The 113,056-nt window shown below is 38.7% G+C and overlaps 1 protein-coding gene across 1 annotated transcript; it reads right to left on the reverse strand.

The window, feature by feature from the left end:
* Positions 1 to 23,425: 23,425 nt before the first annotated feature.
* CEP135 (centrosomal protein 135) lies at positions 23,426 to 81,736 on the reverse strand (the record flags this gene model as incomplete). Its single annotated transcript, XM_080698031.1, has 24 exons — positions 81,609 to 81,736; positions 74,086 to 74,276; positions 73,664 to 73,831; positions 72,819 to 72,960; positions 69,519 to 69,603; positions 66,051 to 66,179; positions 62,222 to 62,437; positions 59,732 to 59,797; positions 57,878 to 58,016; positions 55,463 to 55,686; positions 51,532 to 51,684; positions 50,435 to 50,587; positions 46,224 to 46,301; positions 42,267 to 42,418; positions 35,204 to 35,319; positions 34,976 to 35,130; positions 34,220 to 34,275; positions 33,317 to 33,485; positions 30,959 to 31,069; positions 30,516 to 30,701; positions 26,614 to 26,823; positions 24,864 to 25,066; positions 23,837 to 23,941; positions 23,426 to 23,528 (listed from the first exon to the last, which is right to left on the reverse strand). The coding sequence occupies exons 1-24, from the start codon at positions 81,719 to 81,721 to the stop codon at positions 23,426 to 23,428; spliced, it is 3,423 nt and encodes a 1,140-aa protein (XP_080554157.1). The 5' UTR covers positions 81,722 to 81,736.
* Between the last annotated feature and the right edge of the window lie 31,320 nt (positions 81,737 to 113,056).

Here is a 113,056-nt window from a genome sequence, read left to right on the forward strand (position 1 = left end):
CCTGCACTGCAGGTGGGCAGCACATTTGTGCTCTGCCGGAGGCATGAAACTGCTGTAGCCTGCAGCCCGACGGCCACCTCTCTGCCACCCCTGTCTCTGCACTGTGACAAGCTTACATGGGCCTGGCTCACCTAATGCTGCCAGTGGAAGCTCCCAGATAGGGATCCATGTGAGCCTGTGCACAGAGACTGGCACAGCCTTTTTTCAGTTGGACTGATAGGATTCATCCTCTTCAATTGAGAGCAGCCATACCTAGCTATGGAGGCTGCAACCATGGGTGACACCCCCCAGGTGAGATGGTCCAAAATGAGCTTAACAACAAAACCCAAACTGGAGGGATTTTGTGGCCCTGTGTGTACATGTTTGTATGAGTGGGGGGAGAGGGAGCAATGGGCTCTAATCCATTGTGGATCAGAGCTGCTCTCTGGCTCATCTATCGCCCACCATTGGCGATGGTACCGGAGATTAGCAGTTCAGTCTAAATCCTGAGTCATAACTGATAACACATCAGCTCACACTGCATCCTGGATGTCTAAATAACACCCACGGCTGCTCCCCGTGATAGTTGGCTGTGTCTGGGATCTTGGCAGGCATGGTCATGTCTTACTACTGATGAGCCTCTTCCTGCTACTTGCAACCCAAAGTTTGGTTTTATTGCCAATAGAGATTAGCTTTAACTAATGTTGCACGAGACAAACTGAACGGGCTTGGTCCTAGCCTGCGTTGGCCAGATTAAACAGGGTGACCGATGGAATGGTATATGCATATGAAACATGCCAAGTTTGTCTAAGGAGGTATAAGGTCTAAGGGTAGACTGTCTTTGGGAGAGGCAATCCATGGTTGGAACTTGAACATCTCTACCTAATCCTGTGGAAAATTCAAGAATGCAAGGACACGACTACTGCTTGCCCGGGCCATTTCTCAGCCTTGTGTTTGCAGCGAGAAACCTTGGAGGTTGAGGTACTGCCTACCTGAGGGACAAAGAGCAGGCTTACTTACTGCCTGCCATAAAAGAGACGGATGCACTGAACTGGGTATTTGTAGGCTGTGTTGCAAACCTCTGCATGCTTAGTATTCATGTGGGTCTCTCTCTACATTGCCCCTCGAGCTTGGTGGTCAGAGGGAACCAGTGCATAATTTCCACTGTCTGGCTTGCTGTGCTATGAGTATGGATGGCCTCTGTCTGCCCAGGAGCCTCCTGCTGGCAGAGCTATGCCTTCTGCCAGAATCTAACTCACTAGTGTCGGCAAAATAAAATTAAACCCTATACCCACTGACTGTCTTTCAATTTCCTTACCACAAGTAGTTCTAGTTGAGGTCTATAGTATTTTTTTTGTTATTATTGTTGTTGTTGTTCCAAATTTCAGCATTTAAAATTTTCTTGAGCTAGGCATGGTGGCGCATGCTTGTAATCCCAGTGCTTGGAAGGCTGAGACAGGAGGATCACACAGGTTCAAAGCCAGCCTCAGCTACTTAGTGAGACTCTGTTTCCAAATAAAGTATAAAATAAGTCTGGGAGTATAGCCCAGAGGTAGAAAAGCCCCTGGGTTCTACCCCCAGTACCACACACACAAATTTTTTTCTTGGAACTTATCCATTTCATCCATTATATTAATAATATTCATTCTCTTGTTTTCTTGATATCTGATCCATATGTACTTATTTCCTCCTCTTTTTTGTTTTAAATTTTATTTTTTTCTTGATGAATCTTATTTTTTTTAATACTGGGGATGGAACCTAGGGGCCTGAGTATTGCACCCAATACTCTTTTGCACCCAATTCTTTATTTTGAAACAGGGTCTCACTGAGTTGCAAAGGGCCTTTCTAACCGAGACGGGCTGCGAACCCGGATCCTCCTGTCTCTGCCTCCCAAATGCTGGGATTACAGCGTGCGCCACCACGCCCGGCTCTTGATGAGTCTTATTTCAAACAGTTTATCAGTCTTTTTAATGCCCAGCTTTCAGTGTGTTTCACCTTGGCTTTTTGTTTCCTGTTAAAGGCTTTGTATTTCTTTTGTGCTTTACCGTTTTCACTGTTGGTTGGTGGGCAGCAGGGAGTGCTGTGATCTTTTTAACCTCTACACTAAATCTTTGCTTCACAATTCTAGCTCCTGATTAATAAGTTTAAAGTCATCTTTTGTTTTTGTTTTTGCACTGGAGCATTCTATCTCTGAGGTACACCCTCAGCCTGATTTTTATCTTGTTTTTGAAACAAGGACTTGCTAGAGTCTCCCTACATTGCTGAGTCTGTTCTCAAACCCGTGATGGTTCCTTCTGTGTCATGCTACTAAGTTTTGGGACCAAAGCGTGCGGCATCACACCCAGCTCCCAAAGGTAATTTAAAAAGAAGCTCTTAAGCCCGGCGTGGTGGCACACGCTTGTAATCCCCGCCCTTGGGAGGCGGAGACAGGAGGATCATGCAGGTTCGAAGCCAGCCTCAGCTACTCAGTGAGGCTCTCAGTAATTTAGTGAGACCCTGTTTCCAAATAAAATATAAAATAGGTCTGGGAGTGTGGCCCAGAGGTAGAAGGGTTTCCAGGAACCCCAATACCACCAAATAAATAAATAAATACATAAAATAAAGAAGCTCTTAATTTTTAAGCAGTTTGGGTACATTAAGGTTTTCCTGTCCTTTTACTTTTATACATTGTACAGAAAAAGGTTGGGATTTAATCCTTTTGAAGTCGAGGCATCCTTTGTGGCCTAATACATGATTTATTATTACTTTGTGGAATACTGAAAATCAAACCCAAACCGTCTCGCAGGGCAGGCAAGTACTCTGCCGCTGAGCTATACCTTCAACACTACAGTGTTTTTGCTTTTTTTTTTTTTTTTTTGTGGTACTGGGGATCAAACCAAGGGGCATTCTACCTCTGAGCTACACCCAAGCCCTATTTTTTATTTTTTACTTTGAAACAAAATCTTACTAAGTTGCCGAGGGCCTTACTAAGTAGCTAAGGCTGGCCGCCAACCTGTAATCCTTCCTATCTCAGCCTCCCAAGGCACTGGGATTACAAACCTGTGCCACCACATCCAGTTGTTTTTTTTTTGTTTGTGTGTTTTGAGACAGGTTATGCTATGTTTGAGGTGTCCTCCACCTTGTGATCCTCCTGTCTCAGCCTCCAAAGTACTGGAATTACAGGCATGCACCATCATGCCTGATTTACCTAATACTATTTTTATTACATAGATTTGAGTGAGGTGTGTGTGTGTGTGTGTGTGTGTGTGTGTGTGTGTGTGTGTACTGGGGATTGTACCCTGGGGCATTCTTCCTCTGAGCTATATCCCAGCCCTATTTTTTTTTTTTTTTTTTTTTTTTTTTTTGGTACTGGGGATGGAACCCTTCTACCTCCGGGCTACACTCCCAGACCTATTTTTATATTTTTATTTGGAAACAGGGTTTCTTAAGCCAGCAAGGCTGGCTTCAAACCTGCGCGATCCTGTGTCTGCCTCCCAAGTGCAGGGTTTACAAGCATACACCAGCACGCCCGGCTCCCCAGCCCTATTTTTATTTTTTATTTTTGAATCAAGGTCTCACTAAGTTGTGGAGGACCTCAATAAGTTGCTGAGGCTGGTCACAAACCTGCGATTCTCCTGTCCCAGCCTCCAAAGTACTGGGATGACAAGTGTGCACCACTATGCCTGGCCTGGCTTTTCTTTCAGTGTCCTGAAAATATTATTTGAAAGCATAGCTACTGAGAAGTTTGATGTTAATCTTGTTCCATTTTAGAATCATCTACTTTTTCTCTGGAAGTGTTTATAATTCACTTCATCTTTGATCTTTAAATCAATCTTTCTTCTTTCCTCCCCTCCCTCCCTCCCTTCCTTCTTTCCTTTCTTCTCTTTCTTGTTTCGTGGAACTGGGGACTAAACATAGATCCTCCTGCATGCTAGGGAAATCCTCCATCACTGAGCATCTTTCCTCATCTTTTTCCTGCCTTCCCTGAGCCCTTTTATTTTTATTTATTTTGGTGCTGAGGATCAGACCCATAGCGGAGTGTGTGCTAAGCACACATTCTGCTACACACCTGGCCTTTTTTTTTTTTTTTTTTTTTTTTTTTTTTGCGGGTTTGGGGATGGAACCCAGGGGCGTTTGACCTCTGAGCTACACCCCTTGCCCCATTTTTTATTCTTTTTTTTTTTTTTTGGTGGTACTGGGGTTCCTGGAAGCCCTTCTACCTCCGGGCTACACTCCCAGACCTATTTTTACATTTTTATATTTGGAAATAGGGTCTCCTAAGCCAACGCGAGCGGCTGGCTTCGAACCTGCGCGATCCTCCTGTCTCTGCCTCCCAAGTGCGGGGATTACAAGCGTGCGCCACCACGCCCGGCGCCCCATTTTTTATTCTTTATTTTGAAACCGAGTCTCACTGAGTTGCAGAGGGCTCACTAAATACCTGAGGCTGTCTGCAGCGTGTGCCACCATGCCTGGCCACACCTGGCCTTTTAATAAAGGCCTCAGACTTCTTCTTCTTCAATGGAGGATGCTTATCTATTCTTTCCTAAAGTATTTCTGCTGTCTTTTGTAGTACTTCTCTCCTCTCTGAGTCATTATTACCTGGGTGGCGGCCTTCCAACTCATCCTCACAATGCTTAGCTTTTCTTTTACTTTTTCAATCTCATTTTGTGATGCCTTCTGGAAGAGTTCTTCCATCTTGTCTTCAAATGTATTCTTTTAAAGCTACACAGACACTGTTTATTCCCTCTACCTTTTTTTTATACTAGTCTTTTTTTCATACTTGATATTTTCACTCTTTTTGTTCTTAGTTGATATTCTTTCCGTCTTCCTTTGAGAAAGGACTGGGCTCCAGAAATACCAAAACTGTTCCGGTTTGGATTTGGAATGTCCCCTCAAGGCTCATGTCTGGAGGTGTGGAAGGCTAAAGGAGGCGAGTCAGTGGAGGCATGGCCTCGAGAATGCTATCTGTCCCTGGCCCTTTCCTCTCTGTTTCTGCTGCCAAGGATTGGGCAGCTGTCCTCAGCCACACCCTGCCACCATGATGTCTCTACCTTGGAGCCAGCCAACCATGGACTAAACCCCTGAAGCCATGAGTCAAATAAGCCTTTCCTTTGCTGGTTTTTGTCAAGTATTTGAATCAGAGCAATAAAAAACCTGACTACCACAGAGGCCAAAGAACCTTAATTATTTTAAAAGAAAGAATGATAGGAAACAAAGTTTCCTAGCCAGGGGCCAGGGTACAGAGAGCCTTGTGGGTAATAATGAGTCTGTAAGTTTTATTCTATTAGGAATCCATTGGAGAATTTGGAGCAGAATGGAAACTTGATCTAGCTTGCACTTAGAATCAGTAGGGGCTCTTAACAGACATGGATGAGGGGAGAGAGAAGCATGGAAGCCATTTAGGAGGCTTTCGGTACTCTATGAGGGAGATGTGGTTTGGACTTAGGCAGCAGCAGAGGAGGGAAAGTGTGGTCAGAGGATAGAGATATGTTAATGGTGCAGCGATAGGATTTGCTGGTGTATTAGGGATATGAAAGACAGAAAGGAGACGAGGAAAGCCCAAGGTTTTTGGTCTGAGGAAGAACAAGAATGGTACAATTTACTTAAGATGTTTAGTATGACTTTGACATACTTAAGCAGTGATATTAACTTTGTAGGTAAGTGTCTAGATGTGTGTGTGTGTGTGTGTGTGTGTGTGTGTGTGTGTGTGTGTGTGTGGTACTGGGGATTGAACCCAGGTGTGTTCTACCTCTGAGCTAGACCCCATCTCTATTTTATTTTGAAACAGGGTCTTGCTAAGTTGCCAAGCAAGCATGGCTTTGATCCTCCTGTTTCAGCCTCTCAAGTACTGGGGTTTCCACGCCCAATTTAGAATTTATGAATCATGCAGGAGGCATCAGAATTCCTGATTTCAAATTATGTTATAAAAAAAAAAGCATGGTATTGGCACAGAAATGGACACAAAGACCAATAGAACAGAAGATATAGAACCAAATCCACACACACACACACACACACACACACACACACACACACACACACACACTTATATCAAATTAATTTTTTACAAAGGTGTTAAATACATACATTGGAAAAAAGACAGCCTTTTCAATGAATGGTGTTCAAGAAACTGGTTATCTATTTATTGAAAAAATGTAATTAAATCCCTCTCACTCTGCACAAGTGTCAACTTGAAATGGATCAAAGACCTGGAAATTAGATCAGAGACTTTAAAGGTACAAGAGGAAGGAATAGGTTCAACACTCCAACATATAGGTACAGGTAGACACTTCCTCAATAGGACTTCCAAAGCTCAGGAAATTAAAATAAGAATTAATGGGATAGCATTAAACTAAAAAGCTTCTGCTCATCAAAAAGCACCATCAAGAGTCCAAAGAATAATAATAATAATAATAATAATAATAATAATAATAATCATGATAATAAACCAATCAGGAAATGGGCAACTGAACTAAACAGACAAGAGATACAAATGGCCAATAAATACATGAAAACTTGTTCAACATCATAGCAATTAGATGTGAACTGAAACTACACTGAGATTCCATTTAACTCCAATTAGAATGGTAATCATCATGAAGTCAAGCAACAATAAATGCTGGCAAGGATGTGGGAAAATAGGAACTCTTCTACACTGTTGATGGGATTGCAAATTAGTTCAGTAGTTATGGAGATGAGTGTGAAGATTCCTCAGAAAAGTGATCTGGCTATACTACTCTTGGGCTTCTTTCAAAGGAAATTAAATCAGAAAAATCATAGTAACATATGTCTATCCATGTTTATAGCAGCATAATTCACAAAAAACAAATTATGAAACCAACCTAGTTATTCATCCACAGATGAATGGATTACCAAATGATGGGATATACATACAATGGAATTCTACTCAGCAACTAAAAAGAACAAAATTATGTCATCCGCAGGAAAACGGATGGACCTGAAGAACATTATGTTAAGTGAGATTAGCCAGTCACAGAAAGTGAAGGATCATACGTTTTCTCTAATATGCGCAAGCCAGGGAGTAATTGGCATACCAGAGGGTGGGGAGGAGAATTAATGAAGGTAACACTTCCATAGACATTATGTACATATCTGAGAATGTCAATATCAATCTTAATAACCCGTGTGGGGAAGCGGGAGGGGGAGGCAGCCTGGAGAAAACCCACCAGGTGCTGTGTGCATGTATACCACTATCACTGAGAACTCATTATGACGTAAGGCTATAATGCACCAATAAAAGTATATTTTTTTTTTTAAAAAAAGGCAGGAGCTGAAGAGAAAACACTTGGAGTTGAGTAAATAGAGATGAACTAAGTTTCTAGTATGTCCCTACATTTAAAGGTTAGGAAGAGCCGGGCGTGGTGGCGCGCTTATAATCCCCGTGCTTGGGAGGTGGAGACAGGAGGATCACGCTGGTTCAAAGCCAGCCTCGCTGGCTTAAGAGACCGTTTCCAAATAAAAATATAAAAAATAAGTCTGGGAGTGTAGCCCAGAGATAGAAGGGTTTCTAGAACCCAGTACCACACAAAAAAATTAAATTTAATTAAAAAAATAAAAGTTAGGAAGATCATTTTGTAATAGTGTAGATATTAACACCAGTGAACTGTCCCACTTAAAAATGGTCAAGATGGCTGGGAATGGTAGTGCATGACTCATCCCAGCAATTTAGGAGGCCAAGGCAGGAGGACTGCAAGTTCAAGGACTAGCCTGAGCATTTCAGTGAGACCTTGTCTCTCAGTTTAAAACAAAAGAGCTGGGGATGTAGCTCTGTGGTAGGGTGCCCCTGTGTTTAATCCTTAGTACTGCAAAAAAGAAAATTAAATAAGATGATAAATTTTGATTTTTACAATGAAAAAAAAACTCATCAAGTGAAAAAAATAGAATAGAAATGTTGGGGAATACAGTAAAATAAACTGAAAAATAGCCAGGATAAGAAAAAGAGAGTCATTTTAATTTTAAAAAGATTAAAAGGATTGGAGGAACGTACCCAAATGGGAGGTGTAGCTATAAGTTGGAACAAACAGCAGAATGGATTAGGAAACATGAGGTAAATGTAGAAGTCTTTTGAGGTGAAGAAGGAATGGATACTGGTCATACCTAGATGCAATGGCCAGTGGTTCGATAGTTCATAGAATAGGAAGAAAGGAAACTACGGATATAGATATGTGCTAATGTATTCTCATCTGTTGTTTCAATTCTTTCAGGAAAAAAAAAAAGCCAACAGGAAGATAAAGGTATAAATAAAGAGCAGAAGGTATGAAATGCTTGTCAGGAGAGGTCAAGTGTGGATTAACCAAGAAAATGTGTAGGGATTGCCACACAGTGCTCTGGGCCCTTGATTTCTGGCCATGAGTTTAAAGTAAAATGACTTAGCAGGGTGGTATCTTCTTCAGCCACCTTGGTAGACAGTGGCTAGAGTAGCTGGGTATCATTAATATTCAAGTTTTCATTTCTGAAAGGAAAATTACGGCATGCACAAAGACCATGATGTCTATCAACAAAGGAACAAGTGAGGGTGATAGAATTGCCTACAGATCCAGTAGAGTTGAAAATTGTTCATAAATGTGTACCAGCATAAACCAGAAAGGGGAGTGAGTAGGATGTATAAATTGAGGGTTTGGTTTTTGAGACCAGATCTCCTTTATGTTATCCAGGCTGGCTTTTAGCTCCTGGGCCCCAGCAATCGTCCTGCCTCAGTTGGACTACAGGTGCATACCACTACACTGGCTTTTGAAGTAGTGACAAGATTGAGAGCAGTGTTCTTTAAAACTGTATGTTGAGCTAGACTTAGTGGCGCACACCTGTAATCCTACTACTTGGAAGGCTGAGACAGAAGGATTACAGGTTCAAGGCCAGCCTTGGTGCATTAGCGAGACCGGTTTAAAATAAAAATAAGAGGCTAGTAGTGTGGTGCAGAGGTAGAGTGCCCCCTGGTTTAATCCCCAATAATATATTAAAAACCCTATAGGTTGAGTCCCATTAGTGTGGGTCATGAAATCAATCTGGCGGGTCAATTTCTCAAATCTGCATTGTTAACCATAGGTGTACATTAGAATCATCTAGAGAATATAAAATTGAAAACAAGACTATGATTAATTCAGAGATTCTGATTTATTTGGTCTGTTGTAGGGGTTCAGATAAAATTTTTCTTTAGAAATTTCCAGGTAATATGACGATATGGTCCATAACCATTGGCCTAAGACGATACTGACATAAAAACACTGATGACAGAACTAATGGTAGAAAAAGACAGGCAGTAGGCCACATGCTACAATCTTCTAAGGGATGGGAATCTCACATATGAGAAAAGATGTATGCTAAATAAGTTAGGGCAGGTTAGGTCTAATGGTAATCCATGTTCTCAGCAAAAAGCATTTGAAACTGAGAAAAATATATCTACTTGGATATACATACATACATACATACATACATGTTTATGCATTTTGTTGATAGGTTATCAATAGAAACTTGACTTCATTTCTTCTATTTTGAATTAACAGGAAATAAATAAGTTAGTTGAAAAAAGGTGATTGGCACCTACTTCAGGGATATCCCCAGTTTCACCATGATATAGTTTGATTTGACTGTTTTAATGTTAGAATTAAGAATATTGCTAATGTAAAATTATAAAAATATTTGTAAGAATGAAAAATTAAATGGAATGTTTAATGGTAAATCTATGTCAAGCTCCATAATTTAAAATTTGTTTATAACAAAATTAAAAACATTGCCAGGCATGGTGACATACACTTGCAATCTCAGTACTTGGGAGGCTGAGACAGGAGGATCATAGGTTCGTGGCTAGCCTCGGCTACTTGGTGAGGCCCTCCACAATTTAATGAGGCCCTTTGTTTTAAAAAATAAAGAATAAAAAATAGGGTTGGAGTTGTAGCTCAAAGGTAGAATGCCCCTGGGTTCAATCCCTAGTACCACACACACACACACATTAAAAAAAAAAAAAACTATAAAAATCAGAACATTCCATATGTCAAAACTAAATTTTAAAAATTGTAGTATCATGATTATGAAAATAACAATTATGAGCCTGGTGTGGTGGTGCACCCTTGTAATCCCAGCACTTGGGAGGCCGAGACAGGAGGATCGTGCAGGTTCAAAGCCAGCGTTCAAAGCCAGCCTCAACTACTTAATGAGGCTCTCAGCAACTTAGTGAGAAGCCCCTGTTTCCAAATAAAGTAAAAAATAGGTATGGGAAGATAGCCTAGAGGTAAAAAAAGCCCCTGGGTTCTACCCCCTCCCCCCAGTATCACACACACACACACACACACACACACACACACACACACACACACAATTATTGCAACCTAAACATTATAAATTATAGAAAACATTAAAAATAAAGTATCTAACAAAATATGTCTTGCTGTTGCTTTGGGAGAAAGGTGGGACAAATATTTTTTATTTTTGTTACATATACTTAGTAAAAGATTCTCCATATGACATTGCAAACAGTCCCACTTCTCCTGTGTTTTACTATAATACATGGATTCACTCAGTGGAGATGGAATACATAAAATGACAAAGACGTGGGAAAACAGGCCACACCACACCCAAACACACCCTGAACTACTGCAAAGGGCACTCCCCGAACACATCCAGCACACAAATTATAGAAAAAAGCACTGCCGACCTCCAAGCACACACACACTGACTCTATTTCATTAAATCACAAAAGGAAAAAAAAGACATATCCCATAAGTAAATGTTCTTTCACTTTCCTTATGTTAGTCTTTAATTCCTTTTTGATCATAATGAAATCTGTAAGAACAGAATTTTCTTCAAATGTGTGGTTTAAACACAATTTTCATATCTGACATACTATTTTGTACTTCTTTTATTAATTTTATGTGTCTACCTAAATTCCTTAAGATTTTAACTTTGAAAATGAAATGTAAAAAGTTGTTTTCAATTTCTATGCCACGGGGTCAGTGTTTACATACTATTACACGTATACATATACGTGTAATAGTATTACATACTATTTAATAGTATTACATACTATTGTAGATTCTAGAAGATTGTCAAATTACAACATGAAGATTGGAATTTGCAAAAATGGGTATTATTGAATTGTAACAAAATATTTTACTATAGTTACCTGATATACTTTTGTGTTTTTAAATTATAGACTTAACTGAGGCATTTTATTTACTAAAAAAGTTCCAAATTTCTGTTGTATTATTTTATAAAACTATATAGTGATTTTTCAGCTTGATTTTGACAAAATTCGTATTATGTGAAGTGCCCATGTCACAGTCAAATAGTAAAATATCATACATAATAAATGTATCTTTATCATTATAGTTCTTCCAGTTGGCAATAATTAATAAACCATGGTAATTATTTTATCAAGATATCTAATATTAAGACTAGAGTTGAATATAAATTTCCCTTGGCGACAGACAGCAAATTGCGAATAATTAATTTTACATTTAGAAAAGAAGCATGACAGCATGATATCAAAGTTGATAATTCTTTGTAAATAAGATTAAGATATTGGTTATAAATACAGGTATAAAAACACTTTAAAAACAAGTACTATAAAAATATTACATATATATCATGGCTTATTAAGAAATATTAAAGTATAATGTGACCAATACATTATGTTTCACAGTATAAGCACATTTTAAGGAGTAATTTAAATCAGAAATACTAAAAAACAGATATTACATTAATTAAGCACCATTAATACATATTTTGTTCTGACATATGAAAATATACACATATAGACTTTTAAACAAAACTTTCTTACATAAATATTCATTGATTTAAATAAAAATTGACAGAGGTAGAATTTGTGTCAATATTCATGATTTTCAGGAACAAGTGCTTCAAATATTTCATTACTGTTGTTTTCTTTTAAAAAGTCACATAGGAACTCATGGGAATTCGTTATTCTGAAAAGGAGGAGGGAGAGGTAGGTTAAGAGAAAAGTGATAAACAACGTTACTCAATATATTCATAAAAAACTGATAAATCATTTTAAGTAAAATTATAGTCTCTAATAAAACTTTGTGCCCTAAACACAGTTATATTTAAAAAGTAGTGTCCTATACTTAAAAAAATAATAATTTTGGCTGGGCATGGTGGCGCACACTTGTAATCCCAGTACTTGGGAAGCTGAGACGGAAGGATCGCGTAGGTTCGAAGCCAGCCTTAGCTACTTATGCTCTCAGCAACTTAGTGAGACCCTATTTCAAAATAAAGAATAAAAAATAGGGCTGGCGGTGCAGCTTGGAGGTAGAACGCCCCTGGGTTCCATCCCCAGTACCGCACATATACACGCACAAAAAAAATAGTAATAATTTTGGTTTCCTTATTCATACTTTTCTGTCCTTTACATTTTCTCATTGAGCATGTATAATACAAGATATGTTAAGAAATACAGATTTGGTCTTTGCTTATGCATCTTGGCAGAGAGCTCCTGGGAACCTAGCATGAGAAGAGTATCTTTAGTACTGGGATGACTGGTGGATGGGTGGTGGGACTGGTCACCAGGGAGACCCAGTCCTAACCTGAGAAGTGCCAAAGACAGAGCTGATCACCAATGGCTTAATGATTTGATCAACTACATCTAGGTAACAAAGCCTCTATAGAAACTCAAATGGGCTAGGCTAAGAAGCTTCCAGAAGCTGAACACTTAGGTGCCTGGAGTTGCTTCTGGAGAGGGCATGGAAGCTTGGTATACCTTCCCCCACACCTTGTCCTTCTATCAGGATGCTTTTCTGCAGCCTCTATAATAAATGTTTAAAGTGTTTTCCCAAGTTGTATGAATTACTCTAACTAACTGAACTTGGGGATGGGATTTATAGCGGGGGAAACGTGGATTATAGCAGGTAGGTAGGTCAGAAGCACAGGGCACTGCCTGGAGTTTGCAAATGGTATGTGAAGAGTGAGGAAGGGGTCTTGTGGGACTGATCTCCTTCCCAATGGGATCTGACATCGTCTCCAGGAAAAGAGAATAAGAATGAAACCATAGGGATACTCAGCTGGCATGTTATGAGAAATGTGGTGTCTGAAAGTGTTATGCCGAGGGTGTATGAGATTAGAAAAAACACTTTAGATTTTTTCTAACTCAAATATCATGTAGCAGATATAATAGTCAAAAAAGTAAGAACAAAAATTTGCTTATAAATTTTACCTATTAGAGAGACCCTAAAAACTTTCATGGCTGAGCAATTCAGCCACGTGGAAAACAGTTTGGCACTTCCTTAAAAAGTTAAAGAGAATTACAATATGGCCCAGGAATCCTACTCCTAGAAACATGCCAAACCATCTGGAAAGAGGGACAATAACAGTATTCCAGTGTTCACAGCAGCACCATTTACAGTAGCCAGGAGGTGGAAGAACCCAGGTGTCTTCAACTGATGAAAAGGAGAGAGAGAGAGAGAGAGAGAGAGAGAGAGAGAGAGAGAGAGAGAGAGACAGAGACAGAGACAGAGAAAGGAAGGAAAAGGAAGTTAGAAGTTACCAGGGGCTGAGGAGGTCAGAATGAAGAGTGAAGAACAAAGATAGACTTTCTGTTTGAGGTGATGAAAAGGTTTTAGAAATCTTGATGATAGCCGCAAAACAATGAGACATGTCATTAAAAACATTAATGAGCCGGGTGTGGTGGCTCACACTTGTAATCCCAGTATTTGGGAGGCTGAGACAGGAGGATTGCAGTTTGTGGGCAGCCTCAGCTCCTACTTAAGGCCCTTTGCAACTCAGTGAGACCCTGTTTCAAAATAAAGAATAAAAAATAGGACTAGGGGTGTAGCTCGGAGGTGGAATGCCCCCGGGTTCCATCCCCAGTACTGCAAAAAAAAAAAACAAAAAACAAAAAAAAACCAACCCCAAAACAAAAAACATTGACACAGAAGTGGGAGGAAGGGGTCTCATGGGACTTGTTCAAAAAGCTAAATGTACCGAGTTCATTATGTATCTTATTGCAATTAAAATTCTTTTTTTTTTTTGTTTTGCGTTTCTGGGGATAGAACCCAGGGGCTTTTTCTACCTCAGGGCTACACTCCCAGACCTACTTTATATTTTATTTGGAAACAGTATCTCACTAAATTGCTAAGAGCCTAAGTAGCTGAGGCTGGCTTCGAACCTACGCAATCCTCCTTTCTCAGCCTCCCAAGTACTGGGATTACAAGCGTGCACCACCATGCCCAATTTAAAAGTTTTTGTTTTGTTTTACATCATCACAGCTTTAGGGATTATAGGAATCCACCATTTTTCTCATCAGTGATTCTTTTTTGACCGTACTGACGATTGAACCCAGGGGCATTCTACCTCTAAGCTACACCCCTACCTTTCACCTACCAGTCCTTTTTACTCTGAAACCAGGTCTTGCTAATTTACCATGCACTGGCCTTTAACTTGCAATCCTCCCGTCTCAGCCTCCCAAGTACTGGGATTACAGGTGTGCTAGCATGCCTGGCTCAGTGACTCAGCCTATTAGGGATCCCCACGAGCCTGTTAGGGAGTCTACAAGGTGAAGCCCACCTTCAGGAGACCAAGGGATTATTTGCCTTTTCACTCTTACGTTCTCACAGGTTACTGCATGATGTAAATGTGTCAGATTTGCAGGGTACAGGGGCTATTTCGACTACTTGACTCTGCTACTTGAAAAAAAGGAGTCTTAGTATGTATGTAAACTATGGCTATGTGCTAATAAAGCTTCATTTACAAAAGTAGGCGGTGGGTGGATTGGGCCTGCAGACCCTAGGGTGCCAAACCCTGATCTAAATACATCTGTGACTCAAGCATGGGAAAATGTTTGTCACAGTTATAAGGTTTTATAATGAAAAGGTGAACCCCTACCTAATCACATTCAAAATAACAGCAATTTGACTTCCGGTAAGATGGCGACCGAGGAAAGCGGCACTTACAAGTCCCGCTAACAATCGAACTCTATTACCACAAAACCAGCGCCTTTCAGAGCCAGAAAACACCACCAGCAAAGAAATAAAAACGGTAAATACAAGGGACAGAGAAAAAGGGCTGGAAAAACAAGACACCAGAAAAAAACCAGCCCGAAGGGCCGCGCCCGCCGCGGCGCGAAGCTGCCGGAGGAGCCGGAGCGGCCAGAGCCGCAGCGCAGAGAAGTCAGAGACGCGGCGCGAAGCGGGGCGGCTGGAGCAGCCGAGCGGAGCGGCCAGACCAGCCAGAGAGGAGCAGCCAGAGCAGCCGGAGAGGAGCGGCCAGAACAGCCGGAGCAGCCAGAGCCGCTTCGCGGAACCGCCGGAGCAGCCGGAGTGGCCAGACCCGCAGTGCGGAGCAGCCGGATCCGTGGTGCAGAGCAGCCAGAGAGGCCAGAGCGGCCAGACCTGTGGTGCGGAGCAGCCTGAGCCACAGCGCAGAGCGGCCGGAGCGGCGCGGCTTACATCTCCCCTAGCAGCACCAGGCTCCAGAGAGGAGGGGTGGACAGCGAGCCAAGGTAAGCCTCAAAACAGAGCTCAAATCCAGAGAGGAGGTACTCTGGCCTCACGGCCTAGGATGCAGAAGCAGTGTCTTACTGCTGGCGGCAGCGGCGAATTCACCAGACGGCCCTAGACCAACCCACACAACCAGCCACCAGACGCCTGAGAGGAGGGGTGGACAGCGAGCCAAGGTAAGCCGCTGCTGAACAGCCGGGCGGCAGTTAGCAGTTTCTTTGGTGCAAGGAGCGTCTAAAGCTCCCAAGGGCCGGGCACAGCACACCTGGCAGGGACTCAGCGGAGCTCAAAACCAGAGAAGAAATAGGCCACATCACGGCCGAGGGCGCGGCAGTGGTGCCATATTGCCAGTGGCGGCAGCAGTGAATCCACCGAGTTCACTACAGCTCCATCAGCGCACTCAACAAACGTGAGTCAAATTGCGGCCCCAAGGGGAGAAATCCCAGTACTGCACTCCCAGGGACTTGCGCAGATAGTCTCCCTGGGTCGGAGATTTTAGCAGTGCAGCCCAGTGGGGGAGTGGCAGTGGCAGAGATATGATACCATAGTCACAACTCCCCGCTAGAGAACACCCAACTTGGCACCCCCCACGGTCTAAGCAGCCTCAATTGACTCCCTGGGTCTGAGACTTTGTGATACAACTCAGTAAAGGAGTAGTGGTGACTGAGATACCACAGACCTGAGATTCAGATCATCTTAAGTGAACTCGTAGTGTCTCAGGGAAGAACCCAGAGAAGGCACAAACTTCCAAAATCATGGGAAAGAGAAATAACAATGGAGCAGTGAATGCCAACAACCCCACAACATCAGAATCTGATAACACAGAAATCCAAAGATCTCTAGAAGATCAAATTAGGAAAATAACTCTAGAAATAATAGAGGACTTTCGAAAAGAATTTAGAGAGAGTCAAAAAGAGATAAAGGATGCAATTAATGAAGTGAAGGCTTCAATTCAAAGTATAAACAACAGATTAGACCACATGGAGAATAGAATCTCGCTTCTTGAAGATGACCGTTCCAAAAATGAACGCATAGTTTCTAATTTAGAAAAAAAAACCCAACAGCAGGAATCTGACATTGAAGAAATATGGGCCCATTTCAAGAGAGCTAACCTAAGAATAATTGGAATAGAGGAGGGAAAAGAAGGTGAAACCAAAGGGATCAACAATCTCTTCAAGGAAGTAATAGCAGAAAATTTTCCAAACATAGAGCAAGAGGTTGATACACAGGTCCAGGAAACTTATAGAACTCCCTTTAGACAGGATCAAAGAAGAGGATCCCCACGCCACATAATTGTCAAAATGACTAATGTGGAAGCCAAGGAGAGAATCTTAAAGGCAACAAAAACAAAAGGCCACGTGACATACAGAGGCAAACCAATTAGAATCACTCCAGACTTCCCAAACCAAGTTATGAAAGCCAGAAGGGCATGGAGTAACATATTCCAAACTCTGAAAGAAAACAACTTCCAGCCAAAAATTTCCTACCCAGCAAAACTATCCATCAAATTAGATGGGGAAATAAGAAGCTTCCATGACAAACAGCAACTGAAGGAATTTATGTCTTCAAAACCAGCGCTAGAGAAAGTACTCAAGGAGATTAACTGCAAAGAGGAAATGGGTAATACACGCCAGAACCAAAGAAACAAGAATTCCCATCCAGCAGACAACTAAGCAAAGAAGAATAAACAGTATCTCAAACAGAAATAAGATCTTAACATATTGGGAATTAAAAACTATCTCTCTATAATCACACTGAATGTAAACGGCCTCAACTCCCCAATAAAAAGACATAAAGTGGCAAAATGGATTAAAAGCCAGAATCCATCCATCTGCTGCTTACAAGAAACACACCTTACAAGTAAAGATAGGAACAAACTCAAGGTAAAGGGCTGGAGCAAGGTTATCCATGCTAATGGTACTCGAAGACAAGCAGGAGTAGCAACTATGATATCAGACAAGTTAGACTTCAAACCCAAACTTATTAGAAGAGACAAAGAAGGTCACATTTTACTGGTAAAAGGAATAGTCCAGCAAGAGGAAATAACAATAATCAACATCTATGCCCCAAACATAGGGGCAGCTACTTTCATAAATCAAACTCTTTGTGACATGAAGTCACACATAAATCCCAACACAATAATACTGGGAGACTTCAACACACCTCTCACAATACTAGACCGATCTTCCAGACAAAGGGTCAGTAAAGATGTCTCAGAACTAAAGAACACCATTAACCAAATGGACCTGTTGGACACATATAGAATATTTCACCCAACTACAGCAGAGTTCACATTTTTCTCAGCTGCTCACGGAACCTTCTCCAAAATAGATCACATCCTGGGACACAAAATGAGCACTAGCAAATTTAAAAAATGTTATATACTTACCTGTGTCATTTCAGACCATAATGGAATGAAACTAGAAATCAACTATAAGAAGACCCAGAGAAACAACATAAACATGTGGAGACTGAACACCACACTTCTGAATGAAGAATGGGTCATAGAAGATGTAAGAGGTGAAATCAAGAAATTTCTAGAAACAAATGAAAATAAAGAAACAACCTATCAAAACCTCTGGGACACCTTGAAGGCAGTATTAAGAGGAAAATTTATAGCACTGAATGCTCACATAAGGAAAACAGAAAATCTTCAAATAAATAGCCTTACGACACACCTCAAAGCCCTTGAAAAGCAGGAACAATTGAACCCCAAAGCCAGCAGAAGATGGGAAATTATTAAAATTAGAGCAGAAATTAATGAAATAGAGAATAAAAAAACAATACAGAAAATCAACAAAACCAAAAGCTGGTTTCTTGAAAAGATTAACAAGATTGATAAACCACTGGCCAACCTAACTAAAAAAAAGAGAGAATCAACCCAAATTATGAGGATAAGGGATGAAAAAGGAGACATTACTACTGACAGTGTAGAAATCCAGAGGATTATCAGAAACTACTTTGAAAAACTATACTCCAACAAAATGGAAAATCTGGAGGAAATCGACAACTTCCTAGATAAATACAACCTTCCTAAACTGAGTCAAGAAGATATAGAACACTTAAACCAACCAATAACAATCAAAGAGATTGAAACAGCAATAAAGAGCTTACCATCAAAGAAAAGCCCAGGACCAGATGGTTTTTCAAGTGAATTCTATAAAACCTTTACAGAAGAGCTAATCCCAATACTACTCAAACTATTTCGGGAAATAGAAAAAACTGGGACTCTCCCAAATACATTCTATGAAGCCAACATCACACTAATACCCAAACCGAATAAAGACAGTTCAAGGAAGGAAAACTACAGGCCTATATCTCTGATGAACTTGGATGCAAAACTATTAAACAAAATACTAGCAACACGTATCCAAAACCACATCAAGAAAATCATTCATCACGACCAGGTAGGGTTCATCCCAGGGATGCAAGGCTGGTTCGATATACGAAAATCAATCCATGTAATTCATCATATAAACAGAATCAAAGACAAAAACCACATGATCATCTCAATAGATGCAGAAAAAGCATTTGATAAAATTCAACATCCATTTATGATAAAAACACTGCAGAGAATTGGAATAGAAGGAACATATCTCAATATTATTAAGGCAATCTACAACAAGCCCACTGCCAGCATCATATTAAATGGGGAAAAACTTCAAGAATTCCCCCTAAAAACTGGAACGAGACAAGGATGTCCACTATCACCACTTCTCTTCAATATAGTACTAGAGACTAGCCAGAGCAATAAGGCAAGAAAAGGAAATCAAAGGAGTACAAATAGGAAAAGAAGAACTTAAGCTTTCACTATTTGCTGATGACATGATACTATATTTAGAAAACCCAACAAACTCAACCAAAAGGCTTATAGAACTCATCAACAAATTCAGCAAAGTATCTGGATACAAAATCAATCTTAAAAAATCAGAAGCTTTCCTGTACACCAACCATAAATCCACTGAAAAAGAAATTCAGAAAACACTTCCACTCAGGATCTCCCACAAGAAAATAAAATACCTAGGAATAAACTTGACCAAGGAGGTAAAAGATCTCTACTAAGAAAATTATAAAACACTGAAAAAAGAAATCGAAGAAGATCTTAGAAGATGGAAAGATCTTCCATGTTCATGGATTGGCAGAATAAATATCATTAAAATGGCCATCCTCCCAAAAGTGATCTACAGATTTAATGCAATGCCCATTAAACTACCAAGATCATTCCTCACAGACATAGAAAAATCAGTCCTTAAATTTATCTGGAATAACAAAAATCCCAGAATAGTCAAGGTAGTTCTCAGCAACAAAAACCACGCAGGAGGAATCACAATACCTGACTTTAAACTATACTACAAAGCCATTGTAATAAAAACAGCATGGTACTGGCAAAAGAACAGATATATAGACCAATGGAGCAGAATAGAAGACCCAGAAACAAGCCCACACACTTTCAGCCAATTGATTTTTGACAAAGGGGCCAAAAACATACACTGGAAAAAAGATAGCCTCTTCAACAAATGGTGTTGGCAAAACTGGTTAACCATATGCAGAAAATTGGATGTTAATCCCACTTTTTCACCCTGTACAAAAGTCAACTCACGATGGATCAAAGACTTGGAAATTAAACCAGAGACTTTGAAGCTCCTTGAAGAGGGCATAGGTCCAACACTACAACACATAGGCACAGACAAACATTTCCTCAATAAGACCCCAAAGGCACAACAAATTAAAAGGAGAATCAATACATGGGATTGCATGAAACTGAAGAGCTTCTGTTCTGCAAAGGAAACTATCAAGAACCTCAATCGAGAGCCAACAGAATGGGAGAAGATTTTTGCCACCTATCCCTCCGATAGAGGACTAATATCTAGAATATACAGAGAACTCAAGAAACTCAACACTAAGTAAACAAAGCATCCAATAACAAAATGGGCAAATGAACTAAATAGACACTTCAAAAAAGAAGAAATTCAAATGGCCAATAAATGCATGAAAAAATGCTCAACATCACTGGCAATCAGAGAGATGCAAATCAAAACTACCCTGAGATTTCACCTAACTCCAACTAGAATGGCAATCATTCAAAACACAAACAACAACAGATGCTGGCGAGGATGTGGAGAAGTGGGAACTCTAAGACATTGTTGGTGGGATTGCAAATTAGTGCAACCACTTTGGAAAACAGTATGGAGAATCCTCAGAAGAATGGGAACACACCTACCATTTGATCCAGCAATACCACTGTTGGGTATCTACCCAAAAGAAAAGAAACCAAACTACCAAACTAATGCATGTGTATCTATGTTCATAGCTGCACAATTCATCATAGCCAAACTATGGAACCAGCCAAGATGTCCATCAACAGATGAATGGATTACAAAACTGTGGGATATGTACACAATGGAATTTTACTCAGCCATCAAAAAATACTCAATTACGTCATTTCCAGGGAAATGGATGGAACTGGAGGACATTATGCTAAGTGAGATTAGTCAGTCACAAAAAATAAGAAATCAGATGCTTTCCCTAATATGTGAGAGTTAGGGAGAAAAGAGGAGCAAACAAGATAACCTAAAGGAAGAGAAAGGAGGGGGAAGAGAAAAATCTCTAAAGCACACAACGTACTTAAACATATCGAAGTCAATCACTAAGCCAAGCAAGGAAGGGAGGGACAGGGAGGGAATGGGGTGGTATTTGGGTAGGGGTTAAATCAGCGATGAGAACATGTTTGTACACACAGAAGTTTTTTACCCCAATAAGTTGTATGAATATAATGCACCAATTAAAAAAAAATAAAAAAAACAAAAAACAAAAAACAAAATAACAGCAATTAAGCTGGGCGTGGTGGCGCACGCTTGTGATCCCAGCACTTGGGAGGCTGAGACTGGAGGATCGCCGTTCACAGCCAGCATCAGCTACTTAGTGAGGCCCTCTGCAACTTAGTGAGACCCTGTTTCAAAATAAAGAATAAAAAATAGGGCTGGGGGTGTAGCTCAGAGGTAGAATGCCCCTGTTCCATCCACAGTACCACAAAAATATCCCCAAACTCCCCAGCAATTTAGAAGTTGTGAGGACACAGTGACTACAACAAGCACTGAGGAAAGGTCTTGAAAGTCAAAGGAAAATAAATTTTTTTCTCAAACAAACACAATGGCAACCAGGAATCACTGAAACCAGGCCAGGGCCTGTAATAAAAGCAAGGGCATTAGTCTGTTAAAGCACAGCACATAACTAATGTCCATAATGAAGACTGAGTCGTGGAGGAAATGTTAATTATCTTCTATGTACAGCATTTCAATTGAAAAGAGGCAAAAGAATGCACCAACTAAAAAAAGTCTGACTCAACTATTTTTGTCAATGAGTCTGCATTTTTCCCAGTCACTACCTGCCAGACTCTAGGTCTGACTCTCACTTACTATTCCTTCCCAGCTGCAGTGAATTCACACATCCCATTGGCCCTCTCTCAGTCAAATGTAGCCTAACTCTTTTCAACTTCTTTGTAAAACACTTCTGCCATATCTACTAAAGTGTGAACACATACATATGCAGTGACCTGGCAATTTTAGCCCTGAGTGTATAGCCAGAGCGCTATTCATAAAAGCCCACACTGGAGAATACCAAGTGTCTTTCAACAGTTGAGGAAGGGGCCTGTGGTAAGGTCAGTAATGGTATTCCATTATGCAGCAAGTACACACAAGAGTATGGATGAATCTCTCAGATGTAATGCTGAGGCAAAGAAACCAGAAACATGATTTCTTTTTTTTTTTTTTTTTGTGGTACTAGGGGTGGAACCCAGAGGCTTTCTACCTCCGCATTATACTCCTAGACCTATTTTATATTTTATCTGGGAACAGGGTCTCACTAAGTAGCTGAGGCTCAAACCTGTGCAATCCTCCTGTCTCAGCCTCCCAAGCGCAGGGATTACAAGCGTGCGCCACCACGCCCGGCGATTTCATTTCTAAAATGTCCAAACACACATACACACACACACAAAAAAAAATCTATACTTTTAGCAGTAATGACTATTATCTTTAGAACAGAGCTGGGACTAGAAGACAGTCCAAGAAATGTTTTTTACTGGGATTATAGGTCAGTAATGTTTTGTTTCTTAATTTGGGCATATTAGGCATATTGAGTATAAAAGTTCATCTATGATATGGTAGCTTTTTGTAATTATAATTTACTTTTAGAAACCTGCCTTAACTTTGAACATTATTACCCTGCTCCTGAACTGATACTACTATTCATTCCCAGACTCTTATTGGCCTCGCTGCCTCTGGTTACTATTCTTTCCAATCTGGCAAACGTGATTCTGATGGTCATCCAGCAGAAACCATTTCTATACCTTAACCCCTTCCTTTGTACCCCTCCTGTAGACAGGAGGCACAATGGCTCCCCCTGACTCACAGAACAAAGTCTACACCTAATTTAGGCTCCCATTCAATATACTCTGTAGACTCCAACTCTCCCTTCCAAACCTTTCTCCCCCATATTCCCTGCCAGCCTGTGAGTCCTGCCATATTGAGTCTACCATGCCATGCACTCCTGTTTCTATGTCTTTGTCCATACTTCTACTAACTATTATTAGCATCTTGAATTTGTTACTCTGCCAAACACCACCCTGTGACATCTCATATTATTATTTAAAAATCTGCTGCTCTCTCTCCTTTTGCATTGGTAGTGACTGAGCCCAGGGCCTTGTGCATGTAAAGCAAGTGGCCCATCACTAAGCTACATTCCTAGTCCTCTCTTGTTTTAACTCAGGCATATTACATATAAAAAAACTCCATGGGCCATAAATGTTCTGTTTAATGAAATTTTGCAATTCCATTTACCCATGTAACCAGAAGCACCAAACCAGAACATTCCCATCTCTCCAGGAAGTTCCTCAAACACTTTTCCAGACAATCTCTCCTTCCCTGACAGAGAAAACTATTTTCTAAATTTTCACAATCATAAATTAGCTTTTGTCTCTCATTGCTATATACACACCTTTCTCATAACTATACATTTACATGTTCAGGAGAATGTAAAGGAGACTTCAGAGTAGAACTAAGGGGTGGTGTAGGAAGACCATGTCGACGCATCTCTTGGATTGCCCGTTCTCTGTGGGAAGATCAAATGAGAAAGATTATACGTAAGCACAGCGAAAACCTAAAAGTGGCATACAAATAGAAGATGATGCTGTCTTGGCATAGTGGTGCACGCTTGCAATCCCAGTACTTGGGAGGCTGAGACAGGAGGTTCGTAGTTTTGCAGTCAGCCTCAGCTACTTAGTAAGGCCTTCTGCAATTTAGTGAGACCTTGTTTAAAAAAAAAAAAAGAATAAAAAATAAGGCTGAGGGTATAGCTTGGAGGTAGAATTTTCAGTGAGCTACATGGTGGTGTTCAATGTTAAAAAAATCTTTTCTTACCGTTCATATCTTTCTGTTGAAATCTGCCTTTTCAGAGTATCATAATCTGTTTGTAATTGTACCACTTTAGCTCGAAGCATGGTGTTTTCCCGGCTTTGACTAGTTCTAAAAACAAATTGGAAAAAAATCACAGAAATCAATACCAATGTTCCATTTTATACAGTTACATGCTACAGGTTTTTTTTTTTTTTTCCTTTCTTTTACATTAACACAAACAAATGGTGGTGATACTTAAGGACTGATAAAAGAAGACCAAGCTGGGCATGGTGGCACTCACTTGTAATCCCAGGATTTGAGAGGCTGAGACAGAAGGATACCAGGTTTGTGCAGACCACAGCTACTTTAGTGAGGCCTTGTTTTAAAATAAAGAAAAAAATAGGGTTTGGGGTAGACATTTCAACAGTAATTCTCTATACTTCTGGAGCTTCTACCACAAAATTTTCTTTTTGATTAATCTAGTTTACTTATCACTTACTGAGTTTTTAATATGTGCCAGACAAGTCTGAACACTCAGGAACCAAAATGTAAAATATCTTCATTGACTTTTCTTGCCTCTTGCCTCTTGCCTCAGAAAAAGAATTCTCTAGGTTTCCTCTCGTCTTCCAATAAATATGCCCAAACCTCTCTTCTGACACATTATCATCAGTCTCACCACAGACAAATGAATACATGCATAGGGTTAAAGTGCAGCCTTCAAAGATGTGTTCCTAATATACAGCCGAGACACAGACAACTCTTCCCATCCCAAAACATCCTTCCCTCGCTGACTCTTCACCCCTCACGTCTTGGCATCTTCCCTCCTTCATTCCCACGGCACCACCTCAGTGGGGAGGAGATGTGCCTGCATCTCCAAATGCCATGTCTCAACTAAGCTACTTCTCTGAATTTCCAAAGCAGCAGGCATGAAGTCAAATATTTTGGTTTTGCACCACCATGCATACTCTTGCGGCACTCATCTATCCCCTGATATTGAAAGATTACATTTAACAAGTTATTTTTTTCGCCTAGGTTGATTTATGACACTTACAATTTGCTTTCTGAAAGGGTTAACTTCTCCTTGAGTATCTGAATTTCTGTATCCTTCTCATGGGAGGATAAGTGAGTATGAAATTCTTTATCTCTATTTGTAGCCAACAATGATTCAAGGTTTTTAATCGCATGTCTCTCATTTGACAGTTGTTTTTTTAACAGTTCTGATTCAGATTTTACATTTTCTAATTCTGCCACAGCCTACAGGAAAAACAGAGATTAATTCAGTACAACTAGAGATTCACTCTGAAAAATTATTTATCTGACAGTATAGCTCTGCAGAGATATATATCCATCTGCTGCTTCATTTGGGTATTGGTTAAAGATTTCAGTTGGACATGGTAGTGCACACTTGTATCCCAGTACTTGGGAGGCTGAGACAGGAGGGCCACAGGTTCAAAGTCAGCCTCAGCAACTTGGGCCCTTAGCAACTTAGCAAGATCCTGTTTCCAAGTAAAAAATAAAATAGGGCTGGGGGTGTAGTTCAGAGGTAGAGTGATCGTAGGATCAGTCTCCAGCAAAATACACCACACACACACACACACACACACCATTTCAAGCCATTTCTTTAATTACAATAAAAACATCTCATTTTCAAAATAGCCTTTGCTACTTTTACTAAGGGATTACTTGGCTATAAAATTTTCTCTCCAGCATGCAAGCAGTTTTCACTTAGGCCACCTTGTCAAGAGAGGGACATTAACACAAAATGCTAAAATGCAGCCAACTTATCAGAAATAAGGTCCTCTGATTGACTAAACATGCTTAACTCTATCTGCCCAAGCCAGTATTGTAGCTTCTCAGTTCTAGAAAACAAACTTGTTTAGTGAACATTGAAAATACACATTAATTTGTTTAAGTAAGAGATTTATATGCCTTGAGAGTTTTGTTTTGGTTTTTGGTATTGGGGATTGAACCCAGGGACATTCTATCTCCAAGCTACACCTGTAGCCTTTTTTATTATTTAATTTTGAAAAAAGAGTCAGAAGTTGCTGAGACTGTCTTCAAACTTAAAATCCCCAGCTCAGTCTCCCAAGTACTGAGATTACAGGTGTGCATAACCATGCCTGGATCAAGTCTTACTTTTAAACTTAGAAAGAATATATATGAGATATGCTTCTAATCTATAATTAGAAAGTTCAAGCTGGGGTGTGGTTGTAATCCCAGTACTTGAAAGGCTGAGACAGAAGGATCGCAGGTTTGAGGCCAGCCTCAGCTACTTAGTGAGGCCCTCTGAAATTTAATTAGGCTCTGTTTCAAAATAAAGAATAAAAAATATAGGGCTGGAGGTGTAGCTCAAAGTTAGAATGCCTTTGGGTTCAATTAAATAAAAAATAAAAAAAAAAAAAGAGAAAAAGTTCGGCTGGGCAAAGTGGCACATGCCTGTAATCCCAGTATTTGGGAGTCTGAGACAGGAAGATCATATAGGTTCAAGGCTGGCCTGGGCAACTTAGTGAGACTTTGTCTCAAAATAAAAATAAAAAGGGCTGGGTGATATAGCTCAGTGATATTAGGTAGAGCTGCCCTGGGTTTGATCCACAGTACCACCGCCCCCCCCATAAAAAGAAAGTTTATAATCTCTAAATATCCACACATCTATTTCAAAACAAAGAACACTATGTTTGCCTGAAAAATCTTACAGTCCAAAAGAAAAGGGATCACATTCCTGGGCAGTGAATGACAAAGCAAAACAATTAGAGTATGCTCAATCCAAAAATGTGCTCAGACAATTTTTCTTTAGTTCTTACCTTCTCCAACTCAAGGCTTTTGGAATTCAATTGTTGGGTCATGACATCTTTGCCTGAATCAAGCTTAATGCAAAGCTCTCTGAGAGAAGACAAATCACTTAATAGTTTTGCTTTTTCTCCTTCTTGACGTCTCAGTTCTTCTTCTAATCTAGACATGGCTTTTGCCATTGATGAGATCTGAGACTCATAAGCATGATGTGCATTTATATGCTGCAAGAAGAAAACAAAATGGGTGAAAAAATTAACCCAATAATTTTAAGGACTTTACTCTGTGTAGTCACAATTAACTTTAGAAAAACTGAGAGGGCATTTTTACTTCTTCTCAAAGACTCTCAGGAAATAGCCTGCTTGTTGAAGTGGCCTACTTAATGCACAAAAAAACAGTGCATAATTATTAATCATGGTAATTAAGTTCTTCATGTATATATTTGGAATATGCAAAGGTGAAAATTATTGTGTTAGGGTACTGCAAATATGAGGTATTTTTAAAGTTATATTAGATTTTTCCTTCATAAATTCTCTTTGCTTATGTACTGTTTTTTCTTTTCTTTCTTTGTTATTTTTATTTTTTTGCCGTACTGGTGATGGAATTCAGGGGCATTTTACCTCCAAGCTACACCCCTAGTTCTATTTTTTTTTTTTTAAACAGGGTTTCACCAAGTTGTGAAGGGCCTCATTAAGTGGCTGAACCTGGCTGTGAACTTGCAATCCTCCTGTCTCAGCCTCCCCAAGTACTGGGATTACAAGTGTGCGCCACTATACCTGGTTGTTATGTAATGTCTTTTCATCAGAAGTAATGTAAATACTTATCAATCCCCAATTTTAATGCAAAATTTCAAAAATATAGCTTGTTTCAGAAAAATAATAATTTTTACCTCTTTGTTGTTGTTGTTGGTCCTAGGTATTGAATCCAGGGGCATTCTACCTCCGAGCCACCCCCACCCCCACAGTCTCACTAAGTTGCTGCAGTAAGCTTGTGGTCATAGGCATGTGACACTGCAACTAGCTGATATTTTAATTCTTTTTAATTTAAGATACACAACCTTATAAGACTTTAATAACTTTAAAATAATGAGCAAAATTTGCAATACTGATAAGACATTTTACCTAGAATCATACATGTTTTAAATTTCTCACAATTTAACTTTTAAGAGACAAATATAAACTGATATGAACTCTACTTCTAGGTTTTGGGACTTCCACTGCCATCACAAGCCCAGAGGGCATGGACCAAGGGAATGGAGCCACTGCCTCCTTAGTGCCACAGGACAGAGCCACCACCCCTGAGAGCCGAGAGGGTGGGCCCTGGCAGGCCTCGAGTAGAGAACATCAGAGCATGATAGTGATTTCTACTGCTGACATATTTTAAAAAATTGGGGGGTAGAATGATAACTTTTCCTTACATATTTACAGTTAATAAATATAGAAGAAATGAGTGAAATAGAAAATGACCATTAGAATATATGAGTTTTTAGCCATGCGTGGTGGCGCGCACTTGTAATCCCCATGGCTTGGGAGGCAAAGACAGGAGGATGCACAGGTTTGAAGTCAGCAGCTATGGCTTAAAAGACCCTGTTTCCAAAAAAAAAAAAAAAGTATAAAATAGGTATCTGGGAGTATAGCCCGGACGTAGAAGGGCTTCCAGGAACCCCAGTACCACACACACACAAAAAAAGAATGTATGAGGTTTTTTGGCTACAGTCAAGATCCAGGGGTAAATGCCAAAAGGAATGGTGAGAATTTTAAGGAGAAACAGGACATTTGCATAGCCTAAAATTATCTCCCTAAAATATTAGTTCCAAAGGAAAAATAGTACATATACATGGAATAAACTTAGGCACCACTTCAGCATCACCCCAATAAGTCACACTGAGATCATTTACCCTGTGAGTGATGCACTGAGAAGGGTATTTCCTGTGGTATTGAGGAAATCTGTGGTATTTCCTCAAAAATCTACAACCTCAATATAATCATGAGAAAATTTTAAAAAAACCTCAACTGCGGGATGGTCTACAAAATGACTGATCACTTAGGTTCAAATGTCAAGGTCATTAAAGGCAAGAGAGGCCCAGTAACTATCACCGATGGGGAAGGCTAGAAAACACGACAGCTAAGCGGATGGCGAAAGAAAGAGCAGTGGAACGACCGGGAAACCTGAGAAGAGTCCATAGTTTAGTTAATGACATAATGATGTTGAGTTCCTAGTTTTGGTAACTTTATCATGGGTATATATTAACATTGTAGAAAACTGGATGAAAAACAGGTTGAAGACATGAGTCTTCTCTTTCCAATACTTCTGTAAGTCTAAGATTATTTCCAAGTAAAAAGTTAAAATATGAAAAACTTATGCTACAAAATAAAAAGCTTTTGCCTCTTCATCTTGATTCTTAGCATGACTTCAACTCTAACCATATAAAAGAAATAAAAATATAAACATAATTAGGGTTTTCTTTTGTAAAAGGTGATCATTTCATAGAATGCAGAAGCAGCCTTGCCTGTAAGCTGCCACACCTTCACTGTCAGGGCTGCAGAGCATCGTTCTTGTGAGATAAAAATGATCTTCTCAGAATCTGTCTTTTTATCTTCAATATTTTAATTTAATTTTTAATTTTTTTTTTTTTCGGGTCTGAGGATGGAACCCAGGGGCATTCAACCTCCGAGCTACACCTCCTGCCCTATTTTTTATTCTTTATTTTGAAACCAGGTCTCACTGAGTTGCAAAGAGCCTCACTAAGTAGCTGAGGCTGTCCGCGAACCGTGACCCTCCAGTCTTGGCCTCCCAAATGCTGGGATTACAAGCGTGCACCACCACCCCCGGCTTCAATATTTTAATTTTAAAGATGACAGTCAGCATGGTACATGCTTAGTTTCTTTCTCTTTCACACCTCATCAAATCTAACAGGTTTTACACAGAACTGATATACTCCATGTATACTTCTCCCAATTTCCTAATAGAAATAAAGCCGCTGTTTAATTCTAAAATAACAAGACTATGCAAAAAGAAATGCCAAGCAATGTTATCTCCAGTCACCACATGAACCTCTTCAGGCACTTTATTAGACAGAGCTTTAGAATGCCACGAGTGGTAAGAGGTTACAGCAGATGACAACTTTGCCAAATTCTCTGCACTGTCCAGTAACATCTTCCTCAGTTCCATGTGAGCATGCCATCCATGTTCACATATGCATTCTGTAAGGGGTAGAAGTGTCCCTCTTCTAAGCTCTTATCACAGTGCCGTTAATGTTCATATGCCTCCAGACAATCTAGGCTGTTTCTAATCAGGTACTCTCAAATCTCTTCCACTTTGTACTCATCATCCGATTCCAAAGCCACATTCATATTTTTAGGTGTTTATTATAGCAGCAAGCGACTTCCTGGTACCAAAACCAATGTTAGTTCCTAGATGACTGTAAGAAACGTCACCGAGTAGCTTCACGTCCTCACAGTTCTGGAGGCTCTGAAGCAGAATCTGACCCCCCCCTGTCCTCTAGGTTCTGGGAGCTACTGGCCATCCTTGGTGCTCCTTTACTTGCAGATGCCTCACCTCATTCCCACCTCTGCCCCATCTTCATGTGGTGTTCTTCCCTGTGCCTTCTGTGTTTTATAAGGACATTCATTCTTGGTCTACCCTAGTCCACCTCCTTTTAACTTGACTGTATCTGCAAAGAGACACTATTTCCAAATAAGGAGCTGGGGCTTGGGACATAACTGTACCTTTTAAAGGGCTTTTTTTTTTGTTTTTTTTTGTGGTGCTTGGGGATGGAACCCAGAGGCTTTTACCTCCAGGCTACACTCCCAGACTTATTTTATATTTTATTCACTTGATTTTATCAATGTTTATAACCTCATTCAATGAAGCAATTCTGAGTGTTTTGTTTTACATAGATAGATAAATGTATTACCTCCTGAATTTCTTTTTCTAGCAGCTCAACTCTTTCTCGAAGGTGCCTCCTCTCCGTGTCAATAGAAAGAAGCTCCAGGCGAACTGAGCTGCTTTCTCCTTCGGCCTGATGGGCTTTAATCTCCCAGTCTTCAGCACGGTTATGAAGCATCTGAAATCTGTCCAACAAGTCCTGATTTTCTTTTTCCTGCATAATTTAAGCATAACTAAATTGTTTCTAACTTAGTAATTGTCATTCAATGGAACAATCATGTCATAAGTACATGCACACAAGAGGGATTTTGTTTTAATTTAGGATATCTGTGCAGATACTATACTAACATCTATGGGGAAATAAAAAAAAAAAAAAAACCAACCAGGTGGCACTATCTAATGAGTCACAGACTAAACATGAAAAAGTTTTAAAAAGTCAGTCTTAAGTCCAATGCAAGCAATATTTCTCACCTTAGCTGCCATTAAGCTTTCCCATCGTGACACCTCAGTTATGTAATTATGAACTCTACTCTTCATTTCTTCTTTTTCTTGTACTGCTGCTTCCAATTCCAATGAGATTTCCTATGAATCAGAAATTAAAGATGAATCTAAAATAAACCCAGTACCAAATGAATTCTATTTTATCCCAATTGCTCCTTTGGAATTGGGGAAGAAAAGAGTAGGGAAAAAGGAAAACTCCCTGTTACTTTTACATATTTTTCCTGACTGATCTTGTATTTTGACAGAATCTAGTTTGAAAACACATCTCCAACACTATCTGACATTTACCTCAAAGATTAGTTATGACCAGAGCTTGACATTCAAAAATATTCAAGTATCAATAATAAGTTTTATACTGAATAATACTAAAAGTAACTCCTTAAAAACAAAAAACCCTAGCCGGGCGTGGTGGCGCACACTTGTAATCCCCGTGCTTGGGAGGCGGAGACAGGAGGATCACGCAGGTTCGAAGCCAGCCGCGCTGGCTTAAGAGACCCTGTTTCCAAACCTAAGAAGTATAAAATAGGTCTGGGAGTGTAGCCCGGAGGTAGAAGGGTAGAAGGGCTTCCAGGAACCCCAGTACCACAAAAAAAAAAAAAAAAAAAAAAACCCCAGATGAATGGATTACAAAACTATGGGACATGTACACAATGGAATTTTACTCAGCCATAAAGAAGAACAAAATCACATCATTTACAGGAAAATGGACAGAACTGGAGAACAAAAAGTAAGAAATTGGATGTTCTCCCTAATATGTGGAAGCCAGGGAGAAAAAATAGGTCATTAAAGAACAGTAGACAAAGAGGTAGAATCTACAGATGAGCAAATAAAGCAACCTAACTGCGGGGGATAGAAGGGAGTAAAAGGGAAATTTCCTAATGTACATGATATGCATTCACAAACATATCACAGTCAATCACTAAGCCAAACATGAGAAGGAGGGATGGGGGAGGGAAGGGGGTAGGAATTGGGGAAGGGCTAAATAAGTGATGTGTGCAAATATACCTCTACCATCTTGTACCCCATTAAGATGCATGACTACAACCCACCAATAAAACAATTAAAAGAAACAAAAACAAAAAATTTAAAAGATGAAAATCATTGGTCTTCTTGGTATAATCCTTTAATAAACTAGCTTTATGCCAGGCGTGGTGGCGCACGTTTGTAATCCCCACGCTTGAGAGGCAGAGACAGGAAGATTGCGCAGGTTTGAAGCCAGCTGCGCTGGTTTAAGAGACCCTGTTTCCAAATAAAAAGTATAAAATAAGTCTGGGAGTGTAGCCCAGAGGTAGAAGGGTTTCCAGGAACCCCAGTACCACCAAAAAAAAAAAAAAAAAAAAAAAAAAAAAAAATAATAATAATAAAAAAACTAGCTTTACAAAGAAAACTATTATGTTTCAGCATTTGTCATTTTAAAATATTAATTAGCCAGGTGTGGTGGCGCATGCTTGTAATCCCTGCACTTGGGAGGCGGAGACAGGAGGATCGCGCTGCTTCGGAGCCAGCCTTGCTGGCTTAAGAGACCCTGTTTCCAAATAAAAAATATATAAAATAGGTCTTGGAGTGTAGCCCGGAGGTAGAAGGGCTTCCAGGAACCCCAGTACCACCAAAAAAAAATAATAAAAACAAACAAAAGTAAATAAATAAAATAAAATATTAATTGTAATTTTTATTTATTTTTTAATTTTTATTTATTTATTTTTGTGGTACTAGGGATGAAACCCAGGACATTTTTACCTCTGAGGTATATTTACAACCCTATTTTTTATTCTTTATTTTGAAACAGGGTCTCACTGAGTTGCAAAAGGGCCTAAGTAAATAAGGCTGTCCGCAAACCGCCATCCTCCTTTCTCAGCCTCCCAAATGCTGGGATTACAAGCATGCGCCACCACGCCCAGCTCTGTAATTTTTATTTTTTTGAGAAACAGGTCTCACTATATTGTTCAAACTGGTCTTCAACTTCTGGGCTCAAGTAATCCTTGGCTTGTGCCTCAGCCTTCTGAATACCTGGGACTACAGGTGGGTCCCAAATATTATTCTACCTAAAGAATTACTTTTTATTTATTTATTTTTTACTGGTAGTACTGAGAATTGAGCCCGGGGTGCTCTACAAATGATTTACAATCCCAACCCTTTATTTTTTTAATTTTTTTATTTTAAGACATGTCTCATTAAGCTGCCATGGCCAACTTCAAATTTTCAATCCTCCTGCCTCAGCCTTTCAAGTCACTGCAATTACAGGTATGCTACTTATTTATATCATTATATTTTAGAAAAAATTATTAGCAAGCAAATAGATACTATAAAACTATCAAACTGTGTTCATACTTGGTTTTCTCTTGCCATTGTGGCCAGATCATCTTGTAATCTTCTGTTTTCCTTAAAAGATATTTCTCTAGATCTTCCTACTTCACCAAGTTCTTTGTGAGCTGCATCAAGCTGACGCCGGAGGCTGCTTACCTCCCGGTCTCGAGTGGTCAGTGTTTCCTTTAGCTGTCTGTTAAAAGAGTTATGTAGAAATAATACAGAAAGCCTTTTGGAAAACTAGAGTTCATTAAAAGATAACTGTTGTAGTTAGAATTAAGTATACTCAGAATACAGGAAAATAAAATTTCTGCATTAAGATACTGATTAATTAGGTAAAGCAATCATTATGTGTAAATAAAGTCATAAAACAAATTTTTATTCCAAGAGACAGCTAAATACAGAAAACTGCCAAGTGTTAATAGCCAAACATACTGTACTGAATTGGCAAATACTTGTTAAATGTATATTATTGTCACTATTATATAAAATATAAAAGTAAGTAAAACAAATATGAGTAATTTTTGTCTTTAGGGTAGTTTATAATATTTTTGGAGAAATGACATAAAATGTAGCTTTATAACAGTGTTCAAGATAAATTTAGATGGAGAATAAATTCAAAATTGGTATTAAAGTAATATAAATTTTAATTAGTAAAGCCTGAACAGGGTAATTACAGTAAATAAGAAAGAGTAAGTAGGCATGTCAAAGAATAGTTAAAAATGTGTTTAGATTTGGACAGTGGAGGAAGAGAAAAAGTTAAAGAGGAGAACATATTTTCAAGTATAAGACAGAAAATGATGTTGCTATTGGCAAAATTGGAGAAACTGAAAATCATCCTACTGCTGCGGGATTGCTACTAAATAGATAAAACCATACCTATAAAAAATTTCTCAGAAGCTGGATGTCATTTTTTAAATTACTTACTTCATGGAAAATTCATACTCTGAGATGGCTATCTTCATCTGACCAATAGCTTTTTCCTATAAAAATTATAAAGACATATGAGATTCTAAACCATTCATAGAAATATCTTTAGCAAAACTGATATAATTTATCATATTTATATAAGTGTACAATTCAGTTATATAAATTATGCATAAAAGAAAGATCCAAGTAAATGTATTTCTATGTCTCCATTACACTTCAGGTGTCAGCACGTTTCCACCAATCTAAAAACTTGTATAGTTTCTTTAAAGAGTTTGTTTTAATGAGATCTGATAAAAATCACATTCTAAATATAGATAAAATCACTCTTTGAAGATAAAAATTACTGAAATAAAGTGAAATTTAAACATATTACAACAGGGCATAGTGGCACACACTTGTAATCCCAGCATTTGGGAGGCTGAGAATGGAGGATCGTGGTTCGCAGACAGCCTCAGTTACTTAATGAGGCCCTCTGCAACTTAGTGAGACCTGTTTTAAAATTAAAAATTAAAAAAAAAAAATTGGGCAGGGAGTGTAGCTCAGAGGTTGAATGCCCCTGGGTTCCATCCCCAGAACCACCACCAAAAAAAAATAAAAATTAAAATTAAAAAAAAAAAATATATATATATATATATATTAGAAGACATGGCTCTGGGTCTTAAGGTGATAAGAACTGCATACTGCATATATAAGACAGAATAAAATAATCCTCTTTCTTCAGATGCTGAAAAGTGATATTTTACCATTACATACTTTATTGGCTAGGTTTTCTTGCAAACTTGCAATCTTTTCTGTCTTCTCATCTACAGTCTCCTGAAGAAAGTCTTTTTCTTTATCAATAACACCAATGGTCTTTTTCATGACATGAGCCTCCTCATCCTGTGAAGTCATCTTTATGTTTAGATCATCTACAAATGAAAAGAAATGTTTGTCAGACAAAGTAAATCAGGATTAGCAAAAGCAAAATTTAGTCACACTTACCAAGTTTCTCTTCCAGTAATTTAATTTGTTCTTGGGCTGATTCAAGTTCACCTCTTTTTATGGAAAGTCGGTGCTGATAGTCATCAAGTGACCGCTGTAGCTGTTCATTTACTATCCTAAAGAATCAGTGGACAAAAACAAATGGTATTCTTTATCTCTCCTAGAAATAATTTTTAGAAATGAGAGGTCTTAAAAATATTTTGATTTCTTATTTTTAAGTTTCTTTTATTCTTATTTTAAAGCTCTTCCAGTATAATCAATGGCCTTATATTATATAATATAATTTCTTGCTGTCCACCATTCTTCTCCAAATGGTTCCATCTTCCTAAAAATAATATAGTATAAAATCAAATTAATTGTATACTATTTTCTAGAGGCTTTTCGGTAGTTATAAAGTTCTTCTCAGTTTCCTAATATCAACCCACTTCCCTTAAAATCTATTTCCATTAGTGGAGGCAAAGGAAAAGCCCTGTCTTGCAGCATGGCCTAGCATTCCGAAGGACTCTCCACAGAGCCTGACCATCCTGACCAGTGTTAGCTCATTATTCGGCTTCTATTTTTTCTGCTCACTTTTTGGATGCATAGTTAACTAGGGGCCATAGGCAAGCATTTATTGTAGTGGGATTTAAGACTAAAGACTGGTCTCAGAGAGCTAAAGAAAAGATGTATGAAAGGTGAGGCAGTCAACAATAAAGACTATTTCAGAGGAATCTATTACTATCAGTAACACTGTTTTTCAGAATGTTCCTGGAAACTGTTAACGGCAACAAGCTGCTCTCATGCCATCAAGTGCTTTCATGATGCACGTGGACCTGGCCAGGAAGTTCTTACCCTGCTTGGAATGACAGACATAGCTCTCATCACAGACTAACTGCCAGAGAATCTCATAGGTTTCTTTCAGGTTTCATTTGAGGATAAGATAGGAAAGAAGGTAGTAAATATAGCTTAGCTTAGAGTTGTCTAATGGTGAGAGAGCATGAATTCCTAAACCACTAGTAAAATAGTACATTTCTACAGAAATGAAGAAGTTCTCCTGGCAGTACTAAGGCACTCTGTAATATAAAAGATATTACACTTGTTCTAATACCAAATAATGATGATCAAGAGTTAAGACAGTAAAGTTGACTTCTTTAGAACTGTACCATGTTAAAAAGACACTAGGTTTAGCATGGTGGCACATGCCTGTAATCTCAGTACTTGGGAGGCTGAGAAAGAAGGTTCAAAGCCAGTCTCAGCAACTTACTGAGACTCTGTTTCAAAATAAAAAATAAAACAGGACTGGGGGTATAGCTCAGAGGTAGAATGCTTCTGGGTTCAATCTTTACTACAAAAAGAAAAAAAGGGGCATTAGAGGTTCAAGCAATAGTACTTCCAAACTTATTTGGGAGGTACAGGTAACTACAGTATATTTAAGCTGTTCTTTAAGGCTAGAGTTATCATTGTCTGTGGAATAAACAATAGAGAATGGTACCGAGTACACATTAGTTCATTTATTCCTAAAGCAGTTCCATAATTAAAAGTATTTCCAAGTTTTATCAAAACAATAACTTGTCCAAGGTCACAAAACTAGTAAAGACAAAAGATGAAAATATGGTTAGTCTAACTTGCTATCAATGTCCTTTTACTATATGTTACCTTCAATACAGAATATAGGAAAGACCAACATGCTCTGTATGAAAAATGTCTGTCAGGAGGTTATACAATGATTCTTTCAAAAATGGAATGCTCTACAGAGTCCCATCCTAAATGAAGGATGCCAAGTGGTTGTCAGTGCCTGAAATACTAGGCAGAAATATAATAATCTCTACATATAATCTCATAAACAGGATAATTTACTGATGAAAGTGAAGTTGATAAAGGATGACTAACATCTTGAATGACATAGAAAGTCCTTGGGTGAGTCTTAAAAATAGCTTTGCCTTTTTATATTCTCCTGTAGAGAGGAAAAAGGAAAACAGATACTATACACCGGGCCCTGAAAATAACTTTTATGACTGAAGTATTGCTAGTAAGATAAAGGTTGTCGTCATTGTCTTTTTTTTTTTTTTTTTTTTGTACAGAGTATTGAACTCAGGGATGTTCTACCTCCAAGCTACACCCCCAGCTCTATTTTATTCTTTATTTTGAAACAGTTTTGAAACAGGGTCTCACTAAGTTGTGGAGGGCCTTACAAGTTGCTGAGGTTGGCCCTGAATCTGTGATCCTCCTGTCTCAGCCTCCTAAGTACTGGGGTTACAAGTGTGCATCACCATGCCAGGCTAGGTTTGAAATTTTAATGACCTATCAGAAGAAAAAGATATTAATGAGGTATCCCTGTTTTTTATTTTAGATTTCTCCCAAGAGTCTATGATTACACTCAACCACTCACTGAGAAGACTAAGCATCATCTCTTGGTGCCCAGAGAGGGAAGTGGGATTAGAACTGGTCTTCCTTTCAGGTCTGCCAGGGAGTGGTAATTTATAACTAGTGGCTCCAGCTCCCTCGGTCACCTCCATTCCAGCCCCCAGCATTCTGCTATCTTCATTCAGAGGCCTGGCTCCTCTTCCTGACTTTATGGTAAACAAAACAATACTGGGAATGCCCAGAAGAGGTTTTAGGCATCCTAGATAATATATGAAGCTTCTTTTATTTGCCTAAAATGATTCTGAATTCCTTTGAAAAATAAATACTTCACAAAGAAGACCAGTTACATTTAGTGTTCTGAATGTAGCTCAACAATTCCCATTGAAACTGGTATTTACTGGCATTATTGTTAACAGTCTAGAGATTCTGGGTCATTTCAGGAAAATATGCTATTGCATTTATTTGATCCTGGAAAAGTTTGTAAACCTCTGGTTTTCATTGTTGTTACTGTTTGCTTTTATTTCTTTTATGAGATACTGGGGATTGAACCCAGGGCCTCCTGCACGTTAAGCAAGTGTTCCACCAGTGAACTACAGCTATAGTTCTTTTTATCTTCCTTTGAAACAGGGTCTCACTAAATTGTCCAGGCTGGCCTTGAACTTGCCATCCTTCTGCCTCACCCTTCCCAAGTAGTTAGAATCACACCATATTTGGGAACCAACATACAAAGATAAAGACTAAGGTGAACTAAAAATAGCAGGGCAGACTTTCTGCTGCAGTAATCTAAGTTTTTTTTGTTTTTGTTTTTGTTTTGGGGGGACAGGGGTATTCTACTTCCAAACTACACCCCCAGCCATATTTTTCATTCATTATTTTGAAACAGGATCTCACTAAATTGCGGAGGGCCTAAGTAGCTGAGGCTGTCCAACCATGATCCTCCTGTCTTTTTCTCCAAATGCCTGGCTGTAATCTCATTTTTTAAAGCCTCCTAGCTAGCAATTATGAGGACCAAGGATGTGTGCTATGGGGTTGTTTGAGAAAAGTTAGTTGTCTACCTGGGCTAGAAACAATTTATTCTCGAGCAAGGTTGAAAACGATGGCTTGCTACTTAGGTTTTGTAACAACTGAGAGCTATGAATGGTTTTTAAATGTTTAAGTGATTGACAATATTGTTCAACAGAAAATTATTACTTTATGAAGTATAAAATACAAATTTCAGTTCCAATAGTTATATAAGAACACAAGCACATTCTACCATTTATACTATTGCCTATAGCTAATTTTGAGCTGGGTTAAGTAGGTTTGACAGAAACTGTATGACCTACATAGTCTAAAAAATACTGATTCTCTAGACTATTTTTATAACATTTGATAACCCTGGCTCTAGAGACTGGCTACCATTTCCTAAGGAGAGAGTAGACATCTTTCCTTATAGAATTTTGGATTTTTGATTTGGTATATGTTTCAAAGTTTTGATTTGAGGTATAAAATGCCAGGTTTTATTAAATGCTGCAATTTAAGGGAGTCAAGTAATTTCTTTAACTTTAAAAAGTGGGACACCGGGCGTGGTGGCGCATGCTTGTAATCCCCGCGCTTGGGAGGCAGAGACAGGAGGATGGCGCAGGTTCGAAGCCAGCCGCACTGGCTTAAGAGACCCTGTTTCCAAAAAAAAAAAAAATTATATATATATGTAATAGGTCTGGGAGTGAAGCCAAGAGGTAGAAGGGCTTCCAGGAACCCCAGTACCACCACCAAAAAAAAAAAAAAAAAGTGGGATTTTTTCTTTTTGGTAGTACTAAGGACACAGCGCTGTACTACTGAGCTACATCTCCAGACCTTTTTATTGTTTTATTCTTGAGACAGGGCTCATTAAGCTACCTAGTTTGGACGTGAACTAGCAATCCTCATACCTCAGCTTGCTGGGTAGCTGGGATTACCACCATGCTGGCTAAATATGGGACTTTATAGTATGTCCTCTAATACTACCACATGAAACCGGACCAAAGACCTCCTGTTTGGACAATCTTAGAGACCGTGCCTATAGAAAAGCCTATTTGCTGGCACTGAAATTTGGTGAAAAAAATGCCTGACATAGAAGGAAAAGAGAATATGGGTCCACAAGGCAGATGGAAAAACATCTCAGCTAACCCAAGAATCAGCTTCTTAAATGAGTTCATATCAAGCAAAAGAGAACTTAATATGACTGGAGGAGCAGCAAGAGCTCTGCTGCTCTTAATAACCACAGGAAAAGCAGCCCAAAGTCTGGATGAGGGACCTTTGTTTCCAGAGAGGGCTGAGTATTATGGTTTGTGCTGAGTTTAGCTTTGGATTTGGAACCAATGCTTAAACTCACAGTTCTAACAACTTTTATGGTTATGGAAAATGTGAACGACAAGATAAGTCATATTTTTCTGTCAGAGCAAAACAAAGTTATAAAATCTAGTAATATCCTTGGGTTGTGTAAGGCAGAATGAAAATTTCTCAAAATCCCCTCTGGTAGTATAGTAACTAAACTATCCCTAGGTGAGGGAAGATGAAGACTGTAATCACAAGAAAAAAGGGTATCATAACAAAAAGCCAAAATAGCCAAAGGAACTATGAACTAGGGTATCCCAGAGAGGCGCTGAGAGATGTGTGTGCTGAGCCTCCTGTGAGTGAAGGAAAAGCAGAATGGACTAGATGTCAGACTCAGTCACTTTGTGCGCAAAGTAAAAAGGGCAGACTGCCAATTCTGAAACAAAGGCACATCATGCAGTCTACACTTTAAAGCTGAAAAGAGACATGAACCGGAAGATGAACTGGTCCACTCAGCTCTCCTGCATAGAATATATGTAGTTCTTGCAAATAGGAGAGAGAAAAAGCAGCATCTACCTTAGTTTTCCCCTAAAGTCTACCTTACAAAGACTAGTCCAATGGCAAAAGAGCAAAACTGAAGATGCCCCACATGAGTCACAAACGTATCCCTCAAATCAACCAGATGCCACAGTTCTGGTTGTAGTTCTTGAAGCTGTTTGATGATGAAGGAACCCTATGAACTATGATCTAAGGCCTTTCTTTTTCTACTTTTTCCTCTGATTCTCATTTTATTCTGTTTATTCTATGATATACTTATATGAGTCTTAGTTTTTGTATACTGGACCTTTGCCTTTTAACCCTCATCATTTCTTTTTGTCCTTCTGAATTCTGGATAAATTTCTTAAGTCTGTTTTTTATTCTATTAACAGCCAATCTACTAATCAATAATCCTTCAGTTTTAACTTGCCAATCTTTTGAAAAGTCACCAGTACTACTATCCTTGATCTCAAGCTCTTAATGCTTCATGACTGATTTAGTTTTAGTTGTTAATATCTTGTTCATATCTGAAAAGTATTTTATTCGTACAATAAGTATAATTTAGAGAGAGATTTCCTCTACTTCTCAGAATAGTGCCTTTCTGGTGAACTTATACTTATGGCAGCTACCCAATACAGAAAAAAAAATCCTAACTTTCCTGGCTTTTTATTTCCTCGAGTCCTCTGTATCTGACACTAATTAAATGCTCGTTGACAACCCAATATACTAGGTATGCATTCTGCATTACTGTATATCTATTTCAACCCCATATTAACTTATCCAAGCTTTTTGGCTGTGTATAAGAATGTTTCTTAGATATGTGGCCTCTATTCTCCAAATTTACGGCCACTATTTTAGTGCAGACTCTAGGTCTCCATGGTTTGTCATCAGCCTCTAAGACTTCAAATTCACGTTCACTATTTCTATCAAAGTTAGCTTCCTAAAATGCATACTACTCATGTATCCCTATTCCAGTTAAACACTTCTAAGTCAGAAAAGGTTAAAAATATAAGTAAATATTCGGACCTTACATTTCTTTGAAAAGGGCAAGAAAAAGAAGAAAAATGGCATAAGTAGCAAAAAATACTATGACTTTCAGTAATCCTACACTATAGAGTACAAATCTGTTAAAGGGGATTTTAAAAGGAGGTAGGTTCAAAAAAGTTCCTGCAAACATATTAATCTGCAAACTTTTTTTCTTTTTTGTGGCACCAGGGATTGAACCCAAGGACATTCTTCCTCTGAGCTATATCCCCAGCCCTATTTATATATCCCCAGCCCTATTTATTTATTTTTATTTTGAAAAAGGGTCTCCCTAGGTTGCTGATAATTTCACTACTTGCTGAAGTTGTCCTCAAACCTGCAATTCTTCCGTCTCTCAGCTTCCCATGTACTGGGATTACAAGGGTGTGCTGCCATGCCCAGCATCTGCAAACATTTTTAAAAATACAGATACCTATCCAGGGGTGGTGTCACTTGCTAGTAATCCAGTGCTTGGCAGGCTGAGACAGGATGATTGCAAGTTCAAGACTAGCCTCAGCAACTTAGCAACTCTCAGGAACCAAGCAAGACCCTGTTTCAAAACCAAAAAAATTAAAAGGCCTGGGGTATAGTATGGAGGCATATTGCCTCTAGGTTCGATTCCTAGTACCACAAAGAAGGAAAAATAAATAAAGATACCTAAAATCTACCCAGATTACTCAGCAAATCAGAACCCCAGAGATCAGCCCCTAAATCCATAATTTTCAAAAGCTCCAGGTGACTGCCTCAAAGTCTACTTTGAAAACTACAACTCAAAGGCACAATCCAAAATGTCACGACTGTAAGCCTCACAGAACCAGAAGCATGCTCCCAGGAGTGAGACTTCACACAGCTTTAATACACTTACCTAAGGGAGTTCATTTCTGTTTTCTGATGAGATGAGTCACCAGCCACATGGCTAAATCTTTGAGCCTGGAGTTTTGATTTGTTCTCTAATGACTCTATTGTTTCTTTCATTATTAACATTTTAGATTGTAATTCATGTTTTTCACTTTCAAGCTATAATTTAAATTAAAAAATTAATAAGCATATGTCTAAATTTTATTTTTCATAGGCACTCTTGAATAATACTTCTGGGGAAAAAAACTAAAAAAATTAATTATTTTTTTTAAAGAAACCTTAAGACTTAGGTTCTAGATATCAGAATGGGCATACATATTTACCTGTATTTCTCACTATCACTGAAATAAAATTAAAAAAAAACAAGCAAAAAATAAATAGAAAGAAAGAAACGGTATAATCTCAGTACTTAGGAGGCTGAGACAGGAGGGACGCAGGTTTGAGGCCAGCCTCAGCAATTTAGTGAAGACTCTCAAAATAAAATAAAATAAAAAGTAGGACTAGGACTGTAGCTTAGAGATAGAATGCCCGAGTTCAACCACCAGTGGAGAGAGGGAGGGAGGGAGGAGGAGAAAGGAGGGAGGGAGAGAGCTCGCAGGGAAGGGGAGGAGTAAACCCTAAGAGTAATGAAACATCAAGGGAAAGTACTAGCAGAGTGAAAAGAAAAGAAAGTAGATGGGAATGAATTAAGGAAAAATCAGAGCAAAATATAATTATTGTAACCCAAACACAAAATGGGCAAGACTGTGTAAAAAAAAAACAAAGTTCATGAAAGGCATAAAATATAACCTGACTTTATGTATCGACCATCATGTATTTGGATGGGAACAAAATATTATAATGTACTAAAAATTCTTTAAGTAACCATGAACTCAATGAAATTCCAGTAAAAATATGAACTGAACCTTTTAAAATGGGAGTGGCTTAGACTTTATTCTAAAATTCATTTAAGAAATAAAGTTAAGCCGGGTGTGGTGACGCACGTTTGTAATCCCAGCATTTGGGAGGCTGAGACCTGAGGATCGCAGTTTGTGGACAGACTCAGCTCTTAGTGAGGCCCTCTGCAACTCAGAGAGACCCTGTTTCAAAATACAGAATAAAAAATTGGGCATAGCTCGGAGGTCAAATGCCTCTGGGTTCCATCCCCAGACCTGCAAAAAATAAATAAATAAAATAAAATAATAATAAAGTTAAGAAAACAGAAAAACAACTGAAGAGAAAAATGAAGATATATTTGCCTTATACAATTTCAAAACAAAACTAGGACGCTATTATAATTAAAACTATAGATTTCAGGGCATCATGGTGCACACCTGCAATCCTAGCATCTTGGGAGGCCCAGGCAGGAGGACTGCAAATTTGAGGCCAGTACTTATCAATACCATCTCAAAATAAAAACTAAAAAGGGTTGGATACAGGTAGCTGGGCGTGGTGGTACATGTTTGTAATCACAGCATGAGAGACTGAGACAGGAGTATCCGGGTTTGCGGCCAACCTCAGCTACTTAGTGAGGCCCTTTGCAACTCAGTGAGACCCTGTTTTAAAAAAAAGAATAAAAAATAGGGCTAGAGGTGTAGCTTGGAGGTAGAATGCCTCTGGGTTCCATCCCCAGTACCGCAAAACAACAACAACAAAAAAGTCTGGTTGTAGAGCATAATAGTATAGCATCCATGGGTTTAATCCCTAGTACCACAAAAACAAAACAGAACAAAATGCAAACTTATGGATTCCACATGGAAATGGACAAGCACTTGTCTTCCCTAAACAAAGGCATATGCTCACCCTCAGATTTGGACTAAATATATATTAGACTTTTTAACTATTCTCCAACATTTTAACTTCTTTTACTATCTCGTCTATTTCTAATGACTTCCAGTATTTTCTTTGAATATATTTTGCAGTTTATTAATTCCTCCTTTCAGCTCTGGTCAAAGTGGAATGACAGAAATTAGATTTACTTTCCTGCTTGAATTAATAGAAAAATTGGACTAAATATAGGAAACAATGGCTTCCAAGATGCTGGGGAAAAAAAGTAGTGATTGACAGAGACTGCTGAGAGACAGGAAGCAATTGTGATTACTCGAGCTTACTGCCTGGAGAGAGTTTCCAGGCTGTGGCATAGGAAAAGGTACCCAGGTAGAGGGCGCCCTGGGCCCTCCTAAGCTCAGAAGACAGGACTGAGAGTCCAGGAAGGCCAAGGCAGTTGGAGTTTGCAGAACAGATGCTGGAAGAGAGCTGCGCAGAGCGAGAGCTCCAGAGACCTACAAAGGATGCCCTTTGAAGTCTTCAGCTATGTGAAGCTCAGCCTCAATTGGGAGCTCAATTGGGATCAGGAAGAGACACATCAAAAAGAAGAAATAGTGCTCCAGGCTCATACATGGCCAAGAATAGTTCCTGTTCCTATCAGTCACTTGAAAACTTTATGATGCATGGGGCAACAGGTAGCATATTTAGAAGGGTTTTCAGCTGGGCAGGACAGCACACACCTATAATTTCACTAGAGGGCAGCCTTAGGAATTCAGCAAGACCCTCAGCAACTTAGTGAGACTCTGTTTCAAACTAAAAAATAAAAAAAAGGTTGGGGAGGACATAGGTCAGTGGCATAAGACTTCTGGATTCAATCCCCAAGACCACAAAAAGAAAAGAGGGGCGAGATTATCTCAGCAGTGAAACGAAATTAGTTCATGACTAAACGCTACTTTGGTTCCACCTAGCGAACTTTACAAGCAAGACTGGAAGGAACCAGTTTACTATGCATATGATTTATACATCCCAAAACAAATTAGCAACCAAGAAGGTAAGATTTACGATGTCTGTCATCCAATTTAAAATTATCAGGCTAGCCGGGCGTGGTGGTGCACGTTTGTAATCCCAGCATTTGGGAGGCTGAGACCGGAGGATTACAGTTTGCGGACAGCCTCAGCTACTTAGTGAGGCTCTCTGAAATTTAGTGGGACCCTGTTTCAAAAAAAAGAATAAAAAATTGGGCAGGGGGTGTAGCTCGGAAGTCAAATGCCTCTGGGTTCCAACCCCAGAGTCTCAAAAATAAATAAATAAATAAATATAAAATTACCAGACATACAAAATAAAACAGAAAACTAAAACCCATAATGAGAAAAATCAACTGATCTAAATAAATCCAAAAGGCAAATAAATAAAAATTGTGTAACTATAGTAAAAGAAACTAGTGAAAATAAAACAGAAAAGAAAAAAAAAAAAGACTCAGAAAACATACCAAATTGCTAAAAATCCCATCTCTAGAGTACAGTGGCCTCTGAGTCTATGGGTTCCACATGTGCAGACTCAGCCAACTGTAGATTGTGCCCTAATGTAGTTCGGTCTAGGACGGCGGCAGCGATACTAAACAGATACAGACCTTTTTTTTCCTTTTCACTATTCATTAAACAATATAGCATTAACTATTTACATTGCATTTACACTATATGAAGCATTACAAATGATGTAGAAATTATTTAAAATATACAAGAGGATATACAAAGGTTATATACAAATCTACACCATTTTATATAAGGGACTTGGGTAACCTCTGACTTGGAATCTGAAGGAGTCTGGGAACCAATCTCCTGTGGATATGCAGGGATGACTATAGTAAAGAGTAACCATGAATTTCACCTTTTACTCTGTGTCTCATATTCTTTTAAGCTCTTCACATGTATTATTCACCTATTCAATTTTCACAAAACCTCTAATAAGTACCAGCATTATTTCTACTTTAAAAATAAAGAAAGTGAAGGATAAGTAAGAAAGGTCAAGTAACTTTTCTATAGGTAGTAAGAGGAGGCAAAGATGGATTTGGACCCAAGTAACCAGCCTTCAGAGTATATACTACTATTTGCCTCTGTAAATTAACTAGCACATTAATTTGTAATTTAAAAAGTGTATTAAAACTAGAATTGAGACAGAAATTTATAGAATATGCCTCAAATATAGTTTGATGAATTACCTGATGATTGACACATGTCAAATGTTCAATAGTTTTCTCTAATTCTGATTTTCCGAAAGCACTCATTTCCTGGACACTCTGAAACAGAATTTTACAGAAAATTTTCTTTGTATCAGATAATAAGGAAAATCACCTAAGTAAGTAATGCCAAGTCTACATGCTCTCCTAATCTGTCTTTTCAAAAAACCTTAGAAATGTTTTAGAAACAAAATCATTAGCCAGGTATAGTGGTACATACTTGTAATCTCATTATTTGGGAGACTGAGACGAAGGATCATAGCCAGCCTGAGCAACTCAGCAAGTTAGCGAGACCCCTTTGGGAAAAGCAAATCATTAGACATTTTACAAAAACAATGCTTTTGGTTAAACAAACAAACAAACAAACAAACTTAATAGGCTCTCATCTTTTTTTTTTTTTTTTTTTTTTTTGCGGGTCTAGGGATGGTACCCAGGGGCATCTGACCCCTGAGCTACACCCCTGCCCTAGTTTTTATTCTTTATTTTGAAATAGGGTGTCACTAAAGTTGCGGAGGGCCTCACTAAGTAGCTGAGGCCAGTCTCTACCTCCCAAATGCTGGAATTACCAGAAAACTAGCCCTTGTATTTATACTGTTGCGCCACCAGGCGAAGCCAGATCTCATCTCATTACATTCTCTACGTCCATGCACGATTGTGCAGAAGACACAGATTGGTATGGAATCACTTATAAAGACTGAAATAGATCAATACATATTAGTGTTGTAATGGGAAAAAAACCCAGCAGGTTAAATAATAAATTCAAGCGTATTCTCTTATGAGATGTAAGCATATCAGAGAACACAAGATTAAAACATGTCAAATGTTCACTAGTTTTATCTAATTCTGATTTTCCAAAAGCACTCATTTCCTGGCGACTCTGAAAGAAAATTTTACAGAAAATACAAGAACAAAACACATGATCAAAAGACACAAGAAACAAAACACACCATTATCACACAAAAGATGAGAATTTCAAAAACGGCTAGTCAACAGTATAAATACAAGGGCTAGTTTTCTGGTTATTTACCTAACCCAACTCTCTACTGCTGGTAAATCTAGAATAAGTGATACATGTTCACTAAATTCTTTTAGTGTAGAGTCATTATTTCCATTCATATTATTTGTTAAAATAAAGATCTAGACATTTCATGTTTGCGTTATACATTTGGTTAAATGGCTCACTCTGCTGTATTTATTCATTCATTAAACTGTTTAGCCAGTATCAATTGATATGTTCTCTTGTAAGCAATAAGCAAAGTACAGGAATGCTGTGGTAGGTAAACTAAATAAGTACTTTGACTTCATAGACAGCCTGTGAACTTACAAAATCCTACTTCCTACAACCCAGAGGATTCTGGTAGTTTGAATGTTGCTTTTTCCAAGTTTTCAGTACTTTTGTTTTTTTGGTTGTTGCTGTTCTTTTCTTGCGGTACTGAGGATGGAATCCAGGGACATTCGACCTCCAAGCTATACCCCCAGCCCTATTTTTTATTCTTTATTTTGAAACAGGGTCTCACTGAATTGCAAAACGGCTTCATTAAGTAGTTGAGGCTCTCTGGGAACTCAGATCCTCCTGTCTCAGCCTTCCAAATGTTGAGATTACAAGTGTAAGCCACCACGCCTGGCTACCTCTTGTATTTAAAAACACATTTTTTTCAGCCCGGCGTGGCGGTGCAAGCTTGTAAATTCCAGCATTTGGGAGGCTGAGACAGGAGAATCGCGGTTCGAGGACAGCCTCAGCAAATTAGTGAGGCCCTCTGCAATTCAGTGAGACACTGTTTCAAAGTCAAGAATAATAATAGGGTCTGGGGGTATAGCTCGGAGGTTGAATGCTCCTGGGTTCCATCCCCAGCACCAAAAACAAACAAACAAACAAACAAACAAACAAAAACAACAAACAAGTAAATAAAAATAAAAACACATTTTCAACAAATATAATACAAAAAGCACAAACATTTTCTTTTCTTTCTTCTTCTTTTTTTTTTTTTTGGTCATACTAGGGATTGAAATCAGAAGCATTCTACCTCTGAGTTATTTTTTATTTTGAAACAGGGTTGAGACCCTCTAATTTGCTGTAGGTCTTACCAAGTTGCTGATACTGGCCTCATACTTGTGATCCTCCTGTCTTGGCCTCTCAAGCACTGGAATTATACGTATGTACCACCATACTTGAGTTGTTTGGTAATTTTAACACCTTTTTTTTTTTTTTTTTTGAGGTACTGGAGGGAATTGAACCCAGGGGCATTCTACCTCCTATATCCAAACTTTTTTTTTTTTTTTTTTTTTTAAACAGGGCCTAAGTTGGCCAGGCACCTGTGATCCTCCTGTCTCAGCCTCCCAAGTACAAGGATTACAGGCATGCACTACCTAACCTGGGTTAACACTTACTTTTTAAATGAGAAAACACTTTCTGGGGGGCAGTATTCCAAAAGATCTCAATTAAAAACATGCTTAAACCATATTTCTGGAGTAAAACTTTAACAAAACTATGTGATATAAAGACTGCACTTAAATGCTAATGTTTCATTCCTGGCTTTCACAGTACTAATCTCATGTTAATTCTGTATAGCTCAGAGGTAGAATGCCCCTGGGCTCCATCCCCAATACCGCCCCCCCCAAAAAAAAATGATGGCTGAGCACAGTAGCACACACCTGTAATCCCAGTACTTGGGAGGCTGAAACAGGACTACAGGTTCAAGGCCCGCTTCATCAACTTAGTGAGACCCTGAGAAACTAAGCAAGACCCTGTTCCATAATAAAATAGGGCTGGGCGTCTAGCTTAGAGGTAGAATGCCCCTGGCTTTAATTCCCAGTACAAAAGAGAGTTGGGGGTGCAGAGAGAGAGAAAAAAAAAATAAAAGGATGATCCACAAAATGGATGGATGAACTTGCAAACTACAAATCTATCAGGGTTGTCTCAAGAATATATAAATAGGCAAATAACCCAATTTAAAGATGAGCAAAAAATCTAAATAGACATTTCTCAAAAAATAATATAAACACGGCAAATATGCCCATGAAAATCTGAATATCATTAGCCATTGGGGAAATATAAATCAAAACCATAGTGGATACTTTATACCTACTAGAATGATTAAAATAAAAAACGGCAGATAGGAACAAGTATTGATGAGGATGTGGAGAAATGAGAACCTTTCATCACTGCTGGTGAGAACCTAAGATGGAAGCCAACTTTAAAGAGCCTGGCCTGGGTGGTTAGAGAGAGACGTAGCCTAGGACCCAGAGCATTGCCATATGACTAGATGTATAACCAAGAGAAGTGAAAACATTTATCTTACAAAATGTGCTATATAAATATGTATACCAGTATCATTCATAGATGAACCTTGTTATGCTAACAAGAAAAAACAAAGAAAAAATACTTTGGACTGGGATGTAGCTCAGTAGTACAGCACTTGCCTTGCCTGTGGGAGGCCCTGGATTTGATCTCTAGCATCTAACACATATACAAATAAAAATAAATATTAATCACATATTCAAATTATATGAAAAGTCTAGAGTAGACAAATCCAGAGACAGAAAATAGATTAGCAGGTGTCTGTGACTGAGACCCAGGGAAAATAGGATGTGATGCTAATGATTATGAAGTTTCTTATTGTAGTGACCAAAAATTCCCTAAAACTGATTGTGGTAATGGTTGCCTAAGTCTGTGAGTATACTAAAAACCACTGAATTGCATACCATTAAATGGGTCAATTGTATGGTCTGTGAAAATCTACATGAAGTTGTATTAAAAAAAAAAAAGAGGAAAGGAAAAAACAAAACAAAAAAGGTATTTTTTATATAAAAACTTTCTTTTGAGTTCAGGGACTGGTAAATTCTTTCTGTAAAGAAGCAGACAGGAAAATTGTAGGCATTAAGGCCAAATGTCTCTCATACCTTTTCCACTCTGCCACTATGGCTCATAAGCAGCTCTGGATAATATGTAACAAATTCTAATGCCACCTTATCAACAATTAAATCTTCTTTTGATATTTTTCAACAATTTAAAAAATGCAAATACCATTCTTAGCTACAGGCCACACACAAACAAGGTGATCTGATTTTGGCCAGCATAACTGCTACTTGCCAACTTCAATATAGTACATTCAGAACAGTAACTTGATAAACAGGTACATACAACTGTTTTTCTTAATAAATTACTTTCCAAAAATGCTAAATTTATTACTTACTTTTAATTTTTCTCTCAAAGCATCCTTTTCTGCCATAATTCTTCTTAAATCAGATAATGCAAGTTCTTTTTCCTTTTCCATAAGACTAATGAGATTACTGGGTACTGTGGTTTGGGAGGATTCCTGTCTTAGTGCAGATAATTCTTCCTGAGCCTTAAAGAATTAAAAGATACAAAACAAACACTTTGAATATGCTTCCTTTTTTTTTCCTTCAAGGAAAACTGAACACATGCAATATTTACTTTCTTCCCAAATCTCAACAAAATAACAAAGGTCTGAAATTAAGTAAAACCCCCAAAACAAGAAGATTGAGAAAGGTGGCAGAAATAAAATGTTGGACACTAGGGATTAACTAAGGAAAAAAGGAATTAACTAAGGAAAATAGGGATTAACTAAACCACCCCAAGGAAGTTGAAAGTTAAGCCAACTGTGATGAAAGCCCAGAAGTGGATCAAATCATACTGCCATTCCCAAAACAGCTCAGGAAGTAAAAGTAGCTCTTTAACTTGATATTTATTTGATTGTTTATTTAACTTGTATGTCTTCTCTTCCTGTTGAAGTAGCAGCAAGACGTCATAAGAGACCGGTAAGGGAACAAATTCTGTGAGAGTCACCAGGTTTTGTTCAATCACTCACCATGCCCTCTGACAACCAAGGTTCTGTAATGGGGGTCAAGCTGTACCAATTCTCTTTTCCCCGAGTAGCTTTTTCCCTTGAGGCTAAGTCCTTCACAGCCAGTATTTTCAAGAGTGGGCACTATTGATGTTTATCCCTATGATTCAGACATGTTTGCTATATCTAAATCCCAAGGATAAAGCTGGCTCAGAGTCAGGCTAAGACTTATTTAAGTCGTTTTAGAAGACTATCTCTAATTGACCTGCCACATAAGTAGACTAGAATAGAGGAAATATAAATATGAAAAAGGGAAATAAATATTAAAAACAGGATGAGAGTATAAAGTACCACTACTTATAATCCCAATGATGAAGGAAGTTCACAAGGTCCACTATTATAGAAATTTAAAGGATACATATTGGTTCCATCAAAGTTAACTAATTCTAAATAATCTGCTGGATTAATTATAATACAGTTCTTACTTCATTATATAAGACACTTAGTTTATCTCTTTCTGCTGTCAATAATTTAACATTGGACTGTATGTCTTCCATGTATTTTTCAAATCTTTCTAGCATACGCTGAAGTTCATCTCTTTCTCTTGTAACCACATGTATTTCTGAATTGTAATCACCCTGAAACATAATTAAAAGACAGACATTATATTTCATTATAATAATCATCATGTGATTGTCACAAAGACACTGTTGATGAGACTGGAAGACGCTAAAGAAGAAAAAGAACACAAGTGCCTGTAATGTAACTAAGGAACACAATCTTTTTTAATCTATAATAAGAGTAGATGGCAATACTGGAGCAAATCTCCTGGCCTTCAGGGTCCCAGGGAAGGACTCAACTGTCAATGACACAACTTGAAAAGATTCCATCAGATGCTTTGACAGTCATTCCCCTGCAGCTGTTACATTATAGATACTTAAAGTGTAACTCCTAGAGCAGAAGTTATCAACAGCATCTAGGAACTTGTTATACTTGTAATGTTGGAGCCCATCCCAGACTTAATCAGAAACTTTTGGGGGTAGGGTCCAGTAGCTGTTGTCAAACCCTCCATGTGATTCTGATGCATGATACTTTTGAGAACCAATAGTTTATACCCTCTCCAGGGAAGGAAACAGGGTAGGTTTGGGGGTGTTCACTCAGTACAATTAACTATAACAGTCTAGCATATTCTTCAGTGTCTGAATATTAAGACTGATTTTCAAAACACATCAGCCCAACTCCAGTTTCATACCTACTGAGGTCTACTCTAGCAATCAGACAAATGTAAAAATTTCTACAAAGTGTTTTGTTATAGATGTTCACTTACTAAGCAACTATTTGCAACATTTCTCCCTCCAACCCCCAAGTACTAGGGAATCAATTCCAGAAGCATTCTACCTCTGAGCTACACTCCCAGCCCTTTTTATTATTGTATTTTGAAACAGGGTCTTGCTACATTGTTGAGGGTCTCGCTATATTGTGGAGGCTGGCCTCAAACTTTCCATCCTCCAGTCTCTCTCTCCCAAGTACTAGGATTACAGGTGTGCACCACCACACACAGTTTAGAAAAAAAAATTCTAGCTGGTTGTGGTGCCACATGCTTGTAACCCCAGCATTTGGGAGGCTGGGACAGGGGGATTGCATCAGCTACTTAGTGAGGCCCTGTTTCAAAATAAAGAAAATAAATTCTTAGTCTATGGCAGGTAATACAACATTTCAAGAAAGCAGTAAGTTGAAAAAGGAAATGGTATCTCCTAATTATACCAATGCCTTACCAGTATCTCCAACTTGACTTTTGATATGAATCTATACCAAGCAATTTAATCATACCTTTATTTAGGTTAATAGCTTTGAGATGAGCAGTGCATGGTGGTACACACTTGTAATGAGATAGGAGGACCACAGGTTCATGACCAGCCTCAGCCATTTACTAAGGACCTCTGCAACTTAAGACTCTACTTCCAAATAAAAATAAAATAGGGCTGGGGGTGTAGCTCAAAGGTAGAATGCCCCTGAGTTCAATCCCCAGGATATATATAAAAAAAAAAAAGTGGTTTTCAGATATGTTATCTAATCTGTAACTTAACAAATACTTGATTAAACTGATCAATTCTGTGGGAGTCTTCTACACAATCAAAATAATTGACTAAATGAGCAGGGTGTGGTGGCACACGCTTGTAATCCCCGCACTTGGGAGGCTGAGGCAGGAGGATCACACAGATTCAAAACCACCTGTTTCTAAATAAAATATTAAAAAAATAGGTCTGGGAATATAGCCCAGAGGTAGAAAGGCCCTGGATTCCACCCCCAGTACCATAAAAAAAATTTTTTTTGACTCAATAATTTTCTCCCCTAAGTCCTAAATATATATGACACATAACCAACTCAGTAACAAAAATTAACTTGCACTGTATTTTCCAACTATTCTTTCTTTTTATATTATAAAACACAGCATAGTGTAGTATTCACACTATGTAAATTAAACTGTTTATATAACTGTTAATAAAAATTCAGCCATTAGGCAATGAGATTAAAAAGCATAGTCTCAAGTCTCATCAGAAAACACAAAACTCTTTGACAATGGACACAGGATCCTTAAGGGAAAGATGACAAGCCAACCACAGTGTCACATACCTGTAATCCTAGTACTGGAAGGCTGAGACAGGAGGATCACAGGTTCAAGGCCAGCCTGGGAAATTTAGTGAGACTGTCTCAATATAAAATACAAAAAGGGCTGGGGATCTATCTCAGAGGCAGAACATCCTTGGGTGGCTCAATCCCTAGTATCCCCCTCCGGAGAATTGGTAAATTTAGCCAAATTTAAAATCAAATATTTTGAGTTTTAATGATTTTTACCCCAACTTGCCCTAGTTTTACCTAGAGTGTAGATAATGTTAGGGTCTTCCTTTATAACTTCTATACCTCCAAAGCTTAAAAAAAAAGAAGAAAAAAAAAAGATGGGTATAGTGGCACATGCTTATAATCCCAGGACTTAGGAGGCTGTTACAGGAGGATCACTGGCTTGAAGTCAGCCTGGACAACTTAAGTGAGGCCTTCTGCAACTTAGTGAGATCCTGTTTCCAAATAAGAAATAAAATCAGGCTGGTGGGTTAGCTAAGAATGCCTCTGGATTCAATCCTGAGTGCCACAAAGAAAGAAAGAGAAAAAAAAGAGAAAGATCTAAAGAACCCAATAAAAACAAAACAGAAAAAGAACACAGAAAATAATTAAGACTTAAAATAGCTACATGATTTTAATCTTTCATCTATCATTGTCAACTCTCAAAAGTATACACAATGGGAGATGCAATTAGAAAATGATATACAGGTCAGGTCCATGGTGCACATCTGCAATCCTAGCTACTTGGGAAGCTGAGGCATGAAGGTTGCAAGTTCCAGGCCAGCCTGGGCAACTTAGGGAGACCTTATCTCAAAACAATAAATACATTAATTAATTAATTAAAAAAGGGGTTGGGGATGTAGGACAGCAGTAGAGTATCCTTGAAATGAAAAGAAGATAATACAGGGCTGGGGACACAAGGCCCTGAGTTTGATCACGAAAGAAAGAAAGAAAGAAAGAAAGAAAGAAAGAAAGAAAGAAAGAAAGAAAGAAAGAAAGAAAGGAAGGAAGGAAGGAAGGAAGGAAGGAAGGAAGGAAGAAAGAAAGAAAGAAAGAAAGAAAGAAAGAAAGAAAGAAAGAAGCAAGCAAGCAAACATCTTTTTGTTTGGTTTTTGTTTGGAGACAGGATCTCGCCAATTACCCAGGCTGGTCTTGAACTCACGATCCTCTTACTTTAGCCTCCTGAGGAGCTGGAATTAGAAGTACACAACACCACATCTGGCTTTCAGAGTGAACATCTTTATGAACTTACAAATGTAGTTGCAGTGAACAAACAGAATAATCTAGACTAATCTGCTCAAGCACCCACTTCCAATTTCTACCTGTCTCCTATTGTGCAGTTAGGGAAGATGCCCAGTCAGTAACTGTGACATACCTCCTGACTGGTGAAACTAAGGCTGGGAATGAAATGAAGTCATGTGGACGAAGCCACTCTACGACCAGAGGGAAAATGCAGCTAATAGAGAAAATAAATTCTAGAAAGAGAAAACATGTCCAGGAGCATGAGTTTCTGGGTTCCAGTCTTTGGAAGTCCAGATGTACTTTTCCCATGATACAGTTATCCAAGCTGTTCTTAATTTCTAGGAAATCAGTAATATTACACTTTGTTGTGGGTAGTATTACTAATGCAGGGTTCCCACAATACACGTAACAGAAGAAAACAAAAGTCAAAATTCAGACTTACTAAAAGCAAATATGAATAAAGTTATGTTTAATATAATCATAAAGCAGAATTTTTGTAATGCTACTCTCTTGCCTTATAAAACAATGTTACTTACTCTTATAAAACAATGTTACCTTTTCTAGTGTTTTAGATACTGGAATTTTTTCACGGGCACAATAATTTGTAGAGCAAGATCTTCGCTGTATTATATGTTGGAGTCGTTCTAATTCTTTCTTATAATAATCTCGTTCTTCTTCTATACCTTTCAGAAATGTATCTAAACGAGAAGGTGATCTGTCTCGACGTTTTATTCCATGTTCTAGCCTCATCCTCTCAACTTCTAAAGTAAGTTCTCTTTCTGCAGATTAAAGAGGTCAAATCTTTTAAAAGTTGCATATATAATAGAGATTGACCAAAAATAATTAACAGCTGTTAGAAGGAAAGCTACAAAAAATCATGAACTGTACTGTGTACAACTGTAAATACCTGATTTATCAGAGGTAAATAATTAGAAAGGAAGAAAATATTAAAGCAAAACATTAAAAGTTTAAACAGCTAGGCATGGTGGTGTACTCTTATAATCCCAGTACTTGGGAGGCTGAGACAGGAGGATGGCAGTTCAATGCCAGCCTCAGCTACTTAGTGAGGCCTTCCACAACTTAGTGAAACCCTATTTCAAAATAAAGAATAAAAAAAGGGCTAGGGTATAGCTCAGAGCTAGAATGCTCCTGAAATCGACCCCCAGTCCTGCAAAAAAAAAAAAAAAAAAAGTTTAAATAAATTCCAGTAAATCAAAGACCCCCTGTTTTTGTCTTAACACAGAATGGGCATTATTTAGTACTACAAAACAAAGCAAAAAATTTCCATACGGTATTTTCTAGGGGCCTGAAAATGTTTTGGAAGAAAATATATCTGCAAACAATCATATATGTACAAGTGGAATATTAAATTTGAATTTATTTATTTTTAAAATGTTTGTGGTACTGAGGATTTAACCCGGGGGGCACTTTATACTTCCTTAACTATAACCCCACCCAACCCTTTTAATTTAAAATAGGATCTAAGTTTAGATCCTGGCTTCAAACTTGTGATCCTCCTGCCTCAGCCTAAGTACTAGGATTACAGGCATGTGACACTGTGCCCCATTTAAGATTAAATTTAATATAGTATACACATATACAGAGATCAAAACAATTCAAGCCTTTCCCCAAATAAGCACAACTATCAGCTTTTACCATAGAAATCACCTTTTCATGACCCAAAGTAACCATATTTGGAAATTTCATCTAGTTCAACCAAATTAAGTTAATGTTCACTACAATTCTGAAGCATGGAATGATTTTTATCTTATATTCTGATTCACTCCCATCTCTTTCATTGATTCAGCAGATATATAATGAACATTTACTACCTGTCAAACACTGGCTATGAATTAAAGTCTAAAAATCAAGCTGGGTGTGATGGCACACACTTATAATCCAGTACTGAGATAGGAGGATAGTAAGTTTGCCACTGGCCTCAGCAACTAGCGAGGCCCTGTTTCAAAATAAAAAATAAAATAGGGCTGGGGGTATAGTTCAAAGGTAGAATGCCCCTGAGTTTAATCCCCAGTACCACACAAAAAATCATACAGAGCCCAGGTTGGCCAGGTGTGGTGGTGCACGCCTGTGATTAGAGTTCTTCAGGCTGAAATGGGGAATCACTGGTTCACAACCAGCATTAGCAACTTAGCAAGGACCTCAGCAACTTAGTGAGATCCTGTTTCAAAATAAAAAATAAAAAAGGGCTGGGGGTGTAGCTCATAGGTAGAATACCTCTGGATTCAATCTTTAGTACTATATACCTACACACACACACACACACACACACAATCACACCCAAGGTTAAGGTCAAACAAGTATTCTAATGGTAGCAGGACAAAAGCTAAACCAGATAGTGTATAATGCAAATGGAGGAGGACAAGCTAGCCAATTCACCTGGAGGAGTGACCAGACAGGTAAAAAGAAGTAGGAGAGTGTGAAAGAATGGGCAATTATGCTAAATCCTAAGACAGCAAACAAGTGCCCACTGGATTTATTTAGCATATGGAGGTGAATGAAGACCTTAACAAGAGCAGTTTTGTTGGGGAGGTGGGGAACGGAGCCAACTGCGGTAGTCTAAGGAGCTAAGGAATAGCAGGTGATGCAACAGAAACAGCAAGTGTGGCTTTCAAGGCGATACAACTGTGTTTCCTTAGAAAACACTGTGCTTAAATTTTCTATTTTAGAAATGTCTTCGCCTTAGTCACAACTCTATTTAGCAGTCTATCTCAAAGAAGGCTATAATCCTGTTGCAAAACAGAGTCTCCTGTACCAACAAGTCAAAATATAAAAGAATTCTTAAGGTCCTTGAAGGAAAGATTTCTACTCTATCTATAGTAGCTAATATGGTTTCTGGTTCATAGTCAACACTCAGCAAATATTTATTAAATGAATGAATGAGAGGTTATTTACTAAGAAAAATATAACAAGAACAAATCACTTTTTTAGTTATTAGTACTTACATCTTACCTGTAACTGCAAAACATTCCATTTTTTTGCTAAGTCTTTGTTTTTCTTGTTCAAGCTGTTGAACAACAGTTTCCAGGTCTGATTTAAGAAGGAGTTCATCACTCAGTCTCTCCTTTTCTTTATGGCACAAGCTTAATTCCTAAAAAAATTAATATTGTAATTCATATTTTTCTAATATCTTTATAAAATGTTAGAGCAATTAAACCCAAATATCAACAATGCTCCTTTGTGGACGGTAGAATTATTAAGATATTTTTCTTTCTAATTTGTTTAGCATATTGTCTTAGTTTATTTCCCTAAATTATTATGCACTTATAAGATAAAAAATTTAAACTTTATGTTTAAAAGTAATAAGACAAGCTGAAAGTGTCACCTATAATCCTAGTACCAGAGAGGCTGAAACAGAAGGACAGGTTTGATGCCAGCCTCAGTAACTTAGCAAGACCCTGTTTCAAAATAAGTAAGTGTTGGGGTTATAGTTCAGAGGTACAATGCCCCTGGGTTCAATCCCCAGTACCAAAATAAACAAATAAGCAAAGAAACATTTTGTTCTGAGATTACTATATAAATCTGTATCTACATTATTCTTTCATCTGCACAGTGAGATATTAAGAACAGGATGCTGAGGACTCTGGTGAGGATCAAGTTCTGGATGTGAAAAACTTTGCAGGATGCAGCGTGTCCACCCTACAAGTGATTAATATATGTTAGCTATGAACGTCATTGTTATCTTAAGCATACATAAAATACAGCACTATTGGAAAATCTTAAGCATACATAAAATACAGCACTAATGGAAAATATAAAAAGTACCCACAGCAACATTTTACTCTTCACCACTACTAACACTTGGCCACAGCCTCCCAGGCACTGAGATACAAGTGTGCACAATGCCTAGCTTGGTTTCATTTTTAATCACCTGCTTCACCAGAACATCTCAGCTAGACTGTACACAGTAAACATGATGAGAAAACTAGAAAGTTAACAGCAGTCTTTGTTTCTAATCTTAGAGAAAATTCTTCCAATTTAACAGTCTATTAAAAAAAAAAAAAAAAACCCTCATTCTTCCGGGTGGCTATCCAGTTTCACCATGAAAGCAAGACATTCTTTCTTCTGGTTCCAGACTGTATGCTGTATCTAGGCTTCTGCTGTGATCATTATTAATTTTCTCATTAAAAGACTACCAGAAAAAACAAAAGAACTAAGAAAATGATTGATGCTGCACCAAACAAAACCATTAAAAGAGGACTGAGTGCTTTTTATAACTGCAAATATGTCAACTAATTACCAATTTTTCATTTGAGTATTAAATAAATCGATAAGTAGCAAAGTCATGAAAAGAATGTAAAACTCCTGACAGGCTTTCAAAATTGAATTTTACTTGCAAACATACTATGTAAAATATTAAAGAATTCCAAAAGTATAAAGCCATTTATCCATACAGTGAACTATTGCTTAGCTACAAAAAGGAATGAAGTACTGACAATGCTACAACAACATTACCGACGTAAAAGAAGCCAGATGTGAGAGGCCACGCACTGTACAGTCCCATTTATACGGCAGTGAGAAGACATCGACCTACAGAAACCAAAACCAGGTGTGTGGACGTCGGGAGTAAGCACAGAGGAACCAGGGGTGACCGCTCAATGAGCATGAGGTTCTTTTTAGAGTAAAAAATATTCTGGGATTAAAAAGTGACACTTGCATAACTTGAGACTACATTAAAGCCACTGAACTATACACTTAAAAGAATATTATGATATATAAATTATACCTCAATAAAATATTTATGTAAAATAAAGCATAAAAATTTATTGCTGAAAATGCTGGCAGTTCAATATAACATCAACTTACCAGTTGAAGTTTGGCCATTGTTTCTTCAAGATTTCGCATTTCAGAAAGGTTTCTTTTAATCTCTTTCTAGGAATAAAAAGCCTATTAAGTAAACACCTAACAATATTCATCATTAAGTGACAAAGCAACAAGACCGAGTGATTTTTTAAACAGTCTTGTTTCCCTTCATGCGTAAGATCTGAGGCTTTAGTGGGAGCACTCAATTTCAACGAAGAGGAGGCTTCTCTTTAATCTCTTGGATCCTGAAGCTTACAGGGGTCTAACTAACATCTGAAAGAAAAGGGCCACTTGAAAATCTTTTCCTGTACACCTGTAGGACAGGTCATCTATCTGTGAATAGTGCTTATTTTACTCTTTCCTTGCAATTTGAATGTTTTTTTCTTTTTCTTGCCAAATTCCTTTGGCAAGGACTTCTAATACTGTCGACTAGAAGGGATGACAGTATGTATCTTAGACTTGCTCCAGATTTAGAGAAGAAGAAAAAAAGCTTCCAGTCTATCAAAACTAAGTATGTCTGCTGTTAGCTTTTCATAAGTGATTTTTTTTTATTATATTGAGGTACTTTTTTTCTATTCTGCTAATTAGTGACTGTCACACACTTTAAAATCAATTCAATGATATAGAACAGTAGTCTTCAAATTGGGTTATATCTTCTCCTGGCATAAAGATTTCCCAAGTACTATGTAAAACTACAGTATGTACAAATATTTAAAGAATCAATAGCTGTATCCTTAATTTGTACATATACTTCTTAAAAATGATCTAGCCAAAACTTGATTGTTGTGGTCTAAGTATCATGTGGGTTCTCTTTTCACTCTCCCTACCCCACTGTTTTAAAGAAGGGCTTGCATCTCTTTCCTATCATGATAGCACCATTTCAAGACATCAAAAACGTTTGAGGGGTTAAAGATATAACTTAGTGGCAAACTGCTTGTCCAATCTGTGCAAAGCCCTGAGTTCAATTGCCAACACCACATCTCAAAGTAAAATAATCTGAAATGTTAAAATGTTGGGGCTGGCTTAAAACTTTAAATAAGATATTATTTTTTCCCATCATATTTCATAGAGATGTTTTCAGTAAAATTTTAACTTTTTAAATATTTATCAATATTTTTGATATATATGTCACTTTGCCTCCCTGATTACTAAAAATTTCAGAGGAGAATGTTAATAACATTTTGAACCTTAGAGTCACAGTTAATTTTTAAAATAAAAATTTTAAATTCATATACCTTTTAGACAGGTATGACAGAGTGATCATAAGAATATATTCAAGCATAAAATATGTTAAAATAGAATAAACTTTGTGAGAATTTTATAGAGGAGTCATTTTTATTTCACTGGCTATACCTAAAAGAACAATGAAACAGTTTTAAGAGATCAATATTTACAATAGACTAGAAATCTCATCCTTTGCATCCATTTAAGGTTAAAGATAAAAAAAAAGTTGGCTATGGTGGAGATGTCTATAATCCCAGTACTTGGGAGACTGAGACAGGAAAGACACAGGTTCAAAGCCAGCCTCAGCAACTTAATGAGATCTTATTTCACAGTAAAAATTAAAATAGGGCTGGGGGTGTAGCTGGAAGGTAGGACACCCCTAGATTCAGTTCCCAGCACCATAAAAAGAAAAGATGAAAAAAGTTAGCTACCAACTTCAAAGTGTGCAAGGACATAGTTTAAAAAATAATTTTAAAGGGTTTTTGAACAAAAAATGACAGATGTCAAACTACAGAGGCTTTCTCACAATGCATATAAAAAGACAGAGACTGAAATCTTGAAGGAAACTAGGAGTTAAGAGGTCTATGGTTGCCAGTCATGGTGGCGCATGTTTGTAATCCCAGTACTTGGGAGGCTAAGACCGGAGGATCGCAGGTCCACAGTCAGCCTCAGCTAATTAGTGAGGCTCTCCACACTGAGTGAGAGACCCTGTTTCAAAATAAAGAAAAAAAAGACAAGAAAAAAAGCAACTAGGGCTGGAACACAGCTTGGAGGTAGAATTCCCGTGGGTTCAATTCCCAGTACGACAAAAAAAAAAAAAAAAAAAAAAGTCTGGAACACCTAGAAAAACACAACAATTTAGAGGATGTAAGGAACACTTAAAAAAAAAAAAAAACTGCCTTGAACCGGGCGAGGTGGTGCACCCTTGTCATCTCAGCATTCGGGAGGCTGAGACCCAGAGGATCGCGGTTCACAGACAGCCTCAGCTACTTAGGCCCTTTGCAACTCAGTAAGACCCGGTTTCAAAAGAAAGAATAAAAAAATAGGGCTGGGGGTGTAGCTCGGAGATAGAATGCCCCCTGGGTTCCATCCCTAGTACGGCAAAAACAAACAAACAAACAAACAAACAAAATCCTTGAATTACCAAAACAAAAAACGAAAACATGTGTAATAAATAACCTGTCAGGGCTTCACAAGGGCTCATGCTCACTGTGCTCTAGGAAAACTACTGAACACTCTCCTCCCACAACCAGACACACCATCCGTTACCTTCGCCTCCCCAAGTTCTTTGTCAGCAGTCTCGAGCACTTCTTCTTTATGTCTTTCCAACTGCTGTGCTAATTGGTCTATTTCAGTTAATTCTTGGCAAAGTTTTTCATTTTTGTTACTTAAATTAACAACTTCAGTTGTCACTGTTTCCTTGGTTTCCATAAGCTCTTGAATATGCTTCTCCAGGTCTTTATTAGCTTGCTGAAGAAAGTCAACCTAAATTAAATTTGTAATTCATAAGGTATATGAACAGAAAAGTTACCCTGAATATTGAACTTTCAAAATAATATTTCAAGAAGCTATATTTTAAGCCAGGTGTGGTGGCCCATGTCTATTCTTGGGAGGATTCTTAAGTTTGAAGCCAGTCTCAGCAACTTAGTGTGACTCTTTTCCAAAATAAAAAATATAAAGGGCCGAGAATTTAGCTTGAAGGTAAAATGTCCCTGGGTTCAATCCTTGATACTAAAACAAAATAAAACAAAAAAGGAGCTGTAGTTTTAAAGATACTGAAATTAAAACCACAGCTACTTTTTATTTGCAAACCTAAATATTCATTTTATTTGCAAAACTGATATAATATGTGGTTTAATAAAAATACAAACACATTGGCTTTCATTTTCAAGCACATTTTTCTCTATAGTGTTCTACATAGGAAATGTCACAATTACGGCTGGGCGTGGTGGCACACACTTGTAATCCCCGCGCTTGGGAGGCTGAGAAAGGAGGATCGTACGGGTTCAAAGCCAGCCTCAGCTACTTAGTGAGGCTTTCAGCAACTTAGTGAGACCCTGTTTCCAAATAAAATATAAAAAAGGTCTGGGAGTATAGCCCAGAGGTAGAAAGCTTCTGGGTTCCACCCCCAGTACTACCCAAAAAAAAAAAAATATATATATATATATATATATATATATATATATATATATCACAATTATGATATTAGGATGTGCCATATAGTTGCTGCTACTATCTTTCTTCATATGGCTACTGAGTACTTGAACTGTGCCTAATTAAAGTGAGATGCACTATATATCATTTTTGATATATTGGGATAAATATATTGCAAACGATTCTACTTTTTTGTTTTTTTGAGATTACATTTGTTTTTTACTTATTTTATAATTTTTTCAATTTTTTTTTATTTTTTCTTATTTTTATGTGGATCATACTGAAAATGGCATACATTCAGACTGTCCTTGGTGTCCCCCCACCCCCCACTTCCCCTTATCCCCCCTCCCAACAGTGAGTATCTAGGTTAACCACGCCACATTCATACTTTTACACATATTCGGATGTAGCTCCTCCATTAATCAACCTCAGCCTTCTTCCTCTCCTACGTTTTTCTTTTTACTTTTTAAAATCTGGCTACTAGAAAATTTTCTTTTTTTTTTCTTTTTTTTTTTTAATTGGTGCACTGTATTCATACATCATAGTGGGATACAAACTTTTGTAGACATACATGTACACATCGCCCAGTCAGCCCCCACCCAATCCCCACCCCATTCTCTCCCCATCCCTCCCTCCCATGCTTGGCTTAGTGGTTGACATCTAGTATTATAGCAATTTATCCAAAATTAAAAATGATAATCTCACATAACAGTTTCATTTGTCTGATACCAAGCTTTTGATGACTTAAAGATAACATTTCAATATTTCTTTTTACTTTCTTTCTTACCAGAGAATACTTTTTTCTATTTTTTAGGTGAAACTATCATATATTTATCTATTTATTTTTCAGAAAAAAACTCTATCCTAATATGAAATATGGACTCTAGATACCCAAAACGATCTTGAAATAGAACAAAGCTAGAAGATATATATTTTCTGATTTCATACCATATAAAGCTACAATAATTGAAACAGTGTAGTACTATTCTAAAGGCAGATATATAAACCATTGGAGTTAAATAAAAGCCTAGAGCTAAATTCTTCCCTATATTGTCAAGTTATTTTTGACAAGGTTTCCACGAACATTTGGTGGTAGAAATAATAATATTTTAACTAAATATTGTTGAAACATAATAATTACATGGAAAAGAATAAAGTTGGACCCTTACCTAATCCCATATACAAATATTAACTCAAAATAGATAAAAGACCTAAATATAAATCTTAAGACTATAAACTTTTAGGAGAAAATCTGGATCATAAAACCTCACAACATTGAAATTGGCAGTGATTTCTTGGATATGATTTCAATGGCACAGAAAATTTTAAATTACATATTTGCTCTATGTATTTCAATTGGGCAGCACTGTTATAAACCTACTAATGACAATTTTTAGATACTTTTATTGGGATATTATAATTCTACAGCATAGATAACTTTTACTTACTTTATTCTGGCTCAAGCATCTCTGACACATCTAAATTTCTGTAGTTCATATGCCACCCATTAAGGAACTCACCTACTCTTTCACCCTCTGCTCAAATGTGTGGCAAAAGTGGTTAAAAGCTACAGGTTTGAGGTATATATGCATGTATATACATAAATACATATATATGTATATATATATACACACACGCACACACACACACACACATATATATATATATATATGCTGATATATGTAAGCTTTTTAAATCATTAAAAATTCAGTCATAAATTTTTATCCTATCACACAAATTAAACTTTGTTAGCACATTTTCATATATTCCCTTGCAGTGTTTTCTCTTTCAAAATACATATATACATTTTGTGTAAGTGTGGTACTGGGGACTGAAACCAGAGGGATTCTACCTCCAAGCTACACCCCTTGACCTTTTATATTTTTTGCTTTGAAACAAGATTTCGCTTGATATGATGCTGAGGCTATCCTCAAACCTGCGATCCTCCTGCCCCAGCCTCCTACAGTAGTGGGATTACTGTGCCACCATGCCAGGCACATATTAAAAAAAATTAAGCTGGGCATGGTGGTGCATGCTTATAATCTCTGCGCTTGGGAGGCTGAGACAGGAAGGTTGCACAGGTTCGAAGCCAGCCTCACCTACTTCAAGAGACTTTCAGCAACTTAGTGAGACCCTGTTTCCAAATAAAATATAAAATAGGTCTGGGAGTATAGCCCAGAGGTAGAAAGCCTATGGTTTCCACTCCCAGTACCACAAAAAATAAAAATAAATAAATAAATAAAAATAAAAAGCAAAATGAAGATTAAACTGTGTTTGTAGTTTATTCTTTTTTTAACGTTTAAATTATGGTGCCCTGCTGGGTGTGATGGCGCACACTTGTAATCCCCGCGCTTGGGAGGCAGAGACAGGAGGATCGCGCAGGTTTGAAGCCAGCTGAGCGCGCTGGCTTAGGAGACCCTGTTTCCAAATAAAAATGTAAAAATAGGTCTGGGAGTGTAGCCCGGAGGTAGAAGGGTTTCCAGGAACCCCAGTACCACCAAAAAAAAAAAAAAAAAAAAAAAAAAAAAAAAAAAAAAATTATGGTGCCTTAATTCCTATCTTATTGAAGATTCTTTTTTTTTTAACTTTTGGAATTCGGGATAGAAGCCAGGGCACTCTATCTCTGAACTACATCCCCTGACCTTATTATTTTATTTTGAAACAGCATCTCACTAAGTTGCTGAGGCTGGTCTTGAACCTGTGATCGTCCTGTCTCAAGCCTACAAGTACTGGGATTATAAGAGTGAGATACTGTGTTCAACTTAAATATTTGTTAAGAACTAGATTTTTCCATAGTTGCATCATATTTCTATAAACTTTGGCTCTATCAACTTTTTCCCCACAATAATAGCTCAGTGATCAAACTTGTCACTTTTAAAAGTATACAGATCATTAAAAACACAGAATTTTATATACTTAGTGAAATAATTACAGGATCAATTACCTGGATATTTAAGTGAGCAATAAGCTTTTCATTGGCCTTATTTCTAGTTTCCAGGGACAAGACATCTGGAGAGCGGCCACCGTCCAAAGCAACCGACAGTCTTTCTATCTCTCGTTCTCTTAGCTCGATCTGAAACAATGTCACAAAGTAATTTTCAAAAATCTGGATTTGAACCAAATGATCAACCCTAACCATTTATTTGGACACTTTTTTATGTCCTATAATGTATACAAGAGATTAACATTCATATTTGTGTACACATAAAAAGTGTATATATGCAGAGCAAAAATATGTAAAGTAAAAAATATTAACAGTTTGTCAATATAGTTTTCATAAGTATTTTCACTGAATTGATTCTTTCCAATTTAATTTTTGGGTTTTCCTCCTCCTATAAGATTAGACAATTATTAACATAAAAAGAAACTTACTAAAATAGCTTATATTCATGTTCAAGTACTAAAACTGAATCTAAACTACCTCAGTACCTAATAGAATATGGAAAGAAAGAATAAGCAAATGTAAAATATACAGAAAACTAAGGTGCTACTGAACATTGGTATTTAAAAAGAATAGGAAAAGCCAAGCATGGTGGTGCGTATTTGTAATCACAGCACTTGGGAAGCTGAGGCAGGAGGATCACAGGTTCGTAGCCGGCTTCACAACTTAGTGAGACCTTGTTTCAAAATAAAATAATTAAACAGGGCTGGCAGTGTGGCTCAGAGGTAGAATGCTCCTGGGTCCCATCTCAAGTATCACAAAACAGACAAACAAATAAAACAATCAAAAGGATAGAAAATTGGGGCAAATTTAATTACCTATTATTTAGAAAACAATAGACAATTAAAAAAAGATTACCGTTAACCATGAATTGACGCTCATTCACATGCAAGAATTTGGATGAACACACAAATCTCCAAAGTTTGGCTCACTTGTCCACAAAAATATAAAAACAAAAGCCAAATATTCAATTCAACCAATGATTACTGAATGCAGAACCAGGTATACAAAGACAAATAAAACACAGTTTCTGACATTCAGGAACACATAGATTCATGGGAAAACTCTCAAGCAAAACAATATAAAGTGGTAATTCAATGATACACTAAAGGTAATATGCATATGGCACCAAATTTTTTATTTTATTTTTTGTGGTACTGGGGTGGAACCCAGAGGCTTTCTACCTCCAGGCTGTACTCCCAGACCTATTTTATATTTTATTTGGAAACAAGGTCTCACTAAGTTGCTGAGAGCCTCACTAAGTAGCTAAGGCTGGCTTCAAACCTGCACAATCCTCCCGTCTCAGACTCCCAAGTGTGGGGATTACAAGTGTGTGCCACCATGCCCAGCTTTTTATGGCACCAAAATATTAAGGAAATTTAATAATTTACTCTCTCTGCATGGTTAGTTTGTGCCTATGGAAATTAGCAAAGACCTTCTCAAATAAATGTAACCTAAAAGGTCATAACAATGGTATAAAGATGGCTGTTCCAGGCAGTGATATAAAAGCATAAAACAATGTGGTATTTTTGAGGGAGTAGAAATGGCTCAATATGACTGGGTTGTGATATGCAAGAAATCTGTGGTCGGAGATAAGTCTAAAGAATTTGGATTTAAGCCGGGCATGGTGGTGCACGCTTGTAATCCCCGCGCTTGGGAGGCAGAGACAGGAGGATCGAAGCCAGCTGCACGCGCTGGCTTAGGAGACCCTGTTTCCAAATAAAAATATAAAAATAGGTCTGGAAGTGTAGCCCGAAGGTAGAAGGGCTTCCAGGAACCCCAGTACCACCAAAAAAATATATAAAATAAAATAAAGAATTTGGATTTAACAGAATTAACAACTGTCTAATGATTAAGGCTTTTTTTGTTCTTTTTTTCTGAACCTGGGGATTAAAACTCAGAAGCACTGCACTAAGCTATATCCCCAAGAATGATACTGAACTTTCCATCTTCCCAGGTTACTGGGATTACAAATATGTGCCACCCCACTAGCTATACTCATTCATTAAGTCTCTAGAGAATCTAACTATAAACATTGCTAATTTTTTTTTTTTTTTTGGTACTGATTATGGAACCCAGGGTCATTCTACTGCCAAGCAACACCCCCAGACCCATTTTTTATTCTTTATTTTGAAACCGGGTCTCACTGAGTTACAGAGCGCCTCACTAAGTAACTGAGGCTTCCGCGAACCACAATCCTCCTGTCTCAGCCTCCCAAATGCTGAGATCACAAGCGTGCTCTACCATGCCCGGCTCTTAAATATTGCTAATTTTAAAGGCAAACAAACAGGAAGTTAAGACAAGGTGATAGCTCAAGAAGGATAGATATTTTAAGTTGGAAAAAGGGCTTAAGAACAGCAAAACTGGTGCTGGGGAGATAACTTATTAGAAGACCCTTAGTGCTTTATGCATGCTGAGCATGTGCTCTACCACTGAGCTCCACCCCTAGCCCCACAAAGTTTAGATATGGGCTGAGAAAAACAAAATAAACTGAAGTGAAAAGAAGAAAAACAATAATGACTGAGCCTAGTATAGTAAGCTCAATGAAAACTGATGACAACAATCAATTGGTAGTTTTAATCATCAAGGTCAATTTTCTCCAAACACTTTGGCCACCCCACACAGATGGTAAAGACTGACCAGCCTATGTTTATAAAGTGATTGGATAAAAATGTGATGAAAAAGTGATTATAAGCTGAAAAATACAAATGACATTCAACTCAGGCCTATTTTAACATCTCTTCATGAAATTTTTGGTTAACATTATTTCAATTTCATTTAATTCCATTTTTATCCAAAAAATCTTCAAATTATGAAGATGTAACAATTATGGCAACACATAAGTTACATCTATGTTTCTACATGCAAATCACTTCACTCCAAAACTAAAGCCATGTGTAGAAAATGAAAAGCATGTTACCCAATTTAAACTTCAGTAAGCATATTAAGAAAAAAACTTGTAATTTAGCCAGGATATCAACAGAAAGCTCAAAAAAACAAAACTTGCTATGGTTATGACTTCACTCTGCATCTCTTAATTCTCCTGCTTCTTCAGAAAACTGCTTTATGACACAGTAATGTACACAATTACAGAAGAGTAATTTCTAAAGAGATTTATGTTAAAGATGACAAAATATATAAGGATAAAATCATAAAAACCAATTTTATAATATAGTATACTTCAACAAAATCCCTTCTGCTTATAAAATAATGTTCTTATAAATTCTATCTGAAGAGACACTTTACCTAAAAGAAAAATAAAGACAAAAAAATACTATTCACCTCAATGAATAATGAATAATAAGGAATAAGACAAAATAACAAGAAATGAATCAGGTGCTTTAAAGCCATTTAAGCCATTCCAGCCACAAACTCTATCAACAAACTGACAGAAAAGAAAAAGGTAATATAAAAACTCAGTATAATATAACTCCATCCTAATCCAAAATTTACAAATAATAGAAACCTTACCTGCTTGCTATAGTCTCTCACCCCACTTTCCATTACTGCCAACTTTTCCTGTAGCTGGTGGACTTCCTGCTGAAGTTCTTGAATCCTGAAACACATTTATAACTAATGTCAATATACATATACTTTTGTTAAAAAAGAAAAAAACAACATATGGATGGGTGTGGTGGTGCACACCTGTTATACTAGTATTTGTGAATCTGAGACAAGAGGATTGCAGGTTCAGAGCCAGCCTCAGCAACTTAAAGAGGCCCTCAGCAATTCAGTGAGACTCTGTTTAAAAATTAAAAAATAAATTAGCCAGGCATAGTGGCCCATGCTTATAAACTCAATACTTCCAGAGACTGAGACAGGAGGATCACAGGTTTGTGGCTAACCACAGCAACTTGGTGAGACTCTGTTTCCAAATAAAAAATAAAATATGGCTGAAGATGTAGTTCAGAGGTAGAACACTTCTGGATTCAATCCCCAGCACAAAAAGAAATAAATAAGTAGATAAATATATACATAAATTAGAAGGGTTAGTGATGTAGCCTAGAGGTTGAAGGCCTATGAGTTTAATGTTCAAGCCCTAGGACCCCGCTCCTGGAAAAGAAAAAAAAAAAAAAGCCAAAATAACAAGAAATGAAAATAGATGGCTTCTTTTACAAATTCTACACTTCCTGCTTCTCAGTGAGGGATGAAATGCTGCCACAGGGTCCCAAAGCTTTAACATAAATATAGTACCTCAGCTTGGAGAATTACGTTGCAAGAATAGATTAAAAATTTGAGTGGTAAAATACTTGAAACTTAAATACATTATGCAATAAAAAATACCTCTCTATTGATTTTGATCCTTCATAACAACTCTTTGAGGTACTCCTACCAATTCTTAAATTCAGGACACTGAACGTTTAGTTTAAACTCAAACACCACTAAGTCAAATAAGGGACTCAATGTGACTCAAATGTGTTTAATGACTATGCATTGCCTAATTAACCACTCTGCAACCCTGGAGAGAAGATAAATATTGAGAAAATTGAAACTTTCTTTCATTTATTTAAAAAACTACTTTTCCCAGAAGTTACAAATTCTAATATAATCAATATTTTGTCCAAATTACCTGAATTCTACAAGTATCCAAATGTATTTGTACTACTTCAACATAACATATTTTTGTAATGAAAAATCATGTCTGCTTTAAGTCTGCTTTTAGAAGAGATTTTCCATGAAGTGGGATGAGTGAAGCCAGACACATCCCGTCCCTGCTATTATTAGAAACAAAGTCTCCTACTAATCTAAATTTAGGAGGGAAAGGCATGAATACAGCATACAAATACATGATGACTATGAAAACAAACAAAATGTGTATGTGCAAACTACAGTAAACTAGATGATCAAAAGAGAATGATGTCACAATGCAGCCTAAATAATTCTTTAGATAATACTACCCTATTGTAAGCCAGGTGTGGTGGTGTGCACCTGCAATCTCAGTACTTGGGAGGCTGAGACAGAAGGATCACAGGTTTGAGATCAGCCTTGGCAATACAGCAACCCTTGGCAACTTAGGAAAACCCTGTTTCAAAATAAAACAAAATTTGAGCCGGGTGTGGTGGCGCACGCTTGTAATCCCAGCATTTGGGAGGCTGAGACAGGGGGATCGTGGTTTGTAGACAGCCTCAGCTACTTAGTGAGGCCCTTTGCAACTCAGTGAGACCCTGTTTTAAAATAAAGAATAAAAAATAGGGCTGAGGGTATAGCTTGGGGGTAGAATGCCCCTGGGTTCCATCCCCAGTACCACAATAAATAAATAAATAAAATAAAATAAAAAGGACTGGGGATGTACTTGAGGTAGAACACACCTGAGATCAATCTCCAATACCAAAAATTTTACAAAAAAGTAATAATAACACATTGTTTGAGAAGTCCTAGATTATAACTTTAACAAGAATAAAACACAAAACAGTTTATGGTTCATATAACTATATAAACACAGCTAGATGTGGTGGCATGTGCGTAATAATCACTACTATTCAGGAAACTGAGGCAGGAAAATCTCAAGTTTGAGGCTAGCTTGGGCAACTTAACAAGACCTCACCTCAAAATAAAAAAATAAAAAGGGCTGAGGATGTAGCTCACTGCTAGAGTACTTGCTAAGCATGAGTGAGGCCTTGCACTCCACCCTAGTACCTCAAAAAAAGAAAAAGTACATAATATCAGAATAACTGGGTGAAGAGATCCTACTCAGTACTTCAACCAGTAACCTTTTTTAGATTATTAAGATTAAAAAACTGAAAAACTCTCCCATATGCTCTGCATAATATACAAAATAAGATGCTATCTACTAGTGTATATCATAGTATGAAATGCTTCCTGTTATTGCCATAGTGTGACTAATGCTTCTTAGCTTGTTCTTTGAATGCCTTATCATTTTCTTCATGGTATCTTATGTATTTCTCTCATATCAGCTCTATTACTGGACTGCAAGCTTCTGAAAAGGACCAACACTACTTATTCATCTTTATATGCTCAAAATATTTAACACAGTGCCTTGCCCATTTAATTGAAAACTCAAATTAAATGTATATCTGATCCACTTTAAGGAACTTAAATAACATAACTAGATAAATCATGATACGAATTTCAAATCCGGTTATAAGTCTATTCATGTCCAACTGGCATGTGATATAAATCTGAAGTAACAGAGATTCCTGCAAAAGATAAAGAGATGAAACTAAATTTCTAAGCAACTATACTGAAATAGATTCTTAACAGCACTAAATTATTTCAAAGTAAGTATGGACAGAAATCTCAGATATATAAACCATTTATTTGTTTTTTTTGGTGGTACTGGGGGTGGATCCCAGAGGCTTTCTATCTCCAGGCTATACTCTCAGACTTTTTTTTATATTTTATTTGGAAACAGGGTCTCACTAAGTTGCTGAAAGCCTCACTAAGTAGCTGAGGCTGGCTTCGAACCTGTGCGATCCTCCTGTTTCAGCCTCCCAAGCGCAGGGATTACAAGCGTGCACCACCACGCCCGGCACAAACCATTTATTTGAAGTCAAAGTTTTAAAACAAGTGAAAATATTCTATATCATTCAGTAAATTATTGAGTGCTTATGCAAAGTACTGCATTAGGTACTGGGGAAACAACAGCCTTCCATCAAGAAACTTACAACTAATCCTGTGATCAATTAAGCCAGCCAATAATTTTTATTGGTTTGGATGCTGGGGATAGGACTCAGGGCCCACATATGCTAAGCGCATGGGCTGCCAGTGAGCTATATCCTCAGCCCCAACAAAGAATTATTTAATGTTTACCTGTTATCGGCCACTTGCAGAAGGTCTGCAATATAAGGGTCATCTGGCTGCGGAACTGGATAAGAACTAACTTCTGAGGGAGGGACTGGTTCATCAATTTGCATACGCTGGCGCCGGAAAGCAATACTTCTTTTCTTGCCACCTAAAATTCAAATGAATGTATTAAAAACATTAAGGAGGAACAAAATAAAATACTTTCTAAGAATCAGATGTTCATGTTAGCCTATTTGTTATAAAGTACATCTCTAGTTCATGTTATATAATAAAACATTTTCTGCCTCAAATATATCTACCCTGGTCTTTAAACAATATATTCCTAAAAACCTCAATAAGACATGAGTATAAAACAAGTTTTGTATGTTTGAATGCTTGATGTGCATGCTCAGACTTAATTTGTTTAGCTAGACAGGAATTTAGGCTTGGCAAAATTAAAAGCTCAGTATGCGTTATATATTTGTTATTATGAGCTCAAGAAATCATAACAGAAAACTGCCAAATAAGGAGCTTAAGACAGTGAGACCTAAAATACACACATTTATTAAGCAACATCAAAAGAGCAGGTAACAAAAATTTTAAATAGCAAATTAGAAGAAAATAGAGTATCACCTGTAATATAAAGTCATGCTAAAACCCAAGTTAGTAGGAATTACAAGTACCAGGAATCTTTTTAATGATTAAATGGATCCTGTCTTAGTCTAAAATAAATGAATTTGTCTTTTTAAGCATCTGACCAAGATTGGAATTGTACTTGAAAACTAATAGATTCTTATGAAGAATAAAAACAAGCACAATTTTGTCTTCATTGGCATTCTACCCAATTTTGTTTTGAGAAGGAATAAACTTACCTGGAGTCTGGACTACAGCATGCAAATTCTTTTCTTGAAGTTGTTGAATTTTTTCATTTTTAGCTTTGCTTTCTTTCTCCAATAGTTTGAGTTTATGAACATATTGGTTATTTAGAAATTTCAAATCAGCTGTTTCACGTGTATTCTTCTTCAATGTAGTTTTCAACTCTTAAAATGAAAAAGATTCAAACACTATTTAAAATATCAAGAAATTTATGAAGTTATTCCATTACATAAAGTACAAAAAACATCACATCAATTTTTGTTTTCCTTCTTGGGAATTCTTCAACACACCCTAATGTACTTAGGGACTGTTAATAGGACTATAATATTTTCTAATCAATAGTTTTAAAATTAGTTTAGCCTTTTCTACATATAAAACAAAAAGGGCAAAAATATCGTATTCAAAAATGTTCATTTACCTTTAATGTGTTGTTCTGAGAACTCTCTCAGTTTCATTAACTCCAGGTATAAGTCATTATTTTCTTTACTCAATCTTGCATTTTCAAGTTTATAGGGTTCCAAAACAAAATCAAAATTGGCACTTTCCTTTTCAGCTTTTACAGTAGATAATTTTGCTTGTCGAAGGCTCTCTGTTGTATGAACTAAGTCACTAAAATTAAGAAACAGATCATCTAAATACAAGGAAATATTCCAGTAATCCTTTAATAATTTTAAACATATTTTTGTATATATTTAAATATGTCTTAATGTTAAGTTATATAAAATTTAAACAAAAGAAGCCAGGCAGGGTAATGCATGCCTAGCTACTTGGAATGCTGAAGCAAGAGGATCACAAGTTCAAGGCCAGGGTATGTAATTTAGCCAGACCCTGTCTCATTTAACTCCAGAGAGAATGGCAATCATCAAGAATACAAACCATAACAAATGCTGGCAAGGAAATGGGGAAACTGGAACTCTTACACACTGTTGGTGGGATAACAAATGAGTACAGCTGCTACAGATTCAGTGTGGAGGTTCCTCAGAAGACTGGGAATGAACTACCATATGACCCAGCTATACCACGCCTGGGTATCTTTCCAAAGGAATTAAAGTCAGAATACTACAGTGACACATACATATCCATGTTTATAACAGCATATTCATAACAGCTCCATCAACAGATGAATAGATTATGAAAGTGTGGTATATCTACACAATGGAATTTTACAAAATTAGGTCATTTGTAGGAAAATGGATGGAACTAGAGAATATTATGTGAAGTGAGATTAGTTAATCACAGAATGTGAAGGGTCATCTATTTTCTCTTAAATGTGAAAGCCAAAAAGAAATTGGGAAACAAACATCTATGCCCCAAACATAGGGGCAGCTACTTTCATAAATCAAACTCTTTGTGACATAAAGTCACACATAAATCCCAACACAATAATACTGGGAGACTTCAACACACCTCTCACAATACTAGACCGATCTTCCAGACAAAGGGTCAGTAAAGATGCCTCAGAACTAAAGAACACCATTAACCAAATGGACCTGTTGAACACATATAGAATATTTCACCCAACTACAGCAGAGTTTACATTTTTCTCAGCTGCTTACGGAACCTTCTCCAAAATAGATCACATCCTGGGACACAAAATGAGCACTAGCAAATTTAAAAAATGTTACATACTTACCTGTGTCATTTCAGACCATAATGGAATGAAACTAGAAATCAACTATAAGAAGACCCAGAGAAACAACATAAACATGTGGAGAACGAAGACCATACTTCTGAATGAAGAATGGGTCATAGAAGATGTAAGAGGTGAAATAAAAAAATTTCTAGAAACAAATGAAAATAAAGATACAACATATCAAAACCTCTGGACACTTTGAAGGCAGTATTAAGAGGACAATTTATAGCACTGAGTGCTCACATAAGAAAAACTGAAAATCTTCAAATAAATAGCCTAACGACACACCTCAAAGCCCTTGAAAAGCAGGAACAATTGAAACCCAAAGCCAGCAGAAGACGGGAAATTATTAAAATTAGAGCAGAAATTAACAAAATAGAGAATAAAAAAATACAGAAAATCAACAAAACCAAAAGCTGGTTTCTTGAAAAGATTAACAAGATTGATAAACCACTAGCCAACCTAACTAAAAAAAAGAGAGAATCAACCCAAATTATGAAGATAAGAGATGAAAAAGGAGAAATTACTACTGACAGTGTAGAAATCCAGAGGATTATCAGAAACTACTTTGAAAAACTATACTCCAACAAAATGAAAATCTGGAGGCAATTGACAACTTCCTAGATAAATATAACCTTCCTAAACCGAGTCAAGAAGATATAGAACACTTAAACCAACCAATAACAATCAAAGAGATTGAAACAGCAATAAAGAGCTTACCATCAAAGAAAGGCCCAGGACCAAATGGTTTCCCAAGTGAATTCTATAAAACCTTTATAGAAGAGCTAACCCCAATACTACTCAAACTATTTCGGGAAATAGAAAAAACCGGGACTCTCCCAAATACATTCTATGAAGCCAACATCACACTAATACCCAAACCGAATAAAGACAGTTCAAGGAAGGAAAACTACAGGCCTATATCTCTGATGAACTTGGATGCAAAACTATTAAACAAAATACTAGCAACACGCATTCAAAACCACATCAAGAAAATCATTCATGGACTTCCGGGAAGATGGTGACCGAGAAAAGCGGGGCTTAAGAGCCCCGCTAACAACAAATCTCCATTACTACAAAATCAGCGCCTTTCATAGCCAGAAAACACCATCACCAGTGAAACAAAAAATCACCAGGCTCCAGAAAGAAAGCGGACTGAGAACAGAGCCACAGAGGAGATACACCAGCCTCGCGCCCGAGGACGCGGCAGACGTGGCAGCAGCGCCATATTGCCGGCGGCACCGGCAAATTCACGGGACGGCTACAGCAAGCTGAGTTGAGCCACTGCGGAACAGCCAGGCGGGATTTCTCGGCGCAGACATCACCTAAAGCTCCCAGTGGCCGAGCTCAGCACACGCTGCAGGGATTCAGAGTGGAAATCAAAACCAAGAAGAAAAACTCCAGCCCCACAGCCGAGGGCATAGCAGCGGCGCCATATTGCCACCGAATTCAGTACAGCTACATCTGCGTACTCAACAACAGTGAGTCAAATTGCGGGCCACAGAGGAGAAATCCCAGTACTGTACTCCCTGGGACTTGACCCAGTGGGAGAGGGGCAGTGGCAGAGATATCACACCATAGGAGAATGGGCAACCTGGCACCCCCCCCCCCCACAGTCTAAAGCAGCCTCTATCGACTCTCTGGGTCGGAGACTCTGTGATACAACCCAGTAAAGCAGTAGTGTGGTCTGAGATACTACTGACTCGAGATCCAGAACACCTTAAGTGAAGTCATAGTGACCCAAGGGAAGAACCCAGAGAAGGCACAAACTTCCGAAATCATGGGAAAGAAGAATAATACTGGAGCAATAAATGCACACAACCCCACAACATCAGAACCCGATAAAACAGAAAATCAAAGATTTCTAGAAGATCAAATCAGGAAAATAACTGTAGAAATAATAGAGGTGCTTCGAAAAGAACTCAGAGAGAGCCAAAAAGAGATAAAGGATGCAATTAATGAAGTAAAGGCCTCAATTCAAAGCACAAACAACCGATTAGAACACATGGAGAACAGAATCTCGCTCTTAGAAGATGATCATTCCAAAAATGAACGCATAGTTTCTAATCTAGAAAAAAATATCCGACAGCAGGAATCTGATACTGAAGAAATATGGGCCCATTTTAAGAGCTAACCTAAGAATAATTGGAATAGAGGAGGGAAAAGAAAGTGAAACCAAAGGGATCAACAATCTCTTCAAGGAAGTAATAGCAGAAAATTTTCCAGACATAGAGCAAGAGGTCGATACACAGGTCCAGGAAACTTGTAGAACTCCCTTTAGACAGGATCAGAGAAGAGGATCCCCACGCCACATAATTGTCAAAATGACCAATGTGGAAGCCAAGCAGAGAATCTTAAAGGCAACAAAAGCAAAGGGCCAAGTGACATTCAGAGGCAAACCAATTAGAATCACTCCAGACTTCCCAAACCACGTTATGAGAGCCAGAAGGGCTTGGAGTAACATATTCCCAATTCTGAAAGAAAACAACTTCCAGCCAAAAATTTCCTACCCAGCAAAACTTTCTATCAAATTAGATGGAGAAATAAGAAGCTTCCATGACAAACAGAAACTGAAGGAATTTATGTCTTCAAAACCAGCACTAAAGAAAATACTCAAAGAGATTAACTACAAAGAAGAAATAGGTAACACACTCCAGAACTAGAGAAACAAGAGTTTCCATCCAACAGACAACTAAGATTGGTTATCTGTTGAGATTCATTATTTATGTTAGTCTGTTACCTATCTCTAAAGGGTATTGTTTGCCTTTATTGTTGTTAATTTTTAGGATTTCTAGTTGGAACATTAATATACCTTCAGATATAGCATTTGGAAATAATTTATCCCATTCTATTAGCAACTGTTAACTCTGTTTACATTGTCTTTGGATATACAATATTTTTTTTATTTTTTAGGGAGTTTGTATACTTTTCTGTTGCCTGTGCCATTGAAATCATAACCAAGAAATCACTGCCAATTTCAATGTTGTGAGGTTTTATGACCCAGATTTTCTCCTAAAAGTTTATAGTCTTAAGATTTATATTTAGGTCTTTTATCTATTTTGAGTTAATATTTGTATATGGGATTAGGTAAGGGTCCAACTTTATTCTTTTCCATGTAATTATTATGTTTCAACAATATTTAGTTAAAAGATTATTATTTCCATCACCAAATGTTCGTGGAAACCTTGTCAAAAATAACTTGACAATATAGGGAAGAATTTAGCTCTAGGCTTTTATTTAACTCCAATGGTTTATATATCTGCCTTTAGAATAGTACTACACTGTTTCAATTATTGTAGCTTTATATGGTTTGAAATCAGAAAATATATATCTTCTAGCTTTGTTCTTTTTCAAGATCGATGTGGGTACCTAGAGTCCATATTCCATTTTAGGATAGATCTTTTTTTCTGAAAAATAAATATATAAATATATGATAGTTTTAGGTATCATATATAAATATATGATACCTAAAAAAATAGAAAAAAATATTCTCTGGTAAGAAAGAAAGCAAAAAGAAAAATTGAAATGTTATCTTCAAGTCATCAAAAGCTTGGTATCAGACAAATGAAACTGTTATGTGAGATTATCATTTTTAATTTTGGATAAATTGCTATAATACTAGATGTCAACCACTAAGCCAAGCATGGGAGGGAGGGATAGGGAGAGAATGGGGTGGGGATCGGGTGGGGGCTGACTGGGCATTGTGTGCATGTATGTCTACAAAAGTATGTATCCCACTATGATGTATGAATACAGTGCACCAATAAAAAATTAAATTAAAAAAAAAAAAAAAGAAAATCATTCACCATGACCAGGTAGGGTTCATCCCAGGGATACAAGGCTGGTTCAATATATAAAAATAAATCCATGTAATTCATCATATAAACAGAATCAAAGACAAAAACCACATGATCATCTCAATAGATACTGAAAAAGCATTTGATAAAATTCAACATCCATTTATGATAAAAACACTGCAGAAAATTGGAATAGAAGAAACATATCTCAACATTATTAAGGCAATCGACAATAAGCCCACTGCCAACATCATATTAAATGGGGAAAAACTTCAAGAATTCCCCCTAAAAACTGGAAAGAGACAAGGATGTCCATTATCACCACTTCTCTTCAATATAGTACTAGAGACTAGCCAGAGCAATAAGGCAAGAAAAGGAAATCAAAGGAGTACAAATAGGAAAAGAAGAACTTAAGCTTTCACTATTTGCAGATGACATGATACTATATTTAGAAAACCCAACAAACTCAACCAAAAGGCTTATAGAACTGATCAACAAATTCAGCAAAGTATCTGGATACAAAAATCAATCTTAAAAAATCAGAAGCTTTCCTGTACACCAATCATAAATCCACTGAAAAAGAAATTCAGAAAACACTTCCACTCAGGATCTCCCACAAGAAAATAAAATACCTAGGAATAAACTTGACCAAGGAGGTAAAAGATCTCTACAAAGAAAATTATAAAACACTGAAAAAAGAAATCAAAGAAGATCTTAGAAGATGGAAAGATCTTCCATGTTCATGGATTGGCAGAATAAATATCATTAAAATGGCCATCCTCCCAAAAGTGATCTACAGATTTAATGCAATGCCCATTAAACTACCAAGATCATTCCTCACAGACATAGAAAAATCAGTCCTTAAATTTATCTGGAATAACAAAAATCCCAGAATAGCCAAGGTAGTTCTCAGCAACAAAACCACGCAGGAGGAATCACAATACCTGACTTTAAACTATACTACAAAGCCATTGTAATAAAACAGCATGGTACTGGCAAAAGAACAAATATATAGACCAATGGAGCAGAATAGAAGACCCGGAAACAAGTCCACACACTTTCAGCCAATTGATTTTTGACAAAGAAGCCAAAAACATACACTGGAAAAAAGATAGCCTCTTCAACAAATGGTGTTGGCAAAACTGGTTAACCATATGCAGAAAATTGGATGTTAATCCCACTTTTTCACCCTGTACAAAAGTCAACTCACGATGGATCAAAGACTTGGAAATTAAACCAGAGACTTTGAAGCTCCTTGAAGAGGGCATAGGTCCAACACTACAACACATAGGCACAGACAAACATTTCCTCAACAAGACCCCAAAGGCACAACAAATTAAAAGGAGAATCAAGACATGGGATTGCATGAAACTGAAGAGCTTCTGTTGAACAAAGGAAACTAGCGAGAATCTCAATCGAGAGCCAACAGAATGGGAGATTTTTACCACCTACACCACTGATAGAGGACTAATATCTAGAATATACAGAGAACTCGAGAAACTCAACACTAAGAAAACAAAGCATCCAATAACAAAATGGGCAAATGAACTAAATAGACACTTCACAAAAGAAGAAATTCAAATGGCCAATAAATGCATGAAAAAATGCTCAATATCACTGGCAATCAGAGAAATGCAAATCAAAACTACCCTGAGATTTCACCTAACTCCAACTAGAATGGCCATCATTCAAAACACAAACAACAACAGATGCTGGCGAGGATGTGGAGAAGTGGGAACTCTAAGACACTGTTGGTGGGATTGCAAATTAGTGCAACCACTTTGGAAAACAGTATGGAGAATCCTCAGAAGAATGGGAACAAATCTACCATTTGATCCAGCAATACCACTGTTGGTTATCTACCCAAAAGAAAAGAAACCAAACTACCAAACTAATGCATGTGTATCTATGTTCATAGCTGCACAATTCACCATAGCCAAACTATGGAACCAGCTAAGATGTCCATCAACAGATGAATGGATTACAAAACTGTGGGATATGTACACAATGGAATTTTACTCAGCCATCAAAAAAAACTCAATTATGTCATTTCCAGGGAAATGGATGGAACTGGAGGACATTATGCTAAGTGAGATTAGTCAGTCACAAAAAATAAGAAATCAGATGCTTTCCCTAATATGTGAGAGTTAGGGAGAAATGGGTCATAGGAGGAACTCTTGAAAGAGGAAATCCTATAGAGGAGCAAACAAGACAACCTAAAGGAGGAGAAAGGAGGGGGGAAGAGGAAAATCTCTAACACACACAATGTACTTAAACATATTGAAGTCAATCACTAAACCAAGCAAGGGAGGGAGGGAAGGGTAGGGAATGGGGTGGGAATTGGGTAGGGGTTAAATCAGCGATGAGTACATGTTTGTACACACAAGTTTTTTACCCCAATATGTTGTATGAATATAAACCAGTAAAAAATTTTAAAAAAAGAAATTAAATCAGAAGCTAGATAAATGGATTAAGGATCATATATGTTTAGAACTGTATTTCTATGTTTACCTGAAAAGTTTTTCTACCAAAGGTAAACACTCCACTGTCAGAGTCTGGCGGTATCCCAATTGATCCAACCTTTTTCTAATATTAACATACTTTCTTTCTGCAGCTGTAGTCATCTTGACTTCCAAAACCAGTTTTATTCACTTCAAAAGTTAACGTTCTAAAAGAAAGAAAGAAATTACATTTTTATAGCTATTATTGTTGTTTGGCAATAAGAAGAAAAGAAGTACCCGGGCCTGAAATCTCAAGTATTAGGAGGCTGAGGCAGAAGATGGTGAATTTGAGGCCAGCCTGGGTAATTTAGGAAGAAACCATTTTAAAATAAAATGTTTCACAAAAAGAAGATTCTCTTAATATGAAACAATTATTTTTGTTAATCTTTTGGAATATTTAGACTGATTTAAATCCACCATGTATTATCTCTATATTGTTGCACTAAAATATGTATCTCTTAATAAAATTTTTTTTTTTTTTTTTTTTTGGTGGTACTGGGGTTCCTGGAAACCCTTCTACCTCCGGGCTACACTCCCAGACCTATTTTCTATTTTTATTTGGAAACAGGCTCTCTTAAGCCAGCTCGGCTGGCTTCGAACCTACGCAATCCTCCTGTCCTGCGTGTGCCACCATGCCCGGCTAAATTTTTTTTTTTTTTTTTTTGGTAGTACTGGGGGTGGAACACAGAGGCTTTCTACCTCCAAGATATACTCCCAGGCCTATTTTACATTTTATTTGGAAAGAGGGTCTCACTAAGTTGCTGAGAGTCTCGCTAAGTAGCCGAGACTGGTTTAAACCTGTGCAATCCTCCTGTGTCAGCCTCCCAATGTGGGGATTACAAGCATGCGCCACCATGCCCAGTAATAAATTTAAATGTCAAACTGAAACAATAAAAGATGCTAAAAGAGGCTGGTATAGTAGCATATGCCTGTAATCCCAGTATTTGGGAGGCTAAAACAGGAGGATCACAGGTTCCAGATCAGCAGGAGGTAACAAGACTTTGTTTCAAAATAAAAGATAAAATAAGGCTCAGGTAGCTTAGTGATAGAATACCCCTGGTTTCAATGCCCTGTACTATCCCATTCTTCCCAAAATAACAAGATTTATCAGAGCCCCAGACAGGTAGAGAGAGAGAGACAGAGACAGACAGACAGACACTAGGGATTGAACCCAGAGGTAGCAGTCTACTTCTGAGCCACACTCCAAGCTTGAATTTATTTTTTCTTTTTTTTGGTGGTACTGGGGTTCCTGGAAGCCCTTCTACCTCCGGGCTACACTCCCAGACCTATTTTATATTTTTATTTGGAAACAGGGTCTCGAGCCAGCGAGGCTGGCTTCAAACCTGAGTGATCCTCCTGTCTCCGCCTCCCAAGCGCAGGGATTACAAGCATGCACCGCCAAGCCCGGCCTTTATTTTTTATTTTGAAACAGGTTCTTACTAAGTTGTAGGTGGCCTCACTATGTTGAAACTAGCCAGAAATTTGTAATCCTCCTGCCCTGGCCTCAAATACTGGGATTATAGGCATGCCCAGCTAAGCAGTAAACATAAAAGAAAAATCTATAGGCTGGAGTTCATCAAAATTTAAAACATCTATTCAACAAAATACTCCATTAAGAAAATATAAAGGCAAACCCAGATCACCATAAAATGAGGAAATATTTTATATGGAATATAAAATTAATTCTTATAATTAAATAAGTAAAAAAAAAAAATAAGAAAATGTATTTGGTTGGGAGCCTGAGACAGGAAGATCCTAGGTTCCAGGCCAACCTCAGCAATATAGAGAACCCGCAGCAACTTAGTGAGATCCTGTTGTTTCAAAATAATAAGGCTGGGGTGTATATCAGAGGTAGAACACCTCTGGGTTCCATTCTCAATATCATAAAAAAAGAAAAGAAAAGAAAGATAATTTACTTGGGCTAAAACTAAAATTAAGTTGAACTAGAGACTTGAAGAAGCACCTTGCAAAAGATACCTGAAGATGAGTATCATATGAGAAGGGGCTCCCAACACTGGTCATCAGAGAAATACAAATCAAAACCACACGAGGAACAATTAGGACTTACAAAACCCAACGTCAGCAAAGATTTAGAGCTAATGAAATCCTCACACATTGCTGACAGGAGTTTAAAAATCATCTTGGGCCAGGCATGGTGGCGCATGCTTGTAATCCCCACGCTTGGGAGGTGGAGACAGCTTCGAAGCCAGCCACACTGGCTTAAGAGACCCTGTTTCCAAATAAAAGATAAAATAGGTTTGGGAGTGTAGCCTGGAGGTAGAAGGGTTCCATTCCCAGTACAAAAAAAAAAAATCATCTTGGAAAAAAATCCTGGCAGTTTCCTATAAAATTAGACATACTTCTAACCTATAACCCTATAATTCTATTCCTAGGTATTTACAAAGGAAAATAAAAACTATATCCACAAAAACTTAAAATGAACTTATTTATAATAGCCCCAAACTAGAAACAACTTATTCATCAATAGCAAAAAGAATAAGCAAACTATAGTATACATGTGTGTATATATACACATTTTTTCCCTTTTTTCTGTATGTGATACTGGGAATTGAACCCAGAGGTGTTCTGCTTCCGAGCTAAACCTCTATTTTATTTCTATTTTGAAAAGTGCCCCACTAGGTTGCTGAGGGCCTTGCTAGGTTGCTGAGGTGATTAGCCTCCCAATTACTGGGATTTCAGGTGTGGACCATGCCCAGGCTAACTGTAATCCTACTCAAGGATAAAAGGGAAGGAACTACCTATACATAGCCACAACATGGATAAATCTTAAAAATATTATTTGAGTAAAAGAAGTCAAAAGGGTTGTATGATCTATTTAGAATTCAAGAATAGGTAAAAAATTAAACTATGGGGAAAAAATTAGAATAGCAGTCACCCAGGGAGGTGGAAATTGACTAGAATGGTTAAGAACTGTCTAGGATGATGAAAGTATTGACTGTGGTAGTGGTTACACAGGTATATACAGTTATGGAAGCTTTCCAAGTGTACTTATAACTAAGGGCTGAGTGTGTAGAGAGTGGTTGAGTGCTTGCCTAGCATGTGCTAAGGCCTGGGTTTGATCCCCAGCATGACATAAACACATACGCACAAAACAAAGATCAGATGTACACTTAAGATATATACATTTCGCTTCAATTTTTAAAAATAACACATATATAAATATCTCTCTACATGCTTTATATCTGTCTTTTAAATATTTTTAATTTTTATTGGTGTATTACAGCTATACATCTTAACTGAGTACAAGATATTCATAAGTAACTTTTCTGTCAATTCGCCTTAAAATGGAGTTATCCAAAGATCATTTATTTTAAAACTTTGTGAGTTTTTTGTCTTGGCATGTATATGATACTAAGGAGTGAACCCAGAGCTATTCTACCTCTGAGCTACACTCTCAGCCCTCCGAGGTACTAGAATTATAGGTATGAGCCACCTATGCCTGGCTAACTTTGCTCTTTTCAAACCTTTGCCGACTAAACATAGCCATAGGATCCATATTATAAATAAAAACCACGTCTCTGTTGTTCTTCACAATTGATAAAATATTAATGTAATGCATGTGAATACATATAAAAGTTGTTTCTCATAACCATCCCGTTATGATAAAGGACCAGTAATAATATCATCCCTATATAAAGGAACACACACACACACACACACACACACACACACACACACACACACACGGGGTGGGGGAGAACCAGAGGAGTGCTTTAGGGAACCCCCCGCAGATGTCAGAAATCAGAAATGCACCTGACAAGCCAGGCTAACAAGGCCCACATCACGCAAACCTTTTCCCCTTTGTTAACTGCTGTTATCCAGATATACTTCCTCTTCACATCCTGCTTTGAGAAGGAGGAAGAGGAGATGAGACTACGAATCGAAATAACACGGCCAGGGCTACAAAACACGAGACAGATTAAAATCCTCCCGGGGAGGGCAAAAGCGGTGCACCGTACCGGGCTCGGCGGCGGGCTGTCTTCCGCGGGGTCTGGGATGGAAACATTGTGGCTGGACCCAAAGTGTCCAGCCCCACGGCCCAAAGCCTCAGTGCGGGGCCCGGGCCGCGGGGAGGCGGCCCGCACTCTCGACCCCAGCGTTAGTTGCCAGCGCCGCGGAGCGCAGACCCGCGGCCGCCACCCCGCTCCCGGAGGTTCTGGCCCGCCCCTTCCGGGCTGTTTTCGAAGGCGCTTTGGGGACCGTGTTCGCAAATAGCTGAGAGCGCGTTTAGATTTCAAACCATCCATCCACCCCGCCCTCGGCCCGCGCCCTCGGCCCGCGCCCTCCATGGCTCCCGCCCCAGGCCGCTCCCGCGCCGCCGCCCCGCGCTCACCGCAGCCCCCGCCGCGCCCTCCGCCCGCGGCCGCATCGCCCTCCGCACTCGCCTCCCTCGCCGCCGGCTCCTTTCCCTCCAGCCACCCGCTCCAGCGCTAGAGCAGTTTGAAAATGGCGCGGAGAGACGCTCGGGGCCCACTCGGAGGAGGCGCCGCGGTTGCCCCGGTAACGGCAGCGGCGGACCGTGCGCGGAAACGGTGCCCCGGTGCCCGGAAACGCAGCGGCCCGACGGGCACGAGGTCACGGCGCCCCCTGGCGGACGGCGTTCGCGGCGGACAGCCCCCACCCCGCACTTCCGCCGCGCTGGGCTTGACGTTCTTTAGCCGACAGAGGTGTGGAGCCCTTGCTCTGTGCAGGGTGCGAGCATGCGAGCGCGGGTCTTGTCTTAGGCCTAGGATTAATCCTCAACTGCAAGATCATCGCCTATTCACCTCGTCCCCATTACAGATATCACATTGTCTTTGCGAGTCCTGGAAGCAAACTGCAGGACTAAGAAGAAACAGGAAGAACAAAAATAGCTTTACAACAGAAAATGAGCCTCTCTGTGGGCTCTGCAGGACTCCAGTATCACCCTGTGCCAGGAGCCCCGAAATGCTCTCATGAGACTTGGTTCTTGGCAGAGGCAATCCTGATGATAGGGGAGAAGAGAGCAACACAGAGAAGAAATAATAATAAAAAAGGAAGAGCCTCCCTCTACTGGGCACCATATGATTACTAAAAAGGACACTTTCCTGCAGGGGGCTTGGGCCTCCAAATCTGGCAAGGAGCATCCAAGAACTAAACAGAGCTCCAATTTCTGAAGGGTGTACTTGGGTCTCTGAGCCAGAAGCTGCTATTCTTTGCTAGGGTGGTAACGCCGGTTGGCCTTGGCAAGCCACATGACCTTTGTGGAAGGACCATCAGTTCGTTCTGTGCTGCTATAATAGAATACCATAGACTGAAAAATTTATTTTTCACCGTTCTGAGGTTAGGAAACCCAACATCAAGGTGATATTGAAACGGGGGTTTCTTGAGAGAAAACCCTGGCGAGTTCTTGTCTACAGTGAGCGAAGAATGATACCCGCAGACCTCAGGAAGGGGAGTAAAAGGTTTATTGGAAGCAGCAGGGAATGGGGCAAGGGTGGCTGAACACCCCCAAAGGGGCTGGAACTCTGGGTCCAGCAGCTGCCTTCAGGACAATACTTGAGAGTAGCCCAAGCCGAATTGCCTTCAGGTGCAGGCTGCTTTCTTCCAGAGTCCACGCGATCTGCCAGAAGGGAATAGAGAAAAGTGGCCGAACACCCCATAGGGGCTGTCAGAACTCCGGGGTCCAGTAGCTGCCTTCAGGGTTACTACCCGAGTGTCGCCCGAGCCAAGTGTCCATCAGTTGCAAACTACTTTCTCTCAGAGCCCACGCCATCTGCCAGAAAAGAAGTACAGGTCACCCCTAGGGGCCTGGCCAGCCATGATGTCCAGCAGAGGCCTTCAGGTCACTACTCGAGAGTCGCCCGAGTACGTGCCCTCAGATGCACTCTGCCTTCTCTCAGGGCCAACACGACCTGACCTGCAAGAGAGAGAACAGCTCCCCAAAAGGGGAGGGGGTCCCGAGCAGGAAAGTCCCCCTTTTGCCATTCAACTGGCCAATGCCTGACCGCTTGCAAGTTCGCTTTTGGTTAGGGTGACTTTTAAATTCCAAGAAGAATTTGCATAGGGCATTTGCAAGTCCTTTGAAGGGTCTCCTTTCAGGAATGCCAGACTTGCTCAGTGGGTTTGTTGATTAGGAAACTCAGGATGGCTTTGTGAAGCTCTGGCCTTCTTATCTCTGAGCCTTTGGAGTTTCAGGCATTTGTCGCCCCTCAGGAAACTCAGGAAATTAACTTTTTTCTACCAAGGCCTTTTCCCTATCTGCCTATTCCCTTTCTATCTCCTCAATATCACCTGGCCAGGGGCTCCTTTCTGTGTAGTAAAGTGGCAAGAGGCTTCACAGAACGAGAAAAACCACAAGAAACTTGTAGCCCAGAATCAATTTATAAGAGTGACTCCTGTGGATGGGACCTCTGTGACCTAAATACCTCTCCCAAGTCTCACGTCCCAACACGGTTGCACTAGGGATTAAGTTTCCAACATAGACCTTTTGGGGGACACAGGCAAACCACACAGGGTTGGTCTGTATTTGTGCCTTTTCCCCATCTGTGACATAGGGACACTACTATCGCTACTGGCCTAGTCCTTTTTTTTTTCTTTTTTTTTCGGTGTGGTTGTGGGATTTGCTAAATGCATGCCCAATGGTTTTGTTATCTGCAACATGTTCTTCTGGGATAAGTGAATGATATAATAAAAACAATCATACAAAAAAAGGAATAAATCTTCTTTGAGCCTGTAAACCCAAACGCCAAAATAATGAAGAAATATAATGTGAATGAAGACAACTAACAATCAAAACACCAATTCTCCACGAATGAAATGAGTCTGATGAAACTTTTAAATAAATATGTATAAAATGATCTTGATCTGGGTTTCTCAACTTCAGCACTCTTGACATTTGGCGCTGGAAAATTCTTTGTTGAATAAGCCCGTTCTGTTTATTACAGAATGTGTAGCATCCTTCCTGGCTTCTATGAACTGGATACCAGTAACAGCCTCCAACTCTTGGGTGTTATGACAACCGAAAACATCTCCAGACATTTCTGAATTTCCCTTGGGAGGCAAAAATCACCGCGGTTTAAAACCGCTGATTTAGATGGATGAAGAAATGAGTGCTATTAAAAGAATAAGAATTATTATTATTATTATTATTATTATTATTATTATTATTTTGCGATACTGGGGATGGAACCCAGAGGCATTCTATCACTGAGCTATACCCTCAGTGCTATTTTTTAGTCTTTTGTTTTTGAAACAGGGTCTCACTGAGTTGGAAGGGCCTCACTAAGTAGCTGAAGCATGAACCACAGTCCTCCAGTCTCCACTTCCCAAATGCTGGGATTACAAGTATGTGCCACCACATCCAGCTAGAATAAGAATTAATTTGTTTAATTTTTAAAAAATTTTGATTGGTGCATTATATTCATACATTATATTGGGGTAAAACAACTTGTGTGGACATACATGTACACATCACCCATTTAGCCCCTACCCAATTCCTACCCCATTCCCTCCCCATCCCTCCTTCCCTTGCTTGGCTTAGTGGTTGACTTCGATATGTTTAAGCACATTGTGTGTTTTAGAGAATTTCCTTCTTCCCCCCTCCCATCCTCTCGTTTAGGTTGTCTTGTTTGCTCCTCTATAGGATTTCCTTTTTCATCTAGACTTCCTCCTATGACCCATTTCTCCCTAACTCTCACATATTAGGGAAAGCATCTGATTTCTTATTTTTTGTGACTGACTAATCTCACTTAGCATAATGTCCTCCAGTTCCATCCATTTCCCTGAAAATGATGTAATTGAGGTTTTTTTTAATGGCTGAGTAAAATTCCATTGTGTATATATCCCACAGTTTTGTAATCCATTCATCTGTTGATGGACATCTTGGCTGGTTCCATAGTTTGGCTATGGTGAATTGTGCAGCTATGAACATAGATATACATACATTAATTTGGTAGTTTGGTTTCGTTTCTTTTGGGTAGATACCCAGAAGTGGTATTGCTGGATCAAATGGTAGATTTGTTCCCATTCTTCTGAGGATTCTCCATACTGTTTTCCAAAGTGGTTGCACTAATTTGCAATCCCACCAACAATGTCTTAGAGTTCCCACTTCTCCACATCCTCGCCAGCATTTGTTGTTGTGTTTTGAATGATGGCCATTCTAGTTGGAGTTAGGTGAAATCTCAGGGTAGTTTTGATTTGCAGCTCTCTGATTGCCAATGATGAAGAATAAGAATTATTAAATGAAACAAAAACTGGTAGCAGGGCGTGGTGGCACATGCTTGTAATCCCAGCATTCAGGAGGCTGAGACAGGAGAATCGAGGTTCATGGACAGGCTCAGCTACTTAGTGAAGCCCTCTGCAACTCAGTGAGACCATGACTCAAACTAAAGAATAAAAATTCGGGCTGGGGGGTGTGGCTTGGAGGTAGAATGCCCCTGGGTTCCATCCCCAGTACCACAAAAACAAAACAAAACGAAACAAAAACCCACTGGTGAGTCTGTTAAGTATGTAAGGAAACCAATCAGAAAACTTAGATAGCCGGGCATGGTGGTGCACGCTTGTAATCCTCGCACTTGGGAGGCTGAGACAGGAGGATCACACAGGTTCAAAGCCAGCCTCAGCTGGCTTAAGAGACCCTGTTTCCAAATATAAAATAGGTCTGGGAGTGTAGCCCAGAGGTAGAAGGCCCCTGGGTTCCATCCCCAGTACCACAAAAAAAAAGAAAGAAAGAAAGAAAGAAAGAGAGAAAGAAAGAAAGAAAACTTAGATATTACAAACATAGTTACCAAAAGTAAATTTTTAAAACTAACTACCTGGAATAAATGACAGATTAGCCACAGTTAAAAAGAATTGGACAATTTAGCTGAATATCAGTGCAAAGAAATAAAAATAAACTATATAGAAAAACAATTAATAAATATAGGTAATGATTTGAGATGTTCCAAGAATGCACTAGAAAGAATAGCAGCTATGGTAGGCAAAATGATTCCCCAAAGACTTTCACACTTTAATCTGGGAAGCCTAAGACGTGGCAAGGGGGTCTTTGCAGGTATACTTAAGATTAAAGGCTTTGGCCGGGCGTGGTGGTGCACGCTTGTAATCCCTGCACTGGGGAGGCTGAGACAGGAGGATTGCACAGGTTCTAAGCCAGCCTCAGCTACTTAGTGAGGCTCTCAGCAACTTAGTGAGACTCTGTTTCCAAATAAAAAATAAAATAGGTCTGGGAGTATAGCCTGAGGTAGAAAGCCTCTGGGTTCCACCCCCAGTACCACCAAAAAGAAAGAAAGAAAGAAAAAAGGATTAAAGGCTTTGGCAAGCACAATGGTACATTCCTGTAATCCCAGGTACTTGAGAGGCTGAGGCAGGAGGATCAAAAGCTTGAGGCCAGCCTAGGCAATTTAGCAAGACTCTGTCCAAAAATAAAATACAAAAAAGGAATGGGAATGTAGCTCAGCAGTAGATAGTTTGCCTAGCCTGTGAGAGGTCCTGTGTTCAGTACTGCAAAAGAAAAAAAGGTCTTAAAATAGGAATTGTACACATGGATTGTACACATGGTCCCAATATATTCACATTAACCTTTAAAAGAAAAGATGTGTGAGAAGGACTTGATGGAAAAGACATAAGGAACTGATGTGCTGACTTGAAAAGGGCAACATGTTAAGACTCCCAGTAAATAACCAACACTGTTAACTGAAGCTCACCCTACAGCTTAGGCACTGAGTTCCTTACAACCTGGATGATCTAGGAAACAGATTCTACGCTAGACTCTTACTGCTGGGTAAGAGCCCGAGCTGATGTCACCTTAATTTATGCCGCAGAGCCCTCCTGGACTTCTGACCTACATAAATTTGTTTTGTTTTCATCTACTAAATTTGTGGTGACTTGTTACAGTAGCAATGGAAAACTGATACTGAAATGGGGGTTTCTTGGTGAGTTGTTGTCTACTGTGAGCGAAGAATGACACCTGCAGACCTCAGGAAGGGGAGTAAAAGGTTTACTGGAAGCAGCAGGGAATGGGGGGGGGGGAAGTGGCTGAACACCCCAAAGGGGCTGGAACTCTGGGTCCAGCAGCTGCCTTCAGGACAATACTTGAGAGTAGCCCAAGCCGAATTGCCTTCAGGTGCAGGCTGCTTTCTTCCACTGTCCATGCGATCTGCCAGAAGGGAATAGAGAAAAGTGGCCGATCACCCCAAAGGGGTAGTCGGAACTCCGGGGTCCATTAGCTGCCTTCAGGGTCACTACCCAAGTGTCACCCGAGTGTCGCCTGAGCTAAGTGTCCGTCAGTTGCAAACTACTTTCTCCGAGTCCACGAGATCTGCCAGAAAAGAGGTGCAGGTCACCCCTAAGGGCCTGGTCAGCCATAATGTCCAGCAGAGGCCTTCAGGTCACTACTCGAGAGTTGCCCGAGCTACGTGCCCTCAGATGCACCCTGCCTTCTCTCAGGGCCAACACGACCTGTGAGAGAGAGAACAGCTCCCCAAAAGGGGAGGGGGTCCCGAGCGGGAAAGTCCCCTCTTTTCCATCCGACTGGCAAAGGCCTGACTGCTTGCAAGTCCATTTTTGGTTAGGGTGACTTTGGGAATTCCAGGAAGCAGCTCTCAGGATTTGCATAGGGTATTTGCAAGTCCTTTGAAGGGTCTCCTTTCAGGAATGCCAGACTTGCTTGGTGAGGGGCTCCTGGGTTTGCTGATTAGTAAACAGATGGCTTTGTGAAGCTCTGGCCTTATCTCTGAGCCTTTGGAGTGTCAGGCATTTGTCGCCCCTCAGGAAACTCAGGAAATTAACTTTTTTCTACTAAGGCCTTTTCCCTATCTGCCTATTTCCTTTCTACCTCCTCAATACAACAGAGAAGCAATATTTTAAGAGATGACAACTGTCTGGGGCGTGGTGGCAAACGCCTGTAATCTCAGTACTTGGGAGGCCAAAATGGGAGAATCACAGATTTGAGGCCAGCCTCAACAACTTAGTGAGACCCTGTATCAAAATAAAAATAGCTAGGTGTGTAGCTCAGAGGTATAACCCTACAAGGTTTAATCCCCAGTATATAAAAAAAGAGCTGATAACTGATAATTTTCCAAGATTAAGCCATAATCTTCAGATTAAAAATGTGCATTATTCTAACTAAAGATGGCAAGCTAAATGTCTCTCTTCCCTCCCTTCAATCCTCTAAAAATGACAATAAATAATTTGAAGGGGTAATTTTTTAAAAGGCAGTATGACAAAGAGGATGGTAGAGGAGAAAACTAGCAAACTATAAATGGCATCCTTTTAGATGTGAGATTATGAAGCCCACCTGTGAGGTCAATACCACATATTATCAAAGTCTATCTTTAAACTCCCAAGTCACCTTCTGAGCGTCTAGGTGCTCACTTTCCAAGAGACGCAGTAAATGTGACCTGAGTAAACAGCAGGGCTACATCTTCCGTGTCAGTTTCACAGGGAGCATAGCTGCCCAAATTATTCAAATTGTGTAGCTTTTCCTATTTCTGTGTTTCTTGATTGAGAGCATTTTGTTGAATTTATATAAGTAAATCCTTGGGCATTAGGACTTCTTATATATTGTTATGCATTGACTTGTGCGCTCCTTAAAATTCATATTTAAAATTTGTTGCCAGCCATGTTGGCACACACCTGTAATCTCAGTACTTCAAAGACTGAGACAGGAGGATCACAAGTTCAAGGCCAGCCTCAGCAACTCAGCAAGACAATCAGGGAGTCAGGGAGATTGTGTTTCTCCCTAACATAGGAAATTAAAGGGGCTGGGAAGGTAGCTGGGAGGTAGAATGCCTCCGGGTTCCCAGTGGCATGAATAAATACATTTCTAACTTCCAGCATCCCAAAACGTGACCTTACTTGGGAATGAGGTCATCACAGATTTAATTAGTTATTATGAGGTCATACTGAAGTAAGTTGGGTCCATAGACCAATCTGACTGGTGTCCCTATGAAAAGAAACCCCTATGGGAGAGAGAGAGAGAGAGAGAGAGAGAGAGAGAGAGAGAGAGAGAGAGAGAGAGAGAGAGAGAGAGAGAGAGAGAGAGAGAGAGAGAGAGAGAGAGAGAGAGAGAGATCTGTAGTCGAACATGGTGGTGTACGCCTGTAAGCTCAGTACTTGGGAGGCTAAGACAGGAGGATCTCAGGTCGGAGGCAGACTCAGCAACTGAGCAAGGCCCTTTCTCAAAATTTAAAGAAAGGTGGGGTGGGGGTATGCCTCAAAAATATAATACCTCTGGGTTCAGTCCCAAGTACCAAAGGAGGAGGGAAAAAGAAAAAGAGTCTGTGCAGGGGTGAGACAATATGAAGGCATACAGAGAACACCATTTTCCAGGAATACTGGTGACTGCTAGAAAATCCCCAGAAGCTGGAGAGAAGCGTGGGGCTCATGGTTTCTGACTGACCTCGGGAGCAGACCCTGAGGGCACCTGCACCTCAGGTTTGAAGTCTCCATAACTTAGAGACGACGCATTCTGTTGGTTATCTAAGCAATGTGTGCTACTTTGTTATGGCAGCCCTACCAAACTAATACATACATGTTTAAGTACCAGCTGATGACACAGAATGAATGTCACAGGAATTCAGAAAAGAAGAATAATATTACGAAGACTGGAATACCTTCTTAAAGCTTCACAGGGCAAATAGGACTTGGAGGTTTCTAGATCTTGGAGGTTTGAGAAATAAGAGGGAGAGATTTGGGGAGGGGAGAAGAGGAAGAGAGGAGATAATGTGATGAGAAAGATTTCAATGGAGAATGTTTCCTTCCGTTTTTGTAAAGACAGCAGGCTGATGGGGCTGGGGGAGCAGAGTGGCCTAGGTAATGACAAGACGAGAAAAGCGAAGTCACAAAGACTCACCAACTGTTGGATCTCAGAGCTTAGTTTTTATCCAGTATGTAATAGAGAATTATTAAATGTTTTTAAACTGAATAAATACTTGAAGAAATTAGTTGGGGAAAATTGATGTAGGTGGTAGAGAGGGAGAATGGTGGACAGTGAGTGGTGCAGAAAACAACGCTGTCTAGGACAAGAGGTGGGTGATTATTCTGGTGGTGGGATAAAGGTCTGAAGGAAACGGGAGAGAAATCACAAAGGAATAATGAGTGGGGTGAAGTGAAGGAACTGTCCCTGAGAGCCCAGGAGTGGAAGAAATCTAGGTAAATGTCTAGGTTTGAGCTTCAGAGACTGAAGATCCCAAGTCGGTAAAATGAGGAAGTCACTTGCCGTGTGCTGGGGCTGGAAGGGATGGGAGCCAATGGGAAGCTGGGTCATATGAGGAGCTGTAGGTGCAATTGCAGAAACGTATGTGGTTTGTGCAAGTGATATTTCTTCTTAGCTTAGAGAAAAATGGAGAGTCCTTTTTTCTTTTTCTGTTTCTGTATTTTAAAAACAGATTCTCTAAATCTGGATATTGTTTCTACTTTAGTCACTGCATATTCTGTATCTCCCATTAGACTGTGATCCCCTTATGTGACCAAAACAAAAACCCTAATATGTTCTCCTTTATACCCCTAACCCAAACAAGGTGTCTGGCACTTAATAGAAGATCAAGAAATGTGAATTGAATTGAACTGAACTGAATAAACTGGGCCTTCCGACAACATGCTCACCCAGTATCTGCTCCAGTATACAACAGTTGCCTCCCTTGACTGGCTCGGAGGTGGGGCTAAAATTTCAAAATTTCAATGTTACTGTCAGCTAATTCAGGTCCTTTTTTTTTTTTTTTTGAGCAGCAGGGGATCAATTTTCCTGTTGCCACAGATATATGGCGTGGCTGGCAACCTGATTCTTATTGGTAGGTAAGCATGGTGGTTAGGATAGTTCCAGTCTGTCTGGAGCTTGTGCCTTAATGACTTGGCCACAAGACACGTTCAAGCTGCGTAGGCAATCGGATGTTATGAGAAGCTGTTCTTTAGCAGAGAGATAGTGGGAAATTATTTTCAAGAAAGGATCGCTTTTAGAGAACACAATGCTGAAGCATCTCAGTGATGGAGCTTTTCCATCACGTGTCTGAAAAGGCAGTAAACATTTTCATTTCATAATGCTAGGGAAGAGCATTACACCTTTCCATCACCTTTTAGAAAGACAGAATAGAGATAAGAAAGAATGTAGGCTCTGCATCAGTGAAAAACTTGATAAACACCGCTATATTAAAACACAGAACAGAACAACAACAACAAAATAAACATTTACATGTCAAAAGAGAAAGAATAAACCAGGAAGATATCTGCAACTTATAAGCCTCCTATATATACAGCTCCTGTAAATTGATAGTAAGATGACTAATAATAGACTGCATTGGGAAAATAGTTTTTTGTCTTTGCAATACTGGGGAAGGAACCCAGGGGCATTCTACTTCCAAGCTACATCCCTAGCCCTATTTTTCTTTTATTCTTTATTTTGAAACAAGATCTCACTGAGTTGCAAAGGGTGTAAGTAGCTGAGGCTGGCCATGAACCACAAGCATGCACCACCATGCCCCACTGGAAAACTAGTTTTAATATAGGCAATGGTATAAAAATATAATTTGTCAAATGCCTCTCACCATATCAAAAAACTCAAATGCTGAAAAAAAGAGGCATATCCATGAAAATGCAGATGTGAAGGACGAGCAGGTAGCCAAATAAAGAAAATAGATAAAGATAACAAAGCTAAGAGACTAAGAAACTAATAGCCACAGTGTAATGACAGCTCACTGGGTTCTCCTTGAAAACAGCTTTACATAGTGCACACTTCACAGGTACCAGTTCATCTAATCACTATACTATCCTTAAGAAGTAGGAAGTATTGAGGTTCCTATTTTACAAATGGGATTCACTAACCTACCAGAAGTCATAAAATAAACGATAGAGTATTGACTAGACTCTGGAGGCTAATGCAACTCTGTGAGTTTGGCAGATGGTCAAGGAAGTGAGTTGTATAGGATAATGACCCAAAAAAGAATTATCAGATTAAGGTCAATTAACTTTGTGAAGACATAGTTGCCAGCTCTTTGAAGTTTAAGGGCACCAGCCTTCTAGTTAGAGCACAGACATCCTCTGCAACTCTCCCTGTGTTTGATCATCACAGCTGCCACCCAAGCACAAGCACCACAAGAAAATTCTGCTTTTTTGAAGCAGCTCATTGCATTGCTGAATCTCTTTATTAGAAAACATCCTCTTTTATGAAGATAAAACTACTTGTCCATGATCGTAAGCAGTTTGTTCCAAACAATCCTAAGAAATTGTGCATGTGATGACTCTTCAGAATAAGTACCCTGGATTCTTCAATCTTTGTGCATGTGATATGGTCTCTGGTCATGACTTTTTGAGTAGAGACTCTCTAGTTTCTCAGTTTTCTTATTAAAATGCACCCTCAGAAATGTTTTCATGGGATTGGAGCTGAATACTGGCATGTATATATTTCCCTTAATGTGTCTTCTGAGCACACTCACCGCATATCAACGCAGTATCCCATCACATTCGCCTCTTTAGCACCCAAGTCACATATTCTCCAGGGAAGAACCATGCATGATGCTGTTTTTATGGCTTATAGGTCTTAATATCAATATTTACGTATAGTACCCTGAATGCAAAGTTGATGTTTCTGGAGCAGAGATCGGTTCTTTAATTTTCATCAGTGACCACCATTTCTCCTGAGGTATGGCCAGAGCCAGATGTTACCTACATGTACTAGGTTTAGGACTACAGGAGATTAAGTCCCCACATTGTGGGTCTAAGGCACTTCACATGGAGGGACAGCTTTCTCCCTTTTCCTTCTGAAAAGGGGAGAGAACCCTTCACTCCGTAGGGTATACTAGTTTTCCTTGGGAAGGAAAGGGAAGAGTCCTGGCTTTGTACTTTATGGAAGGTAAATGAGTTTCCCCAGTGGAGGACAAGAGAAGCCCCTCCTGGGTTCCAACTTTTGGGCTGGCTCCTTGGTTTCAGATTTTACTCCCTCTTTGAATAGTCAACACATTCTGAAGAAAAAAATATCTCCAGAGTTCTCTCAATATCCAGTTGTAATTTTGAGTAGACACTTGCTAAGGCTTGTTCTTTAGCCTAAGGTCCAATATGACTTGCTCAGAATGTTCTATCCAAAAACATGAACATACTTGATGCCCTGGGCTTGACCTGAGTCTTTTCCCTAGGTCCAGACTGGAAGCATGACCACTCTGTTGTTCTCTTTCTTACTCTTTTCCTCTTTTTCTTAACACAGATTGTAGAGATTCGGCCCAAATATGAGTGAAGATGCTTTGGCTGCAAGTATCAGTGTCACTAATAATTGATTGAGTGGCAAAACCATCTGCTACTTGTCCTACCTGATAAAATACCTGGTGGCAGCAGATCCTACTTTGGTTTGTGGTTCAGTGATTCCACCAAGGGCTCCACAGGTTTTTATCCTTCTTATCTCCTTAGTGGGTGATTGTTATCCTCAGACATTTTGTTTCATGGTCACAGGATGGTTTTCACAACCCTAAGAAACAGGCTTGTGTGCAATGACACCCAAGACAAGAAGAGCCACCTGACAAGAGAAAAAATAAAGAATAAGCTGGGCGTGGTGGTGCTCGCTTGTAATTCCAGCACTTGAGAGGCTGAGACAGGAGGATCAAGGTTTGTGGACAGCCTTAGCTACTTATTAAGGCCCTCAGTGAGACTCTGTTTCAAAATAAACAATAAATAAATAGGGCTGGGGGTGTAGCTCAGAGGTAGAATGCCTCTGGGTTCAATCCCCAGAACTGCAAAATAAAAAGTCTATATTGTAACTGATTTTTTAATTTATTCAGCAGGATTGTGAGTTGCACTTGCACCACATCTCAGAAGTATGGAGATGAAATGCCAGTCTGTTATCCGCCAATGACCACCAGGAGCCGAGGTTCTGATGCAAATGCAGAAGGGATTTTTATTTAAACTCGAGCTCGGGCTCTCCACACACACCAACACAGTGGTCACGGAAGAAGAGCCTCGTGTTTCCTGAGAAGAAAGACTTTATCCTTTAGAAAGGCCACCCAGGGGAAGATGGCAACCGAGAAAAGCGGGGCTTAAGAGCCCCGCTAACAACAAATCTCCATTACCACAAAATCAGCGCCTTGCATAGCCAGAAAACACCATCACCAGTGAAACAAAAAATCACCAGGCTCCAGAGAGAAAGCGGACTGAGAACAGAGCCACAGAGGAGATACACCGGCCTTGCGCCCGAGGACGCGACAGATGCGGCAGCAGCGCCATACTGCCGGCGGCACCAGCGAATTCACGGGACGGCTACAGCAAGCCGAGGTGAGCCACTGCGGAACAGCTAGGCGGGATTTCTCCACGCAGAGAGCATCTAAAGCTCCCAGTGGCCGAGCTCAGCACACGCTGCAGGGATTCAGAGTAGAAATCAAAATCAAGAAGAAAAACGCCAGCCCCATAGCCGAGGGCGTAGCAGCGGCGCCATATTGCCACCGGCGGCAGCAGCAGAGAATTCAGTGAGGCCAGTACAGCTACATCTGCGTACTCAAGAACAGTGAGTCAAATTGCGGGCCACAGAGGAGAAATCCCAGTACTGTACTCCCTGGGACTTGACCCAGTGGGGGAGTGGCGGTGGCAGAGATATCACACCATAGGAGAACGTGCAACCTGGCACCCCCCACAGTCTAAAGCAGCCTCTATCGACTCTCTGGGTCGGAGACTCTGTGATACAACCCAGTAAAGGAGTAGTGGGGTCTGAGATACTACTGACTCGAGATCCAGAACACCTTAAGGGAAGTCATAGTGACCCAAGGGAAGAACCCAGAGAAGGCACAAACATCGGAAATCATGGGAAAGAGGAATAACAATGGAGCAATGAATGCCCACAATCCCACAACATCAGAACCCGATAAAACAGAAAATCAGAGATTTCTAGAAGATCAAATCAGGAAAATAACTGTAGAAATAATAGAGGTGCTTCAAAAAGAACTCAGAGAGAGCCAAAAAGAGATAAAGGATGCAATTAATGAAGTAAAGGCCTCAATTCAAAGCACAAACAACCGATTAGAACACATGGAGAACAGTATCTCGCTCTTAGAAGATGAGCAATCCAAAAATGAACTCATAGTTTCTAATCTAGAAAAAAATATCCGACAACAGGAATCTGATATTGAAGAAATATGGGCCCATTTTAAGAGAGCTAACCTAAGAATAATTGGAATAGAGGAGGGAAAAGAAAGTGAAACCAAAGGGATCAACAATCTCTTCAAAGAAGTAATAGCAGAAAATTTTCCAAACATAGAGCAAGAGGTTGATACAAAGGTCCAGAAAACTTATAGAACTCCCTTTAGACAGGATCGGAGAAGAGGATCCCCACGCCACATAATTGTCAAAATGACCAATGTGGAAGCCAAGCAGAGAATCTTAAAGGCAACAAAAACAAAGGGCCAAGTGACATTCAGAGGCAAACCAATTAGAATCACTCCAGACTTCCCAAACCAAGTCATGAGAGCCAGAAGGGCTTGGAGTAACATATTCCTAACTCTGAAAGAAAACAACTTCCAGCCAAAAATTTCCTACCCAGCAAAACTTTCTATCAAATTAGATGGAAAAATAAGAAGCTTCCATGACAAACAGAAACTGAAGGAATTTATGTCTTCAAAACCAGCACTAGAGAAAATACTCAAAGAGATTAACTACAAAGAAATAGGTAACACACACCAGAACCAGAGAAACAAGAGTTTCCATCCAACAGACAATTAAGATTGGTTATCTGTGGAGATTCATTATTTATGTTAGTCTTTTACCCATCTCTAAATGGTATTGTTTGCCTTTATTGTTTTTAATTTTTAGGATTTCTAGTTGGAATATTAATATACCTTCAGATATAGCAATTGGAAATATTTTATCCCATTCTATTAGTAACTGTTAACTCTGTTTACATTGTCTTTGGATATACAATTTTTTTTTTTAGGGAGTCTGTATACTCCTCTGTTGCCTGTGCCATTGAAATCATAACCAAGAAATCACTGCCAATTTCAATGTTGTGAGGTTTTATGACCCAGATTTTCTCCTAAAATTTTAAAGTCTTAAGATTTATATTCAGGTCTTTTATCTATTTTGAGTTAATATTTGTATATGGGATTAGGTAAGGGTCCAATTTTATTCTTTTCCATGTAATTATTATTTTTTAACAATATTTAGTTAAAAGATTATCATTTCCACCACCAAATGTTCGTGGAAACCTTGTCAAAAATAACTTGACAATATAGGGAAGAATTTAGCTCTAGGCTTTTATTTAACTCCAATGGTTTATATATCTGCCTTTAGAATAGTACTACACTGTTTCAATTATTGTAGCTTTATATGGTTTGAAATCAGAAAATATATATCTTCTAGCTTTGTTCTTTTTCAAGATCGTTTTGGGTACCTAGACTCCATATTCCATATTAGGATAGATTGTTTTCTGAAAAATAAATATATAAATATATGATAGTTTCACCTAAAAAATAGAAAAAAAATATTCTCTGGTAAGAAAGAAAGCAAAAAGAAATATTGAAATGTTATCTTTAAGTCATCAAAAGCTTGGTACCAGACAAATGAAACTGTTATGTGAGATTATCATTTTTAATTTTAGATAAATTGCCATAATACTAGATGTCAACTACTTAGCCAAGCATGGGAGGGAGGGATAGGGAGAGAATGGGGTGGGGATTGGGTGGGGGCTGACTGGGAAAAGTGTGCATGTATGTCTACAAAAGTATGTATCCTAGTATGATGTATGAATACAGTGCACCAATAAAAAAAATATAAAATAAATAGAAAGGCCACCCAACCCACCTTCTCATTGACTGCTTATTTTAAAACAAAAGCCTTCTGTCGCCCCCCTCGATTGGTTTAGCTTTCGAGCCTTGGGAAGGGGTTGTCACCAAGGAAGTATTGGCCATATCAGGTGGCCTTTGATTGGTCTGGCCCAAGGCGCTTATCTCAGAAATGTTCAGGATGGGTGGGGGTCTCTTACTCCAGGCAGAGTGACCTTGCCCCGATGCCTGCAAATTCCAGACCTAAATATACTCGACACCAATTGGCTGTTGCTAGGGGAAGATCAGATTAGCGCAGTTAGCAGTTTTTTTTTTTTTTTTCTTCCAGGAAATAGGGCAATAGGTTACAGGGGAACAGAAACTTAATTTTAGACAGAAACTTAGGCCTACTCTACTTAAAGCTTTAACTGGAACCTGTCATGGCATCTCTTTGGTCCTTCAGAGACATTGCAATTTCATTATTAACTATAACCCAGCCTTCTTTCTTGGTGAGGCGCAAGAACAATTGATCTATATCCTTCCTGGTTTATACTTAATCTGAGCCAAGGCTTTCACAGTCCCTTTAGATGATGTCAGTCTGTCTTGAAAAAAAAAAAAAAAGCTCAGACTGTCCAATTTCTTACCTTTTCAGCTCCAAGATGTCAACTATCCGGATGTGTAGATGGGTGTGTGTGTGTGAGGTAGGGGGGAAGCCTGTGATCCTTGGAGTAGCGTCCACCTCTTCCGCCCTTGTTCACCTGCTTGCTGGCATTGCGGCCTGAGACTGTGGCTGATGGGACTATTCAGCTTTCGCTCAGATGGTCACCTCTGACTTGCGGATTCTCCCTGCACCAACCACCTCATCCTCCGACTTCTGGCTGTGACTCAATCCTCTCCTATTTCCTAGTCCCTCGCTCACCTCACCTGCACTCTGAATTCCAGCCAGATTTCTCAGATACTTCCAGGTCTCAGGGCCCCATGTAGAAATTATAGGTGACTCAAAAGTTGAACCTCATGGCCTCCTCTTGCCTTGGTATGGCCCCACTAGGGTAGGTCTGAGGCAGCCTTCAGGGTGGCCACTTCTCAGAGTCTCAAGGGGGAGTGAGGGAGAACAGACCTCTCCTGCTCTCTGTGTTTCTCCCAGTCAACTAATCCAATTAGGAAAGATGTCTGATTGCTTTCCTTCCTCTCTCCCCCAGTCTTGAAGAGGAATGGCATCCTTTCCCCTCTTTTCTATAATACATCTTCTTTCTATGATAGGGGAGATAAGTCTCCAGTACTGGTGTGGTGGTTAATTTTATGTGTCAAACTTGACTGGGCTAAAAAATACACACATAGCTGATAAAATGTTATTTCTGGGTGGATGTGCCTTCGAGAATGTTTCTGAAAGAGATTAACATTTGAATCAGTAGACTGAGTAAAGAAGACCCACCCTCACCAATGTGGGTGGGTGTCACTCTCTGGAAGAGGCCCAGATAGAAAAACATGGAGGAGGAAGGGCAGATTCTCTCTCCATCTCTTCTTGAGCTGGAACATCCATCTTCTCTTGCCTTCAGACAGTGAAAAGCCTGTTAATCAGGCCTTTAGATTGAATTGTATTACCATACTTTTTAGTTCTCTAGTGTGCGGGTGGCAGATGGTGGGACTTCTGGGTCTCTGTAATTGCAAGAGCTCATATTTATAGCTCATATACATATATGTCATATACATTTATATATACACATATATATGTACATATAACAATCCTGTTGGTTCTGTTCCTCAGGAAAACCCTGATTAATATATTTGGTTTCTAATAGGTATGGGATGAAGGCAAGTAAAATAAAATACTCACCTTCTACAATAGCTCCTTTTTTCATTGATTGATTGATATTGGGGATTGAACTCAGGGCATTCTATGTATAAACTATATGCCAGCCCTATTTATTACTTTGAAACAATGTCTCACTAAGTTGCTGATGCTGGCCTCAAACCTAAAATTCTCCTACATCAACCTCCCAACTATTAGGATTACAGGCGAGCCCCACTGCACCCAGCTTGATTGGCTTTTTTTTGTGTATGTGTGGTACTGGGGGTTGAACCCAGGGGCGTTCTACCTCCAAGCTACACCCCAGCCCTATGTTATCTTTATTTTGAAACAGGTCACTAGGTTGATGAGAGTCATCATCATGTTTTTACTGCTTGCCAAGGCTGTCCTCAAACGTGAAATCCTTCTGTCTCAGCCTCCCAAATACTGGGATTGCAGGTGTATACTACTATGCCTGGCTGATGAGCTTTTTCACTCGTTCATCTACCCCATTACACGATGCCGGTTTTGAAGTGAATAACCTTGTCTCTGAAATTCTATAGGTCATCAGTAAATGTTCAGCGACTAAATGATTGAATGAATGAATACAGTGACCAGGAAGTACAGAGTCACTTAAATATCACTAAGGGGAAAATATACAGTTAAATAGATCTGTTAAGATGCTTAGCCAGTTTTTGAATTTTCTTGATAGGATTGTATCTGATTAAAATAGAGGAGGCCTTAATTATTGAGGCTTTATTTGCAGTTTTTCTGGCTTTGCTTTTTTTTTTTTTTTTTTTTTTTCAGTACTGGGGATGAAACCCAGAGGCATCCGACCTCCGAGCTACACCCCTGCCCTGTTTTTTATTCTTTATTTTGAAAAAGGGTCTCACTAAGTTACGGAGTACCTCATAAATAGGTGAGGCTGTCCTTGAACCGCGATCCTCCAGTCTCAGCCTCCCAAATACTGGGATTACAAGCGTGTGCCACCATGCCCGGCCCTGCTCTTTTTTTTTTTTTTTTTTTTTTTTAATATACTCTCATTGGTACGTTGTAGTCTCACATCATAATGTAATCCAGAGTGATAGGGACATATAGGCACATAGTGCTTGGTGATCTTTCTTTTAAATGCTTTCTAAGTAACTGCTTTCTATAAAAGTTAGTTTATACTGAATAATAGAATGAGGAGACTGGGTGTGGAAAAGGCATTTTGTCACAGCGTTTGTATTTTTATATGACTGCCTGACACCATAGTAGTAATGGCCAAAGCTTTCATGGCTTATTTTATTTTTGGTGTGTGATAAAGTATGGCCACTGCAGCCTCAGCTGTCTAATGTGCTAGGGTAAAGTGGAGTGCACTGGTGGTTGATCAATTGGACTTTTCTGTGGCTTAAAAGGTGGTAATATGATTCTTTTTTAAATTAAACAAGATATAACTTGGACAGTCTGCATAAAATGGAGATGAGACATATTCGTTTAATGAATAGATTTTGGCATGTGAATAAGAAACAGGATGAGTTGATATCTATTTTCTATAGTTGGTGAATGGGGCATTTCCTCAGGTCATTTTAGAGAATTTTAAGCCAATTTCTTTGAAGGCCAACCTAGGATAGATGCTTCTCTCTGGCCAGGAAACCAACAGCTCTGTCTCGTGACCACCATGGAAGCACACCTGGAGTCAGGCAGGCTTGGCTGGAGCTGTAGCCTTAGAAAACGCTTCAACTCCCTCAGCAGGCTTGTCGTGAGAACTAAACTAGCAAACTTAGACCACGCATGCCCAAAACCGCACTTGAAACATGGGGCTCCACGCTTGTTTCACACATCTCTGTCTTTAGAAATAAAGATCTGTTTCTAACCAAATGTGGGTTTGGGATGCTTCTGGAAGCAGCGAGCCTGCACTCTTCTCCATTTTCTCTCTCTATAGATTTACCTGTTTTGGACATTGCATAGAAATGGAATCATACAATAGGTGATCGACTCTGATTGCTTCTCCCTCTCACCAGTTCAGAAGTGCAACAGGGAGGTTGACATGGCTAAAGCTCTCTTTGGTGGCAGAGGTGGAGGAAATATGGATTGTAACAGTGCCTATGTGATCTTAAAGCCAGAAGTTCCATGGTGGCCTCTGACTTCTGGCCTTATGGCCTTGCTACTGTTCATATATATATATATATATATATATATATATATATATATATATATATATGTGTGTGTGTGTGTGTGTGTGTGTATATGTATATATATGTATATGTATGTATATGTATATATGTATTTGTGGTACTGGAGGTTGAACCCAGGAGCATTCTGCCTCCAAGTTATACCCTCAGTCCTGTTTTTTTTTAAATTTGGAAACGGTGTATTGCTAAGTTGCTAAGACTGGCCTCAAACCTGTGATCCTCCCATCTCACCCTTCAAGTACTGTGCCTGGTTCCTTCTAGTGATTGTGCAAGCAGAAAATTTCATGAATTAAATTCTTTTCAAAATACCTATAATGCTTCTCATTTCCTTCACTGAATTTTGATGGACATACAAGCTGAAAATTATTTAAATGAAATCCTGGCTATGACCCTGGGTACCCATGTATGTTACTGCTCTTCTTCATAAGAAAAGTTCTGGATTAGTTTGGTACTTTGATATTGCTGGATCATATTGTAGGTTTGTTCCCATTCTTCTGAGGATCCTCCATACAGTTTTCCAAAGTGGTTGCATGAATTTACAATCCCACCAACAATGTTTTAGAGTTCCCACTTCTCCACATCCTCGCCAGCATTTGTTGTTGTTTGTGTTTTGAATGATTGCTGTTTAGTTGGAGTTAGGTGAAATCTCAGGGTAGTTTTGATTTGCATCTCTCTGATTGCTAATGATGTTAAGCATTTTTAATACATTTATTGGCCATTTGAATGTCTTCCTTTGTGAACTATTTAATTAATTTGCCTGTTTTTTGATTGGATTATTTGTTTTCTTAGTACTGAGTTTCTTGATTTTTCTAGATTTTAGTCCTCTATTGGAGAAATATTCTAGATTTTAGTCCTCTATTGGAAATAGTTGGCAAATTTTTCTCCCATACTGTCAGTTCTCTGTTGAGGTTCTTGAGTTTCCTTTACTTTGCAGAAGCTCTTCAGTTTAATGCAATCCCAGGTATTGATCTGCCTTTTAGTTTCTTGTGCCTTTGGAGTCTTGATGAGAAAGTTTTTACCTGTGTCTATCTGTTGCAGGGTTGGACCTATGCCCTCTTCAAGGAGCTTCAAGATTTCTGATCTGATTTCCAAGTCTTTGATGCATCTTGAATTGAATCTTATGTAGGGTGAGAAAGTGGGGTTTATTTCCATTTTTCTGCATATGGTTAACTGGTTTTGCCAACATTTGTTGAAGAGACTATCTTTTTTCCAGTGTATGTTTTTGGCCTCTTTGTCAAAAATCAATTGGCTCTAAGTAGGTGGATTTGTTTCTGAGTCTTCTATTCTACACAGTTGGTCTATGTATCTGTTTTTATGCCAGTACCATGCTGTTTTTATTACTATGGTCTCAGAGCCCAAGCTCTTTGCTCAATCCTATACTGTAATTCATCTGTTGCTGATGTTGCCCAATGGGTGGATGGCAGTAACTGGAAGACACATGGCTCATTTCCTTTATAAAATCTTCCTTCACTTTATCAGGCCATAAAGCTAGACATGTAGCTTTTCTGAGCGTTTATGACATTGTGTATCATTTGCTTAACATCTATCATTTGTTGTCTTTTTTAGTTTGTGTGTGTGTGTGTGTGTGTGTGTGTGTATGTGTGTGTGTGTGTGTGTGTGTGTGTGTATGTTGTGCCTGCATCTATTGAAACCTTTGGTTACAAGTTACAGAACTCACTTCAACTAGCTTAAGTCCTTCCAGCCGCCTCCCACCCTGATATGGGAAGATTATAGGGTAATTCACAGAACCAAAGGGAAACAAAACCACCTGACCTTAGAAGGAATGGAAATCAGTGCAACTCTGGAACTTACTACTGAAAAACAAAATCTATGGACTGTCTCTTTTGATATGACCTGGAATGATTTAACTCCAAATACATTCCTTCTACCCATGGACATTCTGCTACAGATCTGGGTTCCTGGCAAAGTTTGATTGGTCCAGCTAATTTAATTGAGTGACCAATCCTTGTGGAAACTGTGATGAATATTCCCATCAGGATTCATAATGATTCCACTGTGATATAAAAATTAGAAACAGTTCAATTCATTTCTATACTAATTTGATATATTTTATATACCCTGATAAAGAGCAATGTAACTTTTCAGGCAGAAAAAGAAACTCTGTATATACATCCAAACACAAGGCAGGAAATTACTTAATAGAGAAGAGATCCACTGGGCAAGGTAGCTCATGCTATACTCCCAGTGAATCCAGAGGCCGAGGCAGGAGGATTTTAAATTCAAGACCAGCCTGGCCAACTTAGTGAGATTCCGTCTCACTAAGGGGTTGTAGCTTAGTGGTAGAGCTGTCCTAAATTCATTTTGCAGTGCCACAAAAACAAAACAAGACAAAACCCCCAAACAAGCAAAGAAACATCAATTCTTAGGATTATGCCCCGAGGAGAGACAGACACATCACTTCAGACTTTGTCAATTAAAAATCAAAGTATTCAGTCTATTATACTCTCATCAATTATTCCCTCTCTCTTCTATTTAGACCCTGTTCCTGTGACCCAGTTTATGGTCAAATTACTCCTCCTGAATAAACAAAGAGGATATGAATTTTTATGAACACAGAAGTACATTTATAGCTATAGTTAATTTAAAGTAAATGTGGTTTATAAATTCCAAGAAAAGTTATTATAAGTAGATTTTAATGCCACTTTAGTATTCTTTTTATTCATGTTAATTTTAGGGCCTATGAACTTTATTATTAAAGCATGTGATATTTTGGATTAAGTGTTGTATTATTCCACTACTTTAAAATCCTTTAAGAAAGTTCTCTTTCCTTAAGTGCTATCATATTGACTGGTGGATGCTGACCTCAAAGTAGTTGTAGAGTAATCGATACTGGCTTAGTTTCAGCTTGGCAAAGCCTGGGTGGTAAACCAATAAGAAATGTTGATCCAGAAAAATCATCCAAGAATAAAGGTCTCTTAGTACAGAGCAAATGCCAGATGTGTTAAATTCTAATGACACAACATGGAATTTCTTCCAAAGACCCTTTAAACTTTTCTGTATATTATTAAGTTATTATAAAACACAAAATGATTAAATCACTCGCCTAATGTTACCTGTTAAAGAGTGTAAAAGTTTAGGCAAGCCGGGCGTGGTGGCGCACGCTTGTAATCCCCGCGCTTTGGAGGCGGAGACAGGAGGATCACGTAGGTTCAAAGCAAAGCTGCGCTGGCTTAAGAGACCCTGTTTCCAAAAATAAAAATATAAAATAGGTCTGAGAGTGTAGCCGGAGGTAGAAGGGTTTCCAGGAACCCCAGTACCGCCAAAAAAAAAAAAAAAAAAAATTTGGGCAAGAATGTTTTTTATTAACATTCATATATAGTACATTATAAAGGAATTATATATGCATCCAATATATAATGCATTATGTAACAAAAGTTCAATTGAAACCCCTAGAGATTGATAGTAACATGTAGGTGACCAATAATTAAGACCAATCCACTAAATTTTTAAGTAATTTCACTCACACTTTGTTTATAGTTGTTATTTTTTCTTGAGCTTTAAGGGTCTTATTGAGGAAGTTTCTACCTGTACCAATATGTTAGAGAGTTGGTCCCATGACCTCTTCTAGCAATTTCAAAGCTTCTGGTCTAATTTGCAGAACTGTAAAATATCTCAGTTTGACTTTTGTGCCAGGTGAGAGGTTAGGATTTAGTTCTATTTTTCTACATTCTACATATAGATAGCCAGTTTTTCCTTGTTGAAAAGGCTGTCCTCTGTCCAGTGTTATGTCTTTGGCGCCTTTATCAAATATAAAGGTTTTAGATATGGCACTTTGTTTTTGAGTCATCTGTTCTATTTGTCTATGTGCCTGTTTTTGTGCCAATACCATGCTATTTTTACTACTATTGTTTTGTAGTATAGTTTGAAGTCTGGTATTGTGATGCCTTCAGCATGGTACTTACTGCTGAGAATTGCTTTGGCCATTCTGGGTTGTTTTTCCAAATGAATTTTATAACTGATTTCTCCGTGTCTGTGAAAAATGATGATGGCATTTTGATAGGAATTGCAATGAGTATGTAGATGGCTTTTGGTAGATTGGCCATTTTGGTTATATTTATTCTTCCTATCCAGGAGTATGGGAGGTCTTTCCATCTTCTGAAGTCATCAATTTTTTCTTTAGTGACATAATTTTTATTGTAGAAGTCTTTCACCTCCTTGGCTAGATTTATTCCTGCTTATTTTATCCTTTTTTAGGTTATTGGGAATGGAATTATTTTCTGCATTTCTTTTTCAGTGGATTTATGATTGGTGTAAAGGAATGCTAATGATTTTCTTAAGTTGATTTTGTATCTGAGTACTTTGCTCAGACTCACTTCTAGAAGTCTTCTCATTGAGTTTTTTGGATCTTCTAAGTAAAGGATCATTTTTATCTGCAAAGACAGTTTCAGTTCTTCTTTCCCTATTAATATTCCTTTCTCTTATCTTATTGCTGAGGCTATGGTTTTGAGCGTTATGTTGAATAGGAGTGGTAACAGTGGGGCATTCTTGTCTTGTTCCTGATCTTAGAAGAAATTGTGTCAGTTTTTCCCCTTTCATAATGATGCTGGCTTTGTGTTTGTTGTATATAGCCTTTATAATAAAAAAAAAAGTGAAAATAAAGAATAATAGGACCGAGAAAAGCGGGGCTTAAGAGTCCCGCTAACAACCAATCTCCATTACCACAAAAAGAGCGCCTTTCATAGCCAGAAAACACCATCACCAGAAAAACAAAAAAATCACCAGGCTCCAGAGAGAAAGCGGACTGAGAACAGAGCTCAGGGCCACAGAGGAGACACACGCGCCCGAGGACGCGGCAGCAGCGCCATACTGCCGGCGGCAGCGGCGAACTCAACAGACGGCTACAGCAAGCCAGGTGAGCCGCTGCGGAACAGCCAGGCGGGATCTTTCGGCGCAGACAGCATTTAAAGCTCCCAGTGGCTGAGCTCAGCACACGCTGCAGGGATTCAGAGTGGAAAACGAAACCAGAGAAGAAAAAATACGCCAGCCTCATGGCCAAGGGCGTGGCAGAGGCGCCATATTGCTACCGGCGGCGGCAGCAGCAGTGAATTCACCGAGTCCAGTACAGCTACATCTGCGTACTCAAGAACAGTGAGTCAAATTGCGGGCCACAGAGGAGAAATCGCAGTATTGTGCCTCCTGGGACTTGACCCAGTGAGGGAGTGGTGGTGGCAGAGATATCACACCATAGGAGAACGTGCAACCTGGCACCCCCCATAGTTTAAAGCAGCCTCTATCGACTCCCTGGGTCGGAGACTCTGTGATACAACACAGTAAAGAAGTAGTGGGGTCTGAGATACTACAGACTCGAGATCCAGAGCACCTTAAGTGAAGCCATAGTGACCCAAGGGAAGAACCCAGAGAAGGCACAAACCTCCGAAATCATGGGAAAGAGGAATAACACTGGAGTAATGAATGTGCACAACCCCACAACATCAGAACCTGATAAAACAGAAAATCAGAGATTTCTAGAAGATCAAATCAGGAAAATAACTGTAGAAATAATAGAGGTGCTTCGAAAAGAACTCAGAGAGAGCCAAAAAGAGATAAAGGATGCAATTAATGAAGTAAAGGCCTCAATTCAAAGCACAAACAACCGATTAGACCACATGGAGAACAGAATCTCGCTCTTAGAAGATGAGCAATCCAAAAATGAATGCATAGTTTCTAATCTAGAAAAAAATTTCCAACAGCAGGAATCTGACATTGAAGAAATATGGGCCCATCTTAAGAGAGCTAACCTAAGAATAATTGGAATAGAGGAGGGAAAAGAAAGTGATACCAAAGGGATCAACAATCTCTTCAAGGAAGTAATAGCAGAAAAGTTTCCAAATATAGAGCAAGAGGTTGATACACAGATCCAGGAAACTTATAGAACTCCCTTTAGACAGGATCGGAGAAGAGGATCCCCACGCCATATAATTGTCAAAATGACCAATGTGGAAGCCAAGCAGAGAATCTTAAAGGCAACAAAAACAAAGGGCCAACTGACATTCAGAGGCAAACCAATTAGAATCACTCCAGACTTCCCAAACCAAGTCATGAGAGCCAGAAGGGCTTGGAGTAACATATTCCAAACTCTGAAAGAAAACAACTTCCAGCCAAAAATTTCCTATCCAGCAAAACTTTCTATCAAATTAGATGGAGAAATAAGAAGCTTCCATGACAAACAGAAACTGAAGGAATTTATGTCTTCAAAACCAGCGCTAGAGAAAATACTCAAAGAGATTAACTACAAAGAAGAAATAGGTAACACTCACCAGAACCAGAGAAACAAGAGTTTCCATCCAGCAGACAACTAAGATTGGTTATCTGTGGAGATTCATTATTTATGTTAGTCTTTTACCTATCTCTAAGTTGTATTGTTTGCCTTTATTGTTGTTAATTTTTAGGATTTCTAGTTGGAATATTAATATACCTTCAGATACAGCAATTGGAAATATTTTATCCCATTCTATTAGTAACTTTTAACTCTGTTTACATTGTCTTTGGATATACAATATTTTTTTTTATTTATTTTTTAGGGAGTTTGTATATTCTTCTGTTGCCTGTGCCATTGAAATCATATCCAAGAAATCACTGCCAATTTCAATGTTGTGAGGTTTTATGACCCGGATTTTCTCCTAAAAGTTTATAGTCTTAAGATTTATATTTAGGTCTTTTATCTATTTTGAGTTAATACTTGTATGTAGGATTAGGTAAAGGTCCAATTTTATTCTTTTCCATGTAATTATTATTTTTCAACAATATTTAGTTAAAAGATTATTATTTCCACCACCAAATGTTCGTGGAAACCTTGTCAAAAATAACTTGACAATATAGGGAAGAATTTAGCTCTAGGCTTGTATTTAACTCCAATGGTCTATATATCTGCCTTTAGAACAGTACTACACTGTTTCAATTATTGTAGCTTTATATGGTTTGAAATCAGAAAATATATATCTGCTAGCTTTGTTCTTTTTCAAGATCGTTTTGGGTATCTAGAATTCATACTCCATATTAGGATAGATTTTTTTCTGAAAAATAAATATATAAATATATGATAGTTTCACCTAAAAAAAACAGAAAAAAATATGCTCTAGTAAGAAAGAAAGCAAAAAGAAATATTGAAATGCTATCTTTAAATCATCAAACGCTTGGTATCAGACAAATGAAACTGTTATGTGAGATTATCATTTTTAATTTTGGATAAATTGCTATAATACTAGATGTCAACCACTAAGCCAAGCATGGGAAGGAGGGATGGGGAGAGAATGGGGTGGGGATCGGGTGGGGGCTGACTGGGCGATATGTGCATGTATGTCTACAAAAGTTTGTATCCCACTATGATGTATGAATACAGTGCACCAATAAAAAAAAAAAAAAAAAAAAGTGGGCAACAGAACTGAACATTCTTTTCAAAAGAAGTGCAAATGGCTAACAAAAATATGAAAAAATGCTCAACATCTTTAGAAATCAGGGAAATGCAAATTAAAATTACACTGAGATTCCATCTAACTCCAGTAAGAATGGCAATCATCAGAACCATAAATAACAATAAATGCTGGTGAGGTTGTGTGGAAATAGGATTCAATCCTTTGCAACACACACACCAAAAAAAAGGGGGACATAAATAAAGAAAATTATACTGTAAATAGAAAACAAAAGGAGTTATTAGACGAGTCACAGTGTAACTGACCACCAGTAGCCTAAATAATGAAGAGAACGAGTTATAACTGGGAAGACTCCTGCATTTCCATTTCTGCTCTGCCAGCTTAGTGTGCTTGTTATGTCTCTT

Source organism: Muscardinus avellanarius, assembly GCF_963383645.1.
Source record: "Muscardinus avellanarius genome assembly, chromosome: 6".
In the NCBI taxonomy this organism is placed as follows: Eukaryota; Metazoa; Chordata; class Mammalia; order Rodentia; family Gliridae; genus Muscardinus; species Muscardinus avellanarius.